At 46.3% G+C, this 140,987-nt stretch overlaps 6 protein-coding genes across 6 annotated transcripts; 4 read left to right on the top strand and 2 right to left on the bottom strand.

Moving 5' to 3' along the window:
- Positions 1 to 35,770: 35,770 nt before the first annotated feature.
- FBXO2 (F-box protein 2) lies at positions 35,771 to 43,295 on the bottom strand. The gene is given in 8 exon segments (XM_070956300.1): positions 35,771 to 36,093; positions 36,314 to 36,449; positions 37,628 to 37,723; positions 37,993 to 38,119; positions 38,392 to 38,641; positions 42,934 to 42,945; positions 42,947 to 43,210; positions 43,212 to 43,295. Coding segments are annotated over 8 exon segments (1,104 nt in total). The 3' UTR covers positions 35,771 to 35,958.
- A 776-nt stretch (positions 43,296 to 44,071) lies between these two features.
- On the top strand, positions 44,072 to 53,878 carry LOC139325986 (F-box only protein 6-like). Its single transcript, XM_070956060.1, has 6 exons — positions 44,072 to 44,168; positions 45,407 to 45,665; positions 46,040 to 46,166; positions 48,896 to 48,991; positions 51,127 to 51,262; positions 53,099 to 53,878. The coding sequence occupies exons 2-6, from the start codon at positions 45,407 to 45,409 to the stop codon at positions 53,243 to 53,245; spliced, it is 765 nt and encodes a 254-aa protein (XP_070812161.1). The 5' UTR covers positions 44,072 to 44,168; the 3' UTR covers positions 53,246 to 53,878.
- A 69-nt stretch (positions 53,879 to 53,947) lies between these two features.
- On the bottom strand, positions 53,948 to 64,858 carry MAD2L2 (mitotic arrest deficient 2 like 2). Its single transcript, XM_070956061.1, has 9 exons — positions 64,835 to 64,858; positions 64,554 to 64,607; positions 62,324 to 62,442; positions 61,313 to 61,384; positions 59,269 to 59,369; positions 57,825 to 57,919; positions 56,945 to 57,018; positions 55,333 to 55,425; positions 53,948 to 54,384 (listed from the first exon to the last, which is right to left on the bottom strand). Exons 2-9 carry the CDS (start codon positions 64,591 to 64,593, stop codon positions 54,343 to 54,345), a joined length of 636 nt encoding a protein of 211 aa, XP_070812162.1. The 5' UTR covers positions 64,594 to 64,607; positions 64,835 to 64,858; the 3' UTR covers positions 53,948 to 54,342.
- Positions 64,859 to 81,828: 16,970 nt separating this feature from the next.
- Positions 81,829 to 85,657, top strand: DRAXIN (dorsal inhibitory axon guidance protein). The gene is made up of 5 exons (XM_070956165.1): positions 81,829 to 82,259; positions 83,104 to 83,400; positions 84,134 to 84,211; positions 84,360 to 84,449; positions 85,116 to 85,657. Exons 1-5 carry the CDS (start codon positions 81,830 to 81,832, stop codon positions 85,226 to 85,228), a joined length of 1,008 nt encoding a protein of 335 aa, XP_070812266.1. The 5' UTR covers position 81,829; the 3' UTR covers positions 85,229 to 85,657.
- A 3,562-nt stretch (positions 85,658 to 89,219) lies between these two features.
- AGTRAP (angiotensin II receptor associated protein) lies at positions 89,220 to 120,811 on the top strand. Its single transcript, XM_070956082.1, has 5 exons — positions 89,220 to 89,287; positions 110,843 to 110,877; positions 112,483 to 112,594; positions 116,157 to 116,352; positions 120,065 to 120,811. Exons 1-5 carry the CDS (start codon positions 89,261 to 89,263, stop codon positions 120,175 to 120,177), a joined length of 483 nt encoding a protein of 160 aa, XP_070812183.1. The 5' UTR covers positions 89,220 to 89,260; the 3' UTR covers positions 120,178 to 120,811.
- A 5,907-nt stretch (positions 120,812 to 126,718) lies between these two features.
- LOC139326164 (uncharacterized) lies at positions 126,719 to 138,776 on the top strand. Its single transcript, XM_070956299.1, has 9 exons — positions 126,719 to 126,800; positions 128,730 to 130,224; positions 132,591 to 132,772; positions 132,896 to 133,034; positions 133,127 to 133,292; positions 133,498 to 133,670; positions 135,078 to 135,213; positions 135,770 to 135,903; positions 138,507 to 138,776. The coding sequence occupies exons 1-9, from the start codon at positions 126,719 to 126,721 to the stop codon at positions 138,706 to 138,708; spliced, it is 2,709 nt and encodes a 902-aa protein (XP_070812400.1). The 3' UTR covers positions 138,709 to 138,776.
- The last annotated feature ends 2,211 nt before the right edge of the window (positions 138,777 to 140,987 follow it).

Here is a 140,987-nt window from a genome sequence, read left to right as displayed (position 1 = left end):
AAATTGGGGTGAGGGAGAAGAGAGAACCCCAAGAATGTGGACATCAGCTCCTCTCCATAGTTTCCCAGGCAATAACCAGGGTCCCCATGCAGCCAGGCTGGGCTGCCCCAGTTGAGCTGCCCTGGAAACAGGCAGGAGGTCCTGAGTCCAGACTGGGATGGAAGCCCCGAAGTTGCCTTTGACCTGGGAGCCTCTGGATGGAGCTTGGCGCTGGGTCCTCTGGAAATTGGCCGCCCTTCGGGTCTCTCAGTTGTCGTCCTTAAGCAGATCCTGGCAGTTTAGGGGAGATTAGGGGTTATCTTGCTTGAGATGGATGCTTTTTAGGCTGTGCCTTGAATTAATAATAAAACTTAAAATCTCTTTTTTCACTGGGGAGAGAGTAGAGTAGAGTAGAATAGAATAGAATAGAATAGAATAGAATAGAATAGAATAGAATAGAATAGAATAGAATAGAATAGAATAGAATAGAATAGAATAGCTGTGCCTAAGTCCAGACCCTCCCCCATTTCCCCCTTTGCCTTTGTGGAGAGCGGCTGGGCTAAGTCCTAGGGACTCCAGAACCTTGCCTCCCTCCCCCCCTCCCCCGCCATATCTCGGGGTGGGGTTTATTGGGAAGTTGCAGGTGGGGGGAGGGGTGATTGAGACAACTCAGCCCTTTTTCACTCCCACAACTGTAGGCAGCAACATCTGGAGAAGGAGGGGCTTCCTCTGTCTTGGGAGAGGATAGAAAAGATGGCAGGTGCTCAGATTCGGGGGGGGGCATGAAATCCTCCTTTTGTTTGAGTTCAGGTGGACCCAGATCCTCCCCGTCAGACCTTCCGGCTCTGGAGATCTGCAGAGGCCCCTCCACCCTCCCTTCCTCGGTCAAACCTCTCAGCCTGGCCGTCCCGCTGGATCCCTTCCTCTTCAACTGCCGCAGGGACGATGTGGCCGAGGATGATTGACAGCTGCTGGGTATTTTGGGCTGGGTGGGCTTTGCTCTGCTGTGTAAGAGCTGTGGAATAAGAGAAGGTCGCAAGATGCTCCAGGCACTTTGTGGCAGCTGATCAGGGAGGAAAAGTCCAGGGACTGAGAAGACGGGAGGGAGGGGGGGAAGGTGGGGGGGGAGGACATGGGAGGGGGGGAATCAACAAATGCCTGGAATGGAAGCCCAGACAGCCGCAGGGGGTCCCTTCTGAAGAGGGCGGCCTTCCCATTGCTTTGATCTGGGGAGTTTTGAGCAGGTCAGGCTGATTCTCCTTCGGTTGTTTGCACTTAGAAAATCATCCAAAGTCAAGGAAAGGTTTCTTTCCCTTCCTCCCCCCTCCTCTTTCTATCCCCCTTTTTCTTCCCCTCCCCCTCCCCTCCCCCTCCTCTTTCCTCCCCCTTTTTCTTTCCCTCCCCCTCCCCCTCCTCTTTCTATCCTTTTTCTTTCCCTCCCACTCCCCTCCCCCTCCTCTTTCAATCCCTTTTTCTTCCTCTTCCCCTCCCCTCCCCCTCCTCTTTCTATCCCCCTTTTTCTTCCTCTTCCCCTCCCCTCCCCCTCCTCTTTCAATCCCCCTTTTTCTTCCTCTTCCCCTCCCCTCCCCCTCCTCTTTCTATCCCCCTTTTTCTTCCCCTCCCCCTCCCCTCCTCTTTCAATCCCCCTTTTTCTTCCTCTTCCCCTCCCCTCCCACTTTCTATCCCCCTTTTTCTTCCCCTCCCCCTCCCCTCCTCTTTCCTCCCCCTTTTTCTTCCCCTCCCCCTCCCCTCCCCCTCCTCTTTCTATCCCCCTTTTTCTTCCCCTCCCCCTCCTCTTTCTATCCCCCTTTTTCTTCCCCTCCCCCTCCTCTTTCTATCCCCCTTTTTCTTCCCCTCCCCTCCTCTTTTGATCCCTCTGCAGCCTTGCAGCGTCTGTGGGGAGACGGAGAGAAGCTTCCCCCCTGCAGTGGGTTCAGAGCCCCAGAGGCCGTCCGCCTGCCCTCCCCCCCGGCTTCTCCCGCTCCCAGATCTGGGGGCCACGCTATCTCCCCCCCCCCCGGGTCCTCTAGCCGCTCTCCTCGGAGGGGCCGCCGCAGCCTCTGGAGCCGGAGCCCCGACGTGGCCCGGGAGGGAAGAAGCACCGGGAGCCCCGCCAGCCATCCCCGTAGCCCGGTTGGGAAGAAGCCGCTCCAGGCGTTCGCTCGTCCGCTGCTCTCCGACTGGCTCCCTGACGAGGCTCCCGGCCAGCCCCGAAGAGGCTCCTGTGGGGACGAGGCGGCGGAGGGGAGGGGAGGGGAGGGGGTGGCCCTGCCCGACCTGGGCGCGAGGGAGCGGGACAGGACGCTTGAGTGACAGCTGTCTGTTCTGCTGAGGGGGGAGGGGAGAAGGGAGGCGCAGGGGCAGGAGGAGCCTTTGGTGCTGGGGGGGGAGAGAAGGGGGGCCAGGAGTGTCCGGGGAGGGTGCAGAGAACCAAAGCCAGCTGAGGGACTTTTCTCCCCTCACTAAAGTTTTCAAACCAGCTTTAAAATAAAAGCCAAATGGGCGCCTTTGAGACAATCACTGGGAGATTGTGAGTTCTAGTTCTGCTTTAGGCAGGAAAGCCAGCTGGATGAGTTTGAGCCAAAGTCTAGGAGGCTCTGAGTTCTAATCTTCCCATAGGCATGAAATCTTCCTGAGTGACGTTGGGTCAATCCCCAGGAGACACTCGAGTTCCAGTCCCGCCTTAGTGCTTTTTGATTGCGGGTGTGAAACTTGGAAATATTTTCTCAGATTAATGTGGGAGACCAGAATTGGGGATTCCTAGAGTGTGAGATGGCCGAGTGTCCAATATTGTGTGGTTTGATGGTGGAAATTGTGGGAAAAGACCAGTTCCATGTTGGGGAAAGCCATAAGTCTCTCTGCCTTCTGCTTGTGGGAGAACCAGAGGGATCTGTGTGGTCACTGTGAGTCTTAGACTGATCTTGGTCTGAGCCATCAGAGCTTTTCTAATCGCCTTAAAATGGAATTTGCAAATAATTCACAATTAGGAGCCATTCTGAAAGCTAAACATTGATTCCCAATTGAAGAGCAATCTGTGTGGTTGGAGAGCAGAACAGCTTCCATGGGTGCCTCTCCCTAGAAACCAGGAAGTCCCCCCCCTCTATTCACCCCCTTCTCGGACCTGGATGAATATTATGCAGCATTGAAGGTTTGTGACCTGGTCAGTGATGCGGCTGCCTTTAGACAGGATCCCCTCAACCTCCTCCTGGGCAGAGTCTCCAGGTCCCCTTTCTCTGGGCATCTTCTCCAGCCCTTCACAGACAAGACAAGCTTGGAAAAGGAGCAGAGAAATTGCTTTAGGTAGAAATTGTAGAGTGGAAAATTAAAGGACCTGAAATCTACTATTTTAATTCTGCGGTTGATGAAAGAAAAAAAAAATACAGTGGCAATTTCTTAATATACTTTAATATTTATTTATTATTTTGGTGTGAAGCACATACAAAAAAAACCCAAACAAAACAACCCCAAACTGAAATCCCAGAAGCTCTTCTGCTGAACACTTTCTGCAAAGGAGGTTTTTATGAGGAAATCAAGAAAGAATTATATAAGGGAGATGAAGATTTGCCTCCCCAGCTGAGAGCCAGTCAAACATGGCATTTCACATCATTCCGGCATTTTCACGGAGAGGATCAGGCAACCAGGCTGGTTCCCACAGCTTCCTCCTGACCTCTTTTCTTCCTCACTCTCTCTCACACACACTTTTAGCTGTAGGAAGAAGTGCCCGAATTATTTTTTATAAGGTGTCACATTCAATAGTTGTTGCTGAACAGAAAATTTCTCTGAATGACTCTTACAGAGTTCTCTTTATTGAGCTGAAAGGGAAGAGAGCTAGAAGAATTCCAGTCATTCAAGAATTTCCCATTTTGAAACATATAGATATGATTTTCTTTGACTCCTGCATACTATCTAAATGGAAAGAATATCTCCTTTCAAATAAAAGAACCATTAACAATTCTTCCAATATCACAATGGTGTTATATCTCATGTTTTTACATTTGTTCTGGCTGTGAGCTGCTCCTTTGTGTTGAGGTCTGGCCTCAGAAGGATAATGTAGCACTTGGGGATGAAGATGCAGCCCAGCAGACCAGCACTGGAGGCCAGGATAGAGAAGACCTGCACAGCCACCATGTATTTCCCTTTGGTGCTCAGGTAGGTGGGCACAAAAGTCACCCAGACACTGCAGAAGACCAGCATGCTGAAGGTGATCAGCTTGGCTTCGTTGAAGGCCCCAGGCAGGTTCCTGGCCAGGAAAGCCACCGTGAAGCAGATGGCAGCCAGGAAGCCCATGTAGCTGAGGGTGACGTAGAACATGACAACGGCCCCTTCGTTGCATTGCAGGATGATCTCTCCAGGCTGGGAGTGGAGGTCAGAGTCAGGGAAGGGGGGAGAAACTCCCAGCCAGATGGAGCAGATGATAATTTGGACAGAAGAAGAAGAAAGGATGATGGAGTTGGCCAAGCTCTTCCCCAACCATCTCTTCACTCGGTTTCCTGGTTTTGTGGCCAGGAAAGCCAGCACCACCGTGATGGTTTTGGCCAAGAGAGAAGAAACGGCAACTGAGAAGATGATGCTGAAGACTGTTTGTCGGAGAAGGCAGGTGGCTTTCCTTGGTTGACCAATGAAGAGAGAAGGAGACAAGAAGCAAAGCAGGAGGGAGACCAGGAGGATGTAGGAGAGGTCCCGGTTGTTGGCTTTGACAAGGGGAGTTTCTCGGTATTTCATGAAGATGATTAAAACAAGGTCTGTGATTAAGAACAAGAATAGGGCAAAAGAGACCAGGATGATACCCAGATGTTCCTCATAAGACAGGAAGGTGATGACTTTGGGGATACATTGGACTCTGTCCACATTTGGATATTTATCATCTGGACACTTGGTGCATTTTTCTGTATCTGAGAAAGCCAAAAATAAATATTTCTTTAATATACTGGGTTTTTTACATGTCAAGAAATATCTTTTTTGGATGACAGCTGTTACCATGGGCATTTTCCAAGACATATTTCTTAGCTATTTCATTAAAAAGAGCATAAGAAGGATATGTTTTTAAAAATGTAGCTAGGTATATGAAGGTGAGGGAAGACAATTTCCTGTGTGATGCGTAGAATCTTCATAAGAACCTACATTATTAGAGGTTAATAATGAATCATATAATCGTGCTAGGCAAACATACTGAGTCCTGCCACATGGCAGTTAATATCCTGGACTTGGAGGATACCTACAGTATCGTGTAACATCTGGAAGCAACCTGGAATTAAGGAGAAACTTCCTATCAGTGAGAGCAATTAGCCAGTGGAACAGCTGGCCTCCAGAAGTTGTGGGTGCTTCAACATTGGAGGTTTTTAAGAAGAGACTGGACAGTCATTTGTCTGAAATGGTATAGGGTCTCCTGCTTGAATAGGGGGCTGGACTAGAAGACCTCCAAAGTTCCTTCTACTCTATTCTGATTGATTGATTGATTGATCTACATGACTGACAGACTATTTGTGTAATGAGTTCCCCCCATAACGATCCACAGCACCAGATTATGGACCAGTGACACCTTCTCAGTGATCCCCAAGGGGAGGATCCAATATACAGTGGAATGCACGGTCTTTCAGAAGGTGGACAGAAAACAATTGATCAAGTTTCAAAGAACTAAGATCAGGGGTGAAATCTGGAGAACCAGTAGCGGAAGTTTTGAGTAGTTCAAAGGACCGGCAAATACCACCTTTGGCTAGTCCCAGAGTGGGTTGGGAATGGAGATTTTGCAATATCCTTCCCCTGCCACACCCACCAAGCCACGCTCACAGAACCGGTAGGGAAAAATTTTGCATTTCACCCCTCACTCAGATGTTCCTAGAAAGGTGAGGCAAGGTGAACTTAGCAGCAATATCCAAACTAAAAAGCAGAAGAGATATTTCCTCCGCTGTTAATAAAGCTTGCCCAGTCTGCCACCTCCTCCTCCCATCTTTTTCCCAGCCCCTCCTTCCAAGTCTTTTTGATTTACTTCCTTTGAGATAAGAAATTATCCAAGTTCAAAATAAAAAACCATGTGAGCTTCAATCTGTCTTTTAACTTGCACTTTTATGAAAATGTTCTGGATGGATCCAGTTCCACAAAGCCTCCCATTTTCCTCAGTGTGACCCACCTTCCTGAGTGGAGAAGGTCCCCTCCGGACAAGGAATGCAGTCGTAGCAGCAAACTGGCTCTCCTTCTCGAGCCCTCTTGACAAATCCAGGATGACAACTTTCCACACATTTGGACTGAGGCAGAGACTGAGCAGAAAAACAAGGAATGCCAGAGAAAAGAGATTAGGACTCTCCGTCCATGGAAAATGGAGGGAGAAATGGATGGAGACAAGTAGCCTCTGGTCTTCACTGAGGTGAATATGAAATCTCTGACTACTTCTAAAGAGATGCAGGAGGTATAATAACTGAGAGATTCTTCATTTAGTTCCTCCCTTTTGGTTTCGGAATTTAGCATTACAATAAAGAACTTTTCTATTTAATACAGTCTAGAGAGATGGAATTGATTTTTTTAAAGTATGATGATATATTCATATTAAAACTGAGAACAAAGTTTACAGTAAAAATTTTAGGAAGCTTTTATTCCATTAGATTTTTTAATGTAGAGTAAAACTGTGATGAAGAAAGAAACCTCTGACCAGTAAGATCTTAAAAGGTTTCCATAAAACGTGGCAAAGCCACTCCACTTAGGTCCCGTCTCTTGAAGAGCTTCCATGAGATGACACCACCTGGCATGGGAGGCCAACCACCCTGGAGACTCCAGGCTTTGCCCACTGGAAATGGCTTTGCCCCAATGGTGAAATGTAAAATTCTGTGGGCGTGGCTTGGTAGGCGTGGCTTGCTGGGGTCCTGTGACTGGGTGGGCTTGGCCAACTTCTTTTTTTTACTTTTTTAAAGCATTTTTTTTCCTACCGGTTCGGGCGAATAGGTAGTAAAAAAATGCTATAAATTTTTTTAAAAAAGGTTCCAATGATCACAGCTGTGCTGCGCGATTGTTGGAACCTTTTTTACCTTTTAAAAGTATTTTTACTACCAGTTTGCCCGAACTGATAGTTTTTATTACTACCAGTTTGCCTAAACCAGAGTGAGGTAGTACCATTTCACCCCTGCTTTGCCCACTTGAAATGGGACCTCAGGCTTTGGAAAACAGAGAAAAGACACCAAAATTTCTCCCACCTTATTGAGCAACTTTAGCCGTGAAAGAACACTTTCTCTGATAATAAATCTCTGTTTTAGAGTATACGCCAGAGTCTCTCTCCTGGCATCCTCCTTGGGGAGAACCAAGAAGCCCAGAATGCCCAGATCTGCCGTCATCTCTCCATTTTGGTCCAAGTACAGTTTAATGCTGGAAATATTCCAAAATTCGTTCTTCTCCAGAAAGAGATGAAACTAGAATGGGAACATCCAGGAATTTGAAAAACAGAACTTTTTTCTTATGCCACATTGAATCTTTCTTCTACAATTGTCTCATCTCCAAATATGGGTAAATAGGATACAAATACGGCCATTATCTTCATAAGTGAATGAGAAACTTTGAGAAAAATTTGTCCATCATATACTGACAAAGCATAGAGAAAATATCATTGACACAATTGATCAATTATAGGGAACATTCTAGAGCAGATGACAAATAAAATGAACAGAGGGGGAAAAAGATGATTCATAAACTCTTTGAAAACAAGAGGTTGATTCCCAGAAAGCATGGGTTGATCAAGAAGAAAGTTGTCAGGCTAATCTTCTCCCTGGTCATCCTGATGGAAAACACCTCCAGATGGAGAGTTGCTGGCTCTGGAGAATTTGATCGCTGAAGAGGGAGCCGGGTTTAGAGAGGGGAGAGGCACTACCGATCAGTGCTTAGTTCTTCATCAACTGATGGAAAAATACGTATCAAATAGACCTGCATCATTCTACGCCTCCTTTATAGATCTCAAGGCAGCCTTTGATACGGTTCCCAGGACTAAGCTATGGGAGAAGCTGGAAGCTGCCTCAATTGACCACAGGCTTCTTCATCTATTACCTGCCCTACATACTAAAACATCCCTCAAGGTGAGGTGTGATATGCAGGGGTCCCTCTCGAAGTCAGTTAAAACTCAAAAGGGGGTTAAACGGAGGCATTTTGGCCCCCCTGCTTTTCAACCTTTACATAACTGGCATGGTAAAATGGCTAAACAAACCAAATCACCCCCCCCAAAAAAATAGGTGACCGAAGCATCGCCCCCCCTGCTCTATGCAGATGCCCCTGTGATCCTCTCCAGGACACCAGAAGGCCTTAAAAGAGCCTTGCGAGCCCTTCTCCAGCACTGCAATTACAATCAACTGGGCATCAATGATGAGAAAACAAAGGTCAAAAAGGTCAAAACTTGATTCATGGTATCTAAATGGCCACAAAATAGAGCAGGGAAGCCCCTTCAAATCCCTGGGGGTGGCCATTTAGGCCAAGGGTTCAAGAAACATGCAGCTGCCCTGGGCCAAAGATCAGCCAGCACCATTCTTCATTATTTCCGCACAAAGGGAGGCTACTATGTCCCTGCTGCTATTCAGCTTTTTGTGCCCAAGTCGCTAGCACAGCTCCTTTATGGGACGTTGCTCGGACCGTCAGCTTCATGTTTTACATCATTAGAAGTAGTTCAGTCCAAATTCACCAGATCAATTCTCCAGATGCCACGTTGTCTCTCAAATGCACTTCTGCGCCTGGAGACAGGATTGACAGAAGCCGAAGGAAGAATCCGTGTAGCTGTTGTGGCCCACCAGTGGCCAGTGGAGCTGGCAGCAGATTCGGACAGTGAGGAGGTTGGGGGGGACATGGGCCAGTCCTGGAGTCTGGGGGAGGCTCTGATGAGGGCTCTGTGGTAGTGCGCACACATTTGCAAACCGGTAGGGAAGGTAAGTGAATTTCACCCCTGGATTCTCCCCTCTTCTCTGATCCTTCCCTAAGCAGCCTCTCTTCTCCTAATCCCAAAAGTCACTCTCACACATCATTCCACTTCTTAAATAGATTATGGGGATATCACTGGATTTCAGTAACAGACTCAGAAACAATTGTGTGATGTGATTAGAAAACTGAGGGACGGATGGTATGATAATTAAGTGGATAAAAACTGTCTTCAAAGTGATACTCAAATATTTTTTAATCTTTTTAAATTTTTCCTACGACACCTGAAGGTTATGTTTGTTTACTTGATTGATTAGTCCATGGGCCAAATCAAAGTGCAGAATTCAAACACAAATTATTACTAAAATCCAATAAAAACAATTTAAAATGAGATTGGAATAGAATACAATAATATATGGATAAATAAAATATGATAAAATTATATTTCAATATCACCCCTTCAGTCTACCCCAATCAGTCCCACAAATGCCGATCTCAACCGAGCCATTTTGCTCAAGTACTGAGCTGTATTAAATGTTGTTTTCAAATTCTGGCTGCAGATAAGGTGAGTCGTTTTGATATGGGATTCCCAATGGGTCCTTCGTTTGGTATATGGACCAAGGTACCTGCCTCTCACCCTCTTATACAGGCAGCAATCAAATAGGATGTGAGCCAGGTCTTCTGCCTCTGCCACTCTGCAAATGCAGAGACCTCCATTATAAGGTCTAGAGTGGAATCTCCCATATCTGACCATTGTGTCCAGCTGTTTGAATCTTGCTCACGTAACTCTCTCCCTAAGATGTTTTGGCAGTTGTAAATAGTTGTCTAGTTGAAAAGTAGGTTTGTATTTGCTCAGCCATTTCAACTTACCCACCTTACTAAGAATAGCCATGTCATTTTGCGCTTCTATATCCTTAATTCTTTGGGAAGCTGTTTTTTTTTAAAATTGTTCTCCTGTTACGCAAGAGACAGGAAGGTCCAGCTTCCAAAATTAATCAGTTTAGTGATCCAACAGGTTTGTGATTGTGAGTTTATCTGCTCTAGTAAGCATAACTTGGGGAGTCTATCAGTCTCCATTTCATTGACTTTGTGCCAGTGGTTAAATGCTTTGATCTTGGATAGTGGATGAATTGTATACATTCCCAATTCAGCTCTAACTGCTGCAGCAGATGTCCTTAGATCTACACCCACAATACAGCTCAGGTGCTGGAACTGTGTTTGTTCTAGTACTGTGGTTGAGTAGAAATCCCAAACTTCTGCTCCATACAAGAGCATAGGCGTAACCTTTATATACTTCAATTAATGGGCCAGGGATTGAAGGTTAGAGATAACTTTTTGCTATTGGACATCAATTATTCTATGTTATCATTAATACAGTCAAGTTGATAAATCCCCTTCACGCAAGATTTGATCTAAGATGTAGATCCTAGAGTAAGCTAATTTGATGTGATTTAATTTAAAGAATATAAAGTTTTTCTACTTAAAAACCTTATTTGAAACTTCATTTTAAAAGTTTGATAAAATAACAATGGTTTTAAATCAACTTAAAGACGATAATCAGAAGCAAGCAACAATTGTTGAATCTGATGGATTGGATGGATGGACTGGAACTGAATTTGCTGCTGGCATCCCTGAAGGAGGAGGCTGGTTTGAAGGAAGGCTGCTTGGAGATGGCTGGAGAGGCCATGGACCCTGAAGACTCAAAGTGGACAGAACGGATGACTGAAGAAATGGATTCTTTCAAGAAGATTGAGGGAGATTGAGGGAATGGACTTGTCATATTTAACTGGAAAACAAATCTTAAGAGTCATTGTGTTTCAATTTACAGGAGGTCCTGTGACTTTGGGGAATGGAAAGCAGTTGCTGGGAAAGATCCTAATTAAAGTTTTAAGGAAATGAATTATTATTAAGAATCAAACAAAGATATTGAATCATGAACAGATTCAGGATGGATCAGAGATAATGATTGTGGTGGTCTGTGGTAGATAAGAAGCCCCTGCAAATTGTCTGAGAGTTAAATAGAATAGCAGATAACAGAGAGTTTTGAAGTTTTGACATTTATTTATTTATTTATTTTTGGATTACCTGTTAACAACATTTTTTATATATAGCAGACAGATGACAAGTCAAGTAGTTGCAGATATATCGGTAGAAGTTTATAATTGTGGGCCTATTTTGCAAGGGAGAGAAATGTACATCTGTCAGTATTCAACTGGTGAACAATATATGCGTATGTGGTTTTATCTGTTTTTAATGCACAATTTTTTTAAAAAATGTTTCATCTAATTTTGTTTTGTCTTTCTAATAGTTTTATTTTTTGAAGTTTGTAGTTTACCTTTTTGAATAAAATAAAATTTAATGAGAGGATTATCAAGTTTCCAAAAACAATATTTATGATTAGGACACAGAGAAGGGTGCAATATGTAAAAAGCAGTAAAAAATATCTGATTTTTAGCTACTAGGACTTGACTAACTAAATAGAGTCTCATATAAGAACATGAATGATGGACTGGAAGAAAGATGAGGGATACCAAACTTGATATTTATGTTTGTGGAAATGATCTCAAAATCGTAATTAACTGGGAACAGAATCTGAGTCAGCAAGGAGATGTTCATGGAAAGAAGGCAAATGCAGCCATAAGAATCTCAGGAAGTGAATGTTTTGGTTTGGGGAGACCCCAACTCAAGGACCAGGTCCCCTTGCAGGCACCAAGCTTGGAGGAAAATTTGCACAAAATCTACGTGAACTTCAGGGAAGGAGAAATAAGCCAAGGAAGAGATCAAAGAAGCTGCTTTTAGCCTTGAGGAAAGAGAACAAGGAGAAGAGCTGAAGATCAGGAGGAGTCTGGGAGCCCCTTTTCCAACTGACACAATCTCTCGGTTGGAGAAGGGAGGATGCAGCCCTCTTCCAATCACTGACACACATTACACACGAGTGTAAGATCTGCTCACTATTATTCCAGAGTGTCAGTCATGCAAATATGCATTCAGTTACAAGAGAGATTTTAGCTGAAGGAGAGAAAAAAATATGATAAAAGTTTGAGCTGTTTTAGAGCTGAGCCAGTGAAGCAGAGAAGTTCAGTCTTCTCTTCATGGATTGTCTGAATGCAAAGACGGAGCAGCCATCAGTCAGAGAAGCTTTGACTGGGATTCCTGCAGAGAGGAGGGGTTGGGCTAGATGGTCTCAGGGTCTCCTCCAAATTGATAAAGGTTGTCATGCCACAACATGTATCTATTGTGCTGTTGTTGGTCTAGCACCACTTAGTGGCCGGGGGCAGATAAGCCTCACTGTATGGTCTGAAGCCAGACTCCCTTTTCTCTCAGCCTTTGGAGGAGACGGAAGCAGCCGGTTTGACCGAGACACATGGTCATCCGGAGGCCTCTGTCCCTCACACGGAGCATTGCCTGAGAGGCTCCAGCTGCTTCTTTGTTGGCTGTTAGTTAATGCTGCCCATCTCCTATTTATCTTTGATTCTCACTCTTTGCATCTCCTCAGTTTCTCCGTGCCCTTTTCTCCCAGTGAAACACCCAGATCCACCCCAGGCTCCCTTTCACTGGAGGAGAAGAGGGGGGTTTAGCTGCCTGTTGAGCTGCACACAGACCCACCTGCAGTGGGGACGGAACAAAGGGGAAATTCCACCATGCTCATCACAAACCCACAAATTCAGAAATTCACTTAAAAGAGAATACAGCATTTTCAAATGAGCAGAGTTTAATATTAAAATGCTATGGTATCTACTCTTTGGAACCATTATTCCCTGAGTAATTGAATTGGACAGATCTGTTGAGGTGGTTCCCCTCCTTCTCCTCTGGATTCCTCCTCCAAAGGATCAAAGATTAATGGATCCATATAGGGATCCCATACCTGCCACGGTTGCAGCCTTGGAAACCCCAAACTCTTCTCTCCCTCCTTCCTTCCCCATCTCGATCTGGAGGAATAAGCGACATTCAAGGCCTGGGCCAGAGTCTTCATGATACTGTAAAAGTAATAGTGATTTGGGATCAGGATCCTGTTCTCTTTCTCCTGGGTCTCCAGTGGGGCTTTCTGGGTGCATCTTCTGCGGCCTTTGACAGAAAAGACGTTCTTTGAAAGAGAACAGCGGAAATAAAAATCTTGAAACTTTTCTTCCACAAAGAAATAGGGTTCAAAGGCAGAATCAATTGGCCTTTCTTTTCCAAGATAAGTAAAGTTCCAAATACTATGGATGTATTTGAGAAGTCTGCGTTTGTTCATTGGATACCCTGCAAAATTTGTGAGGATCCAGACTTTCCCTTCAATGGGTCCTGGCAGACGCATAAATGTTAAATGGAAAGGAAGAATTCTCTCCCAAATGAAATCATTTTCCATGAAGTGAACAAAGACGTTGACTTGTCTCCACTTAGAGAGGGAATCCCTGAGGGATGCTCTTGTGTATCCAGTTGTTGAGAACAGTTGTGATATAACCACACAAATTCCACTCCTGACAAGCATAGGAGTAAAAATCCTCATGAAATTCTCTCCATTTTCTGTGTCTGAAGCAAAGAGGCCAATGAAGGTCCATCTGAAATGGAGGAGCAGACAGACAATTGCTGGGTACTGGAATCCTTCTTTGGGATTCATCCGGTAAAAAAAGGGGAAATGGCTTTTGTCACTCAGAGCCTCTGAATCAGTTTTAAGACTGATCTGAAAAAGCAATGAAGAAAGCTGTGTTACATTTGGGATCAGATCAAGTCCAAAATATTAGATTTTAATAAATCCAATCTGAATGTGTTAGAATAGTTTGTTAATCAGACATTGTTTAAAATATTAAAGACAGAATATTAGCAAGATTGTATAATAAAAGTAGAAAATAATAAGCAAATTAAAAAACAATAAAAATGTAAATCATATTACTGTATCCTACTCCTACAATTTATCACAATTAGATTAATGTATGCAAATGCCAACTGGAGTATTCTATTCCAATAAAGGGCCTATTATAAGTTTCGAGGATTGCTGCATCTTTTTTTGCTTCTATATCCCAGATTCTTTCTGGAGGAAATTTTTTAACTTCTTTCTCCAGTTATACAAGAAACAGGCAGACCTCAAAGCCTAATAAGATTTGTCAGTTGCATAATCCAAGTTTGGTCTTTCATTGAAGTTTTGTCTGTTCCAACAGCCACAATTTTCAGAGTCTGTCAGTTTCCATAGATTAAATTTTATGCCAATGCCCATATTTTCTGATTTTAGACAAAGCAGAAATTGTGTAAATTCCCAAATCAGCTCTGAGGGCAGCAGCTGGAGTCCTTTTACCCACCCCAAGATCCTCCTCAGAGGCTGAGATTGGGTTGGTTCTGCTGGTGGTTTCTCTCTGGAGCCCCAAACATCAGATGGATGTAAGAACATGGGGGAAAACTGGGCCTCAGATACTTTAATAATTGGGGCTGAGGAAGCTAGAGAGCTATGAGGTTTTCATTTAAGCACCACTTTCACTCCTGCCCTTTCTCTAACTGAGCTCCTTGGATGATGAGGGAGCCAAGATTCAGGCTCAGAGAAAACAACCCCAGGTAAGGAAAGGTGTTACTTGCTCTAATGGCTGACCATCTATGGCTATGATGCCATTTCACAAAGACCATAACTTTTGAACTTGCTTTATAAATTATCAGATAATTATTAAGACAAAACAATCCAAGTCTATACAATCCAATGTGTAAGTATGATAATATCACATTATCTGTGTAAATCAGTGTATTCCAATAGGAATTTAGCAGGCTAAACATGTGTACCTATAACAGAATTTATAACAAAATAAAAGGGTTAGAAGGGACCTTGGAGGTCTTCTAGTCCAACCCCCTGTTCAAACAGTAAACCAGGCATAATAGCAGTAACTGTGAGAGGGATCCTGGAGTCTTAGTGGACAACCAGTTAAATATGAGCCAGCAGCAAAAAAAAGCCAATGTAATCCTAAATTGCAGTAACGGATACAATCAAAATCAAGAGAGGTACTAATACCACCCTATAAAGTCCTAGTAAGACCACACCTAGAATCCTGCATCCAGTTTTGGTCACCACACTATAAAAAAGATGTTGAGACTCTAGAAAAAGTGCAGAGAAGAGCAACCAAGAGGATTAGGGGACTGGAGGCTAAAACATACAATGAATGTTTGCAGGAACCTCATCTGTAAGCGGACATTTGGTTTTTCTAGCCTAAATATAAAACCTTACTTTTTTCTACATTAAATTTCATTTTGTTAGATAGGCCCAGGGTTCAAGTCTACCTAGATCCATCTGGATCTTCAGCCGATCTACTGGGGTGTTGGCTATTCCTGCCGCTTTAGTGTTGTCTTCAAATTTAATGATTTCCCCATTTCTCCCATCATCCAAATCAGTCATGAAGATGTTGAAGAGAACTGGGCCTAAAATGGAACCTTGGGGTCCCCCACTGCTTGTTTCCCTCCATGCAGACGTAGTTCCATTGAGGACCACAGGCTGACTCCATCTGGGGGTGATGCTGTCTCTCCCACATATTTTTAGCTTACCAAGAAATAGGTTGTGGTTTACTTTGTCAAAGCCTTTCTGAAATCCAAGTACTGTATACTACATGCACAGCATTTCATTGGTCCACTAATTTAGTCATTTTTGTGAAAGAATGAAATAACGTTTATTTATGATCTGTTTTTTGACCCTGCATTAGTCCTAGTAAGTCATTCATATCTCAACTGAATAACAAGGGTTCAAATATGCATCTTTCCCTTCTCCCTTGGTAAGCATAGATCCTTCTTCTCATGGCTCCATTGAGCCCAAACCTCCCTCTCAAAAAAGGGGCCAACAGTCTGAGCTCCATTTTGAGGGCCATCCATTTTTTCCATCATATTTCTCTGTTTATTGAGTCAAATGCTGCACTAACATCTAGAAAGCAGCAAATCTTGTTTTACCTCACTGATATAGATTAGATATTTCAGGACAAATTTGTTGCCAATATTAGATTATTAACTTGTGCATTATTCCTTATAAAATCTAATAAATAAATAAATAAACAAACAAACAAACAAACTTTATTGTCATTGTATGTGTATACACAGTATACACATACAACGAAATTTACTTGACACCCAAAGACCAGGTCCCACACATAACAATCCCCAAACACACTCCCACCCACCCCAATTCCCCACCCCTAAAACCACCCAAACATCCACACAACAGACCAAGTAATACTGTCCAACAGCCCACTGATGGTGGTCCTTTAGTTCATTGTTGAGTGCAATTATAGCTCTGGGATAAAAACTATTCAGAAAACGTGTGGTCCAAGTTTTAATTGTTCTGTATCTTCTGCCAGAAGGCAACAGTGCAAAAAGATTGTAAGCAGGATGGGAAGAGTCTCTGAGAATGTTATGCAACTTCCTCAAACAGTGAGATTCGAAGATGTTGTCCAGGGCTGGTAGCTGGAGTTCGATAATATTCTGGGCAGTTTTAATGACTCTCTGTAGAGCTTTTTTGTCTGTTACAGAGCTGCTCCCATACCATGCAAGAATGCCATATGTCAGGACACTCTCAATGGTGCTGCAATAGTAGGACGGAAGTAGATGCTGAGATAGATTTATCTTCCTGAGCATTCTCAGGAAGTACAGCCTCTTCTTCACAAGCATGTTAGCAGTCCATGAGAGGTTCTCCGAGATATAAGTTCCCAGAAATTTAAAACTACCCACCCTCTCCACCTCCTCACCATTTATGTACAATGGTAGATGTACATCTCTCTTCCTCCTGAAGTCAATTATGAGTTCTTTAGTTTTTGTGGTGTTAAGTGTGAGGTTATTTTCATTACACCACAATGTCAGCCCTTGTACTTCCTTCCTGTAAGCAGACTCATTGTTCTTATTAATGAGCCCCACCACTGTTGTGTCATCCGCAAATTTAATAATTGTGTTGGTGTTATACAGTGGGGTGCAGTCATGTGTCTACAAGGAATAAAGGAAAGGGCTTAGCACACAATCCTGGGGGGCTCCTGTGCTTAGTATCAGAGTAGAGGAATGGTGAGATCCCATCCTTACTGACTCTGGCCTACCTGTCAGAAAATCCCTTATCCACAAACAAATCCTCTGATTTAAACCCAAATTGGACATTTTAAAAAACAACCTGTTGGGTTATTTAGCTTTTAACTCTACCTAAAACCTTCTGGTTCTTCTGCAAGGAATACATTTTTCTCAAGTTTAACTAAGAGGATCATGGCATAAATTTTATCCACAATATCTTCTAGTCTACTTGGCCGATAATTGCTAATTTTTATTCCACATTTTAGATGGATAAAATGCTACTATTGCCAACTTCAATCCGACTGGATAGGGCAGGCATTATTTATCTGTGAAAATGAAGATGCCAATAGAGGCCCCAACAACCAGGGATATTTTTGATCAGATAAATAGTTGGTAGAATGTCTTCTCCAGGGAATATTTTGCTTGTATTCCAGGCAATGTTTTGCTCGTATTTTATGATTAATCTCAACATAATGGGTTAAAATATTAACATTTTTGCTAATATGGAGAAAAGCAGCTCTTGGATTCCATGGAGAAGACATGATTGCATCTATTGCTCACCCACCACCACCCACCCCTCACTTTACCAGAAGGAGAAAAACACACACAAACCTGTGGGACTTTGTAGGTGTCTGCTAATGTTGACATCTGGATGGAGATGTCCCTGTCAGCTCCATCAAGAAGAGCCAGAAGGTTCTCCTTCCTTCCACAGCTGTAGTTGGGGACATTGGCTTCTCCAGTGGAGAGCATGTCCAGCAAGGAATCTGAAGTGCGGAAAGTGCTCACATAGTTGTTATGGATGTTGAAGCCCAGTGTGAGGTTGTGCAGGAGCTGGGAGTTCTTGTTGACCATTTGAGTGGCGAAAATGAATAGTAAGCAATTAGAAAAATCATAAGAAGTCCTATTGAAAAAAAAGTCATTATAATCATCAGCCACAACAATTTGTTATATATAATATATATAATCCTCCAGAAGCCTACTGAGCCTTAAACCATCATTGATCCAAAAGCAAAGATCAATTACACAAATATGGAAATGGGCTGAGGTACGGCAACTACAACTGATTCCACCACTACTTTAAATAAAATTCATTATCCAAGTAATAAATTAAGGATTGAACAGAGAGAGGAAAATAATCTGCAGCCCTTTCAGCTTTTTTTCAGACCCCTTTTTGAGTCTCCTTCACAAAATCAGACAAAAGAGAGAAGCCATGGAAATCAAAATCATTCAGGAAATTGGACATATCCCTCAATATACATAGGAAGAAATGAAAAAAAAAATAAAAAAGAGAAAGAGAGTGTTAGAATGGAGGGACTGGAATTCCATTACTCTGAATGACTTACGAATCATGGAAAACAAACTGAAGAGAAGGAGCCACGTTGAAAACCAACTTTATATGCAATTGTTTCATTCCACTGGTGACTATACTGATTAAATGGTCTCCTGGTCTGTAGTAGCTCCATGGTTTCCCATCCTGGTTCTCTGAACTCAGTGGGCATTTCATTCTCAGCTTCCCAGAGACTGGATGGGACAAAAGTAGCATCAGAGGCAGAAACAGGAGGTCCATCATTCATGGGATGAATCAATGAATCCCTTTCCTGTTTCTAAAGAAGAATTAGGAGAATTCAAAGGACTCTCGCAAGGTGGAATATGCAGATGCTTTCCTCATTGAAACACAGAGAAATGCTCAGCTTCATCTGGAAAGGAGGGAGATGTACATTCAAGAGCACAGACTCTGCCTGTCCCAAACCTCCATATTTCTCTGCCCAAAGTGTCCCCTGGAGGATTCGGCCAAAGAGCAGAGCTGAAACTTTTATCATAATTCTCCCTCTCAGGAGGGATCCCTGGATAATTCAAGTAGTTCTTGGACTTGGAGATTGTCGGGAATTTCTCTGGAGGGAAATGAAAGGGAAATAATCTCCATGTGATTCATAATAACAGGGGCAGAGATGGAATTAAATCGGTCATCTAGAATTGAGAGCTTTGGGATCTACAGCCTTGAAATTGGCCCCAGAGGGAATTCACGGCACCTGTGGCTGAAAATAAAAAGAAATGTGACATTTGTTGGCATAGCAATTAGAGAGAAAACCTCGGGGGATAGTTAATGCCTGAGCACGTCACGGATCTCAAATGGCTGCTTGTTGAGTTGGAGCCAAACTTTACTTTACTTTGAAAGCTGATGCTCAATGACAAAAGGGCTGATGCAATAGTGTGCCCTGACTCCAAGAACTAAATGAAAAAATAGTGAAAAACTAATCAGAACTTTGCATAGTTGGAAAAAAAAACCACATGCACAGACAAACAGAGAGAGGGAGAAGTGAGAGAAAACCAAGTGAAAAGAGATGGAGAAATAAAAGGAGAAACTCAACCCTGGAAGGGAGGGAGGGAGGGATATGGAAAGCAGTTATGCAAAATCCCCTTCAAACTTCCATTCTCTGAGACCAGGGAATGAGGAAGCCCATATCCCATGTTCCCCTGCCTCCCTTTCCCATGCCCAGGCCAGGCAAGGGGGCTCTTGCAGAGATGCCAGACAGGACTCTGCCCAGCTGAGTGGGGAGCCCCTCTTGGGAGGAGGAAGCTGGGGAGCCTCGTGTTGGGGAAGGAAAGCAGAGCAAAATCTCCCTCCAGGTTCCATCTTCTGAGTCCTGGAAACGGGGGAGACCATATCCCATGTTCCACTGCCACTTCTTTCCATATATGAGGCACTAGGGGGAAAGCAAAGCCCAGACCCATAGAAAAGGCCCAGGATGGCCAGGAAGGAGGAGGGGATCTGGGGCAGCTCCCCACTCTCCACCCACCATTCCTGGTGTTGGAAGGGAAAATCCATCTGGTTCAGTTCCAATCCGGAGAAAGACGCTGGAAATAAAATGGAGGCTCCTTGGGAAGAAGGTCCATTGACTGATGAAGCAGAACCACCAGGGCTCTGGACCAGCTGGACAACTAGCTGGATGAATGCCAGGATTTTGTGCAGGTCCTGAAATGCTGCTGGGGGGGGGGGGAGGGGTTGTGCAATGCCTGAAATGCCCTTAGGAAATTGTGCCATGTAGTGAACTCTGTGTCTTCTGCTAAATGGTGGTGGGTGAATTCTAAAGACCGAGTCTGCTTTCTGTTTTTAAAAGCCTCTTTCTCCAATTCTCCTTTGGTGAAATATAATATTCTGCCTTTTTCATATTTCCCAAAATATTTCATTCTTCTAGGAGTGGGGTGGGGCTTCCCACACTGGGAAGAAACGAACCTGGTTTATGGGTCCCAGGGTTGAATGTTGGGGGGACGCAGCCCCCGGGGTTTCCCCAGCCTCCCTTGGGCTCCGTGTCTTTCCAGGAGAGGCTCCTGTGGGGGAGAAGCCATGCAGGGCTGGGTCTTCCAAGGGGGATCTGGGATTGTCCGGAAGAGAGAGAGAGAAAAAAAAATGTGTCTGGCTTATTGAGCAACGTGTGAGTTAGCCAATTCTTGGTGCAGGGCTTTAACTCCTTATAGAAGGGAGAAATGTAGAGCTGCATTTTTCAAACTTGGAATTTTAAGATGAATGGACTTTTAATTCCCAGAATTTTCTGGCCAGCATGATGAAGTCCCTGCATTGTTGGGTGGGGGATTCTGGGGGTTGAAGTCCATTCATCTTAAAGTTTGAAAAACACGGATACAGGCCAAGAACTCTCCACATGTTGCCTCCATTTTGGAAAACAACAAGGACGCCTGAAGAGACCACCAGTGATTGCATAATGCAGAAACTGTGATTTGGTATGGCCGTCAGAAGTGCCACAATTAATTGGACTGACTTATAACCCCAAGACCCTGATCCTGGTTTGGAAGCCATCCTGGTTGGTTCTAAGAACTCTCTAAGCCAACATTGAGCAAAGGACTTGGAAAAAGCCTCGTGAAAGCAGCAGCCTCCATTCTTCCTCCCAACGCCTGGCAGGAGACAGAGAGAGAGAGAGAAGGGAACCCAGGGAGGGTCACAGCCACATTCTCCCTTCTTCAGTTTGATGGGATATCACTCCCAGCCTTTCTGCTCTGGGGAGCAGCCCCAGTATCCTGAGCCATGGCCTTACTGGGAATACTGGAAACCAGCATCCAAAGCCATCTCTGGGGCTCCAAGTGGGAGGAGGGGAATCAAAGTGACTGGTGGATCCTCTGGAGACCCATGGAGAGATCTCTGGAAGTCTCCATCAAGCTTTGTCCAGACATTGTGGGGAATCCCTGACTTCCATCCATCCATCCATCCATCCATCCATCCATCCATCCATCCATCCACAAAGCCTGGTTTCCATCCCTCTCCCACCATCCCGGCTCTTTTCCCTGGAGGCCAAACTCTGATACAGTTCTCCCGTCCCTCCAGCTCCCCTTCGCTCAGCCATGGTTCCCTCCAAGCCCTGCAGGTGATGCCCAGAGCCCCGGATCCAGAAGCGGATCCTGTGGGAAGCCCTCCGTCCCGCGTGCAAAGGCCCATCATCCCCTGCCTGATCCGAGGGGGGTCCAGGGAGGCCACAGGAGGCCCTTAGTCCAGGTGGAGGGGAGAGGAGGGCTGTGGGGGCCACAAGAGCCCTCAAAGGGCCCAAAGGCAGGAACCGGACGGGGGCTCAGCCTCATCCACACAGGGAGGGAGGGAGGGAGGGAGGGAGGGAGGGAGGGGAAGGTTCCCCCCCACCAGAACGAGGGAAACGGAGGGAGCCTATTTCGGAATCTCAGTCCCTGATTTCAGGGCCTCCATGGCCAACCCAGGACGAGGCCCCTAGTCCTCTGCTCTGCAGGCCTCATCCACACCCACCCACTCACACAGGCCTCCCTCAAAGGGCCCACAGGCAGCTCGGAGGCCCCGGAGGGAAACCTCCAGGAGGGCGGAGAGACTCCTGCTTGGGCTGGGGTCCGGCTGGATGACCTCTGGGGGCCCCTCCGGCCCTGGGATCCTCTGGGGCTCCCCAACATTGAGGAGCTTCTGGGCAACTTCTTCCAGTTACTGAAAGAGGGCTACAGGAAGCAGGATGGGATTTACGACCACAACTGAGCTCAGCATTTCTGTTGCTAAGCAAGACGGCCGTTAAGTAAGTTTTGCCCTATTTTATGAGCTTTCTTGCCTTTTCTTGTGAAGTGAATCATCGCAGTTGTTAAGTCAGCAACATGGTTGTTAAGTGAATCTGGCTTCCCTGTTGATTTTGCTTGTCAGAAGTCGCAAAAGGAGATCAGGCGACCTTAAAACGCTGCAACCATCATAAGTGGATGCCAAGAATTCAGATGTTGATCACCTGGAGACTCTGGGGATGCTGCCATGATCCTGCGAAAAACTATCATGTCACTTTTTTCAGTGCCGTTGTAACTTTGAAATGGTCACTAAATGAACCTTTCTTCATAATCAACCTGATGTTTTCCAGCCGTTTATGAATAATTTCATTGCATACATGATGTACAATGACAATAAAGGCTATACATAATAATCTCTTTTTTTCCTATGATTCAATTTATTGATCATCTGCTCTAGAATGTCCCCTGTAACTTACCAATTGCATCAATTATATTTTGTTAATATCTCTATCTCTATCTCTATCTCTATCTCTATCTCTATCTATATATCTATATATCTATATATCTATATATCTATATCTATATATCTATATCTATATCTATATCTATCCATCCATCCATCCATCCATCCATCCATCCATCCATCCATCCATCCATCTATCTATCTATCTATCTATCTATCTATCTATCTATCTATCTATATCTGCCAATATATGATTGAATTCTGCTGAACCTTTGTTTTTTATTTATGAAGATAGCAGTAACACCTATTTTTTTAAATACGCATATTTTGATGTGAGACAACTGTAGAAGAAAGATTTGAATGTGTAAAGGCTGAATAGGATTTAAAAAAAAAAAGTTTCAAATTTTAAAATTCCTGGATGTTCCCCTTCTAGCTCCATCCTTTCCTGCAGAAGAACCAGTTTTGTAATATTTCTAAAAGGAAACAGTACTTGGATCGAAATGGAGATGTAGCAGCAGATCTGGGAATCACGAGCTATTTGATTCTCCCCAATAAAGATCCCATCCAACAGCCAATGGGGGCTTGGAAAAGACAGAGACTTACTGTTATGTAAATAGGTTTGTTTGGCGGGAAGTTCGAATTAACTGACCCTCAGCTGATTGGCTGACCACTACGGCTGTAAGGTATATAAAGGGAGCTGGCTCCCAGGGTTAGTTGCTGGAGTCTCACTATACAATAAAGAGCTGTTGTCACTAACTACTCTGGCTTGCTGCGTCCTCATTCACCCAACTTAACATTGGCGACGAAGGTGGGATTTTGAGGCCAGAAGCAGAGGAGAGCTGAAGCCACACTCGAGAAAAAGAGCTGAAGCCACGTTCAGAGAGGGGACCGGAGACCGCAACCAAATCCAGCCAGGTGAGCGAGCGGAGCACAGGAAAATCCCAAAACTATGTCTGCCTACACCCCGCCAGCGCCTTTCGACCCCAAGGAAGAGAAGTGGGGATCCTACATGTCTCGGTTCGAGTGCTTCATGGTGGCAAACGACATGCAAGGGCTACCAGACGTTCGGAAGAAAGCCCTGTTCCTGAGTCACTGCGGGCCAAGGGTCTTCAACACAGCCGAAGCATTGTCGGAGCCGAATTCGGTCCACAACATTTCCTGGTCGACGCTACAGACCCTGCTAAAAGACCACTATGCACCAACGCCATTGAAGTATGTCCAGCGCTACGATTTCTGGCAACGGCTCCAGCAGGAGGGCAAATCGATCAGCGAATACGTCACTGCCCTGCGTAAGGCCGCAACCCAGTGTGAGTACCGAGACCTAGATGAGATGCTCCTAGAGCAACTAATTTGCGGAGTGAGAGATAGCCGGCTCCAGAGAAGACTGCTCGCGAGATCAAACCTGACCCTACACATCGCCCTGGACGAGGCCAGAGCGCAAGAATCATCAGTAAAGGCTGCAGAGAAACTAAAGAGCTCCCACCTAACCAGAACAACGCAGAAGACGGCACCAGTGCACCGAGAGGCCGTAAGCACCGCGAGCGAGGGGGAGTCTGAAGAAGAGGTCTACCGCACCGAGCAGTCCCGCACAGCCCGGAGGGAGCCCAGAGACGGATGCGCCAGCTGCGGAGGGTCCCACTCATGACAAAACTGTAAGTTCAGGGATGCCGTTTGCCGTTCCTGTGAGAAGAGGGGCCACATCGCTCGGGTCTGCAGATCCAAAACACACCAGAGCTACAAACCACGTGGCCAAACCTTCCAATCCGAGCCAGCGCCACACCGAAGGCCCAACAAAGATGGCGGAAACCGGAAGGGCGCGAAATTTGAAGATGCTGGGGCCTACACCATACGCATCGCACAGACCTGCACCTCGCCCGGAGAAAAGACCTACACCACGGTCGAGATCGAGGGACGGGAGTGCCAGATGGAGATCGACACGGGATCGCCGATATCCATCATGTCTTGGGAGAACCTGAAGAAAGTCATCCCCAGCGTACACAAGTGACAGCTCCAGCCACAGCAACGCAGACTGAAGGACTACCAAGGGAACTGCATACCCATCAAAGGAAGAGGCGAGTTCCAAGTACAGTACGGGGAGTTTACCGAGAAACTGCCCCTCACCATCGTCAGCGACAACCTCCCAAGCCTCCTGGGCATGGACTGGTTTAGAGCCCTAGGCATGGGATTCACCGGAGTGAGGAACGTTCGAAGCACCCTGAAAGAGGACCTGATGCAAGAGTTCCAGGACGTGTTCAACGAAAGGCTGGGCAAGTATGTGGGGACCCCGATTTCGTTTAATCTCAACCCCAATATTGCACCCATCCGTTTAAAGCCCAGGCGGGTACCGTTCGCCCTGAAGCCCAAAATTGACATTGAACTGGACAAATTAATCAAACAAGGGGTGCTCGTTCCAGTCGACTACGCCAAATGGGAGACCCCAATTGTGACACCGGTAAAGCTGGACGGATCAGTGCGCATATGCGCTGATTATAATTGCACAATTAATAAGGCCCTGCAGCAGAGCGCCTATCCAGTGCCCATCATTCACCATTTGTTGCATTCCCTGGGCCCCGGCAAGATCTTCGCAAAACTCGATCTTGCGCAGGCATACCAGCAACTGCCGGTAGATGGCGCTACCGCAGAGGCACAGACTATCGTAACCCACAGAGGGGCCTTCAAGTGCACCCGCTTGCAATTCAGAGTAAGCATAGCCCCCGGACTTTTCCAAAGTACCATGGAGTGGCTACTACAGGGAATCCCCGGGGTGGTGCCCTATTTTGATGACGTGCTCATTACCGCCGACAATGAGCAGCAGCTAAGAGAAAGGCTGAGGGAGGTCCTAAGGAAATTCAGGGACGCAGGACTCAGAGTAAAATGAAACAAATGCATGATCGCAGTCCCCTCAGTCGAATTCCTAGGATACGGGGTAGATGGCACCGGCATACACCCCACAGAGAGCAAGATCAGGGCAATCAAAGAAGCACCCACCCCCCAAAGACAAGGCAGAATTACAGGCCTTCCTGGGACTATTAAACTTTTACGCCATTTTCCTTAAAGACAAGGCAACAGTGGCAGAACCCCTACATAGACTGTTGACCAAGAAAGCCATGTGGAAATGGGGGAAGGCTGAAGACAGGGCATTCGCCGGCATCAAAAAACTGTTATCAGCTGAAAGCTTCCTAATACAGTACAACGCAACGCTTCCCCTTGTTCTAGCATGTGACGCGTCCCCGTTCGGGGTGGGAGCCGTCCTGAGCCATAGACTCCCGAATGGCCTAGAAGCACCCATCGCATACTACTCCCGAACTCTATCAAGCGCCGAGCGAAATTATAGCCAGCTCGACAAGGAGGCCCTTGCCGCCATTTCGGGAGTAAAGAAATTCCACGAGTACTTGTTCGGGAGGGACTTTGAACTAATCACCGACCATCGACCACTCCTGGGTCTCCTTGTGGGAGATCGACCAACACCGGCAGCACTATCGCCCAGGATGACACGCTGGGCCATCTTCCTCGCAGCATACTCCTATCGCCTGGTACATCGACCAGGGGTGGACATAGGCAACGCGGACACACTCAGCCGATGCCCACTACCCGACAGCCTAGAAGACCCCACACCCGGCATTCCCATCTTGCTGATAGATGTTTTGGACTCTGGGCCCATAACATCAGCCGAGGTTGCGAGAGCCTCAACCAAAGACCACGTGATCCGGACAGTTGCAAGTTGGGTCATGATGGGGTGGCCGGAAAAGATTGGGAGCGGGGAATTTAAACCGTTCGTGGGAAAACGGGACGAATTGACAATGCAAGGGGGTTGTTTGCTATGGGGCGATCGGGTTGTTATTCCTTTGCGTTTACGGGAAAAAGTCTTAATATTGTTGCATGAGGGGCACCCTGGGATTGTAAGAATGAAGGGGCTAGCCAGGAGCTACGTCTGGTGGCCCAGCATGGACACAGACATTACCAAGTGGGTGGGGAGATGCCAACCCTGCCAAGAGTCCAGATCAGATCCGCCAACGGCACCCGTGAGGGAGTGGGACAGACCCCAGGGACCCTGGTCCAGGATACACATTGATTTTGCAGGCCCATTTCACGGACAGACCTTCATGGTCGTTGTAGATGCATTCTCCAAATGGTTGGAGATCAAGCTAATGAAGGCCACTACCACCGACGCAACCATCAGGGAGCTAAGACAGTTATTCGCCACCCATGGGTTACCGGACATCCTAGTGTCAGATAACGGGCCACAATTCACCGCGACACAATTCGACGGTTACTTAGTGGGACTAGGGGTCAGACATGTACTTTCGGCCCCGTTTCATCCGGCTAGTAACGGACAGGCTGAGAGATTTGTAAGGTCAGCAAAGGAGGCCCTTTCATGTTTAAGCCCCGGAGACTGGCAGGAAAGGATAGACAAGTTTCTAATAGCTCAGCACTCCACACCCTGTACAGCCACAGGCCGAAGTCCGGCAGAACTATTAATGGGGCGGAAACTCCGAGGAATACTAGATAGGCTCAACCCCAATTACTCCCCAGAGGTTTTTAAGGGGGGGGGAGAGGAAGCTTAGAGAGTTCACCATAGGAACACCAGTACACGCTAGAAACTATGGACAGGGCCCACTCTGGGAGGCCGGGACAATCACAGAAATCACCGGGCCCAAATCATACAGGGTAGACATGGGGGACGGGAGAGTTTGGCGCAGACACATTGACCAACTGAGAAAACGAGTAACCGCAGACACCGATGACAAATTAGACGACCCCATCTCTGACCACGACTACCAACCAGAAACACAAACTACAAGCCTGAGTAGAGCGGAGGACTTAGCTGAGGAATCTGGTATCCAGCGCCGCCCCATCGAGGTAGTCCAAACTGCCGGAGAAGTCGCCGCCCACAAGGAAGTCCCGGAGGCCTCATTGGCGGAGCAGGGAGAAACAGAAAGTCCCTCCGACCTGCTCGATGCCGCCCCTCCGACTGAACTGCGCAGGTCAACTAGGACTCGCACACGCCCTAGTCACCTGAGAGACTTTGTATATAAATAACACCCCAAGTGACTTCTGGAAGGGGAGGAGTGTTATGAAAATAGGTTTGTTTGGCGGGAAGTTTGAATTAACTGACCCTCAGCTGATTGGCTGACCACTACGGCTGTAAGGTATATAAAGGGAGCTGGCTCCCTGGGTTAGTTGCTGGAGTCTCACTATACAATAAAGAGCTGTTGTCACTAACTACTCTGGCTTGCTGCGTCCTCATTCACCCAACTTAACACTTACTATCCTCCAAAGAGCTCTTTCACGGCTAAAGTTGCTCAACAAGGTGGGATAATTTTTTCTTTTCTCTCTTAACTGGGAGACTGTTTTGAACTAGTGTCAAAGGAGAGCAGCTTTAGGAGGCTTTATATAGTCCAGAAGAAACCTTTCCAGGACCTACAGGTCAAAAGTTTCCTTCTTAATCACATTTTACTCTACTTAAATAAATCTAATAAAATAACAAATTAATAAATCTTTGACATTGAATTTATTCAAAGATTTAATATGAATAGATCATCATAACCATGGATAGATGAAGTGGAGGAACGCATTTTAATACAGTCATGAGGAGAAACCGATTGTTTGTTAAAAGGTAAAGGTTCCCCTCACACGTATGTGCTCGTCATTCCCAACGTCTTCGCAGTCATGTGGAGCCGGCATGAATCAACACCAAAGGCACACGGAACTCTGTTACCTTCTCACCAAAGGTGGTCCCAATTTTTCTATTTGCATTTTTATGTGCTTTCGAACTGCTAGGTTGGCAGATAATTTGTTACTTAATGCTAAAAGTTTTTCTCAATTCCATCCCTCCAGACTTTATTAAGTAGATCTAGATTTTAGATTTTATTGTATTTCTCTACCGCCCTTCTCCCGAAGGACTCAGGGTGGTATACAGCCATATTAAAACAAGACCAAAAAATTAAAAAAACATTAAAATAATTTAGAACAATTGGCCGATTATTAAAACCCCTGGCTAAAACCCCTTTAAAACCAATTAAAATCCATTTAAAATTAATTTATTCGGACAGGCCAGCTTGATGGAACAATAGAGTCTTCAGAGCCCGACAGAAGGTGCGGAGGTCGGGGATCCTTTTTATATCCGGGGGCAGCTCATTCCATAGGGCAGGAACCTCCACAGAGAAGGCTCTCACCCTGGGGGTCGCCAGCCGACATTGTTTGGCTGACAGCACCCTGAGGAGGCCCTCTCTGTGAGAGCGTATCAGTCAGTGGGAGGCAATCGGTGGCAGGAGGCAGTCCTGCAAGTATCCAGGTCCTAAGCCATGGAGCGCTTTGAAGATGGTGACTAGCACCTTGAAACGCACCCGGAAGAGCACTGGGTGCCAGTGCAGCTCGCGCAAGAGAGGTGTTATACAGGAACGACAAGTCGCTCCCATGACTATTCGCACGGCTGCATTCTGGACCAGTTGGAGCCTCCGGGTGCTCCTCAAGGGGAGCCTCATGTAGAGAGCATTGCAGTAGTCCAGACAGGAAGTGACAAGGGCGTGAGTGACCGTGCGTAAGGTGTCCCGATCCAGAAAGGGAAATCAGGCGAACCTGATAAAAAGCCCCCCTGGCCACGGCCGTCATATGATCGTCTAAAGACAGCCGCGTATCCAGGAGGACGCCCAAGTTGCGAGCTCTCTCTGAGGGGGGCAAGATTTCATCCCCAATAGCCAGCGATGGTATCAGCTGGCTATGTCGGGGCGCCGGAAACCACAGCCACTCGGTCTTGGAGGGGTTAAGTTTGAGCCTGTTCCTCCCCATCCAGATCCGCATGGCCTCCAGGCAACGGGACATCACGTCAAGGGCATCATTGAGGCGGTCCGGGGTAGAGATGTACAACTGTGTGTCATCGGCATACAGTTGACACCTCACCCCAAAACCACAGATGATCTCACCCAGCGGCTTCACATAAATGTTGAACAGGAGGGGCGAGAGGACTGACCCTTGCGGCACCCCACAGGTAAGGTGCCTCGAGGTCGACCTCTGTCCCCCCGTCAACACAGACTGCGTACTGTCAGAGAGAAAGGAGGAGAACCACCGCATCACAGTGCCTCCCACTCCCAGTCCCCCCAACCGATGCAGCATGATACCATGATCGATGGTATCAAAAGCCGCTGAGAGGTCGAGGAGGACCAGGACAGAGGAGCAACCTGTCCCGAGCCCTCCAGAGATCATCAACCAATGCGATCAATGCTATTTCCATGCTGTATCCCGACTGGCATGGATCCAGATAGACAGCTTCATCCAGGTATTGAGGGAGATGTCACGCCACCACACTCTCAACAACCTTCGCCGCAAAGCGAAGGTTGGAGACCGGACGGTAATTAGCTAATACAGCCGGGTCCAGGGACAGCTTCTTGAGGAGGGGCCTCACCACCGCCTCTTTCAAGGCGGCCGGGAAGACACCCTCACTCAAAGAAGCATTAATAATGCCCTGGAACCAGCCTCGTGTAACCTCCCGGAAGGCCAGCACCAACCAGGAGGGACACGGGTCCAATAAACATGTGGTAGCGTTTAGTCTCCCCAAAATCCTGTCCACGTCCTCGGGAGTCACAGGGTCAAACTCCTCCCAGATCACACTCTCAAGATCTGCCCCTATCATCCCATCTGAGGCTACCCAATCGGAGTCCAGGCTGTCCGGAATCTTAGAGATTTTATCATGCAGATATTGCACAAAGTCCTCAGCTCCACCCTGCAGGGATCATCCCACACTCCCACCTGCAGTAGAGAGCGGGTCACCCTAAACAGGGTGGCTGGACGGTTCTCTGCAGATGCAAGAAGAGCGGAAAAATAATTGGATTTCGCCACTCTTATCGCCACTAGGTAGGTCTTGATATAAGACCTCACCAGTGTCCGGTCAGATTCGGTGCATAGAAAAATCCTTTATTGCAATGTTAAATGCCAGAAGCAAAAGGGAGGAACTAAGGGAAGAATCTGCCAGGGTCACATCTCCTACACCTGTTTGGAAGGAGTCAGAGATTTCATATTTACCTCAGTGAAGTATAGAGGCTACTTGGCCAATGTCCATTTCTGCCTCCATTTTCCATGGACGGAGAGTCCTAACACCTTTTCTTTGTCATTCCTTTTCTTCTGGTCAGTCCCTGCCTCAGTCCAAATGTGTGGAAAGTTGTCATCCTGGATTTGTCAAGAGGGCTCGAGAAGGAGAGCCAGTTTGCTGCTACGACTGCCTTCCTTATCCGGAGGGGACCTTCTCCACTCAGGAAGGTGGGTGACACCGGAGGAAAGGAAGGCCTGGTGGAAACGGATTTATCCAGAGCATTTTGATGAAAGTGCAAATTAAAACATGCCTTGAAGCTCAACTCTTTTTTGTGTTTATTCAAAATGCACTAGAAATCCTCCGATTTCATATTCCTTAGCTATAAAGGTATTAGAAAACTATATTATTCTTTTTTTTCCTGTGGAATGGTTAAGCAACACATCTTGGAAAATGTTCCTGGAATCAGGCTTTCTCCAAAAAAGGTGTTTCTTGAAATGTAAAAAACCAGAATATTAAATTGCTTTTTTGTGTTCTCAGATACCAAAAAATGCACCAAGTGTCCAGATGATAAATATCCAAATGTGGACAGAGTCCAATGTATCCCAAAAAATATAACCTACCTGTCTTATGAAGAATATCTGGGCATCATCCTGGTCTCTTTTGCCCTTCTCTTCTTCCTAAACACAGGCCTTGTTTTAATCATCTTCATTAAATACAGAGAAACTCCCCTTGTCAAAGCCAACAACCGGGACCTCTCCTACATCCTCCTGGTCTCCCTCCTGCTTTGCTTCTTGTCTCCTTCTCTCTTCATTGGTCAACCAAGGAAAGCCACCTGCCTTCTCCGACAAATGGTTTTCAGCATCATCTTCTCAGTTGCCGTTTCTTCTCTCTTGGCCAAAACCATCATGGTGGTGCTGGCCTTCCTGGCCACAAAACCAGGAAAGCGAGTGAAGAGATGGTTGGGGAAGAGCTTGGCCAACTCCATCATCCTTTCTTGTTCTGCTGTCCAAATTATCATCTGCTCCATCTGGCTGGGAGTTTCTCCTCCCTTCCCTGACTCTGACCTCCACTCCCAGCCTGGAGAGATCACCCTGCAATGCAAGGAAGGGGCCGTTTATTCGCCAGATATATTCTCATTGTTCCCTGAGAGAGAAATATCTGCCTCTACCTAGGATCAAACTCGCAGCCGGATTGTGAGGCGAGAGCGCCACCTCTAGGCCACCGCACCCCTTTGAAAAGTCTATGGGAAATTGCATAGCGATAATAGTCTGCCCTCTCGTGGCCATTTTGAATATGGCAGGTGGAGGCCACTGACCGCAAAAGTTTAAGATAAATAAAAGTAATGGGGGTACAGAAGGGGGAAATTGGACATGGAGTTGGGCTCTGAATAGGCTTGCCAGGTGTCCACTATTTGAGCGGTCAGTCCGCTTTTTTCACATTATGTTCACTATTTTTTTCATAAAATAGTGGACATTTTTTTTATTCAAAAGCTTTATGATGAAATGGTACGTAATCTAAAGCTGTACAGTCTAAGAGAATAAGGACAGGAGAATCACGTTTTGTCTTTTTTTTCATAAGTTAGAATGAGACAAAGATCGAATATCCATTGAACTCGATTCTCCGAAAAAATTAATGATGAGATTAAAATAAAAACGTATTATAAAATTAGGTACAGTTCACATTTTTAAAATGTATTGTAGCTTGTGTTGACTGACCTAAAATGGCGTCGAGTGATGAGAGTGACAGCGGCGAGATTTCGAATTCTTTAAAACGAAAGAGAGGAGTGTGCAAATACACCCAAGACAGCAAAGTAAAATGTAATTTAATATTTTACATATTATTATAATATATTTGATGTTTTGAATTTTAAGTAAAGTTTTGAAGTGATTTATTGTAATACGTGTTAAAATGTTTGTAAGAAAAGATATAATTTAATTGTAATTTTTTTTTTTTACTACTTAACACACACACACACACACCCGCTTGTCCGTTATTTTTGGGAAGCAGACCTGGCAACCCTAGCTCTGAACCCCCTGTCTCATTAGAGGCAAAATGGGGTGCAACAGCCCATCAGTGTAAATGAAAATCTTTGCTTTAAAAGCCTTATGGGAAATTGCATCGCAAATAGCGATGCCACCTCATGGCCATTTTGAATAATGCAGGCGGTGTAAAGAAATCGCTAGATATAAGAAAAATAACCGTATGTATACCATTGCTAATTATGAGAAATGTTGCATGATATTCTTTCCAGATCATCCATCAAGCCAGGGGTGGGTTCTAAATTATTTTACTACCGGTTCTGTGGGCGTGGCTTATTTTGTGGGTGTGGCTTGGAGGTCATGTGACTAGGTGGGCGTGGCTAGCTGGTCAGAGTCATTTCTGGAAGGTCCTCGCACTTACGACCCGACTCATTTGTTTGCTTTTAACACTGATCAGCTGTAGGGCGGCCCTTTGAAGCCCCGCGGCAAGAGTTTAAACAGTTTTTTTCCCTCTAGTCATCAGCTGGGACTCAGGAGGCAGCAATAGATCGGGGGTGGGACCACATAAAAGGTAAGAATAACGTGGGTGGGGGGAGGGCGGGGGGGAGAACCGGTTCGGTGACATCATATTGTCACCGCTACCGGCTCGGCCGAACCGGACCAAACCAGGAGGAACCCACCACTGCATCAAGCCCTTCTAAAACTAAGAGATTTAGGTTCGATATAAACCTAAGAGGTAATCCAGGAGAGAAGCCACCTGGAATTAAGGAGAAACTTCCTAACAGCGAGGACAATTAACCAGTGGAACAGCTTGCCACCAGAAGTTGTGGGTGCTCCATCACTGGAGGATTTTAAGAAGAGACTGGACAGCCACCTGTCTGATAGGGTCACTCGCTCGAGCAAGGGGTTGGACTAGAAGATCTCCAAGGTCCCTTCCAGCTTGAGAGAATCAGTCCGGCCTTTGACACCCATCAGGCGGGCTCAAAACGAGAAGCTGTGTTGGTTTTGCTCTCTGCCTTGCTTTTGTGGCCAGGTGGAGCCTTCCGTGCCAGTAATCAAACTTCCAGCTCTTTTATTGGGAAGAGAAACTCCCAGCATCTGCCAGGATCTTTGGCACGGAGCGATGGGAAAGACAACAGGTCTACATTTATAGATGGCCCTCAATGATGACACACACCCTGTGTTTTATAGATGGCACTTAGATCCTAAAAAACTATCATGTATGTCTCCTAATGTGCAAGCTAAATGTTGGAGATGTGATTGTGATGATGCAACTTATTATCACATATGGTGGACTTGTAAAAAAATCAAAGCATTCTGGATAAAGATTTGGTGGGTGATGCAGAACATTTTGAAAAAAAGATTGAAATTTACTCCGCAATTGTTCCTACTGGGCACAACTACAGACTGTACAGCTGTAGAGACTAAACTGATCCTGAATTTAATAACAGCAGCAAGATTGTTGATAGCACAACACTGGAAGAAGGACTTTTTGCCTACTATTGATGCTTGGATACTGAAAGTAACTAATTTAGCTGAAATGGCTAAAATTTCAGCATACTTGAAGGATCATACACAAGAAAGATATATATTGGATTGGAGAAGATGGATTGATTATATTCAAAATAAGTATCAGACTAAAAAATATCAAATAGCTTATGAATGAATCTTTAACGGTATAAGCATTATATGAGTGATTTTAGAAGTATTATATCCTAGAAGCATGATTTTATTTATGGGGGAGTTAAGAATTTTTTTTAAGAGGGGATGTTAGTTTAATGGATAGTTAAGCAATTTAGTTTATTGTTAAAGTTAACTGAAATACCTTGTGTTCTGCTCCGGGAAGCCGGGGAGGGGGAGGGGGGGTTGGGTGGGTGGGTTGTGGGAAAATTGTGTTTTTTCTTGATTAAAACTTTTTCAATAAAAAAAAAATGATGACACCCCTCCCCCCAAATTTCTGTCTCTAAGCGAGACAGTTGGTGACTTTTGTCCCGTTTTACAACCTTTTTTGCCACCGTTGTTAAGTGAACCGCTGCAGTTGGTAAGTGAGTAACCCAGTTGTTAAGTGAATCTGGCTTTCCCCATCGCCTTGGCTTGTCAGAAGGTCACCACGGGGATTGCGTGAGCATCATAACTACACATTTTTATTTTTATTTTTATTTGATTTATATGCCGCCCTTCTCCGGAGACTCAGGGCGGCTTACAGTGCGTTAAGCAATAGCCTTCATCCTTTTGTATATTTTATACAAAGTCAGCTTATTGCCCCCATAAACCGGGTCCTCATTTTACCTACCTTAGAAAGGATGGAAGGCTGAGTCGACCTTGAGCCTGGTGAGATTCGAACTTACTAATTGCAGACAGCTGGAGTTAAATTACAATGCATTAGTCTGCTGAGCTATCCAGGCTCATTGGTTGCTAAGCATCAAAATTTCATTGATGTAACCATGGGGATAATGCAAAGTATGGAAAAACGGCAATATATCACTGTTTTCAGTGCCTTTGTAACTTCAAACAGTCGCTAAATGGATTGTTGTAAGTTGAGAACTACCTGTGTTACCTAATTTAACCATTGGGGAGATCTCTTTCTCTTTCTCTTTCTCTTCTCTTCTCTCCTTTCTCTCCCCCACTCTCTCTTTCCCTCTATTCTGCTCTTTCCTCTCTCTCTTCTCTTTCTCTCTCTTCTTTCTCTTGTTTTCCTCCTTTCTCTCCCCTCTCTCTCTCCTCCTTTCCTCTTCTCTTCTTTCTCTTCTCTCTTCTCCTCTCCTCTCTTCTTTCTCTCCACCTTTCTTTCCCTCTCTTCTTCTTTCCTTTCTCTCTTCTTCTCCTTTCTCTCTTTTCTCTCCCCCCTCCTTCTTCTCCTTTCCTTTCCTCTCTTCTTTCTTTCTCTCTCTTCTCCTTCTCTTTTCTTTTCTTTCCTCTTCTCTTCTTTCATTTCTCTCTTCTCCTCTCCTCTCTTCTTTCTCTCCACCTTTCTTTCCCTCTCTTCTTTCCTCTTCTTTCTCTTCTTCTCCTCTTTTCTCTCCCCCCTCCTTCTCTTCTCCTTTCCTTTCCGCTCTTCTCTTCTTTCTATCTCTTCTTTCTCTCCTCCCTCTCCTTCTCTTTCTCTCTCCTCTCTCTCCCCCACTCCCTCTCTTTCCCCTCCAACTTTTGAGAGTTGTTTCTCTTGTTCGCAACCACAGCTGTAACTTTTTTATTTTTTTTTGGAAACTGAATTTATTTGCGCATTTGCCCAATGGATATGGAGGGACTCTCGGTTAAATCATGGCCAAGCAGGGCTGTCTTAATGCATGGGCCTGGTGGGCCCTTGCCCGTGGGCCCCACGAGCACAGGGGCCCCATACCAACATCGATTTTGTTGGAAGTGCCAATAAAATAAATATATGTTTAACTTTATCGACTATTTAAATTTTTATTCCTGTGAGTAGTTGTTGTTAAGGGCTCCGAGTACACCGCTTTGCCCGGTGGGGGGAGGCATAATGCTGTTAAGAAGGGCCCTCCTTTGCTGGCTAAATGAATGGAACTTTTTTTTTTGCTTTTAATGTGATATTTGCCAGTTCCCAGGCATCGTTTCGTAGCGAAGGTTTCCTGCAGAGGGGCCAGCCTGCTCCGACGTGCAAATGCAGAGAGTTAAGGTTCCACCGTCACCGTGCTCGATGTCACCCGGGCACCGTACCAGCCCTTCCAGAACACCGTATCCTGACCGCCGTGTTCGAAACGGACAAAGCGCACGCCGGGACCGTAATCGGCAAAGGTGTGAGTGATCTTAAGCCAGGTAGGGAAAAAAAAAAACAACAACACTCGGATGGAAGAGCAGAGAATTCAACTCATCGCTCCCTGGCCCAGGAAATAGGGTGGGGGGGGGCGAAACAGGGTCCCAACCCGGTTTAGGAACAGGAGCCGGAAAGCAAAGGCCTGCCCAACCCTTCTCTCTTCCTCCTTTACTTCTTGGGGTGGTGGGGGGAGTTTTCTCCTGGGTACAAACCTCAGCCCACTCGCCCTCATTGTCCTGGGGCACTGCGATGGTTTCGCTCTCGAATTCGGCCACCGTGTCTTCGTTAGCGGACAGCAGCTTCACCTTCAGGTGGTAGAGGCAGCCGGCGTCACAGCGAGCGGCATACCTGGTGGGATAGGATAGGATAGGATAGGATAGGATAGGATAGGATAGGATAGGATAGGATTGTAATGGAACGGAAAGGAACGGAATGGAATGGAACGGAACGGAACGGAAAATATGGAATAGAATAGAATAGAATAGAATAGAATAGAATAGAATAGAATAGAATAGAATAGAATAGAATAGAATAGAATAGAAAATACGGAATGGAATGAAATGGAATGGAACGGAAAGGAACGGAATGGAACGGAACAGAAAATACGGAATAGAATAGAATAGAATAGAATAGAATAGAATAGAATAGAATAGAATAGAATAGAATAGAATAGAATAGAATAGAATAGAATAGAAAATAAGGAATGGAATGGAATGGAATGGAATGGAATGGAATAGAATAGAATAGAATAGAATAGAATAGAATAGAATAGAATAGAATAGAATAGAAAATACGGAATGGAATGAAATGGAATGGAACGGAAAGGAACGGAATGGAACGGAACAGAAAATACGGAATAGAATAGAATAGAATAGAATAGAATAGAATAGAATAGAATAGAATAGAATAGAATAGAATAGAATAGAATAGAATAGAACAGAAAATACGGAATGGAATGGAATGGAATGGAATGGAATGGAATGGAATGGAATGGAATAGAATAGAATAGAATAGAATAGAATAGAATAGAATAGAATAGAATAGAATAGAATAGAATAGAATAGAATAGAATAGAATAGAATTCTTTATTGGCCAAGTGTGATTGGACACACAAGGAATTTGTCTTTGATGTATATGCTCTCAGTGTACATTAAAAAAAAGACACATTCGTCAAGAATCATAAGGTACAACACTTAATGATAGTCATAGGGTAGAAATAAGCAATCAGGAAACAACCAATATCAATATAAATCGTAAAGATACCAGCAATAAGGTTACAGTCATACAGTCATAAGTGGGAGGAGATGGGTGATGGGAACGATGAGAAGATTAATAGTAGTGCAGACTTAGTGAATAGTTTGACAGTGTTGAGGGAATTATTTGTTTAGCAGAGTAATGGAGTTTGGGAAAAATCTGTCCTGGTGTCTGGTCGTTTTGAGGGTAGGAGTTGAGGAAGAGGAATTGGGAGGCAAGGGGTGACCCCAGGGAAGAACGGGAGGGGGGCTTGGGGACCCCTGGCCACTCACCAGTCCTTCACTACGATTTTGGGCTGGGTGGTGTCCATCAGCTCCTCCCAGTAGCCTTCAGCTTGCAGGTCAATTATTTGGGATTTGCTGCACCAGCTTAGGAACAAAAGAGTCGTGGTGAAAAAGGATCAAAGCTGCTGCTTCCAGGCCTGGCATCCTTTCTTTTTCTTTCTTTCTTTCTTTTCTTTTTTTTTTTTTTGACCATAAGGACTAGAAACTTGATTTTTTTTTAAAAAAAAAAAAAAGGAAAGCAGACTGCTTTGAGTTCCCCTTGGGTTTCCTGAGCTCTTGGGACATTGCAGCATGTACTCGTACCCCACCCGGCCCCCTCCAGAGCTGCCCAGAAGCCTGAGAAATGGACTTACTCAAAGGAGGAGACGAAATAGGTGTGGACTTCCTCCTTGGGGAAATCTTTTCCGAAATCGCCCGGCAGCTCTTCCACTTTCCAGCCGTCGCCCCCGTTTTGCACATCCTCCCAATGCTGGAGATCCTCTAAGACCGAGCAGGAAAGCCTCAAAAGATGCTCACTCTGCTCCCAATTCTCCCCTCTCCCCCAACAGAATGGGAGAACGAATTATCCTGCTTGGAGGGAAAGGACCTTCCTAATGCCCTTTGAAGGTCTCCCCTCTGTGGCCCAGAGACACCCCCCCCCCGAGAGCCTGGCTCAGGAAAAAGGGGCCAAACGGGAGGGGGCTGCCCAGATCTGGGCCAGGGGCTACTCTCCCCACCCTCACCCCGCTCTCAAGGCTGGGGTACCTGTTTACCTTCTCCGTTTGGGTTCTTGACCAAATTCCGCTTCTTCTTATGGAGAAAATAGAGGGTTTGCCAGCTCTCTGCGCCTTCCTCGTCTGCGTCCTTGCCCGCGAAGCCCTCCTCCTGGCATTTCAGCAGCCAGAGGGCCCCTCCGTCCACCAGCGCCTTCCACTGGGAGCAAACCAGGCGGCACACCAGCACCAAGTCGAGGGCGGGCAGGCCGGCCAGGATCCGCACCAGGAGGGGCTCCGGAAGGGCGTCCTTGAAGGGGGGGGGTAGCAAAGAGAGAGACAGAGTTGGCCTGCATCTCGGTGGCAGGCCAAGGGACTTTGGTTCCTCAGTTTGGCTAATATATATAGATATAGATATAGATATAGATATAGATATAGATATAGATATAGATATAGATATAGATATAGATATAGATATATGGGTCTTTGGTTATTCGGGTTTTCTCCCGCGTAAAATTGGAGGTTTCTTGGCAACGTTTCGACGAAGTCTCATTCATCATCTTCAGGCTGGTGTTCTCGGCTTCGTGCTTCTAGGAGCAATGTTGCACCAGCCTGAAGATGATGAATGAGACTTCGTCGAAACGTTGCCAAGAAACCTCCAATTTTACGCGGGAGAAAACCCGAATAACCAAAGACCTACATACAAACACCCGCGAAAACCACAGAAAAGAATATATATATATATATATATATATATATATATATATATATATATATATATATATATATAAAAACAAACCTACAAACAAACAAACAGTACATTTTTTCAATGGTTTTAGGAATAACGTTATGGTTGGGGGTCACCACAACCTGAGGAACTGTATTAAAGGGTCGCAGCATTAGGAAGGTTGAGACCCACTGCTCTATACTGTTTTGACAAGAGTCAAAATTTATACAGCTTGTAACCTAAATATTTCCCAAATATAATTTATATATTTTAATTTCTGCCATAAGGTTCTTTTTTTTCCCTATTTTTTTATTATTCATCTCTACTTAATATTTAATATCTAATCAACATTTATTTATTTATTTATTTATTTATTATTGAATTTCTATACCGCCCTTCTCCCTGAGGACTCAGAGCGGTGTACATCCAGAATTAAAAAACATGCAGTACAAATATTAAAAAACAATTAAAAGATATATAAATTTGGCCATCCGCCCTGACCTCCAATCTTAACCTTATTTCCTTTCTTTGTCTTATTTCTCCATTTATCCCATATATTTCTCAAAATCGCCACATTTCATAAATGATCATCCATTTATTTTCTCTTATTTTCTTATTTCTATTGAAACCCTTTAATTTAAACTTAGTCATTTCCATCTTTAGTTTCTTTTTTTCTTTTTCTTTTTTTTATTATTAGTTTGATATTTCACATTTGTCTCTTAATGGCCATTGTTTTCCAAGGTGGACCAATTCATCATTTCTTATTTCCTATTAATCATTTTACCATTTTAACAAAAACAATGTATTTCTTCAGCTTTATTTTTCACACGACCTTTTTCAATTACAGACATTGTAATTGAACATTGTATCTCAATCTCTTAATCATCTTTTTCTAAATTTCTATTAATATCTTATTCAATTAATGGCTAAATTGAGATTGGCACTAAGGGGTCATTTCAGATCCTGCTGAGTTGGTTCCTTCCGTTGCCCCTCGGAAAGCAATCAAAGGAAGGCAGAATCAAATTTAGGAAGCTCACACTGCCCAAGGAGCTGCTGATCCAGTTCTACAGAGGAACAATGGAGTCTGTCATCTGCACCTCCATAACTGTCTGGTTTGGCTCTGCAACCCAACAAGACAGACAGAGACTTCGGAGGATCATTAGAACTGCAGAAAAAACAACGGCTACCAACCTGCCTTCCATGGAGGACCTGTCTACTGCAGGAGTCAAAAAGAGGGCTAGGAAAATATCTACAGACCCCTCGCATCCTGGACATAAACTGTTTCAACTCCTACCCTCAAAATGACGCTATAGAGCACTGCACACCAGAACAACTAGACACAAGGACAGTTTTTTCCCGAACGCCATCACTCTGCTCAACAAATAATTCCCTCAACACTGTCAAACTATTTACTAAGTCTGCACTACTATTAATCTTCTCTTACTTACTAGTATCTATCTCTTCCCACTTATGGCTATATCCATGTTGCTTTTATCTTTCAATTTATATTGTTTTTATTTGTTTTTTTAGTACGATTTGATGGTTTATTAGTAACCTTGACTATCGCTAAGTGTTGTACCTTTTTATTCTTGATGAATGCATTTTATTCTCCTTATGTACACGGAGAGCTTATGCACCTAAAACAGATTCCTTGTGTGTCCAATCACACTTGGCCAATAAAGAATTCTATTCTATTCTATTCTATTCTATTCTATTCTATACTATACTATACTATACTATACTATACTATACTATACTATACTATACTATACTATACTATTCTAATTATTCTATTCTACTCTAATTATTCTATTCTATTCTATTCTAATTATTCTATTCTACTCTATTCTATTCTAATTATTCTAGTCTATTCTAATTATTCTAGTCTAGTCTAGTCTAATTATTCTATTCTATTCTAATTATTCTATTCTAGTCTAATTATTCTATTCTATTCTAATTATTCTATTCTATTTTATTCTATTCTAATTATTCTATTCTATTCTAGTCTAATTATTCTATTCTATTCTAATTATTCTATTCCAGTCTAATTATTCTATTCTATTCTAGTCTAATTATTCTAGTCTAGTCTAATTATTCTAGTCTATTCTAGTCTATTCTAATTATCTATTCTAATCTAATCTAATTAGTCTATTCTATTCTATTCTATTCTATTCTATTCTATTCTATTCTATTCTTCGGAGGAAGCTTTCCGGGCCGATCTAAAAGTTGCTGACCGGGCGATTTCTTTGGGAGATGGAGTGAGGGTTGCCAAGGGGATCATGAGTCAGTCTTTCTTGCTGGATCCTCCTCTCCAAATCTGCAGCAGGGTCTCCATCGCTTTCCCCCTCTGGATCCCCTCTTCCTTTGCTCCTGAGCCTGGAAAAAAAAAAACCCTTCCCAATCCCCTCAATTCCTGTCCTTTGGGGGATGCGGGGTGTCTGTCTTTCTCTCTCTCTCACACACACACACACACACCAAGCAAGAAAGAGCAAGAAGTTGTGTTGTCTCTTTTTTTAGCCATTTTTTGGGGCGTCCCTTGCCAGCACTCACCCTTCTTCTCCAATCTCCAAGCCCTGCCGATGAGACCTGCAGCTGTGCAAAGCTTGCACCGTTAGGGGGGGGACAAAGGCTGAATCTGGGAGAATTAAGGTCTTGTAGAGTTTTTGGGGGGCTCCAAAGAGGGGGAGATCCCAGGCATTTACCATTGGGGAGAGGGGGGGGACAAAGGTTGAATCTGGGAGAATTAAGGACTTCTAGAGTTTTGGGGGGGCTCCAAAGAAGGGGAGATCCCAGGCACTTACCATGGGGAGAGGGGGGGACAAGGACTGAATCAGGGAGAATGAAGGTCTTGTAGAGTTTTTGAGGGGCTCCAAAGAGGGGGAGATCCCAGGCACTTACCATGGGGAGAGGGGGGAACAAGGGCTGAATCTGGGAGAATTAAGAACTTGTAGAGTTTTTGGGGGGCTCCAAAGAGGGGGAGATCCCAGGCACTTACCATTGGGGAGAGGGGGAACAAGGGCTGAATCTGGGAAAATTAAGATCTTCTAGAGTTTTGGGGGGGCTCCAAAGAGGGGGAGATCCCAGGCATTTACCATTGGGGAGAGGGGGGGGACAAGGGCTGAATCTGGGAAAATTAAGATCTTCTAGAGTTTTTGGGGGGCTCCAAAGAGGGGGAGATCCCAGGCACTTACCATGGGGAGAGGGGGGGACAAGGACTGAATCAGGGAGAATTAAGATCTTCTAGAGTTTTGGGGGGGGCTCCAAAGAGGGGGAGATCCCAGGCACTTACCATGGGGAGAGGGGGGAACAAGGGCTGAATCTGGGAGAATTAAGATCTTGTAGAGTTTTGGGGGGGTTCCAAAGAAGGGGAGATCCCAGGCATTTACCATTGGGGAGAGGGGGGGGACAAGGGCTGAATCTGGGAAAATTAAGATCTTCTAGAGTTTTGGGGGGGCTCCAAAGAGGGGGAGATCCCAGGCACTTACCATGGGGAGAGGGGGGAACAAGGGCTGAATCTGGGAGAATTAAGATCTTCTAGAGTTTTTGGGGGGTTCCAAAGAGGGGGAGATCCCAGGCACTTACCATGGGGAGAGGGGGGAACAAGGGCTGAATCTGGGAGAATTAAGAACTTGTAGAGTTTTTGGGGGGCTCCAAAGAGGGGGAGATCCCAGGCACTTACCATTGGGGAGAGGGGGAACAAGGGCTGAATCTGGGAAAATTAAGGTCTTGTAGAGTTTTTTGGGGGCTCCAAAGACGGGGTGATCCCAGGCATTTACCATTGGGGAGAGGGGGGGGACAAGGGCTGAATCTGGGAGAATTATGGTCTTCTAGAGTTTTTGGGGGGCTCTAAAGAGGGGGAGATCCCAGGCACTTACCATTGGGGAGGAATGGGGGGGTCCTGCGAGCGATGCCAGGAGCTGCAAATGGGCAGGCGGGCGAGGGTAGCGAGTGAGACAGCAACCTGCCAGCTGGGCTGGGACTCCGCCTCCCCTCCCGGGCTGGGCTGGGCTGGCTGGGCTGCTTGTCGCAGGCAAGTAACTTCCACGGGATGCCGGCCAGGACAGGGATGGGAGGGGTCATTGCACCCCACCCCACCCCAAATCTGTGCCAGTGCAACCCCAATGGCGGGAGGGGAGGGGGCTGACTTGGCAGGAGGGAAGGGGGGAGGGTACAGAGGGGTTCCCCCACCCTCCCCACTCTTCCTTGGGGAGGGGGGTCTGAGTTGGAAAGACCCCATCCCTTGGCATTAGGAACATTTCCCAGATAAATCACAGACAGTCCTGGGATCTCCTCGTGGCGTCCCGTCCCATCCCATCCACGCCTTTCTAACCAAGGTCAAGCCTCTGTCAGCTTTCCAGAGCAACCAAGGCGAGTAGGAGCCGATCAGGACTCTGATGGGAGCCTCCCCCCCTCCCCAAATCGAGGCCAGGCAAAGGAAGGGGCGCTTTGCACACGCTCAGAGGCGCTCTTTCAGCGGCGTTGTGGATGGAGCCGGACGGATTCCCGGGTATCCCGCGGCTCTTCTTGGGGTCTGAAAAACAGAAGGGCAGAGGAGACCCCTCCCAAGGACAGGACGGGTCGGGGCGGGGAAAGGGAATCCCGCTCATTTGCATGCGATGACGCAATTCCCCCAGGCCACGCCCTCTCCTGCCGGCCACTTTTCGGGGGTTCCGAAAGGGCGGAGAGAAAGCGATGCGAGGGAAACCTGCGCGGAGGGAACTCGGAAGTCTGGGAAAGAAAAGCGCGCTCCTCTTCCCTTTTAGTAGCTCTGCGAAGATTCCCGGCTACGTTTCGGTTTCGCTTTCGGCTGGGCGCGGCGCGGTGCGGCGCGGCGCATGCGCGACGCATCTGCTGCGCTTCTGGTAAGTGTGCCGGCCGGCTGGCTGGCTGGCTGGCGGGGGGGGCGAGGGGGGGGCGGGCGAGGGAGGGGGAGGTGTGGTCCGGGGCTGCAGGGGGCGGGGGGGGGTCCACGGAAGCCCTCTGCGCATGCTCCACTGCTCCGGGTTTCCCAGATGTCGCTGCCTGGAGCTGGAGGCTCCGCCGAAGGACTGCTGGAGCCCCCTGCGGGGCTGCCCCTCCCCTCCCGCCTCTCCCTTAATCGTCGGCTCAGGTAGACTACCCCTGGCCGGGGAGGTTCTACTTCTGCAAACGTCAAAGCAGCTCTAAGAGGACTCTCTCTCTCTCTCTTACCTCTCTCCCCTCTGTTTCCTCTCTCCACCACCACTCTCTCTTTCTTTCTTTCTTTCTTTCTTTCTTTCTTTCTTTCTTTCTTTCTTTCTTTCTCCTTCTTCATTTTCCTCTCTCTCCCCTCTCCCTCTCTTTCTTTCTTTTTTCGTCCTTCCTTTCTTTTCCTTCTCTCCCTTCTTCCCTCTGTTTCTCTCCACCCCCTCTCTCTCTTTCTTCTTTCTTTCTTTCTTTCTTTCTTTCTTTCTCTCTCTCTCTCTCTCTCTCTTTCTTTCTCCTTCTTCCTTTTCCTCTCTCTCCCCTCCCCCTCTTTCTTTCTTTTTTCATCCTTCCTTTCTTTTCCCTCTCTCCCTTCCTCTCTCTCTCTCTGTCTCCTATCTTCCCTCTGTTTCTCTCCACCCCCTCTCTCTCTTTCTTCTTTCTTTCTTTCTTTCTCCTGTCTCCCCTCTGTTTCCTTTCTCTCCACCCCCTCTCTCCCTTTCTTTTTTCTCTTTTTCTCTTTTTCTTTTTCTTTTTCTCCTCTCTCCCATTTCCTCTCTCTCTTTCTTTCTTTCTTTCTCTCTCTCTTTCTCCTTCTTCCGTTTCCTCTCTCCCCTCCCCCTCTGTTTCTTTCTTTTTTCGTCCTTCCTTTCTTTTCCCTCTCTCCCTTCCTCTCTCTCTCTCTCTCTCTCCTATCTTCCCTCTGTTTCTCTCCACCCCCTCTCTCTCTTTCTTCTTTCTTTCTTTCTTTCTCCTGTCTCCCCTCTGTTTCCTTTCTCTCCACCCCCTCTCTCCCTTTCTTTTTTCTCTTTTTCTCTTTTTCTTTCTTTCTTTCTTTTTCTCCTCGCTCCCATTTCCTCTCTCTCTCTTTCTCCTGTCTCCCCTGTTTCCTCTCCCCTCCCCCTCTTTCTTTCTTTCATTCTTTCATTTTTGTTCTTTCTCTTTCTCCTCTCTCTCTCTTTCTCCTCTCCCATTTCCTGTCTCTCTCTCCTCTCTCTCCTCTGTCTTTCTTTATTTCTCTCTCCCTCCCTCCCCTCTCTCTCTCTTTCTCCTCTCTCCCCCTCTCTTTCTCTCTCTCTCTCCTTTCTCTCTGTCCTCTCTTTCTTTCTTTCTCCTCTCTCTCCTCTCCTTTCTTTCTTTTTTTTTCACTCTTCTCTCCTTTTTTCTCTTTTTTTCTCTTCACAGATGGCGAGCATGGAGACCCTCCCTGAGGACGCCCTGATTGCGGTGCTGGTGCTAGTGCCCGCCAGGGACCTTGTGCTTCGCTGCCGGCTGGTCTGCTCCCTCTGGCGCGGGCTGGTAGACTTGCCTTCGCTTTGGAAGCTCAAGTGCCAGCGTGAGGGCTACCGGCCAGAGCCGCTGGACAGTCCCATTCCGGACTGGCGGGATTTCTATTTCCTCTGCAGCCTGAAGAGGAACCTGATCAAAAACCCCTGTGCTGAAGGTGGGGGAGGGGTCAAGGGGGCTGGGCTATTTTGGGAGGGTCCGGTTTTGAACCATTCGAAGGTTGTTTCCCCTGCAGCTCACCTGACCAGCTCTGGTCTGATCCTAGATTAAAGCGAATCAAGGCCAGGATGGAAGACCACCAGGAGATCCAAACAAAGTTGCCAACATGGCTAAGCAAATTAAAAAAAAAAAATCCTGAAATAACCCAATGCAACCAATTCCATAATTCTGCTTCCCGAAAAAAAAAATAGCCTATTTTAGGGCATACCTTCCTGGTGGTCTCTTCCCCTTACCTTGGAAATATTTCCAAAGTGCCGAAAATCCAACCTACAGTGCCGTCCGCTTCTTTGTGTCTTCTCTCTCCCGCCGCAGAAGGCTTTGACGCCTGGGAGAAAGAATCCGACGAAGGCAACGGCTGGAAAATTGAGCAGCTTCCAGGAGATCACGGGAGAAATTTCCTTCTTCCGCACATTCAGAAATACTTCGTGACGTCCTACGAGTGAGTAGCGTGATGGCCTGGGATTCCCTGGGCTTTGACCAGCAGAGGGGATTCCTTGCGGGGTTCCTAACACGCGGATTGACCGTTGTTAAACGGGCTCCATCGATGGTGGGAATTTCCAACTGAGTTTTTCCCAGCTTGGAAACTTCAAATCCCCCAGTATCTAAAGTTTTTTTTTATTATTTTTTATTATTTTATTTTAGACATTGAAGCATTTGTCTGACAGGGAGCCATTGGGAGGGACCTTTCTTCCCCCTACTCCCATGCCCATCATCCCTGCCCTCTCCACCCTCCCATGCGCTCCTCTTTCTCGCCCTTTCTAAGATCCTGGCACTTTGCTCCAAATCCACCAGGGGGCGCCTTCTGCCAAGAGAAGGGAACATCAGGCACTTCCCCATTATCACTTGCTCTCCTTAATGGCCCCGGCATTCCAGAGTTATGCTGGAACATAAACACACAGACACACACACACACACACACACACACACACACACACACAAAACAAAGGATGTTAGGGGTGTCTCACCCCCACAGTATTGGGAGCCATTGGGAGGGGCCTTTCTTTCCTCTACTCCCCTACTCCCATGCTCATCATCCATGCCCTCTCCCTTCCCCCTCCCATGCACTCCTCTTTCCGGTCCTGTCTACGATCCTGGCACTTTGTCCCAAATCCATCAAGCGTTTCACCATTGGTCCACTGGAGGGCGAACGTCATGACTAGCTTTCCAGAGGAAGCTGTGAAGGAACTGACATCTCAAACAATTGCCACTCTAGGACGCTGCTCTCTCTCCCCTCAACAGTCCAGGCATTCCACAGTTACACACACACACACACACACACACACACACACCAGGGGTGTCTTACCCCCACAGTATTTGTTTCCAGAGAGTAAGTCATCTGTGTACGAAGTTTGGTTGAAATTTCTTGAGCCATTCCAGAGTTATCCTGGAACAAATATACATACATACATCCTTTTATATAGATATATTAAAAGGATGTATGTATGTATATTTGTTCCAGGATAACTCTGGAACGGCTCAAGCAATTTCAACCAAACTTCAACTAAACTAAATAAATATATATAACATAAAATATGTTATATATATATACACATATATATAACATATTTTATATTATATTTATTTATTTATTTATTATTTTATTTATTTATTTTATTTTTATTTTATTTATTTTTTTATTATTTATTGGCTGCCCATCTTACCACAGGGAGACTCTAGGCGGTTTACGCCATTAACAAAACAAAACCATGTAAAAATACTACAGGTAGTCCTCGGTTTACAACATTTTGTTTACTGACCATTTGAAATTGCAACGACATTGAAAAACATGACTGATGACTGCTTTTCAATCTTACGACAGCTGCAGCGTCCCCAGGGTCACGTGATCAAAGGTCAGATGCTTAGCAACTGACTCATATTTATGACGGCCGCAGCGTCCCGGGGCCACGCGATCCCCTTTTGCGACCTTCTGACAAGCAAAGTCCATGGGGAAAGCCGGATTCACTTAACAACCGTGTGACTAACTTAACAACTGCAGGGATTCGCTTAACGATTGTGGCAAGGAAGGTCGTCAAATGGGGCAAAACGCACTTAACAGCTGTCTCACTTAGCAACAAAGATGTTGGGCTCAATTGCGGTCATCCGTCGAGGACTGCCTGTACAAAAATACCAGTAGTTCTCGACTTAGGACAATTGAGCCCAGAATTTATGTTGCTGAGATAGTTGTAAAGCGAGTTTTGTCCTGTTTTACGACTTGCCGTATTTGTTAAGTGAATCACTGCAGCTGTTAAATTAGTAACACAGTTGTTAAGTGAATCCAGTTTCCCCGTTGGCTTTGCTGGTCAGGTCGCAAAAGGGGATCCCGGGACACTGCAAACCGTCATAAATACGAACCAGTTGCTCAGCATCTGAATGTAAATCACCTGGCTGTCGTAAGTGTGAAAAATGGTTGTAAATCACTTCTTCAGTGTTGTTGTAACTCCAAACGGTCACTAAACGAATTGAGGACTACCTGAATTTAATCACAGGTTGTAACTTTGGATCCTGCCTCTTTTATTTAAAATCTACCTCTCTCTCTTTTTCTACCTCGTTTGTTGCAGGTTGCACTTTTCCCATTCATTATAAAATGGTTAGAAGTCTCTTTTTTCAGTGTTGTAGCTTCGAACAGTTGCTAACTGAGCTGTCGTAAGTCGAGGACTACCTGTATAAAAATAGAAATAAAATAGCTAAAAGATGAGGGAGGGAGTAGGAGGGGGGAGGGGGGTCTGTTATTAATCAATTGCCCCCTTTCAGCCGTCGCTGTTCAAAAAAGTGCAGATTTTCCCAGGAAGGGACTTACGAGTAATATCCCTCCCCTACCCAAAATTACTTGAGAAGCCATTTAACAACGATTCGTGGTTTGCGCTCCGCATGGAGGCTTGTAACAAAGAGTGGCGCGGTGGCCTAAAGGGGGAGCTCTCGCCTGTATCGCCAGTCAGGAGGCTGTGAGTTCGATCCTAGGTAGATCCGAGAGATATTTCTCTCTCTCGGCACGTTGAGAATATATCTGCTGAACAAAACTCCTCATTGGGGACAGGAAGGGCATCCGGCCAGTAAAACACTCAGTTCCATTCAGATGGCCAGACTCTACCCGGCAAGGGATTAAGGGGTGGTTAAAAGAGGATGAGGATGGAGGCTTGTAACAATCGGTGGCTTTCCCTTCCTTGCCAGCTCATGCATGAAGAGGCAGCTGATCACCTTACGGGATCACGGCTACGGGGACCGGTTGATGGACGAAGCCCGGCCTGATATCGTGGTGAGCGACTGGTGAGTGACAGGGAGGAGAGGCGGACGGGTGGACGGATGGACGCGGGAGGCACAAGCGCTGAGGCGGTGTTCGACAGCGCCAAACAAACGACTCCGTCAAAGCAGGAGGCGCAATACAGGTAGTTCTCGCCTTACGACCACGATGGAGCCCAAAATTTCCGTTGTTAAGCGAGACACTTGCTAAGTGAGTTTTGCCCCATTTTACGACCTTTCCTGCTACCGTCATTAAGTGAATCACTGCAGTTAGTAACCCGAATCTGGCTTCCCTGTGGACTTGGCTTGTCAGAAGGTCGTAAAAGGGATCACATGACCCCCCCCAGGACTCTGTGACCGTCATAAGTATGAGGCTCTTGCCAAGCATCCGGATTTTGATCATGTGACCGCAGGGATGGTCGTAAGTGTGAAAAACGGTCGTGAGTTGCTTTTCTCAGTGCCGTGGTCACTTTGAACGGTCACTAAATGAATAATGGTTGTAACTCAAGGACTACCTGTATCATGCCACTCTTGTTCTCCTTGTTTTCACACAGAAAGACTATATATGTAAGTTCTCGACTTACAACCATTCATTTAGTGACCATTCAATGTTACCACGGCACTGAAAAAAGCGACTTATGATCGTTTTTCACACTTACGACCGTCCCAGCAGTCCCGTGATCAAAATTCAAACACCGGGGAACTGGCTCATATTTACGACGGTTGCATTGCCCCGGAGTCACGCAATCTGCTTTTGCGACCTTCTGAAAAGCAAAAGTCCATGGGGAAAGTTGGATTCACTTAACAACCGTGTGACTGACTTAACAACTGCCGGGATTTGCTTAACGACTGTGGCAAGGAAAGGCGTAAAGTGGGGCCAAAACGCACTTACAAGCTGTCTTACTTAGCAACAGAAAATGTTGGGCTCGATTGTGGTCGTAAGTTAAGGACAAAAATACCAGTAGTTCTCAATTTACGACTTAGGACAATTGAGCCCAGAATTTAGGTTGCTAAGTGAGACAGCTGCTAAGGGAGTTTTGTCCTGTTTTACGACTTTCCTTGCCACATTTGTTAAGGGAATCCCTGCAGCTGTTAAATTAGTAACATGGTTGTTAAGCGAATCCGGGGTGAAGCGATCCCCTTTTTGCGACCTTCCGAGAAGCAAAGTCAACGGATTCACTTAACAACGGTGTGATTAACTTAACAATGGTGGCCAGAGGGGTCATCAAAGGGGGCCAAACCCCCATATTTATTTATCGATAAAATTTACTGGCCGCCCATCTTATCGTAGGATAACTCTGGGAATCTTACAGTTACATCTAAGCCAGGGGTGAAATCTAAAATTTGTTACTACTGGTTCTGTGGGCGTGACTTGGTAAGGGGGGGTGGGGTTAATGTGATGGTGGGCGTGGCCAACTTTTTTTTTTTTTTACTTTTTACTTTTAAAAGCATTTTTTCTACAACCTCAAGCGGTTGCAGAAAAAAAAATGCTTTTAAAAGCCTCTGACGATCAGGCAACTCGGCTGGGATCGTCAGAGGCTTTTAAAGGCATTTTTTTTTCCCTACAATCTCTTCGGCCGAAGAGGTTGTAGAAAAAATGTTTTTAAAAGTAAAAAAAAAACAGCCTCTGATGATTGCGCGGCTCAGCTGGGAATTGGGGTTGGGGAGCGCAGGGATTTTTACTCCCGGTTCTCCGAACCACCCGCCACCATCGCTCCCAGATTGGGCAATCCAGTCCGAACCGGGAGCATTTCACCCCTGATCTAAGCTAAAATATAAAATGTTAAAATCAAACCTTAAAATTAAAGGCACATGGGAAGGGCGGAGGGGACAGAGGCGGGGATCTGTTATTAATCAACTTCATTGCGCTGACCCCCCCTCTCGGCCAACTGGCCGAGCCACGTCTTGAGACCCTTATGAAAGGATAGGGTGGGGGGGGCAACCTCATATTAGAGTGGGGGGGCAAGGTGTTCCAGAAGGCAGAGAAGGCCTTCCTCCTGGATCCTGCCGGGCAGAATAATCCAGCTGAAAAAATTGTCTCGCTTTGCGATGGGAACTTTGGACTCGGTCACGGTCGCAAGTCGGGGACCCCCTGCGTTTTTATCGACCTCTTTTTTTAAAGAGCTGATGTTCTCTCCTTCGACCCCCTCCTCCCCCCCCAGGTACGCCGCGCGTTTTGACTGCGGCTGCAAGTACCAGCTCTGCGTGAGACTCCTGTCCAAAGACTACATCGTTCTCCAGGAGTTTCAGCCCGAACCGGTTGTGATCGAACAGTGGAGCGATGCAGAATGGCGTGAGGTAGAGGAGTGGGTCGGATCGCGGCCCGGTTCTGCCCCCCCCCCCCCCACAGCTCTGGGTTGACATGAGGGGTGCCTGATGGTCTCTGAGCTTGGCGGTTTTCTGTCAGACGTTTCGGGACCCAATTAGGTGACGTCATCGGTGCTAGAAGGGAGCGGGGTTTGCAGAGAGGAGGAGATTGTGGGTGGAGGAGGGAGATGAGGAAAAGGACTATGGCAGTGATGACTAACCTTTTTGCCGTTGTGTGCCAAAAGCAGGGGGAGAGCGGAGGCGGGGGTCACATGTGCGCGCGTGCCCACACCTATAATTCAATGTGCCCCACACCCCGTGCATGCGCATTTAATTCCCCCCTCACTCCCCCCACTTTTGGCACGTGATGGCATAATGGGCCTGGTAGGCCCGTTTTTCACCCTCCCCAGGCTCCAGAAGCTTTCTTGGAGCCTGGGGAGGGCAAAAACAGCCTTCCCCATCCGGAGGGCCTCTGGAGGCCGGAAACGGCCCATTTCCCAACTTCCGGGGAGGCTCAGAAGGCCCAAAAATCAGCTGGCCAGTGCACGCATGCATACTAGAGCTGAGTTAGGGCAAAGGTCGCATCCCCACAAATATGGCTCCGTGTGCCACCTGTGGCACGCATGCCATAGGTTCGCCATCATGGGACTTCGGTTTCCTTGGTGCTCTCTGAGTTTGGTGGTTTTCTGGCAGACGTTTCGTGAACCAACTAGGCGACAGCATCAGTGTTAGAAGGAGTGGCATTTGTGGAGAGGAAGAGAACTGTGGGATCCTTGGTGCTCTCTGAGCTTGGTTGTTTTCCTACAGGTGTTTCATGACCCAACTAGGCAACATCATCAGTGCTAGGAGGAACGTTTGCTCTCTGTGTATTATCCCTTCTAGCTCTGATGCCGTTACCTAGTTGGGTCGTGAAACGTCTCCGAGAAAACAACCAAGCTCAAGGGAGCACCCAGGACCCCACAATTTTAATTTTAATTATTTTATTTTATTTTATTTTATTTTATTTTATTTTTTTATTTTTATTTTTTTATTATTTTATTTTATTATATTTTATTTTATTTTATTATTGTATTGTATTGTATTTATTATTTTATTTTATTTTATTATTATTTTATTTTATTTTATTATTTTATTATTTTATTTTATTATTTTATTTTTATTTTTTTTATTTTTTTTATTATTTTATTTTATTATTTATTTTGTTTTATTTTTTTATTTTATTTTATTATTTTATTATTTTATTTTATTATTTTATTTTATTTTTTTCTTTGTTTGTTTGTTTGTTCGATTTATATGCCGCCCTTCTCCGGAGACTCAGGGGGACTTACAATGCGTTAAGCAATAGCCTTCATACTTTTGTATATACCTGCTTAGTAGGACTTTCGGCCCCCCCTAAGCGGTGTTCTTTTTTATACAAAGTCAGCTTATTGCCCCCACAATCCGGGTCCTCATTTTACCTACCTCGGAAGGATGGAAGGCTGAGTCAACCTTGAGCCTGGTGAGATTCGAACTCGCAGTAATTGCGGGCAGCTGGCAGCTAAATACTACTTTAACAGCACTTAGTCCACTGCGCCACCAAGGCTCTTTATCGCTAAACTTACACGCTGGCCATGTCACAAGCCAAAATACTGATCTTACTTCGGAAGTATAATAAATGTCCCGCTGAGGAAGACGCTGTGTGTAATGCGCTCAACACCGTAGCGTTTTTAGAACCCGCCGGATTTGGAGCTGCCGGGTTTTTTAAATCCTCTCTGTAATTCTAGAATCGGATCTGGTGACGGACAAAAACACCGATTTTAACCTGCCCCTCACTTTTTTTCTCCTCAGGTGTTGCACACGTTTCACAACTACCCCGCCGGTGTCCGCCACGTCTTATTTAGCCACGGAGGCCAAGATACGCAATACTGGGAAGGCTGGTATGGTGTCCGAGTGACGAACAGCAGCCTCACCCTGGGCCCCCAAGTGGCAGATTGACGGAGAAGGGCTGCTTCGGTTTGGATAGGACTACAACTCCCATTGTGCCCAGTAAGTGGCTCTGGGGAAGGTCAGTCTAACCCAGAGGTTTGCAACCTTAAACAATCCAAAGAGCCATTTGGACCCGTTTCCCAAAGAAAAGAAAACACCGGGAGCCACAAAAACCCTTCCCGTGCCTGACTATTCCTTGAGCAGCCACAAAACTAGCATGTGTAGTCGAATTAAACGTTCTGTTTTCCTCTGAAACTTTTCTTTTCTTGGATTTAATCCATGGTTGGCCTAACCGGGAATCGAAAAGCTCAATAAATCGCATGCAGGCGGGTGTCGCACATTGGCGGTTGTGACGCATATTTTGAGTGATAGGGAGCTGCAGCAGAGAGGTGAAAGAGCCACATGCGGCTCCAGAGCCACAGGTTACTGACTCCTGGTGTAACCCTTGAACTTACGACGTGGCAGGGAAGTCACCCCAAAGTGCCCTATGCATCCACCTGGCTACTTCTCTTTCGCTGAGAAAAATAAATCTCTAGATATTTATGGATTAACAGATATTTCTCCTTTGCTTCTTCCGCAACTTTGCGACGTCTGGAAAAGTTGTATAATCGTGGCATTTCATAAAAACCGATTTAAATCAAATCTGTGTCGCTCTAAATCCCTCTTCTGGGTTTAGCAGTGGGGCCGAAGTTGATGTGGTGCTCAGAGAGGCAACATTTACAAGTTTATTTACAGTGAATTAGTCATCATATTGTTCGACATTAGCACCTTGGACACACAGCGATAGACATTGACTTAAAACAAGACAGACGAGTGTTTTCACAGCAAACAAAACATTAGCACTTTCGAGGCACAGTTCCGCAATGCCCCGTCCTCCCTCAGGTCTAGCAACTTGAAAAGTACCCGGCTCTCTGAGTCGGCTGAAGAAAGTGAGAATCACCTGGGATTTAAGAGCACTTTTAAAAACACAATCACCCAGTAGCCAGGAAGGAACTCGGACACACATGTCAACCGTTCGAGCACTGATGTGGTCGCTGGAGACAGGGTGCAGCTTGGTCATGTGTCGCCTGGGATGCAGCTTCCAAAATGGTTGGGAAGGGCCAGGTTCAAGTACCTTTCTGCGTTCGCTCCTCGACGTACAGCTGCATCTGAAAGGACAGAGTTCAAACCGGAAATCTTGCATTTATCAGGCGCTCAATTCGGGGGGGGGGCTTGGCAGAGAGGCAGGATTTGGGGCGCCGAGGACAGATTTGAGATGCTCCTCCTCGGCAGCCCTGTAAAACACCCCAAGCGCTAAGGGGGATAGAGCAGGGGTGAAATTTGTTACTACCGGTTCCTTGGGCGTGGCTTGGTGGGGGGGGGGTTAATGTGATGGTGGGCATGGCCAACTTTTTTTTTTTTTTTACTTTTAAAAGCATTTTTTCTACAACCTCTTCAGCCAAAGAGGCTGCAGAAAAAAATGCTTTTAGAAACCTCTGACGATCCCAGCTGAGCCGCGTGATCATCAGAGGCTTTTTTTTTTACTTTTGAAAGCATTTTTTCGGCCGAAGAGGTTGTAGAAAAAATACTTTTAAAAGTTAAAAAAAAAACAGCCTCTGATGATTGTGCGGCTCAGCTGGGCATGGGGGGGGCCCACAGGGATTTTTGCTACCGGTTCTTCGAACCACCCGCCGCCATCGCTACCAGATCGGGCGATCCGGTCCGAACCGGGAGCATTTCACCCCTGGGATAGAGGAGGGGCAGTCAGTGCAAAAAGGAGCTGCCACTTTCTGGTCTTAGGGGTTCTTCAAACTTTCAAACAGCAACAGAACGGACGGCCCGTAACTTCCAAGATGGGCAAAATATAAATTAAATAAATAAAGGCTGTAAAATCCAAGCACCCTCTAGTGGTTAAAGGAAGAACTGCAGGCCCATAGGTCAGGACTTTCCCCCCCCGCCCCGCCCCCCCAGGATTAGGATCACATGGCCTCAGAGACCCAATCAGGAGCCCCTTTGGGGTATAAAAGAAGGAAATTCCAACAGATTTTTCTTGGTTGGATCCAATCGTCAGCTTGTCCTCGTCCAAGATGGCTGAGCGCAGTAAGTGGATCTCTCACCTTTAAGAGGTCCGAGGTCATGGTCTTCAGGGGGATCAGCCGTGGGTCGTGCATGTGGACGTCCTGCTCGTCGGCCAGAATCCAGGGGAAGTCCTACAGGATGGGAAACATAAGAGCGTCTTCATACAAACTATTGCCCATGTGCCCATAATGTTGTGGCCTGTCAACCATCGGCCCCTCCAGCAGCCGAATCAGAGGAAGAGGAGGAGTTGTGGGAGTCAGGATCACCATCAAGGCAACCTGAGAGCTCCGAGGGAGAAGAGGGAATGGAGTTGTCAGAGAGAAAGAGGCCGAGGCAGAGCCTGGGCCGTCCGTCAGCCCTCAGATGGAGAATCAACAGCTTCTAGGTCTGGAGGTAGCTGATGAGGAGGAGGAGGTACAGCTGGGTCCAGTGCCTGAAGCATGGATGCACAGAAGGCAGAGGAGAGGAGAGGAGAGCAGTGAAAATCTACGGGCCGGTCCTTGGGACGAAAGAGCCACCACTGCTAGCGAAGCCCCACCCTAGCTCGGAGATGAATAGATGTGGCAGACAACTATTCATCTCCCTGCTGGACAGACTTGTTAGCCTGCAGTGAGAGAGAAACTTTTTGCCGGGGCTGCCGGCGCTCCTAATAATCTTTTGAGTTAACTTCAGAGGGTTTGTCGTATTTGGGGAACTGGGTCAGAAGACATCATTTGAATTTGGAGTTGTTGGCATGCACAGGTCTAGCGCCCCCTGCTGGCAGATCTGACTAAAATCCATAGGACTTGCCGCTCAGCTGCAGTTGGAGACCTATAGTAACCCCTGAGTAAGCAGAGCCAGCCTTAGAAAAAGCCATCGTTGGAAGAAAAATCCAGGTCTAGTTCCAAGCCGGGCATAAAATGGAGGATGATTGGAAAGAAAGATTTTGTTTATTGATGAGTGGAACCAACACAAACACAGCGTGAGGTTCTGGGGCAGCACACACAAAGTCGGTTCAAACCTTAGTTTAGTTTACTAAATAAACCAGTCTTTTACAACAACCGCTGTTAATTAATTGCATTACCAGCCACCAAGATTTCAAAGAATAATAACTGAAAGCTTACTATGGTTGGCAGAATGCCCAGAAGCAATTTACAGGAAGCTGATAAGATAAGCAAGACAAGACACCAAGGTATGTGAACTAAGTTGTTCCCTGCAATTGGCCACTCCCTTAGCCTATTTAAGGAGGAATGTCAACAGAAGCAATTTGCAGGGAACATACCTTGGTGTCTTGTCTTGCTTATCAGCTTCCTGCAAATTGCTTCAGTCGGCGTTCCTCCTTAAATAGGCTAAGGGAGTGGCCAATTAGCTCCAAGCCTTACTCTCGAGGAGACCTCCTCCTGAGGAGCCACTCCTGCCTTTTGGCAGCTCTGCGCGCCCGTGCATCGAGAAGAGGCTCCTCTTCGTCCTCTTCACTTATGGGAGCTTCTGGAGGTTCTGAAGGCCCTGGCTGAATCCCCGCCTCTGGTACCACATCTTCTCCAGCCTCCTCATTGTCCGACTCGAGTGCCAGCTGCACAGGCTGCTGGCACAGCACCACACCAGCCTCCTCGCTGTCTGAATCGGCTACTAGCTGCACAGGCCGCGTACGGGCCACAATAGATTCCTTACCTTGATCACTTGAATTTTCTCCATGTTGCGCGTGGCAGCTTCACGGGTGTGCACCAGGATGGTGAAAGTACAGCCTGCAACAAAACGAGGTGGAGAAAGAGAGAGATACAGTTTTAAATAAAAGAAGCCCGATCCAGAGTTACAACCTGTGCTTAAATACAATAGTCCTCAACTTACAACAATTCCTTCAGCGACTGTTCAAAAGTGGCAACGGCACTGAAACATGTGACTTACGACCGGTTTTCAAAGTGACGACCTTTGATGACCCCATGGGTCATGTGATCAGAATTCAGAGGTTTGGCAACTGACTCGTGTTTATGACGGTTGTCGTGTTCCGGGGTCATGTGATCAACTTTTGCGACCTGACAAAATCAAGGGGGAAGCCCGATTCACCGAACAACCGGGTGACTCACTTATCAATGGTGGTGACTCACTTAACAACGGTGGCATGAAAGGTCGTAAAATGGGGCAAAACTCACTTAACGAATGTTTCACTTAACAACTGAAATTTGGGGCTCAATTCTGGTCGTAAGTTGAGGGACTACCTGTATATTTTGGTCCCTGCAAAGTGGAGAGGTGCATAGAGAGAATTCCTGCACTATTTTACCGCTGTGGTTATAAATTTTAAATTTAATTTAAATTTCATAAATAAATAAATATTCTTTAAAAAATACTGTTTTTCCATTTGCCCCAGAATTGCTAGAAGAAGAAAAAAAAATCATCGGGAAGGCTACTGTTTGAAACAAACTGAAGTCCCTCATTCAGGATTGGGTGTTTTCTTCAGCTGATGGTGAAGCTAAACTGAAGTCAAAATATCAGCCTGAAACTCACACGCCCCACTGCCTGCCGGCTAGATTACCGGCTCTGCTGATTGTCCTACCTGGAGGGTTGTTGTCCAGCACAGCGTCACAGACGCTGATTTTCAGAATAAAAGCCCGCAGAAGCTGCTCCACATGGGTGAGGAGAGAATCGGAGCTGAAGAAGAAAAAAGTAGTTGCGCAAGGGCTAAATTGATTAATGGCATATAAAGGCAGAGATCTCTGTAATGGTAATTTAATACTCTGGCGATGTCAGCAGATGGCTGACGAAAGCTTAGTAAAATAAAATTTTAATTCTTTTAAAATTTGTAAATCTTAAATTCCGGAGTTCGCAGTATGTCTGCTTCTTTTTTTACTAATATACCTGGAACTCGTATTTTTAGAATAGTTTGTAATATATGTATGTATGTATGTATGTATGTATGTATGTATGTGTATGTATATGTATAATATATATAATATTATATTAATATTTATTATGTTTACTTTATAAATATACTGTAAATATGGCTATAAATTCAGTGTGAGGTATATATATTCAGTGAGATATATATACAGTAGATATATAATATATAAATTCAGTGTGAGGTATATATATTCAGTGAGATATATGTACAGTAGATATATAATATATAATCTCACACTGAATTTATAGCCATATTTATATTTATAAAATAAACATAATAAATAATAATATAATGTATTAATATAATTAATATAATTACAGTATATTAGTAATATTAATATAAAATAAAATGTATTAATATAAAATAAAATAATACTATATATATATATATATAATATAAACATACGTTATATTTATTTATTGCCATATATATATATATATACAGAGTCATCAGTGGTCTGTAAGGATTTGCTTCCAAGGTTTAAGACCAGGCCCCAAATTGACTTTGAAAATCCACTTGAGATGCTGGTTTACTGCCTTCCTAAGGGCTAGACCTAACTTGGGTTAAATATTGTTTTATAATTATATTCTCCCCTTTTATTATGCTCCATATTTCTAAGTTTTAATACTACTAATAGTAATAACCGGGGGCCATGGAGTGATTAAATTCAATGTTTCTCAACCTTGAAGATATGTGGACTTCAACTCCCAGAATTCCCTAGCCAGCTGAGGAATTCTGGGAGTTGAAGTCCATACATCTTCAAGCTGCCAAATTGAGAAAGTCTGAGCTAGATCGATGCAGAATCAGCCTGGTCAATTGGATCCCAAAACAGCCCCTAATCTGTATCTTAAGGGGATGTTTTTTTTTTCCATGCGTTTAATTCATTTTATTTGCAAATCAATGCTTTTATTTTGTTCTTAAATGTTCAGCAGTTTTGAAGATTTGCTCTCCTTGCGTTCTGCAGAATAAAGAGATGGCAGCTGAATTTTTGCAAAGGAAAATCTGATGGATTAATCAAGCTCTCCTGCCTTCCAGAATTTGGTGGGTGTGACAAGGCCCAGCAGCCCAGCATTTGGGGTTTAGAAACGAGGACCCTCACCTGATGGCCAGCAGTGGTGGCTGCATGATCTCAAAGACGAATCTTTCTACCGAATGGTGCTCCTTATCAAGGATGACGACGACGACTTTTTCCACATCGTTCTGAAAAAGGTTGCAAAAACAAGCAGGATAATAGAAATGCAGTATTATCTCTCTGAACTCTGTGAATTCCAGAAATCTGCACACAGGTAGGCCATATTGAGCTGGTTCCCTTGCTTTGAGTTTTCACGCAAGTAGGTTGGCTATGAAATACTGGGAAATGGGTACATCAAAAAAAAAAAAAAATCAGAAGCAGTAGAACGCAGCTTCCGAGATCTGCAAGTGGGCATCGCACACCGTCCAGAGTCTGCCATAGGAGGACAAATTGTTCATTGTAAAGATTGCTTGGAGGTGGGAGATGCTTCTAATGTAATTGTCAGCATTCTGATGCTGCCATAAAAAGACAAGGCTTGACTTTTCACCTACTTATTTTCTCTGTAGATAATATCCCCTAGGAGATGGGATGGGAGGGGGGAACATTCCTGTGGGGGTGAGATCAGAAGCTGGGGAGACTGACTTGGAAGATGGCCAATGAGAAGATGAGAATTGGGGAACGGAAAGGGAAGGGTTTGGGGGTCAGAGGGTTAGTATCGGCTACGATGAGTCGGGGCCAGTTCTGTTGTACTCAATAAATGGAATATTTCAGCAAAGATTAATTGTTTGGGAGTGCAATTTATTTGAGATGACATCGAAACCTGACAGTAATCTACCAGATCCCTTGTGACTATGTGGGATGGGGAGGAAGCTAACCACCAGATTGCAAGAACACAAGCGAGCGGTCAAATGAAGAGACTCAAACTCATTGGTAAGCCTCACGCTGCAATAAACAAAGGACGTACATTCAATTTCGCAGCTACTAAGATTGTCGGACGAGCAGGCCCAAAAACAGCCAGGGAAGCGATTGAAGCCCTTCTGTCAGTCAATGGGAGTGCTGATTTACCACCAGCTTAGGCGGTGACGGCTGGGCAGCATAAGGAAACAACAACCCACAACTTTATAGCCAGCCAATCAGCACCCTAATCAACATCTAGAAAGCCATACACAACAGGCACCACATACCATATTATTCAGACTATAAGACGGAACTAAATTTAGAAGAGGAAAACAACAAAAAATGATTTTTGGCCTCCGGGTGCCCCATTTTCAGCCCTTTGGGCCATTTTTCGGCCCTTTTCCAACCTTTTTCTGGCCCATTTTCGAGGGTTTTTTCAGCCCATTTTTTAGGCTTCTTCAGCTTTTTTCCAGCCTTTTTTCGGCCCATTTTCAAGGCTTTTTTTTTTTTTTTTTTTGCCTGTTTTCATGACTTTTTTCGGCCCATTTTCAAGGCTTTTTTCAGCCCGTTTTTGAAGCTTTTTCGGCTCATTTTTGAGGCTTTTTTCGGCCTGTTTCAAAGGCTTTTTTTGGCCCATTTTGGGGGCTTTTTTCAGCCCATTTTTGAGGCTTTTTCGACCCATTTTTGAGGCTTTTTTCAGCCCATTTCAAAGGCTTTTTTTGGCCCATTTTGGGGGCTTTTTTCAGCCCGTTTTTGAGGCTTTTTCAGCCCATTTTTGAGGCTTTTTTCGGCCGATTTTCAAGGCTTTTTTCAGCCCGGTTTTTCCAAAATAAATGGGCCGAAAAAAACCAAAAAAAGCCTCAAAAACAGGTTGAAAAAAAGCTCCAAAAATGGGCTGAAGAAAGGCCTGAAAAAGGCCCGAAAACGGGGCATGCGGAGGCAAAAAAACCCACCAGCGGATGGGCGGGGCTTTGGCAATATTCAGACTATAAGACACACAGACATTTTGGGAGACACCCCCTTTTGGGAGACAAAAAAGTTGCATCTTATAGTCCGAAAAATATGGTAAATACCACACACAGAACAGCCCAAAGGGCACAGAGAAGTTCCCCGAGGATGGGCTCCTGCACAAGTCCGAAAGCTCAGAAGACTAAACCTCTGGTTCCAGATTGGATTCTGCACCAGGAAATCGTTCTGCCGTTCCTTAATGCAGCCCTAAAGTTTTAAGACTCACCTTTTCTAGCAGAGGTTTGATGCAGTGGAGGGTATCCTGAATATATTGATTGAGTTCGGGGTGGCAGGACATCTGTGGACACAAAACATTTGGTTCAGGTGTCGATAGAAGTCTGTCTGAGTTAACATTCTGTGTTTCTCTCTTTAAAACAATTCTGGTTTTAGTTAATAGGGGGAATGCTCGCTCCGTAATTTATCTTGATTTCAGCCCAAGCAGACACTTGAAAGTTCTTTAACAGGTTCACTGGAAAGCTAAGCTATGAATTTTCATTTTGGGATCAATTATTTTCCACTTCTACTAAACCGCAATTCTAAATAGTAACACACTCAATTTGTTGCACATTTCAACACTCAACAGTGAGATTTAATCCAACATAAAAGTCTCTGCTAAGTTTGGGGAAAATATATATATATATATATTGGGCCTTTAACTGCACTCTATGGTTTTTATTTTCCACTTCCTTTTTCAATATTTTTCTTTTAGATATGCATGATGAGGCTACGTAATTTCGGGTTTTTTAAAGTTTTTACTGTCTTTTTTTAATATGTACTGTACTCTATTTTCACATAATATGAGCCATTTATTTTATCCCAACCTTTGATTCCTATTTAAGAAGGTATATTTGGGGGTTTTTTTGTTGTTAAATAAGATCCTGGACCGATCTTTTAATGAATGGACTGAACTGCAATGAATGGATTGAATTTAACTGATTGAAACTGCAAACATTAACGAAAGATAATTGCAATTTCTCTGAAAGTTTTTAAAAGTTGATTAGCCATGCTCAAGTGGAAAATTTTTAAAGAGGCTTATAAGTTAGCAAATAAATGTGGTGTGGAAAGGAGAACTGGACGGTTTAACCACCTCGAATAAACTTTTAAATTTGCAAATATTCTACGTTTTGCATACAAGAGCAGTTTAAATAACAATTTTCTGAAGACGGGCCTGTTCCACTTTTGACCGGTTTTCAGAAAATTGTTATATATATCCAATATGTGCTTGTGTGACTCTTACCTGAACAGGCACATTATATTTTTTCCTCTTCTGAAAAATCCCAGTGGGGTAAACCTCTCGAACGTAAAGGATAAGGTGAATGGCTACTTCTAAAAATTCAGAGAGGACATCAGCGACCACTAGGGGAAAAAAAGGAGAAAAGAATGAAAATTAAAAAGAAGGAGGGTTGTGATTTTTTTTTTAAAAAAAAAGGGGGCAGTAGGAAAAGTCAACTTAAACTGTATTTAAAATTGATATCTGAGCTGCTTTATTATTTATTATAATTATTTATTAAAGAATTATATTTAAATTATAATGGCTCCCCCGCTTTATGCAGGAAAGACCCTCCCAAGAGGCTCAATATATTATAAGCAGAAATCATTGATTCGTTTGGAAGATTAAGCCATTGAATAAATAAGCAGGCGGGCTTTTTAACTGTATTAAAACATTACAACATCCCAGCAATAAAAACAGCTGGCCACGAGAAGAGGGGTGGGACTTCAACTCCCAGAATTCCCTGTGGCCAACTGTAACAAATCTGATTAAAAAATATTTTATTTGTATTAAAATGTATGACATGCAGAATGTGGTGATTGACATAAAAATAACATAATTGAAATACTGAATAACTAAATAATGGAGGATTATAAACTGAACAAGCAAATAATGGAAGATTTTCATTTAACATAAATGTTTGTATTATTATTATTATTAGAATTATAAAGCTTGCTAAACATAATCAATATGATTCATAATATTCTATTTGTATTAAAAAGGTATGACACTTAGAATAGGGTGATTAGCATAAAAACGACACCTTGAAATATTGAATAACTCAATAATGAAAGATTATGATTTAATAAAACGTACGTATATTGTTACTAGTGGCCAGCTGTAACAAACCTGATTAAAAATATTTTATTTATATTAAAATGTATGACATGCAGAATATGGTGATTGACATAAAAATAACATAATTGAAATACTGAATAACTAAATAATGGAGGATTATAAACTGAACAAGCAAATAATGGAAGATTTTCATTTAACATAAATGTTTGTATTATTATTATTATTATTATTATTATTATTATTATTATTATTATTATTATTTATTGGTTAATCTTTAGTGAGATTCACAGCCTTTGAGGGCGGTTAATAGCTCAGCAGCTGGAGTCCTAACCAAGGACCTAGGAACCGTTAAGGCATCGTCGGAGGATGTAAGCTGTTCCGAGTAAGGTGGTTTTTTGTAGAGTCAAAATGTTCAAGTCCGGCAAATTTAGAATTTCTAAATAGCGGGGTAGCCCTTTGGGTATTGCTCCAAGGGCTCCAATTACAATCGGGACAACACACGATTTCTTTTTCCACAGTCGCTCAACTTCAATTTGCAAGTCCCGGTACTTTGTGATTTTTTTCTTGCTGCTTATCTTCAATCCGTGCATCACCAGGTATTGCAATGTCAATGAACCATACTTTTTTCTTTTCAACTATTGTTATGTCAGGTGTGTTGTGGAGGGGTTCAAGTTTTATAAAATGTGATTTTGATATGGATTATATTTTGTGGAATATTTTGTGGGATGGGAGGGCTAGGGGGGGTTAGGGAGGGGGGAGTTAGGGGGGGTTAGGGAGGGTTAGGGGGGGTAATTGGGGAGAAAATGTATTTGTAAAACTTTTTCAATAAAAAAAATAGTTGGGAAAAAAAATATTATTATTATTATTATTATTATTATTATTATTATTATTATTATTATTAGAATTAGAATTAGAATTAGAATTAGAATTAGAATTAGAATTATAAAGATGGCTAAACATAATCAATACGATTCATTGTATTAAAAAGGTATGACCCTTAGAATAGGGCGACTGGCATAAAAACGACACCTCGAAATATTGAATATCTCAATAACGAAAGATTATAACTTAATAAAACGTACGTATCTTATTACTAGAATTATATAGGCTTGTCAAGTGAAACCAATACGATTATTTTATTTTTATTTTTTAATTAGATTTATATGCCGCCCTTCTCCGGAGACTCAGGGCGGCTCACAATGCGTTAAGCGATGCGTTAAGCAATATTAAAATATTATTTTATTTGTGTCAAAATGTATCACACTCAGGTGCCCCACTGTTCAAATGTATGGGTACAGTTGTAAAATATATAAAATAAATAAGCTTGAGAAAGCTGGACTTTGCAATGCAACCCGGATCCCAGCCTTAGTAAGAAAACCCGAAGATCTCCTGGTGGTACCTTGTCCAAAGTTGAGGTCCTGGCGCGTTAGCGTGGTCATCTTTCCCGGAGGGGCTTTTTGCCAAGAAAAACACAAAGCAACCTCAGTATAATAAGGAAAAAGAGAGGTGGGGGGGGGGGTTAAACCGCTGGATTCCTCCTCCCCCCCCGCCCCCCCCCCCGGGCCAGCTGTGCAGCGGCTGCCCTTCCCCAACCGGGCGCCCATCGCTGCACCCCGCGGCTGCTTGGGAGCCACTAGCCGGGCTGGCGGGGCTCCTGGGGGAAACCGGCTTGGCGCTTACCTTCCCGGCGGAGGCTGCTCGGGGCTGATGGCGGCGGAAGGCGGAGCGGCTGTTGGACGCGCCCTGCCCGGCTCTCCCTCGCCCGCCCGCCCGCGGTCTTAGCGCCCGAGCTTTTCTTTCTTTCTTTCTTTCTTTCTTTCTTTCTTTCTTTCTTTCTTTCTTTCTTTCTTTTTCTTTCTTTCTTTCTTTCTTTCCTTTCTCTTTCTTTCTTTCTTTCCTTTCTCTTTCTCCTTCTTTCTTTCTTTCTTTTTCTTTCTTTCTTTCTTTCCTTTCTTTCTCTTTCTTTCTTTCTTTCCTTTCTCTTTCTCCTTCTTTCTTTCTTTCTTTCTTTTTCTTTCTTTCTTTCTTTCTTTCTTTCCTTTCTCTTTCTTTCTTTCTTTCCTTTCTCTTTCTCCTTCTTTCTTTCTTTCTTTCTTTTTCTTTCTTTCTTTCTTTCCTTTCTTTCTCTTTCTCCTTCTTTCTTTTTCTTTCTTCCTCATTCATTCATTTTCCTTCGTCCCACCCTTTTCTCTTTCCTCCTCTTTATCTTCCTTTCCTTTCCTTCCTTCCTTCCTCCCTCATTCATTCATTCATTTTTCTTCCTCCCCTCTTTTCTCCTTCCTTCCCTTTCTCCTCTTCCTTCCTCCCTCCCTCCCTCCCTTCCTCATTCATTTATTCATTCGTTTTCCTCCCTCCCTCCCTCCCTTTCTCCTCTTCCTCCCTCCCTCATTCATTCTCCTTCCCTCCTCCCTCCCTCCCTTTTCTCCTTCCTTCCCTTTCTCCTCTTCCTTCCTCCTTCCCTCCCTTCCTCCTTCATTCATTTTCCTTCCTTCCCTCCCACCTTCCTCCTTCCCTCCCTCCCTTCCTCCATCATTCATTTATTCATTCATTTTCCTCCCTCCCACCCTCCCTTTTCTCCTTCCTTTCCTTTCTCTTCCTTCCTTCCTTCTCTCCTTCCTTCCTTCCTTCCTTTCTTCCTCCCTTTTCTCCTTCCTTCCCTTTCTCCCTTTCCTTCCTTCCTTCTTTTTTACTTTTTTTCTTTCTTTCCCTGGGCTGGGGCTGATGGGCTCTGGAATGCAAGCAACGGGGATCGGGGGGGGGGGGGCTTGGGGTCGCAGGAGTTGGAAGAGGAGAGGAGCCACCCAGCTGCAGGAGCTGCGCCCACGCTCCTTCTTCCCTTGCGAGCTTTTTACTCCCGAGTAAGCAGGAAAGGGGGGGTCTGACCCCACGCCCCTTTTGTGTGGGGAGCGATCTCAAAGCGGGGGGGGAGCTAAAACACAGTACCACCAGCCCACCACCCACCCACCCACCCCACGCGGACCACAGATGGACTCCCAGTTGCAAATGGCTAAGCTGGAGCTTCAGCTAGACAGGTGAGGTTCTCCTCCTTCATATGGGGTGGGGGGGAGGAGGCTTTTCCCCTGCTTGGCATCCCCCCCCCTCCCTCGAGGCTCTTCCGACCAGCCGGTTTCCCCCCACCTCCTCTTGTTAAGCATCCTTTCTTACTTTGGGGAGTTTCCCACAATGCACCTGGGAAGGGGATGGAGGCTGGAGGCTGGGGAGAGAAAGAGGGGCTGTGAGGTAGGCAGAAACGAAGTGAGGTGGGGGTGAGATTGTGCCTGGCAGGCGGTTAAATGAGCCTTGATAGTACGGTGGTCTAAGCACCCTGTTATTAACACAGCTGCCTGCAATTACTGCTGGTTCGAATCTCTCCAAGGCTCAAGGTTGACTCAGCCTTCCATCCTTTCTAAGGTAGGTGAAATGAGGACCCAGTTTGTGGGGGCAATAAACTGACTTTGTATAAATATACAAAAGGATGAAGGCTATTGCTTAACGCACTGTAAGCCGCCCTGAGTCTCCGGAGAAGGGCGGCATATAAATCAAATTAAAAAAAAAAAAATCCCCCCCCCCAATCCTCCTATCCCCTCGGACGGGGGGGGGGGAAATATAGATCCACTCCTCCTCATCTGGCATTTCCCCATGGTGCCCTTTTCTTCTCTGGGGCTGCGATGATCCACTGGCTGCATCCCAGCTCTTTGTTCTCTTTGTTGAGCTGGGTCCCGATTTGGGGAGGGGGGGAAGAGAGAGAGAGAGAGAAAGAGAGAGAGAGAGCCCCTCCCCTCTTTGCAATGCCCACCAGCGATCCCTTCTTATTCCTCCTCCCACTAAAAATTAATAAATAAAGGCAGCCAAAACACACGCCCTCTTCACACCCTCCACTTCTCTTCCTCCAGACCCCCCTCCCTCCCTCCCAGGAGGCAAGGGAGGACCCCAGGCCCAGCTTCCCCCCCCCCCACTCCAACCCTCTGCTTTGCCGCTAGCTGGACCAGTCTGTCAAAGAAGGCAGAATCAGCCAGCTGATAAGTCCCTCTCTATCGCTCTGAGTGGGTGAGTAGCTTTGGGCAGTGATGGGGGGGTCATGAGGGGGGGAAGTGGGGGGCAGAGGACAGGCAGGGGGTGCCCTCTGCACCCTTCCAACCTGCCTCCAATCCCAGATTTTAGATTTTTTTAAAAAACCCAGAAAATTAAAAATTTTCCACCTCCTCCAGACCTACGAAGTCTGCGTTCGGCTGAAGAAATTAAAAAGCAAGATCTATCTATATTTTCCAGAAGTGGTGGGGAGTGGAGACGGGGTGGGAAACTCCTCGAATCTTCTGCGTTTTTTTTTTCGGGTGTGTGTATTTTATTAACTCTAAAAACTCTTTTGTTTCATCAAGCTGGGCTGGCGTAAACACCCCCCCAAATCCCCCACCCTTGGATATTTTAAATTGTAATGTGGATTGTTTTAAATTTTGGGCCAAATTTATATAATTCTTTTCATAATTTCAAATTTTGTATTGGAAAGTTTTTTTTTTTTATTCTTGGCTGTGCACCGCCCTGAGTCCAGTAAGAGAAGGGCGGTATACAAATTTAAATGAATTTAAATGATTGGCCCCAGTTTGTGGGGGGCAATAAGCTGACTTTGTATAAAATATACAAAAGTATGAAGGCTATTGCTTAACGCATTGTAAGCCGCCCTGAGTCTCCGGAGAAAGGCGGCATATAAATCAAATTAAAAATAAATAAATAAATAAATAAATAAATAAATAAATAAACAAACAAACAAACAAACAAACAAACAAACTGCATTTTCAAAATTATTTCTTTCCCTGCCCTCCTCCTGGGAACCTCCTTGGCAAAGGTGAGCTGGGATAGGAACAAGCTGTGGATATAATTTCAGGATTTTGTTGGGCCTGTGCAGTTAGAGACGGACATTAAAAACTTCATTTGCAATCGTTGCATTCGATGTGTGTATTTGATTGGCATGGAACTGGTTTTAGTGGCCAGTCCCTCCTGGTCGCCTTTTTAAAAAAAACTGTGCTGTAGTTATAACAAAGGGACTAAAATGCTGAATCCTTTGGCTGGTGGTGGTGGTGGGTGTGTGGGGGATTTAAGCCCATTAATCAATAAATCCCTAAATAATGACGGGGATAACATTATAATTTATACACTCTAGCATTTATCTTCTCCCTGCAGAATGCAAACAAAAGCACCCATTTCCCCCCCCCCCTTTCCTTTTGCCTCCAAGGGATACACTCAGAAAAAAAATATTTTTTTAAAATGCATTTATATATTTTTTAAAAAATGTCCCAAATGAAGGGTGAGTTGCGGTTTGAAATTGCAGATAAAATTTACGTTGTCCACTAGCGATAATTCTGGCAGTTTCTTTATCTCCCCACTCTCCCTTTTTTGTGTGTGTGTGTGTTGTAGTTAAATACCTCTTTAGAGGGTTTTATCTTTTCTTCGGACAAATTTGCACAAGCCAGCTCTTTCACCGTCCCCACAAACACACCCCACTGAGCAGAGTCGATTGCCAATTTTATCCCCCTCCTGTTGTGATCAAGACTGACTGGCATTCAGAAAAGAGGGCTGCTTGGGATCTTTATTTTTTTACAAACATAAAGAATTTGTCCTTGGTTCAAAACTTCAAATGACAATTTGAAGTCCACCTTCTCTAGTCCACCTCTCTCTGTGCCAAAAAAAAAAGTTAGAATAACAAGGGTTTTTAACTCCAAATGTGGGTTAAATTTGCCAAGCGGGAATATCTCTGTTTGCTTCGAGCTTCGCGAGACATGTCAATGCTTGGTTTGGCATGTCATTAATCCAATCGAAAGTATGAAGGCTATTGCTTAATGTATTGTAAGCCGCCCTGAGTCTCCGGAGAAGGGCGGCATATAAACCGAACCAATCAATCAATCAATCAATCAATCAATCTTTTACATTTTTTACTTTTACTTTTATTTGATTTATATACCGCCCTACTCCCGAAGGACTCAGGGCGGTGAACAGCCAACAATAAAATACATACATACAAAATTTAAAAAGCAGAGATAAAATCAAATTAAATAGTTTGGCCCAGACAAATTTAAAACCCAATCAATTTAAAACAAATTTAAACTTTGAATATTAAAAATACTAAAAAATATTAAAAATATTAAAAATATTTAAAAAGAGGGAGAAAGAGAAATCAATCAATCAATCAATCAATCAAGATTTTATTTTCCTGCCAGCCTTTCATTCCCAGACTCTACATTTTCTAATTCTGATTTTATCTGGGTTTGTTTACCCCGAGTTTGTGGACTTGCTTAAGAAAATAAAACTAGCCTGACTAGGTGGCTCAGTGGCTAAGACACTGAGCTTGTTGATCAGAAAGGTTAGCAGTTCGGCAGTTTGAATCCCTAGTATAGATCTCCTGCATGAGCTGGGGGTTGAGCTAGATGTCCTCTAAGGTCCCTTCCGACTCTGTTACTGCTAAACTGCATCTTGCAGCTTCAGTTAACTGGAAGGTGTAGTTTGTAAGCGTTGGGTACATTTTTAAAAATCCGCTTGGTTATTTGGTGGTTATTATTGTGATTTGTCTTAAGTAAACCACCCAATAGTCACTCGTGTTTTCCAACCTTGGCCACTTTTAAGAGGTGTGGACTTCAATTCCCAGAATTCCCCAGTCAGCCTGTTCTGTCCCCAACCCCACGCACACATACCAATAGACATTCAGGAGTTAAAGTCCAAACCAGCCGGCAAAATCCTTTTCCTTATGATAACGGAACTTGGCAACAACCTAGTGGCTGCCTGCCAAGAGTTTATTATTTACAAAGAGGAGAGATAACTTCTCCCCACTTCTGATACATCAAAGGAAAGCAGCTCAATAATTACGGAATTAATCAAGTCCAGAGATACTCCAGCAAAGTCTTAAAGCAAAAGTCCGGCAATGCAGAATGGCGTGGAAGCTTTCAGCTTTGTTCGTCACAAGGTTTGACTGGCCACCACGCTCCCTTTTATATCCTGTGGGGTGTGGTCCAGTGACTCAGCCTAATCTCGGGCACGCCTTTTCTTCTGTTGCGCGCGCTTATCTCTGCGACGCTGGCGTGGGTCCAGCCAAGACTCACTACTCTCATCACTGTCCATCTGTGGCTGCGTGGACGTGCTTGGCCCTGGCCCTATCTCTTGTCCTTCGGCGGACACCGAAGGCATTGCCAGAGAGGAGGGTCCTGGAGAGGGAGGCCTTGCCAACTCCTCTCCTTCACTCTCGGAGTTCTCTCCTGCCGATGACACAGGCTCCGGTAACGGAGCTACAACACAGCCATGTTGGCTGGGGAATTCTGGGAGTTGAAATCCACACCTCTTAACAATGGCCGAGATTGGGGGAAAAAAAACTTAATTTAAGGGCTGATGACTTTCTGAAACTTTGTGACTCTTTCACCTCTGACAGAATTTCAATGCCATTTTTGCAATTCTCACTGGCAATTGCTTCATGGATGGGGTGTTTTCCCCAGCCGCCTTCGGGTTACTGCCTAGTTATTTAAAATATTTAAAACTGAAATCAAATGCTTTTTGGAAAATATGCCCCAGTGATGTTCAGAAAGGAGGTTATTTTCTTGTTTTTTTTCCCAGATGTGTTTTATTTGGCTGATTTCAGGAAGCTAAGTGGGGGTCAGGCCTAGTTTTGGTATGGATGGGCGCAGTGGTGAAATTCAAATTTTTTTACCACTGTTTCTGTGGGAGTGGCTTGTGGGTGTGGTGTGGCTTGGTGGGCGTGGCCTGGTGGGTGTGACAGGGGAAGGATACTGCAAAATCCCCATTCCCTCTCCGCTCCTGGGGGAAGAATATTGCAAAATCCCCATTCCCAGCCCACTCTGAGACCAGCCAGAGGTGGTATTTGCCGGTTCTCCAAACTACTCAAAATTTCCGCTACCGGTTCTCCAGAACCTGTTAGAACCTGCTGGATTTCACCCCTGGATGGGGCATCATCAAAGGGAAGGGAAGGAAGGAAGATTTGAGGACTCTCAAAGCTAATTCCGGATGAGATTTGAGTTCTGTAACACAAAAAAATCTCCACAGAGGATCCTACTGAGTTAACCGAAGAAGACATTGAAGAATATTTAGAATTACAGGTAGTCCTCGGGTTACGACCACCATTGAGCCCAAAAATGTATGTCGCTAAGCGAAACATTTCTTTAAGGGAGTTTGTCCCAGTGTACGACTTTTCTTGCCACCGTTGTTAAGTGAACCCTTGCATTTGTTAAATTAGTAACATGGTTGTTAAGTGAATCTGGATTCCTCGTTGATTTTGCTGGTCAGGAAGGTCGCAAAAGGGAATCACGGGGCAACTCCCCCCCCCCCCCGGGAAACATGAACGGTCATAAATACGAAGCAGTTGCCAAGTGTCTGAATTTTGATCACGGGACCACGGGGATGCTGCAACGGTTGTAAGTGTGAAAAACAGTCATAAGTCTTGTTGTAACTTCAAACGGTCACTAAATGAACTGTTGTAAGTCGAGGACTACCTCAGGGATGGGTTCTACTTACCTTTACTACCAGTTCGCAACGGGGGCCGCCCGTGCTTCTGCGTATGTGCGGAAGCTTCCTGATGACGTCAGGGTCGGTGGGCGGAGCCTCCCGCCGGTTTTACTACCGGTTCTTACAAACTGGTCCAAACTGGGAGGGCAACCAGGGGTGAAATGCTCCCAGTTTGGACCGGATCGCCTGATCCAGTAGCGATGGCGGCGGGTGGTCCGGGGAACCGGTAGCAAAAATCCCTCCCCACCCCCATGCCCAGCTGAGCCGCGCAATCATCAGAGGCTTTTTATTTTATTTTTAAAATCATTTTTTCTACAACCTCTTCGGCCGAAAAATGCTTTTAAAAGTAAAAACAAAGCCTCTGCTGATCAGGCAAGTCAGATGGGATCCTCAGAGGCTTAAAAGAAAAAAGAAAAGCCTCTGCCGATCAGGCAAGTCAGCTGGGATCATCAGAGGCTTTTAAAAAAAAGAAAAGCCTCTGCCGATCAGGCAAGTCAGTTGGGATCGTCAGAGGCTTTTAAAAAAAAGAAAAGCCTCTGCCGATCAGGCAAGTCAGCTGGGATCGTCAGAGGCTTACAAAAAAAGAAAAAAAAGCCTCTGCCGATCAGGCAAGTCAACTGGGATCGTCAGAGGCTTTAAAAAAAAGAAAGAAGCGCCTCTGCTGATCAGGCAAGTCAGCTGGGATCGTCAGAGGCTTAAAAAAAGAAAAGAAAAGCCTCTGCCGATCAGGCAAGTCAGCTGGGATCGTCAGATGCTTTTAAAAACATTTTTTTTTACAACCTCTTCGAAGAGGTTGTAGAAAAAATGGTTTTAAAAGTAAAAAAAAAAAAAGTTGGCCATGCCCACTCAGTCCTATTACCCCCCCCCACACCAAGCCACGGCCACAGAACCGGTAGTAACAAATTTTACATTTCACCACTGGGGGTAAACCATCACTGGACTGACTACCTGTATGGTTTAACGCACAAGAGCAAAGTTATTTGCGTTTACAATGTCACTGCGTTCTTTTATTTACCAGCTGAGCTCTCATTTCTGTACTATCAGACTTTCCGTAGCTTGCCAAGAATTGTTATCAATAAGCAAAACTGCGCATGTCCACCCCACATTCCTTCACACTTTTTCCTTTGTTCTCTTGCCAGGAAGTCCGGCTGCTGAGAAGCAGCTGGCACGAACTTTATTTCAAAATGTAACTTATTAGATCAGTTAGGTGTTTTATTTTCTTTATAACAAATAAATGAGTTTTCTTAGAAAATATCTTTGGGTTTTGTTTTCTTAAAGTATACTCGCAAGGAAAGGTCTCGATCCACCCCTCGTAATCAGGTGCGATTATCCCAAAAGCAGAATGGGATTAATCAACGCCCTGACATACAAAATAAGACCAGCTGCAATATAGGTAATCCCCTACTTACAGACGTTCGTTTAGTGATCTTCGAAGTTACGACAGCATTGGAAAAAAAAGAGATCTAGGGCCGTTTTTTTACCGTTGTCGCAGCCTCCCCGTAGTCACGTGATCGAAATCCGACTGGTTGGCAACTGACTCATATTTATGATGGGGAAGGAAGGAAGGAAGGAAGGAAGGAAGGAAGGAAGGAAGGAAGGAAGGAAGGAATAGCACTTAGACTTATATACCGCTTCACAGCCCTCTCTGAGCAGTTTACAGAGTCAGCCTCTTGTCCCCAGAACAATCTGGGTCCTCATTTTACCCACCTCGGAAGGACGGAAGGCTGAGTCAACCTTGAGTCGGTCAGGATCGAACTCCTGGCTGTGGGCAGAGTTAGCCTGCAATACCACATTCTAACCACTGGGAGGGAGAGAGGGAGGGAGGGAGGAAGGAAGGAAGGAAGGAAGGAATGAATAGCACTTAGACTTATATACCGCTTCACAGCCCTCTCTGAGCAGTTTACAGAGTCAGCCTCTTGTCCCCAGAACAATCTGGGTCCTCATTTTACCCACCTCGGAAGGACGGAAGGCTGAGTCAACCTTGAGCCAGTCAGGATTGAACTCCTGGTTATGGGCAGAGTTAGCCTGCAATACCACATTCTAACCACTGGGAGGGAGGGAGGGAGGAAAGAAGGAAGGAAGGAAGGAAGGAATAGCACTTATATGCCGCTTCCCAGAAGCACCAAAGAAGGCAGGACAAGAAACAATGGATGGAAACTGATCAAAGAGAGAAACAACCTGGAATTAAGCAGAAACTTCCTAAAAGTGAGGACAATTAACCAGTGGAACAGCTTGCCACCAGAAGTCATGGGACGCTCCATCACTGGGAGGGTGGGGGGTATTTAAGAAGAGACCGGACAGCTTCCTGTCTGAAATGGGATAGTGTTTCCTGTTTAAGCAGGGGGTTGGACTAGAAGACCTCCAAAGGTCCCTTCCACCTCTATTCTGATTAACAACTGTCTTGTTTAACAGTGGATATTTTGGCTTCCCTTGTAAGCCGTACGTTGAGGTCTATCTGTATACAAGCCTTGAAACTGTAGAAGACTGAAATACTTCATGGGTGCAAGGTGAGGAGGGGGCTGCTTAGAGCTGAAGCAATCTAAAATTTGTTACTACTGGTTCTGTGGGCGTGGCTTGGGGGGTAATGTGACTGGGTGGGCGTGGCCAACTTTTTTTTTTTAAAAAAAAAAACTTTTAAAACCATTTTTTCTACAACCTCTTCGGCCAAAAAATGCTTTTTAAAAGTAAAAAAAAAAAAAAAAGCCTCTGGTGATCATGCGGCTCAGCTGGGATCGTCAAAGGCTTTTAAAAGAAAAAAAACCCTTTTTTTCTTTTAAAAGCCTCTGACGATCCCAGCTGAGTTGCCTGATCAGCAGAGGCTTTTTTTTCTTTTAAAAGCCTTTGACGATCCCAGCTGAGCCGCACGATCACCAGAGGCTTTTTTTTTTTTTTTTTTTACTTTTAAAAAGCATTTTTTGGCCGAAGAGGTTGTAGAAAAATTGCTTTTAAAAGTAAAAAAAAAAAAAAAATGCCTCTGATGATTTTTTTTTTTTAATTTGATTTATATGCCGCCCTTCTCCGGAGACTCAGGGCGGCTTACAAGGCGTTAAGCAATAGCCTTCATCCTTTTGTATATTTATACAAAGTCAGCTTATTGCCCCCACAAACTGGGTCCTCAATTTACCTACCTTAGAAAGGATGGAAGGCTGAGTCAACCTTGAGCCTGGCGAGATTCGAACCTGCAGTAATTGCAGGCAGCTGGTCTTAATAACAGGGTGCTTTGGACCACTGTACTACCAAGGCTCATGTGCAGCTCAGCTGGGCATGGGGGGAGGGTGGGCAGGGATTTTTGCTACCAGTTCTCCGAACCACCCGCCTCCATCGCTACCGGATCGGGCGATCCGGTCCGAACCGGGAGCATTTCAACCCTGAGTTGAATACAGGGGGCATGGGGAGAGGGAATTGCTGAAATGGATTAAAAAAGAACCAAATTTCAAATAGCCCCAGACGGATTCGCACTGCAGCTTCTGAATTTGAGGCGGTTGCAGGGGGCGGGAGGACGGGATGGGGGTGTGTGATTTTCCTAAAATCAAAGCAGGGGTCGGCTTGGAAAACAAAAGAGACTGAAAGATGGTGGGGGAAAAAAAAAAACTCTTTATAAACCCGATTCAACACCCTGGAAATAATCAAGAGTAATTGCAAGAGTAAGGGGGTGCCAAATGCATCTTTGGTGGGGGGGTGTGGGGGATGCTGCGGGCATGAGGGGGGGGAGACTTTGGGAAGAAGGAAATAGGGCTGTCGTTTTACACAAGCGCTTGTGGCTGTGGTCCAAACGGCCTCCGCCACTGGAATTTCGGGGACAGCAGATGGAGGCTGGCTCAGCGGGGCAGGAAAAACTCAATTTTGCCAACAATGGGGGTTTCCCCCTTTTCCCCCCCTCCTCCCCGTCGTTCATTGCATGGTAGCTGGCGTGCCCAGCTTGGTTTCGCATGGACTCGAAGGCCATCCTGACCCCTTGCCAAGTCCCACCGATGTGCTCCTTTTTGGAACATCTAGCTTGGAAACCCAACACAATAATGGCTTGTCCCCGGAGCTGCCAATTGTGGGTTTTGTTATTATCCTCTCAGCATCCTTTTTCCCGCAAAGTCGTCGTCCAGATAGGGAGTATCAAGAGGGTGGGGTGGGTGGGTGTCACAATGTGAATGCCGCACCTGTTTTGTGGCTTGGCAAAGAGACCGGTTTGCTTCGACGCGATGTCCTGGTGGGGGTGGGGGGGGTGGAATTCAAAAGGACGCTGGACTTGTGAATGTGCGAAAGCTTCCCTCAGAGGACGAACGCTTTTGGCATTGTGCGCATTGTATTGTTTGCTGTTTCGGAAACAAAACAACGTTGTGTTTCCTCAAGGTTTGGAAAAGCGTTGTTTTTCCCATCTGGTCTACCGGGTTTGCAGCTCGTTGGGAATTTCAGGCGGTCACATTTAGAAGTGATATTCAGCCGGTTCGAACAAAACAACGTTGTGTTTCCTCAAGGTTTGGAAAAGCGTTGTTTTTCCCATCTGGTCTACCGGGTTTGCAGCTCGTTGGGAATTTCAGGCGGTCACATTTAGAAGTGATATTCAGCCGGTTCGAACAAAACAACGTTGTGTTTCCTCAAGGTTTGGAAAAGCGTAGTTTTTCCCATCTGGTCTACCAGGTTTGCAGCTCGTTGGGAATTTCAGGCGGTCACATTCAGAAGTGGTATTCAGCCGGTTCGAACAAAACAATGTCGTGTTTCCTCAAGGTTTGGAAAAGCGTAATTTTTCCCATCTGGTCTACCGGGTTTTCAGCTCGTTGGGAATTTCAGGCAGTCACATTCAGAAGTGGTATTCAGCCGGTTCGAACAAAACAACGTTGTGTTTCCTCAAGGTTTGGAAAAGCGTTGTTTTTCCCATCTGGTCTACCGGGTTTTCAGCTCGTTGGGAATTTCAGGCAGTCACATTCAGAAGTGGTATTCAGCCGGTTCGAACAAAACAACGTCGTGTTTCCTCAAGGTTTGGAAAAGCGTTGTTTTTCCCATCTGGTCTACCGGGTTTGCAGCTCGTTGGGAATTTCAGGCGGTCACATTCAGAAGTGGTATTCAGCCGGTTCGAACAAAACAACATTGTGTTTCCTCAAGGTTTGGAAAACCGTTGTTTTTCCCATCTGGTCTACCAGGTTTTCAGCTCGTTGTGAATTTCAGGAAGTCACATTCAGAAGTGGTATTCAGCCGGTTCGTACTGGTTCGGGCGAATTAGTAGTGGTGACTGCGGGTCGGCCAACCCTGGCATAATGCCGTCCTATTTAGCCATGTTTTTGAGGCTGGGTGCATGCGCGGAAGGCGCATGTGCAAGCACATAACATGCATGGAAGTCATGCATGTGCGTGAAGCGAACACGCACACGCATGGTGTGAACCGGTGGTAAACATTTCTGAAACCCACTGCTGGTCGCATTGACATTTTTCCAACCTGCTTCTGCGGATTTTTTCACTAATTTTTTGGCCTTAGAGAGCGAACAGCCTTGAAGGAGCTGGTTTGTTTTTAGCTTTGGCCCTCAAAATGCTTCAAGGAAGACCAGGAAGTCCTCAACGTATGACCACGACTGAGTCCAAAGTTTCTGTTGCTAAGCGAAACGTTGATTCAGTGAGTTTTGCCACATTTTACAACTTTCCTTGCCACCGTTGTTAAGTGAATCTGGCTCCCCCATTGACTTCGCTCGTCAGAAGGTCGGCAAAGGGGATTGCGTGACTTGCCAGGGATGCTATGACCGTCATAAATATGAACCGCTTGACAAGAGTCCAGATTCTGATCACGTGGCCATAGAGATTTCTAGCAGAATTTATTTCCGAGAAGGCCGCAAAATGTTTCCAGGCAACACTTTGAGTGAGTCGGCGCTTTCCCCTCCATTTCTAAATGGGTCACGTCTTCCCTTTCCAAACAATAGACCCTCCCCAACCGTCATAAGTACATGCCAGTTGCCAAGCATCTGGATTTTGATCATATGACTATGGGACTGCTGCAATTATTTGGGAGTTATTGTGATTTGTTTTAATTAAACCACACAATCTTCACTCATGTCAGTGTTTCTCAACCTTGGCAACTTGAAGAGGTGTGGACTTCAACTCCCAGAATTCCCCATGACCGGCTGGGGAATTCTGGGAGTTGAAGTCCGCACCTCTTCAAGTTGCCAAAGTTAATAAACACTGGTTTAAGGCAGCGGTGAAATTCAAAATTTTTCCCTACCGGTTCTGTGGGCGTGGCAGGGGAAGGATACTGCAAAATCCCCATTCCCTCCTCACTCCTGGGGGAAGGATATTGCAAAATCCCCATTCCCTCCTCACTCCTGGGGGAAGGATACTGCAAAATCCCCATTCCCTCCCCACTCCAGGGGAAGGATACTGCAAAATACCCATTCCCTCCTCATTCCTGGGGGAAGGATACTGCAAAATACCCATTCCGTCCCCACTCCAGGGGAAGGATACTGCAAAATACCCATTCCCTCCTCACTCCTGGGGGAAGGATACTGCAAAATCCCCATTCCCTCCCCACTCCTGGGGAAAGGATACTGCAAAATCCCCATTCCCACCCCACTCTGGGGCCAGCCAGAGGTGGTTTTTGCCGGTTCACCGAACTACTCAAAATTTCCGCTACCGGTTCTCCAGAACCTGTCAGAACCTGCTGGATTTCACCCCTGGTTTAAGGCAGTGGTGAAATCTAAATTTCTTTCCTGTGGGTGTGGCTTGGTGGGGGAGGGTCATGTGACTGGGTGGGCATGGCTATGTAACCATGTGACTGGGGGATCAAAAGACAGAAACTCACTAAGAATGTCCTGCCGGGGTAGGGTTGGACTAGATGACCTCAAGCTCCCTTCCAGCCCTGGATTATCTTCTGAAGCTGCTGGGTCTAGTGCCAGGTTTGTAGTCCTTCCTTCCTCTCCTTTTTCCTTCCTTCCTTCCTTCCTTCCTTCCTTCCTTCCTTCCTTCCTTCCTTTCCTCCCTCCCTTCTTTCTTTCTTTCTCTCTCTCTCTTTCTTTCAAAAACGCACAGCCCCATCCCCTGTTTTTTGCCAAACTGCCCCCTCCCCAAGTTTTTGATCTAGTTGGGAGCAAAAACGCCACCCCACCCCTATTAAAAAAAGGTTCCGATGATCATGCGCCACAGCTGTGATCATCAGAGCCTTTTTTTTTTTTTACATTTTAGAAGCATTTTTTTACCACCAGCTCGGGTGACTAGGTAGTAAAAAAATGCTTTAAAAAAGAAAAAAAAAAGACTCAGATAATTGCACAGCCCAGCTGTGATCGTTGGAGCCTTTTTTTAAAAAAAACTTTTTTAAAGCCTTTTTTAACTACCTATTCACCTAAGCTGGTAGTAAAAAAAATGCCTAAAAAGTAAAAAAAAAAAAAAAGTTCCGATGATCAGCTGAGCGATGACGAAACTTTTTTTTTTTACTTTTTAAAGCATTTTTAACTACCAGTTTTGGAATGTGCAGAGGGGTGAAATTCAGCAGGTTCCGACCAGTTCTGGAAAACTGGTAGCGGAAATTTTGAGTAGTACAGAGAACCGGCATATACCACCTCTGGCTGGCCCTAGAGTAGGGTGGGAATGAGGATTTTGCAATACCCTTCCCCTGCCACGCCCACCAAACCACGCCGACAGAACCGGTAGGGAAAAATTTTGGATTTCACCACTGCTACAAAACAATAGGGCGGGTGGGCGGAGCCTCATGCCAGGATCACTACCGGTTCTCCAAACCACCTGCCAGGATTGCTACCGGATCGGGCGACCTGGTCCAAACCAGGTGCATTTCACCCCTGGTTTAAGGGCTGATGACTTTTGGAAACTTGGCTGTTCTTAACCTCCGACAGAAGTGTGAAAAACATTCCCGAGTCACTTTTTTCAGTGACATCGTAACTGCGAACGGTCGCCCGAGGGACGGATGTAAATTGAGGCCTAGTGTTGTGGCCCGTCAGCGGCCTGTGCAGATTGTAGCTGATTCTGACAGTGAGGAGGCTGGTGTGGTGCTGCACCAGCAGCCTGTGCAGCTGGCACTCGAGTCAGACAATGAGGAGGCTGGAGAAGATGTGGTGCCAGAGGCGGGGATTCAGCCAGGGCCTTCAGAACCTCTAGAAGCTCCTTTAAATGAAGAGGACGAAGAAGAGGAGCCTCTTCTCGATGCACGGGCACACAGAGCTGTTAAAAGGCAGGAGTGGCTCCTCAGGAGGAGGTCTCGAGAGTAAGGCTTGGGGCTAATTGGCCTTTAGCCTATTTAAGGAGGAACGCCGACTTTAGCAATTTGCAGGGAACAACTTTAGTTCACTCTCCTTCGCGTCTGGATTCTCTGCAAATTGCTTCTGGGCTTTCTGTCAACCTTAGTAAGATTGTGATTCCTTTATCTTTGGTTTCTTGTAGGCTGTTAAGAAAGTTTATTAACAGCCTTTGTTTTGAAAAAGACTGAGTTATTTTAATAAATTAAGTTTTGTACAAACTTTGTGTGTGCTGAGTTCTTTGGGGTCCGTAGCTGGGGCAGAACACCTACCTGCAGCCGTATAACCATGACAAGCTAAAATGGGAAGATTTTTGCCATGTGCGAAAGGGAAGGAACGGGTTCCTCGGGAAATCGTGATTATTTTTCTTTATAGTGAAGGAGGAACACGGAATTTAGGCATTTCTTCGTGCCCAAATTTGAGGTGGCCGAAACCACACTGCATTTGCCTTAAGCAGCAAAATGTCGGGGGTGGGATATCGCCCGAAAGTGGGGGGGGGGGCAGATTTTGTAATTCTGCCAGGCTGGCAAGCATGCCAACTGCTCTGGTTCTTGCACGTCTCCTCCTGAAGTTTCACGTCGAAGACAGAGCAGCTGGGAAGTGGAAGCGGAGCAAAAATACCGGCTCGTCTTGCATGCTCCCCCCCCCCCATTTTGAGCAACAGCTGGTGCATGGCGATGTGTCACTTGGTCCTCTGGGGCTCAGGAGGGGGGGTTGTTTCTCCAAGGGGGACGCCGCACTTGATTAATGACCCTATTTGCATCGGGCTGGCTTCCCAAGGGGCTGGCTAGCGCACATGTTCGGATTCAAACCTGGGTCTACATGAGGAGGGGGTGTGCTGCCTCCCTCAATGCTGGGGGAGGGGGGGAGGATGAAACCCCAAAATGGGAGGTCTATTGTTTGGAAAGGGAAGACGGGACCCATCTGGAAACAGAGGGGAAGACGCCGACTATAGATAGATAGACAGACAGACAGACAGACAGACAGACAGACAGACCGAGAAGAGAGAGATGATAGATAGATAGATAGATAGATAGATAGATAGATAGATAGACAGACCGAGAAGAGAGAGATGATAGATAGATAGATAGATAGATAGATAGATAGATAGATAGATAGACCGAGAAGAGAGAGAGAGGATAGATAGAAGACAGATAAGATAGATAGATTAAAGAGAGAGAGAGACAGACCAACCGACTGAGAAGAGAGAGAGATGATAGATAGAAGACAGATAAGATATATATATATATATATATATATATATAGAGAGAGAGAGAGAGAGAGAGAGAGAGAGACAGAGAGAGAGAGAGAGAGAGAGAGGTAGACAGACAGACAGACAGACAGACAGACAGACAGACAGACCGAGAAGAGAGAGAGATGATAGATAGAAGACTGATTAGATAGATATAGATAGATGGATGGATGAATGGATGGATGGATGGGATGGATAGATAGATAGACAGACAGACTGACTGAGAAGAGAGAGATGATAGATAGATAGATAGATAGATAGATAGATAGATAGATAGATAGATAGATAGATAGATAGGATAGATTTTTCTAATATCGCCCCTAATAAAAACAGTTCAGGTTTGAAATCTACATATTTTCCTATTATCTTTTCTATCCATCTGTGTATTTTTGCCTGAATTTTTTTTTTTTTTTTTGCTTTAACACAAGTCCACCACATAGGATAAAATGTGCCCATTTTTTGATTACATCTCCAACATTTGCTGGACATATGTTTCAACGTTTTAGCTAACCTAGCAGGGGGTAAGTGCCATCTATAAAACATTTTGTATTAAAAAAAAAAAACGCCTAATTTTCCATCGGCGCCTCTCTAGGAAGGATGCTTTCTGATCCTGGAGGTCTCACCTCTAGGTGTGAGATGGTCAGTTACGTACATTTGTTGAGTAAATAAATAAATTTCTTATTTTTTTCTATTTCCAGGGAAGGGAAACATGGCTCGTCCTTCCCTCTGGCTCTTCTCCATACTGCTCATTTCTCTGATGGCCACCGGTGGTCTCAGCTCGGGGCCACGGATAGCCGCCAACGTCCCTGAAAACGACAACAGTTTCCCAAACCGGGATTCCTGGATGCGAGTCGTCCCGTACCAACACAGGCAAGGGCTGGATAACCAGCAAACAGACCATGATGAGATGCCGCCCAGGTCTGCAGGCTCCAGAGAAGCCGGTGGTCCCAGCTTGGAGGGTGCAGAATCGAGGGGGCTGGATCGGCCGGCCAACCTCCGGCAGAAAGGCGCTTTTGTGGGGTTTGCTTTCCCGTACCCCGAGCAGGAGAATCACAACAACCCGGCGCCCGAGAGGGCGAAGAAGCACGGCCAGGCGCATCGGCGCCATACGCGAAGGAAGAGGCTGAAACAGCACCGAGGTAGGGGGAGCAGAGCAGAGTGAGGGGTCCCAATCCCTCACAAGGGAAGGGGAGGAAATGAAGGAAGTGGCGAGTTTAGTAGTCATTTGTCTAGCCGGCATCTCTGTAGGGCACGGGTGGGCAACAATGGCCCCTTTAGGACCGATGGGACTTCAACTCCCAGAATTCCTGAGGTAAAAGAGCCACGGTTGCCCTGCGGTACGGTGTTGAGTGAAGAGTAGGTATAAGTGGTGGGATTCAGCCGGTTCGGGCCGGTTCAGGCTGGTTCAGGCGTAGCGGTTGTTAAATTGCTGGCTGGCCCCTCCCCTCCCCACCCCTTCCAGGAGTCCCCACGTGCCCCATTTTGGCTCCCAGGTAAGTGCAGGGAGGCCTACTAGGCCCAAAACGGGGTGTTTTTGCTCCCGGGGGGGTGCAGGAGGCAGAGTGCTGCCTGTCACACACCCCGGGGCACGCCCACCATGGCCACGCCCACCCAGCCGGTCATTAGGGCAGAGAACCGGTTGTTAAATTACTTGAATCCCACCACTGGGTATAGATGAACTCCGATGTCCCTTCCCCAGGCTTTTAAAATGGCTGTCTGCTGTACGACGACGGCTGACATGAGTCCTCCACTGAGAGAGAGAGAGAGAGAGAGAACCTCCAGTGTAAGGAGCAGTCTACCTGCCCAGGCGAACTGGACCCCTGAAGCAAAGGCGCTTTGGTTAGCGGAAGTTCAAAGTCCTTCCTGGGTCTAATTGCCAGCTGATCCTTGTAGGGCTTTGCAAAGCCTCCACAGACAGGAGCACTCTCTCTGAAGGGCAGAAGCTTGGTGAGATTCTCCTGCTCTGGTTCTTGCCTCTTTCAGGGAAAGGCTCCAAGCTGAGACCACGGGCCTTGGTGAAGAAGCCGGATAGTCTTGGGGAACATTTTCAGCCCTTCCAAGGGGAAGGGGCTGCGGCTGGTTCGGCCCCCACCTCTCTCCCCAGCCCCGTGCCCCAGACGTTGATGGAGGATCCCCTTCTTGTCCGGGCCATCTCCTCCCAGCCCCAACTCCGTGAGTGGCAAGAAGGCGACGTTATGCCCACTCTGGACATGGCCCTCTTTGACTGGACGGACTACGAAGACCTGCAGCTGGACATGTGGACTTCTGACCGGAAAAAAGGTAAACACCTGGCTGGGTTGGGGAAATCCACAGAAAAGAGACGGCCGACGGGCCTAAGGATTTGACAGAGCTGTTGTGATCCAGGCCCAAGTAGTTAGTATTAAATGCAAACAGTTCGAAAACAAACAGACTTTACTAGAACAGCTGAGAATGAACTCATTCTCAGCGTAGTCCAAACTAAATTAAAGCAAATTCTTCAAAACACCATTCCTCAGTTTATCACCGACCTTGGGATAATTAGGCAAACTGCCAAAGGCTTTTCTTGGCAAAAGTTCAGAAGCAGAAGATGCCGACAAGAAATAAATACAGTGAAACAAGAAGCAAATTCTCTCAACGTTGTTTTCCGGCAAAGAGGCCAAGAGCCATTGCTGGTTTTTTAAGCCTTATGGGAGGGGCTAATCATCTCTTGGCCTTACTCCCAAGTCGTCCTCTCTGCTTTATCTGCTCCTGCCTTCTGGCAGCTCTTCTCATACATGCACTAGGAACAGGCTCCTCCTGTTCCTCTGCCTCTCTGCTGTCAGCCTCTGGAGGCTCTGAAGTCCGCACAACACTCCCCGATGGCCCTGGCCCCATCTTTGCCTCCGATGCAGAGCCCTCATCTGGGCCTTCCACAGCCTCTGCTGCCAGCTCCGCAGGCTGCTGGCGGACCACAACAGGAGCCTCCATGGTTAGGAAGCGTCTACCCCTTTTTTTGACCCGTTTTCCCTTTCCTTTCTCTCGGTTGCCCTGCCAGGGCGGACTCACAAAAGCGGCAACGAGACCACGTCGGCCGAAGGGGAGCCCTGCGATCATCACTTGGACTGCCTGTCAGGTGGGTGCCGCTGCATTTCATGAGGACTAGCCTCGCCAGAAAGGAGACAGACAAGGGCTCGGTCTATGAGAGGGCAGGATTTCCCCGCGGGGCTGATTCGATGCCGCTTTGGGTTGTGCGTTAAAACCTGTCGTTTGTCCCAACACAGGTAGCTGCTGTGATTTGCGCGAACACCTCTGCAAGCTGCACAACCGTGGGCTTAACAACAAATGTTACGACGACTGTATGTGCACCGAAGGTACCTGGAGAAGTTTCTCGGAAAGGGGTGGGTGGGTGGTCCGTCTCTCGGGGGGAGGGGGTGTTCAAAGAACCGGGGATTGTGACATTGTCCTCCTCGTTTGAAGACCTTTTGTTCTGACCCAGCTCCCCAAACACGACTAACCCCCTGACGTGAACACAAAAGATTCCCTTAATTAGGAGTGCCGGCAAACCCGGCAAAAAGTTTCTCTCTTACCACAGGCTAACAATTCCGTCTGGCAGGGAGATGAATAGTTGTCTGCCATACCTCTTCATTTCCGCCCCCTGCCTTTTATCCCCAGAGATAGGGTGGGGCTTCGTTAGCAGCGATGGCTCTTCCGTCCCGAGGACTGGCCCATTGATTTCCACTGCTCTCCTCTCCTCTGCCTTCTGTGCATCCGTGCATCAGGCACTGAACCCAGCTGTTCCTCCTCTTCCTCATCAGCCGCCTCCAGACCTGGGGGCTGTTGACTCTCCACCTGAGGACTGATGGACGGCCCAGGCTCCGCCTCCGTCTCTAGCGCTCCATTCCCTCTTCTCCCTTGGAACTCCCAGGTCGCCTTGATGCTGACCCCGACTCCCCCCCTCCCCCTCCTCCTCCACTGATTCGGCTGCAACACATTTTCCCCTTAAACTTTACTCAGTGTTTTTTCTCCTCCCACGCTAGGTCTCCGTTGTTACGCCAAATTCCACCGGAACCGCAGAGTCGTCCGACGAAGAGGTCGCTGCGTGGAGCCAGATTCTGCGGATACCGATCAAGGGTCTTTCCTTAATATCTAGAGACAGAGAGAGAGACTAATGGGAAGGGGCTCCAAAGTGGGCCCGGTTAATTTATAACTTTGGGTGTGGACTGGCCTCAAAGGCACAACTGGAATCCAAGGAGGGGAACAAAAACAAACACTTTCTGAAATAAATTCTTCCCGGATTTATTGGAGGTTGACTGCTGTATCTCTTTGCGAGTCAGCGTGCCGGCAGTTATCTCCTTCCCTGCCCTGGAGAGACCGAAGCGGAGAAGGGAGAGCCGAGCGTGGCAGGATTTGCAAAAAGGAAAAAAAAAAGAAAAAAAAGATTGGGGTTCAGCCAGTGTCTCATCCAGACGTGCAACAGGCCCCCTCTCCCTGCCAAGTATTCCTTGAGAAAATATGAAAAGCTGTAAAACTGAATTGCTACGAAAGGCTAGTGGAAACGAAAGGAAGGTGTGCACCTCTTGAAAAAAATCACCAAGCGCTGACTTTATTTTTTTTTTTTTAATTTGATTTATATGTCGCCCTTCTCCGGAGACTCAGGGCGGTTAAGCAATAGCCTTCATACTTTTGTATATTTATACAAAGTCAGCTTATTGCCCCCACAAACTGGGTCCTCAATTTACCTACCTTAGAAAGGATGGAAGGCTGAGTCAACCTTGAGCCTGGTGAGATTCGAACTTACAGTAATTTCAGACAGCTGGTGTTAAATTACAATGCATTAGTCTGCTGAGCCACCAGGCCCGTTTGCTGTAGTGTTTTAGCTGCGTTAAAAAACCCAACACCACCAGGTCTAGAAACTTGACTCGCAGCACACGAGTGAAAGGAAACCCCTCCCACCCTTTATTTTGGGGGTGGTGGGGGTGGGATGCCCTCTTGCTGCAGATTTCATTTTTTTGCACCCCCTTCCTTTGGAAAACTCCTGCCTGAGACTAACCCTTGTGTCCGGCTTTGCGTGTTTCGGTTACAAATTAAATAGTTTTCGCCTCTCGAAACATCGCCTCTGGGTCTCCTTTCCTCGATGCACTTCCATACGCCTGCTGGGTGGGTTGAAAACATTATCTTGGGGGCAGTGGTGAAATGTAAACTTTGTTACTACTGGTTCTGTGGGCGTGGCTTGGGGGAGGGTGTAATATGACTGAGTGGGCGTGGCCAACTTTTTTTTTTTTTTTTACTTTTAAAACCATTTTTTTCTACAACCTCTTCGGCTGAAGAGGTTGTTAAAAAAATGCTTTTAAAGCCTCTGACGATTCCAGCTGACTTGCCTGATCGGCAGAGGTTTTTTTTTCCTTTTAAAAACATTTTTTCTATAACCTCTTTGGCCAAAGAGGTTGTAGAAAAAATGCTTTTAAAAACCTCTGACGATCCCAGCTGAGCCACTCGATCATCAGAGGCTTTTTTTTTTTACTTTTAAAAGCATTTTTTCATCCGAAGAGGTTGTAGAAAAAATGCTTTTAAAAACCTCTGACGATCCCAGCTGAGCCGCTCGATCATCAGAGGCTTTTTTTTTTTTACTTTTAAAAGCATTTTTTCATCCGAAGAGGTTGTAGAAAAAATGCTTTTAAAAACCTCTGACGATCCCAGCTGAGCCGCTCGATCATCAGAGGCTTTTTTTTTTTTACTTTTAAAAGCATTTTTTCATCCGAAGAGGTTGTAGAAAAAATGCTTTTAAAAACCTCTGACGATCCCAGCTGAGCCACTCGATCATCAGAGGCTTTTTTTTTTTACTTTTAAAAGCATTTTTTCGGCCAAAGAGGTTGTAGAAAAAAATGCTTTTAAAAGCCTTTGACGATCCCAGCTGAGCCGCTCGATCATCAGAGGCTTTTTTTTTTTTACTTTTAAAAGCATTTTTTCATCCGAAGAGGTTGTAGAAAAAATGCTTTTAAAAACCTCTGACGATCCCAGCTGAGCCGCTCGATCATCAGAGGCTTTTTTTTTTTTACTTTTAAAAGCATTTTTTCATCCGAAGAGGTTGTAGAAAAAATGCTTTTAAAAACCTCTGACGATCCCAGCTGAGCCGCTCGATCATCAGAGGCTTTTTTTTTTTTACTTTTAAAAGCATTTTTTCCGCCAAAGAGCTTGTAGAAAAAATGCTTTTAAAAATAAAAAAAAAAGCCTCTGATGATTGCGCGGCTCAGCTGGGCAATGGCAGGGGGGCAGGGATTTCTCCGAACCACCTGCCTCCATCGCTACCGGATCGGGCAATCCGGTTTGAACCGGGAGCATTTCACCCCTACTTGGGGTGGGTGGGATTGTCAAACACAGAGACAGATGATTTATCACCCTTGCAGATTCCTCCAAGGGAGACGGACGTTGTGGGTGAATCTGTGTATAAATACAGACTTGCATAAATAAAAAGAAAATATTCTGTAAATAATCTTCAGCACCACAATTAGGACTTGGTATAACACAATTTCCTCCTTCCACCTCTCCTCCCAATATAGTCCTCAATTTACCACCATTCATTTAGTGGCTGTTTGATGTTGCAACGGCACCGAAAAAGGTGACTTTGACTTATGACCGTTTTTCACACTGACGACCGTCGTAGCATCCCCGTGGCCACGTGGTCACATTTCAGACACTTGCTGCTGGCATGTACTTATGACGGTTGTGGTATGTCGGGGGTCACGGGATCCCTTTTTTGCAACCTAGAAGTCAGCGGGGGAAGCCCGATTCAATTAACAACCGTGTGACTGCTTGAAGAACCCCTGCGATTCACTTAACAACTGCAGCCAAAAAAAAAAAAAAGGTCGGAAAATGCGGCAAACCTCATTGACTGGCTATCTCTCTTAGCGACATATACATTGGGCTCAATTGTAGGTTGCAATTCAAGGAGTACCCATGTACCATTTAGTAAAAAGGATAGTAAAAATGATTAGGAACGGTTGCCACAGGGAATGGGCCATGGTTATGTTGCAATGTTATTTATCTGATTGTTACTATACACAACACAATACAATACGGACACAATAGCTGATTCCCAGGGAGGGAGGGAGGAAGGGAGGGAGGCAGAGAGGGGGAGGGAATGAGTGAGTTTGAGAGAGAGGGAGGCAGGGAGAGAGGGAGGGAGACGGAGGGAGGAGAGGGGCAGTGAGTGAGAGAGGGAGACAGAGAGGTAGAGGGAGTGAGAAGAGAGAGGGATGCAGAGAGGGAGAGGGGGAGGGAGGGGGAGACAGAGAGATGGAGGGAGACAAAGGGAGAGAAGGGAGGGAGGGAGGCAGGGAGAGAGGGAGGGAGAGAGGGAGGGGGAGAGGGGCAGTGAGTGAGAGAGGGAGACAGAGAGGTAGAGGGAGTGAAAGAGGGATGGAGTGAGAAGAGAGAGGGATGCAGAGAGAGGGAGAGGGGGAGGGAGGGGGAGACAGAGAGAGGGGTGAGGCAGTGAGAGAGGGAGGGAGTCAGAGAGGGAGGGGAGACAGGGAAAAAGGGAGGGAGACAGGGAAAGAGGGAGGAAGAGGGGGGAGGGAGGGAGGCAGTGAGAGGGAGGGGGAGACAGGGAGGGAGACAGGAGGAAGGGAGAGAGGAGGGAGGGTGAAAGGGGGGAGACAGGTAGAGGGAGGGTGAAAGGGGGGAGACAGGTAGAGGGAGGGAGAAGGGGAGGGAGGGAGAGAGAGGGATGCAGAGAGAGGGAGAGATGGGAAGGGAGGCAGTGAGAGGGAGGGAGACAGAGAGGGGGAGGGAGAGGGGGGAGTGAGTGAGTGAGAGGGAGGGAGGGAGGGGGGAGAGGGGGAAGACAGAGAGGTAGAGAGAGTGAGAGAGGGAGGGGAGACGGAAAGAGGGAGGAAGAGAGGGGAGTGAGTGAGAGGGAGGGAGAGGGAGGGAGGGAGACAGGAGAGAGGGGGAGGGAGAGAGAGAGAGAGAGCGCCCTCTGCACAAGCTCAGAGGCTCCCCGCTTCGGCAACGCGTCGCTCCGGAGCGGCTCCGCTTTGGCTGGCAGGCGGGCCGGACTTTGGGGCTGCCCCTTCCCGGAGGAGGAGGAAGAGGAGGGAGGGAGGGAGGCAAGCCGGGGCGGGGCGGCCGGGGAAAGAAGAAGGGGAAGGCGGCGGAGGCGGTAGCTGCAGGCTCCGTCGGTATGGAGATCCCCGCCGTTAACCTGAAGGTAAGTCGCGACTGCCTGACACCGCCTGGCCAGGGCAACTGAATGCAACAAGAGGTGGAAGAGGGGCCCTTGTGAGGTCTTCTAGTCCAACCCAGAAGACCCTGCAGCGTATCAGGTGCGGAGGGAGCGCGAAGCCCCTTCCCACCCCCCACCCCCTTTAAAACCTGGGGAGGGGAGCTGAGCTTGGGGAGGGGGCCGCGGGGGTCGGAGGAACGACCCCCCCACCCTCCATCCACCCCCTCTACTTCCCCCCCCCCGGTCCCCAGAGCCTTGGCTGGGCGTTGCAAAATGTGGGGAGGGGCGCAGGGCGAGCGGGTTGGCCAAATCAGCCAAGGGGTGGGGAGGGGGAGGGAAGAGGCGAGGAGAGCCAAGAAAGAGGAACCCACACAAACACACACACACACACACACAGAGAGGCGTGCAAAAGGGGTGTGTGACTACAAAGTCCAGAAGGCAAAGGTGCAAGAAAGAGCTGGGCCCGGTTGAGGGGTTCAGGTAGCTGGGTGGGAGGCTTGTGGGTCCATCCACCGGACACCCCTGCAAGGTGGGCCCTCTGCCTCCCTCCTGAACTGTGGGGGGAAGAAGGGAAGGAGTCTTGTGGTGGGAGGCTTGTGGCCCGTCCACCAGACACCCCTGCAAGGTGGGCCCTCTGCCTCCCTCCTGAACTGTGGGGGGAAGAAGGGAAGGAGTCTTGTGGTGGGAGGCTTGTGGGTCCATCCACCTAACACCCCTGCAAGGTGGGCCCTCTGCCTCCCTCCTGAACTGTGGGGGGAAGAAGAGAAGGAGTCTTGTGGTGGGAGTCTTGTGGGTCCATCCACCGGACACCCCTGCAAGGTGGGCCCTCTGCCTCCCTCCTGAACTGTGGGGGGAAGAAGGGAAGGAGTCTTGTGGTGGGAGTCTTGTGGGTCCATCCACCAGACACCCCTGCAAGGTGGGCCCTCTGCCTCCCTCCTGAACTGTGGGGGGAAGAAGGGAAGGAGTCTTGTGGTGGGAGGCTTGTGGCCCGTCTACCTGACACCCCTGCAAGGTGGGCCCTCTGCCTTCCTCCTGAACTGTGGGGGGAAGAAGGGAAGGAGTCTTGTGGTGGGAGGCTTGTGGGTCCATCCACCTAACACCCCTGCAAGGTGGGCCCTCTGCCTCCCTCCTGAACTGTGGGGGGAAGAAGAGAAGGAGTCTTGTGGTGGGAGTCTTGTGGGTCCATCCACCGGACACCCCTGCAAGGTGGGCCCTCTGCCTCCCTCCTGAACTGTGGGGGGAAGAAGGGAAGGAGTCTTGTGGTGGGAGGCTTGTGGCCCGTCTACCTGACACCCCTGCAAGGTGGGCCCTCTGCCTCCCTCCTGAACTGTGGGGGGAAGAAGGGAAGGAGTCTTGTGGTGGGAGGCTTGTGGGTCCATCCACCAGACACCCCTGCAAGGTGGGCCCTCTGCCTCCCTCCTGAACTGTGGGGGGAAGAAGGGAAGGAGTCTTGTGGTGGGAGGCTTGTGGCCCGTCTACCTGACACCCCTGCAAGGTGGGCCCTCTGCCTCCCTCCTGAACTGTGGGGGGAAGAAGGGAAGGAGTCTTGTGGTGGGAGGCTTGTGGGTCCATCCACCTAACACCCCTGCAAGGTGGGCCCTCTGCCTCCCTCCTGAACTGTGGGGGGAAGAAGAGAAGGAGTCTTGTGGTGGGAGTCTTGTGGGTCCATCCACCGGACACCCCTGCAAGGTGGGCCCTCTGCCTCCCTCCTGAACTGTGGGGGGAAGAAGGGAAGGAGTCTTGTGGTGGGAGGCTTGTGGCTCCATCCACCGGACACCCCTGCAAGGTGGGCCCTCTGCCTCCCTCCTGAGCTGTGGGGAAGAAGGGAAGGAGTCTTGTGGTGGGAGGCTTGTGGCTCCATCCACCGGACACCCCTGCAAGGTGGGCCCTCTGCCTCCCTCCTGAACTGTGGGGGGAAGAAGGGAAGGAGTCTTGTGGTGGGAGGCTTGTGGCTCCATCCACCGGACACCCCTGCAAGGTGGGCCCTCTGCCTCCCTCCTGAGCTGTGGGGAAGAAGGGAAGGAGTCTTGTGGTGGGAGGCTTGTGGCTCCATCCACCGGACACCCCTGCAAGGTGGGCCCTCTGCCTCCCTCCTGAACTGTGGGGGGAAGAAGGGAAGGAGTCTTGTGGTGGGAGGCTTGTGGCCCGTCCACCAGACACCCCTGCAAGGTGGGCCCTCTGCCTCCCTCCTGAACTGTGGGGGGAAGAAGGGAAGGAGTCTTGTGGTGGGAGGCTTGTGGCCCGTCTACCTGACACCCCTGCAAGGTGGGCCCTCTGCCTCCCTCCTGAACTGTGGGGGGAAGAAGGGAAGGAGTCTTGTGGTGGGAGGCTTGTGGGTCCATCCACCTAACACCCCTGCAAGGTGGGCCCTCTGCCTCCCTCCTGAACTGTGGGGGGAAGAAGAGAAGGAGTCTTGTGGTGGGAGTCTTGTGGGTCCATCCACCGGACACCCCTGCAAGGTGGGCCCTCTGCCTCCCTCCTGAGCTGTGCGGGAAGAAGGGAAAGGAGTCTTGTGAATGACTGCATGGACACGCATGGGTGGCCTCCAAGCCCTAATTTTCCTGGCACGTGCTCCGCAGCAGACCCACAACTGCAGGAAGCGAGTGTGCGATAAGAGGGGTGAGGGAGGAGGGGAAACTGAGTGAGGAACTCCTCTGTGTGTTTTTGTGTGTGTGTGTGTGTGTGTGTGAAGGCGACCTAGGCTCAAAATTGGACTTCAGATCTCTCTTGGCCCATCTCCAAGGCACGGGGTCTTTCTGGTGTAACACAGGTGTGTCAAGGTTAGTCCACCCAGTGAGAAAGGGGCACATACTACCTTGCATCGCTTTCCAGGGATGGTTTGGCGCTCAATTGTAGCCGCAAAACAAACTTTTGCGGCAGTGCGGAAATCTAACATTTGTTACTACTGGTTCTGTGGGCATGGCTTGGTGGGGGGGGGTAAATGTGACTGGGTGGGCATGGCCAATTTTTATTTTTTTACTTTTATATTTAAAACTATTTTTAAAAACCATTTTTTGAAAAAAAAAATGCTTTCAAAGGCTCTGACAATCCCAGCTGAGTTGCCTGATCGTCAGAGGCTTTTTTTTTTCTTTTAAATGCCTCTGACGATCAGGCAACTCAGCTGCGATCGTCAGAAGCTTTTAAAAGGAAAAAAAGCCTCTGACGATCAGGCAACTCAGCTGCGATCGTCAGAAGCTTTTAAAAGAAAAAAAAGCCTCTGCCGATCAGGCAACTCAGCTTGTATTGTCAGAAGCTTTTAAAAGAAAAAAAAAGCCTCTGATGATCAGACAACTCAGCTTGGATCGTCAGAGGCTTTTAAAAGAAAAAAAAAGCCTCTGACAATCAGACAACTCAGCTTGAATCGTCAGAGGCTTTTAAAAGAAAAAAAAAGCCTCTGACAATCAGGCAACTCAGCTTGAATCGTCAAAGGCTTTTAAAAGAAAAAAAGCCTCTGACGATCAGGCAACTCAGCTTGGATCTTTGACGATCCCAGCTGAGCCGCGCGATCCTCAGAGGCTTTTTTTAAAAAAAGCATTTTTTCGGCCGAAGAGGTTGTAGAAAAAATGCTTTTAAAAGTAAAAAAAAAAAAGGCCTCTGATGATTGTGCGGCTCACCTGGACATGGGGGAGGAGGGCAGGGATTTTTGCTACCGGTTCTCCGAACCACCCGCCGATATCGCTACCGGATCGGGCGATCCGGTCCGAACCAGGAGCATTTCAGGCCTGTTTCGCAGGCTCCGAACTGTGGTTATAATTAAACATGGTTTCTTGCACTTGGCAGCTTCGAGAGGAGGTGCGGACTTCGACTCCCAGAATTCTCCAGAGCTGGGGAATTCTGGGAGTTGGAAATCCGCGCCTCTTCAAAGCTGTCAAGCTTGAGAAACGGGGACTTAAAAATCTTCTCTCCCTGTTTTTGGGGGAGGTCACACAATTTCTTCCCACGGAGCCACAGGACTTTCCGTCCTGTGGATAGAAAGTCAACGCTGCAAGGCAGGATCGCACTCCGGGTTCTTGATGGGTTAATTTTTTAAATGCTGCGAAAGTGTAACCTTGCGGATAGGACAATCTGATCCCAGTGTTGTGTTGCCGTTACACTGTATTTCCGAAATCACAAAAACCTTGGGAAAAATCGGTTTGTGCGCCTATGAATAAAATGGGCCTTTGTTGGAGAGAAATTACATTTTCTTTTTTTTTTCCCCCTGGTGTAGTCCTGGCATTGAGGCACAGACTGGGCTTAACAGACTAACAATGATTAACTTTATAATATATGGGGAGTGGGAGGAAGATTGATTTGATGCCTTAATTCTCTGCTTGGCCTGGCTATTAATTAACACTTCTGCAAACGAATCGGCAGACATTTTTTTTTGGATTAAAAAAAGAAATACTTTCAAAACTTTTTATTATTATTATTATTTTTATAACACAATATAACAATACAAGACATACAACATTTATAAACACACTCTCGTTACAGCTATTGCAGTGATCTTTGTTATTCACAATTTCCCCTTTTTTCTATTATTATTATTATTATTATTATTATTATTATTATTATTATTATTATTCCGATTTACTACTTGTCCCTGACATTTTAATTACTATATATACAATATATTTCTCTCATTCATATCCATCTCCTATTTTTTATACTTTAACACAGGGTGGATTTGATTTAAATCGAGTTGGTTTAAATCACAATTTAAATCATGATTTAAATCACTAGTAAAAAGGCTTGATTTAAATCAACTGGATTTAAATCATAATTTTTAAAGAGCAACTGGCATCTCTGCTACTCCTTTGACCCACTGTTGACTCACCGATAGTCCCAGTGTTGCAGAATATACAGCCTCCTGCTACATAACTAAGCTCCATTTCATGCTGAATAAACTAAATTATTTATGTATCTTAAATAGAAAATTATTTTACGATAGATTTTTACCCCAAAAGTTTTTTATTAAAATAAATTCGATAAAAATCAAAAAAAAAAAAAAATCCGAAGACTTCCGGTTTGCGAGCCTCGGCGACGGCGGTGTTTCTTTAAAGACCGCCAGCCCCGCCGCCTGTAGAGCCGCCCCGCGATCGAGGAGCGGCTCGAAAACTCCAAAATCTTGAAGATTGAAGGAGAAGAGATAGCAGGGTACAGGTTGAGCCCCTGTAACCCCCCAGGGAACTGTTTCTGGGGAGGAAACAGGCGTGGCTCCCTTCCAACCTGCTGAAACTCCGGGCGGCGTGGGACGTTTCTGCTAATTAGCAGAACAAGCCGGCAGCAGCAAACTCTTAAAGCGAAAGGAACTAATTTTAACAAACAACGGAAATATCAACTTGAATCCAGAAACTTGAAAACTGCAAGTATCAGTGCTTTGTTGACTTTCTAATTTAAAAGAGAAAGTGAGTGAGTGAAAGTGATTTGAAAAAAAATGGCGCCCAGCATTTGAGTTAACGAGCTAATGAAAGTGGATTTGTGAAGCCTTCCTGCTTTGTTACAAAGTTATAAAGCTGCTACAAAGTTGCTCTATCTAAAGAAAAAATTTCTTTTTCTAAAATTTGACTTTGTTTTACTTCAGCTTCACTTGATTAAATCTGGGGGACTTTTTTAGAAGCTTTTGTGGAAGAGGGAAAGGAAAAAGAACTTCCCTCTTTAGAAAAATTAGCTTACGTGGCACAATGGCTTCAAAGAAGCAGGAAGGGAAGGCATCAGGGGGGGGATCCCCCACACATAAACATCAAACGCAACTTCCCCCTGCTCAACAGTTACAAACTCAGAAAAAAGAAATTGATGTGGGAGATTTAAAAGACTTTATTTCTAAAACTTTGGATGAAAAATTTCAAGAATCTCAACAGGAAATAGATCATAAACTTCAAAAATCACATGAGGAATTTCTGCAGGAAATTAATGAAGTTAAAGATATGGTGAAGCAGAATCAAAATATGGTGACCAAAAAAATATCAGAAGTGGCGTCTGGCCTGGCAAATTTTATTGGGAAAGTTGATTTTAAAGTTGAAGAACTCAAATTAGAAGTTAATGTTAGGATGAAAGATAATGACTATAAAATTGAAGAAGCTGATAATAAAATGCAGAGAATTGAAGATGAGATTGTCATGATACAATTCCGGGCGATGGAATTTGCCATACGGCTTCGGGGAATTCGAGAGGAGGAGAGACAGGACTTGAGACAAGTTTGCTCTGAAGCCTTGGCTAAGATCTTACAAGTTAACCCTGATCTGGTATTTCACAAAATAGATAAAATTTACAGAGTGAACTCTTGGGTGGCCAGACAAAGACAACTGCCTAGAGATGTGGTCATATATTTTACTGAGAGAGAAATTAGAAATGAAATCCTCCAAAAATCTTTTCACACCTCTGTACAAGTGGGGGGCTCACGACTTGTAATTTTTAAAGAATTACCTCCTAAAATGCTGAAAGCTAGAAAAGAATTTGGTTTTCTTGTTAAGGAATTGAAAGACTTACAGATACCCTTCCGGTGGGACGCGCCAGCTGGGATAATTTTTAGATATAAGGGAGAAGGATATCGATTGAATATTGTGGAGAAGGCACAACATTTTTATAGTACTATTCTTAAGGAAAGAACACCATCTCCACGTACATCTACAGTTTTGGAGATTAAGGAGAGTGAAGAGAGGCAATTGGAAGAACAGCCTAAGCAGGAATTAGAAAATGTGCAAGGTGCAGAAGGAGGTTTTCTGAGTGAGCCCTTGCTGGATTCTTCTCCAATTTTGGATTTGATTCAGTTGACTGAAGTTAAAGATCAACGTATAACTAGAGCTCAATCCAAATTACTTAAACAAAAGCAACAACAACAACAGGAAAGACAAGACAAGAAGGCAGCAAAGAGTACCCCACAAGAGAGTGGAGCTATGGGAGGAGCAAGATCGAAGCTCTTGGATGAACTTCAAATATTTTGCTCTGCGCTCCAGAAACAGGCCGATGACCCTTAAGTGTTTATCTTGGAATGTTAATGGGTTGAATTCAGCACAGAAAAGGAAGAAACTATTTACATATTTGAAACAATTTAATAATGATATAATATGTTTACAAGAAACGCATATTACAACTCAAGATCAGAAATATCTGATAAATTCAAAATTAGGAGTACATTATATATCTTCAACTTCGCAGAAAAAGAATGGTGTGGTTATTTATGTAAATAAAAAATTAACAGCAAAAGTTATAGAAGTAGATCAAGATGGTAGGTTTGTAGCAATTGAATTGCTTACAGCAAATGGTCAAATTCTTTTGATTGGAATTTATGCTCCCAACCAACAACAGGATTGTTTTTACAAGATGTTACATACTAAAATAGTGCAATGGGACTATAGATCTATTTTATTTATGGGAGATTGGAATGGAGTAATTGATTCTAAATTAGACAAAAAGAGCTTGGCAAAGTCTAGAATTAGACTACCGCAGACTTTTTTTGATTTGAAAGAAGATATGGAACTAAAAGATGTTTGGAGAATACATAATCCAAATGAATTGGATTACACTTTCTTTTCCGATAGACATAGATCCTTTTCTAGGATTGATTTTATCCTGTTGTCAAATGATCTACTTATTAAGACCAAAAGAACAAAGATTTTTCCAAGAACTTTGACTGACCATAGCCCTGTATGGATAGAAATTGAGATGGATAAGGTTGAGAGACGTTCTTGGAGATTAAATGAGAATTTGTTTAGATATGAAAAAAATACAATAGAACTTAAAAAGCATTTGAAAGAATTTTTTGAGATAAATTTGAATAAAGGTACCCCAATTGAAATTGTTTGGGACGCTAGTAAAGCTTATATGAGAGGGGTACTTATCTACATGAATTCTAAACATAGGCTGTTCCGACAAAAGAAAAGATCTGAGTTGGAAATGGAAATAAAGAATAAGGAACAATTACTTATTAAAAACCCAACAGATGAAAGAATACGAAGTGCTATAAAACTTTTGAAAGACCAATTTCAAATGCTTATGGCGGAACAAGTTGCAACAAGTTTACAATACGCGAAGCATAATACATTTTGCAATGCCAATAAACCGGGCAGATGGTTGGCTTACACACTGAGGAAAAAACAAAGTATACGGACTATTGATAGTATTAACATTGGAGGGAAAGAAATTTTTCAACAAAAATTAATTAAAGAAGCTTTTGTGGATTATTATACTAAATTATATGCCAAAGAAGAGGTGCAGAATGGACTTATAGAAAAATATTTAAAGGATAAGAGAGTTACAAAAATTACTGATCAACAAAAGGAAAGAATGAATTATCCTATAACAGAGGAGGAGATAATAGCAGCAATTAAGCAGCTAAAAACAGCCAAAGCTCCTGGCACGGATGGTTTGACTGCAGTGTATTACAAAACTTTACAAGCTGAAATGGTGGAACAACTTAGAGACTTATTTTGCAATATTCAACAAGGGGGTAAAATACCCCCATCTTGGACAACTGCTTATATATCTCTGATACCAAAGGAACAAGTTGGTCCTAAAAAACCAGAGAACTACAGACCAATATCTCTTTTGAACACAGACTATAAAATTTATGCGAAGGTATTAGCCAACAGGTTGATGCCAGTAATCCAAAAAGTAATTCATGAGGATCAAGCGGGATTTATTGAGGGCAGATATATGAAGGATAATGTAAGGCAAGTAATAGACTTATTGGAATATCTTGATAAGAATAAACAGATTTCTGCAGTGCTGGTTTTTTTGGATGCGGAGAAAGCCTTTGATAGAGTGGATTGGAACTTTCTACTAAAGACTTTAAAAAAGATGGGCTTTGGGGACCAATTTATACAGTCGATCTCAGCAATTTATCAAGAGCAAAAAGCACAGATTATTATTAATGGAAGTTTGACGACAGAGTTTAAAATTGAAAAAGGAACAAGACAGGGATGTCCGTTGTCCCCACTTTTATTTATATTAACATTGGAAGTCTTGCTAAATACAATACGGGACTCAAAAATTTTGAAAGGTATAGTGATAAGGCAAGAGGATTATAGAATAAAGGCATTTGCAGATGATCTGGTTGTTACCCTATCACAACCAATGGAATCAATAATCCTGATGAACGACATTATACAAGACTATGGTAGAGTTTCAGGTTTTAAACTGAACTCAAAAAAGACTAAAATGATAGTTAAGAATATGACACAAGATCGTAAACACGAGCTTGAAAGGAGGGCAGGTTTTGAAATTGTACCTAAGGTAAAATATCTTGGAATTCAGGTTGCAGAATCAAATATGAAATTGTTTCAAAATAATTATGAGGTGTTGTGGCGAGAGGTTCAGAAAGACATGGAGACTTGGAAAAAGCTGCAACTGTCTTTACTTGGAAGAATAGCAGCAGTTAAGATGAATATTTTGCCAAGATTTCTGTTTTTGTTCCAAATGATTCTGGTGCTTAAAAGTGACAAACAACTGAAAGTCTGGCAGTCTGGTGTGAATAAGTTTGTCTGGAACGAGAAAAAGCCGAGAGTGAAATTGAAAATTATGCAAGATGTTCCAGAAAGAGGAGGCCTTAAACTCCCAAACCTACAGTTATATTATGATGCAGCAGCTTTAACTTTAACAAGTGACTGGTTTGGAAATAAAAAGGCTGGAATATTGAATGCAGAAAGTTTTGATCTTGAATTTGGATGGCATGCTTACTTATTCTATGAAAATAAAGTGGATAAAGTATTTAAAAGTCATATACTTAGAGACTCCTTGATGAAAGTTTGGAAGAAGCACCGACTCAAATGGGATTATAAAATACCGTTATGGCTGGATCTTGGTCATACCTTGTGGAATACAAATATAATGTCACTCGGGGGGTTTTTATATAAAGAGGTTCTTTTTACAGATGCGGGCAGATGGCAGCTGAAGACATTGCAGACACTGTTGGACGAAGGGATTAATTTAACCTGGTTACAATATAATCAATTACAAATGAGATGGAAAGAGGACCAAAAAACTGGTATTATGTTGCATGAGGAAGAATTGGTTAGACATATAAGAGAGAAAGGTCCAATGCATATTAAAAGGCTTTATAATGTTTTGTTAGAAAGAGATTCAGAAACGGAATTAGTTAAAGATTGTATGATTAAGTGGGCACAGAATTTTGAAGAACCAGTGATGCTGGAAACTTGGGAAAAAATTTGGGTTCAGAATGTTAAATTTACACAGTCGCAAAACCTGAGAGAAAATTTTTATAAAATGTTTTATAGATGGCATTTAGATCCTAAAAAGTTGTCATGTATGTACCCTAATGTTCAGCCAAAATGTTGGAGATGCGAATGTTTGGATGCTACGTATTATCATGTATGGTGGACCTGTAGGAAAGTTAAGGCTTTTTGGATAAAAATTTGGTGGGTTATGCAGAATGTTTTGAAGAAAAAAATTCAATTTTCTCCACAATTGTTTTTATTGGGTATAGTTAAGGGTTTTACACGGGGTGAAATAAAACTAATATTGTATATGATAACAGCAGCAAGATTGTTGATAGGTAAATACTGGAAGAATGAAGCTTTGCCTACTATCGAGGAATGGACTTTGAAGATGGCCAGTTTTGCAGAGATGGCGAAGATTTCAGCGTATTTAAAAGATTGTTCACAAGAGACTTATGAATGGGAATGGAAAAGGTGGATAGAATATGTTCAGAACAAATACCAAACTAGAAAGTATCAAATAGCTTTTATTTGAAAATAATGTATTAGAAATATTTTAACGTAAAGAGACAAAGAGGAAAAATTATATAGGGGGAGGGATGGGTTCAGGTTTATTTATTAGTGTTATTAGTTATGAGTATGTAATAGGGAAGTCTGGGGGGGAGGGTTAGGGAGGGTTAGGGAGGATGGGAAGTTTGGGGAGGGTGGTGGGGGGGTGAAAAAAGGGGTGAAAATGTAATTGTAAAACTTTTGCAATAAAAAAAAAAAAAAATCAAAAAAATCCGATTTAAATTTAAAAAATCCGATTTTTTTGATTATTTTAAAAAAATCATTGATTTTTATCCACCCTGCTTTAACATATCCTTTATCTCTTTTTTAACATTTCTATCTTCCCCCCCCCCTAATTTTCTTCTTCATTTTTCCTTTCCTCCAACCACTTATACCACTTGTGCCAAGTCCTATAGTATTCTGTATCCTCTTTTTCTTTAAGTTCTTTTTTCAGTTTGTCCATCTTGGCACATTCCAAGATTTTTTTTTTATTAACTCGTCTTCAGATGGTACATTTTCTTTCTTCCAATTCTGGCCATAGACTATACGAGCGGCAGTTAAAATATGTAATATTAAATATTTTACTTCCTTCGTCAATTTTTTCTGTGAATATCCCTAGTAGGAACAGATCAGGTTTTCCATTTATCAGTTGTTGTGTTATTTTCTCTAGCCGCTTTTTGATTTTGGCCCAAAAAAATTTTTGCCGCTGGACACGTCCACCAGAGGTGATAATATGTTCCGTAAAGTTGTTTCAAAACTTTAGTTGGGTTTTGGGGTTTGTAGATGATTTAGTATCAACAAAAGTGCGTATAGTCAAGGCTACGGTTTTCCCAGTTGCAATGGATGGCTGTGAAAGTTGGACCTCAAGGAAGGCTGAGGGCCAAAGAATGGAGGCCTTTGAACTCTGGTGCTGGAGAAGACTCCTGCGAGTCCCTTGGACTGCAAGGCCATCCAACCGGTCAGTCCTAGAGGAGATCAACCCTGACTGCTCTTTAGAAGGCCAGATCCTGAAGAGGAAATTCAAATATGTTGGCCACCTAATGAGAATGAGAAGGAAGGACTCGCTGGAGAAGAGCCTAATGCTGGGAACGATGGCGGGCAAAAGAAGAAGGGGACGGCAGAGAACGAGGTGGCTGGATGGAGTCACCGAAGCAGTCGGCGTGAGCTTCAATGGACTCCAGAGGATGGTAGAGGACAGGAAGGCCTGGAGGAACGTTGTCCATGGAGCCGCGATGGATCAGACATGACTTCGCAACTAACAACAACAAGATAATTTAGAGAAGACCCTACGGCTGGTAAACATTGGGGCGTTTGGCTCCCGAACCCAACCAGTTTGGAGATAAAAAGTCAATTAATAGAGCCAAAGGTGTTTTTCCAAAAGGCAAACTGGACTTTCTTACGGGTTGTTTTTTTTTTCTTCTTCTTCTTTGAAAATGTTTTGCTTCTCATCCAAGGAGCTTCCTCAGTTCCGACGGAACGGAACGTCCATCGGACCCGAAAGGAAGCTTCTCGGGTGCGAAGCGAAACGTCTTTCAAAAACATCTTTTTTTGGGGGGGGGGGGAAAGCACCTTTTGGGACCAGCGTGACCCGGATAGGCCGAGAACCTCCACAGACGCTAATAGAGCCTCCTTGTCCGGAGGCAGTCTACCTTGAAACCGTTGGAAGGCTTATTGTGCAAGGAGTTTTTGTTTTCGGCTCGGTTGGCTTCGTCGCGACTGTAACCAGAAACTGGCCTTGAAGAAATTGTTAAGTCAGCAGCCCGTCTGTGCATCCGGCAAAATTTCACAATTGTCCAAAACGACAGAGAAAAGCCGTGGAGTTCCCTCACCCAAGCCGGGGCCGTTTCTTCCCGGTGTGTGGAAATAGGCCCTTGAGTCATTCGTTTTCAGGCAGGTGGTTCAGATGACGCCGGAAAGGAAGAGAAACGCCAAACAGGCGGTGGGGAAAACAAACAAACAAACCCCAAACACAGAATTGCCGGATTCTTTTTGCCTGTCTTGGACTCATCGGTTCTCCGAGCGCGAGAGCGACGATTCTCTGAGCGTTGCCCCAATTTCCTTCCCTTCCTCATTCTAGGCGTGTTTTCTTTTTTTGTGTTTATGTGGTGCTCTTGCTTCCTGGTTTAAATTTTGTTTGCGCACGATGAAGCCCGGATAAAAGCAATGATGATTTGGAAAAGCTGCTCTTTAGGATTGGGATAAGCGTCTTGGCACTTCTCTGAAGATTTGCTTTGAAGGCCTTCCTTCCGTCCGTCCGTCCGTCCGTCCATCCTTCCTTTTTCTTTCTTTCCTTCCTCCCTCTCCTTCCTCCCTCTTCTTCCTTCCATTCATCCTATCTCTTCCTTCCTTCCTTCTGCCTTCCTTCCTTTCTTTCTTTCAGTCATCTATCCGTCATTCCCTTCCCCCTTCCCCCCTCCCTCCTTCCTATCTTCCGTCTTTCCTTTTTCTTTATTTCCTTCCTCTCTCTCCTTCCTCTCTCTTCTTCCTTCCATTCATCCTCTCTTCCTTCCTTCTTCCTTCCTTCCTTCCAGCCATCTATCCATCATATCCCTTCCCCCCTCCCTCCTTCCTTCCGTCTTTCCTTTTTCTTTCCTTCCTCTCTCTCCTTCCTCCCTCTTCTTCCTTCCATTCATCCTCTCTTCCTTCCTTCTTCCTTCCTTCCTTCCAGCCATCTATCCATCATATTCCTTCCCCCCTCCCTCCCTCCATCCTTCCATCCTTTTTCTTTCTTTCCTTCCTCCCTCTTCTTCCTTCCATCCATCTATCCTATCTCTTCCTTCTTTCCAGTCATCCATCCATTATATCCCTTCCTTCCTTCCTACACTGAAGATGGCATTCAATTTTGTTGTATGAAGTGCAATGACAATAAAGTACTCCTTCCTTCCTCCCTCCCTCCCTCCCTCCCTCCCTCAAAACAAACCTGGATTACTTGCAGCATAAATATAAAACCAGTATACTATCAAAAACAGAGGCTACACCCATGATGGCGAACCTATGGCACCCGTGTCGGAAGTTGCATGCAGAGCCATCTCCCTGGGCACACAAGCCGTCGACTGTTTGCTCTTTCGGGTTCCAGTGTGCCAGCCAGCTGGTCTTCACACACGTGGGAGCTCCGGAAACTGGAAGAGCAGCCACCCGGTGCACATGCGCGCGCCGGGCGACTGGTCTCCTGGTTTCCGGCACGCATGCACGCACGAAGACCAGCTGACCAGCGCATACGCACTCCCGTTTCGGTACTTGGTGCCGAAAAGGTTTGCCAACACTACGCTACGCTATAGCAGTAATGTTCTGCCCCAGCTACGGACCCCAAAGAATACAGCACATACAAAGTCCGTACAAAACTTAAATTTACTAAAATAACTCAGTCTTTTCCAAAACAAAGGCTGTTAATAAACTTTCTTAACAGCCTACAAGAAACCAAAGATAAAGTAATCACAATCTTACCATGGTTGGCAGAAAGCCCAGAAGCAATTTGCAGAGAATCCAGACACGAAGGAGAGTGAACTAAAGTTATTCCCTACAAATTGCTTCAGTCGGCATTCCTCCTTAAATAGGCTAAGGGAGTGGCCAATTAGCCCCAAGCCTTACTCTCGAGGAGACCTCCTCCTGAGGAGCCACTCCTGCCTTTTGGCAGCTCTGTGCGCCCGTGCATCGAGAAGAAGCTCCTCCTCTTCTTCCTCTTCACCCATGGAAGCGTCTGGAGGTTCTGAAGGCCCTGGCTGAATCCCCACCTCTGGCACCACATCTTCTCCAGCCTCCTCATTGTCTGACTTGAGTGCCAGCTGCACAGGTTGCTGGCGCAACACCACACCAGCCTCCTCGCTGTCAGAATCAGCTACAATCCGCACAGGCCACTGACGGGCCACAACAAGTAAACAGGATTGTGACTCTAGTGAACAACACACACAGAGAGGAGAAACGTATACAAACACAACCAGCAACCCGCCGTTGGCCCGCTGGGAGCCACTCCCATCATCAGAAGATCCTCATTCGAGAGGGCAGGTGCCAGAACAGAGAAGACGCATGTTCATGCCAGTTGCCACTTGCACTGCTGCAGTCTGGACCCGTTGAAGCCGTCCGATGGTCTTCAAGGGCAGCCCCAGGTGGAATGTGTTGCAGTAATCAAGTCACGAGGCGATTAAGACGCGAGTGACACGTCTGGATCTAGGAAAAGGAGACAATTGGCACCAGGGGTGGGTTCTACTTACCTTTACTACCAGTTCGCAACGGGAACGCGCGGGTGCGTTCATTTCGCTCACGCGCTTCTGCGCATGCAGAATTGACATCATCAGTTATGACGTCCGGGGCGGGTGGGCGGAGCCTCCCGCCACTTTTACTACTGGTTGTAAAGAACCGGACAGGACTGGGAGCAACCCAGGGGTGAAATGTAAAATTTGTTACTACCGGTTCTGTGGGCGTGGCTTGGTGAGGGGGGTGTAATGTGACTGGGTGGGCGTGGCCAACTTTTTTTTTTTTAACTTTTCAAAGCATTTTTTCTAATGCTTTGAAAAGCCTCTGCCGATCAGGCAACTCAGCTGGGATCGTCAGAGAGGCTTTTTAAAAAATGCCTCTGATGATCAGGCAACTCAGCTGGGATCGTCAGAGACTTTTCAAAGCATTTTTCTTATCACCTCTTCGGCCAAGAGGTTGCAGAAAAAAATGCTTTGAAAAGCCTCTGACGACGCCAGCTGAGCCATGCGATCATCAGAGGCTTTTTTTTTTTACTTTTAAAAGCATTTTTTCGTCAGAAGAGGTTATAGAAAAAATGCTTTTAAAAGTTAAAAAAAAAGCCTCTGATGATCGTGCAGCTGAGCTGGCATCATCAGAGGCTTTTCAAAACATTTTTTTCTGCACGGCATGGGCATGGTGGCGGGGGGGGGGGGCCAGGGATTTTTGCTACCGGTTCTCCGAACCACCCGCCGCCATCGCTACCGGATCGGGCGATCCGGTCCGAACCGGGAGCATTTCTCCCCTGGAGCAACCCACCACTGATTGGCACATGGGATGGCAAACGGACACTATTTGGGTAAGCCGCCCGTGTGCGCGTTGGGCCGCCATATACACGTGTGCAATAAATAATAAATAAAATCCAGAACTGCAGAGCCTCCAGGGTGTGGGAGAGGCGTGGAAAACATCCCGTAAAAATGATACTAAGCGATTTGGAACGCTTGCAAAGCGATCTTGATGTTTGTAAAAGCTGCCATCTCCGTTTTTTTTGTTTGTTTTTTTAATGTTGTGGTTTTTATGGGAAAAACGCAATTAAGGATGATGAAACATTTATTTTCCTCAGCCCTCCCGCTCCTATTTTAATTTTGGAAGCCGCGAGGGGGCAATTAAATTTGTCAGCTTTGGACTGTGCGTGCACCAAGGCTTTTCATTTTAATCACGCTGCCCCTCGAAACACCCGGGGTAGATTTTAATTAGCTGAGCTTCTTTTTTATGGGTGTAACTTCTGTGAGAGCACTCTAAAAAAAAAAGCGCTTTTCCCCCCCCCGAAAATACAATATATTCTATATGTATTGGGAATATTACATGCAACAACGAAAAGAGAGAGGAAAATGGAGTGAAGGGAGTAGGAGAGGAGGGGAGAAAGAGGAAGGGTAGAGAGGGGAAAGGAGAGAGGGGAGGGGAAGAGTAGAAAGGGAAGGAGATAGAAGCAGAGAAGAAGAGAGAGGGAAAATAGAGGGGACAGGAGAAGGAGAGAGAGAAGGAGACAGGAGATGAGGGGAGGAGAGAAGAGAGGGAGGAGAAAGAAGAGGAAAGGAGGGATTGTTGTAAAAATGGGTAAAATATGGTGTACAGGAGAAAAGAAAACGGAGGGACAATTTTGTTTTTTTTTTTTTCTTGAGGTTTATACTATTGAAACTATAACGGAAGATAATACGGATGCTAAAGCACATCGGTTTAGATGTTACTGCATGCTAGTTCATATTGATATGAAAATTAAAATTTTGTGTAAAAGGGAGGAGTAAATAATATGAAATAAGGAAAATGGAATGTAATAATTAGGAATATGTAGATAGGAATATGCGCCATTCACACAATGATATGTATAAATTTTTTAAAAAATAATAACTTGATTTAAAAAAATAAAAAAAAATAAAAAAAGCTTTGCTGGCTCATATAATCAGATTTTTTTTCTCCTCAGAGAGGAAATAAATGATAAATACATCACACTACATTTCTCTCCTGTTTAAATTAGGACTTTTGAATGAGAATTAACAGCAGGTCGTTGGCTCGGAAGCATGCTAATTTATCCTGCGGTGAGCCTCTGAGGTTGTGCAGAGGGCGCTCTATCTCTCTCTCTCCCCTCTCTCTCTCTCCCTCTCTCCCTCTCTCTCCCTCCTTCTCTCACTCACCCCCTCTCCCTTTCCCTCCCTCTCTCTCTCACTACCCCTCCCTCCCTCCCTCTCTCATTCCCTCCAACTGTCTCCCTCTCCCTCCCTCCCTCTCTCATCCCCTCTCCCTTTCCCTCCTTCTCCCTCTCTCAATAAACCTCCCCCTCTCCCTCCCTCTTCCTCCCTCCCTCTCTTTCTCCGTTCCTTTCTCTCTCCCTCCCTCTCATTCCCTCCAACTCTCTCCCCCTCCCTCCCTCTCTCATCCCCTCTCCCTTTCCCTCCTTCTCCCTCTCTCAATACCCCTCCCCCTCTCCCTCCCTCTTCCTCCCTCCCTCTCTTTCTCCGTTCCTTTCTCTCTCCCTCCCTCTCATTCCCTCCAACTCTCTCCCCCTCCCTCCCTCTCATCCCCTCTCCCTTTCCCTCCTCCCTCTCTCAATACCCCTCCCCCTCTCCCTCCCTCTTCCTCCCTCCCTCTCTTTCTCCCTTCCTTTCTCTCTCCCTCCCTCTCATTCCCTCCCACTCTCCCTCTTTCTCCCTCCCTCTCACTCACCCCCTCTCCCTCCCTCTCCCTCTTTACCTCCCTCTCCCTTTCTCTCTCCCTCCCTCCCTCATTCCCTCCACCTCTTTCCCTCCCTCTCCCTCTTTCCCTCCCTCTCCCTCTCTCACTACCCCTCCCTCTGTCTGTCTCCCTCTCCCTCCCTCCCTCTTTCCCTCCCTCTCCCTCTCCCACTCTCACTACCCCTCCCTCTGTCTCCCTCTGTCTCCCTCTCTCTCTGTCTCTCTCCCTCCCTCCCTCCCTCCCTCCCTTCCTTCCATGGAATCAGCCATTGTCACATAGTAAGATTCAAATAAACATTTCTATCTTCGGAGCCGACATTTTAGCTGCAACTAAAAAAAGCTGATGAAATTCCTTCAGAAACCAATTTAGGAACATTGATCTCCAGGCTACAAATCAGGATTTTAAGGTAGTTTAGAAGTAAAAGGAAGGCTGGCTCAAAAGTGTTTTTTAAGAACGCAAGAACTTCGCTGGGTCAGGGGGAAAAAAATTAACCATCTATTAGCAAATCCCAGCATTTTGGGTGAGCAATTGAAGAAGAGAAAGTGAAAGGTGTTTCAATATAGATTTGACTGCAGGAAGGAAGAAATTGGGGGGGGGGGATTTTGGCATAAAAAGAGAGACTTCTGGTTTTTAAGGGCCTGGTGGAATTTTAGGAAGTAAGCATGTTTTTTAAAAAAAAATGGATTCACTTCTGCAGATATTATTATTTACAGAAGATGCGGCTCTGTTTAGGATTTATCTCTCTCTAGCTTTCACGTTTTCCAGATGTGCTCATCTACAGCTGTCCAACTGGTTTATTATTCCTGAATCTTAAGGCACAATGTTGATTTATTGGGCTTTTTTCGGTAGCTTTTTGTGATTCTGGAAATACAAACCAGTGTGATTTGGGCTCTAGGCTTAGATGAAACTGTGCTCTGGATCTGGAATTGTTTTTTTTAAAAATTCTCCTGGTTTAATGTTCCTGCCCAGATGTTTTCATCTTTGCTGGATTTGCAATCTCACGGCATGCATGACTAATTGTGTTACATTTTGTGTGTGTTTTTTTTTTTAAAAAACTGCCTCAGAGCCAGCCGTGGAGAACATGTGACATGTGAAAAATTTATTTTTTTAAAAAAAAATGAATAATATTGGCATTGTTGCTTGCTTGCTCATGTGGGATTAAAGAGACAAACTTCCTGCTTTTTGGTTTTCCAGGAATTCCTCACCACCATAACCGAAATCAGTGGTGAAATCCAATTTTTTTTTACTACCCGGGTCGGTGGGCGTGGCTTGGTGGGGCTTGGTGGGCGTGGTAGGGGAAGGATACTGCAAAATCCCCATTCCCTTCCCACTTCCGGGGGAAGAATACTGCAAAATCTCCATTCCCATCCCACTCTGGGGCCAGCCAGAGGTGGTATTTGCCAGTTCTCCGAACTACTCAAAATTTCCGCTACCGGTTCTCTGAACTGCTCAAAATTTCTTCTACTGGTTCTCTGAACTGCTCAAAATTTCCACTACCAGTTCTCTGAACTACTCAAAATTTCCACTACCGGTTCTCTGAACTGCTCAAAATTTCCGCTACCGGTTCTCCGAACTGCTCAAAAATTCCGCTACCAGTTCTCCAAACTGCTCAAAATTTCTGCTACCGGTTCTCTGAACTGCTCAAAATTTCCGCTACCGATGCTCCGAACTGCTCAAAATTTCTGCTACTGGTTCTCTGAACTGCTCAAAATTTCCGCTGCCGGTTCTCCGAACTGCTCAAAGTTTCCGCTACCGGTTCTCCAGAACCTGTCAGAACCTACTGGATTTCACCCCTGACCAAAATAGTTCATTGAGCTCAGTCAATTCAATTTATTACCATCATAGAACAAATAAAAAGCACTCAATAAATATCCAATGAAACATTCTAGAATAAAATTGGAATTGATCATTCAGCTCATTAGGCTTGAGGTCAATTTTATACACGGCATAAAACAAATTAGGGTTTGTAAGTTTTTTTCCACGTAAAATAAATGTGTGAAATAGTTAGGGCACATTTTTTTTGTTGCTGAGTTTGGAGGAAACTGCTAGGAATGTCGCAGGAATGAATATCTCAGAATAACGCAAATTTGTCATACTGGTATGAAAGCTTCATTCAAGTGTGTATGTGTGTGTGCGTAAGTGAGTGTGTGTTTTTGCACAAACCCTTTCATCAACCTGATGCCCCACCGGATTAACTCAGATCCAAAACTGTTGGTTTGGGCTTTTAAAGAAGCCTTGGTGGTACAGCGGACTAAAGTGCTGTTAAGTAGCACTTAGCTGCCAGCTGCCTGCAATTACTGCGAGTTCGAATCTCACCAGGCTCAAGGTTGACTCAGCCTTCCATCCTTCCGAGGTAGGTAAAATGAGGACCCGGATTGTGGGGGCAATAAACTGACTTTGTATAAAAAAGAACACCGCTTGGGGGGGCCGAAAGCCCTACTAAGCAGGTATGTACAAAAGTATGAAGGCTATTGCTTAACACATTGTAAGCCGCCCTGAGTCTCCGGAGAAGGGCGGCATATAAATTGAACCAATAAATAAAGCTGGTTATTAAGACCAGCTGCCTGCAATTACTGCAGGGTTCGAATCTCGCCAAGGTTCAAGGTTGACTCAGCCTTCCATCCTTTCTAAGGTAGGTAAATTGAGGACCCAGTTGTGGGGGCAATAAGCTGACTTTGTATAAATATACAAAAGGATGAAGGCTATTGCTGAGCACATTGTAAGCCGCCCTGAGTCTTCGGAGAAGGGCGGAATATAAATCAAATTAAAAATAATAATAATAATAATAATAATAATAATAATAATAATAATAATAATAATAATAATAATAAAGGTCTGCAACCTTAAACACTTAAAGAGTGGTTTGGAGCCGTTTCCCACAGAAAAAAAAAACACCGGGAGCCACAAAACCTGGGTGGGTGTGGCCAACTCGATGTCACTCACTTCCACCAGTCACATGACCCTCTAGCCACGCCTACCCAGCCGGTCATTAGGGCAGAGAACCAGTTGTTAAAAAACACTGGGAACCACAAAATCCTTTTGACGTCTCCCTCTCTCTCTCTCCCGCCCCATTCTCTCCCTCTCTCCCCATCTCTCTCTCTGTATCTCTCTATGTCTCTCCCTCTCTCTGTATCTCACTGTCTCTATCCCGGCCACTTCTCCATCACCCGCCATCGCCCTTACCTTCTCAGGCCAGGCAAGGAGTGACTGGGAGGGTGAGGGGCGGGGCCAGCCAGTGGTGGGTTCACCCGACAGGGAGCCACAGCAGAGGGCCCAAAGAGCCTCATGCGGCTCCGGAGCCGCAGGTTGCTGACACCTGTTCTATGTCTATGGAGATTCTCCGTCATCCAGGTCATGATTGTCCCAAAGATGCTTTTTCAAGAGACAAATGGACTTTCTGGTTTTTCCTTTGAAGGCGTTTCGCTTCTCAAACCAAGAAGCTTCATCAGTTCTGACTGGAGGATGGTGGGGAAGGGAAGGATTTATACTCCTTGCAGACAGCTGGTCATTTGTATCCTTTTAGAGAGTCGTTGAGGCCACTTGGAGGTTTATCTGTGACTTCAGGGTCACCTGAGTGGTGCTAATAAGTGTGGAGACTTCTTGGAACTGTTGAAAGGACTTGTGTTGTAGACTGGAGATAGGTGACCCTGAGGACAAACCTCCAAGTGTCCTCAAGGGCTCTCTAAAAGGATGCAAATGACCAGCGGTCTGCAAGGAGTATCAATCCTTCCCTTCCCCACCATCCAGCCAGAGCCGAAGAAGCTTCTTGGAGGAGAAGCGAAACGTCTTCAAAAGGAAAAACAAGAAAAGTCCAGTTGCCGCTTGGAAAAAAAAGCACCTTCGGGCTCCCAACGAATACCCTCGAAACAAAGAAAAGTCGGTTAAAATGGATATTTTTTTAAAAAGTGTTTTGAGCCAATTGTTTCTGTTTTGCTTTTAGGCGATCGTCCTGGTTCACTGGCTGCTGACCTTATGGTGAGTGGACACAGTTGCGCGCGGGAATTTGTGGAAAAGATTGTGGAGAATTCTGCAACGGGTACCTTGGCCACGGCACAGGGATCCCTTCCATAATGTTGCATGTTAAACTACCGTGTTTCCCCAAAAACAAGACATCTCCTGACAGCTTTTTCCTTGTCTTGCCTTTCAAGATCACCTCCCTGCATGTTTTGGAAGGCTTGTTAATAGTCTGATCTCATGGGCCAACAGAGCAGAAAACATCTAAGGATGGCTTTATAAAGCCTTAGTTAAGGCCACATCTGGAATACCGCATCCAGTTGTGGTCACCACCTTACAAATAAGATGTTGAGACTTTGGAAAAGGTGCAGAGAAGAGCAACTAAGATAATCAAAGGCAGTGGTGGGATTCAGCCAGTTCGCACCTATTCGGGAGAACCGGTTGTTAACTTTCTAAGTAGTTCGGAGAACCGGTTCTTGGAAGAAATCTTATTTTTTCCCACTTTACAGGGCTAATCCTGTAAGGAAGGCAGGAAGGAAACATTCTGGTGGTGTTTCTAGCCTAATCTTTATTGCCTTGCTTATAGAAACTGCCTCTCTGGTTAACCCTTATTACATTGTAACAGTAAGGTGAAGCGCCCATCGACGTGAGTGACATTGAGTTGGCCACACCCACAGGGTCACATGACCACCAAGCCACACCTACCAGCTGGTCATTAAGGTAGAGAACCGGTTGTTAAATTATTTGAATCCCACCACTGATCAAAGGCCTGGAGACTAAAACATATGAAGAACGGTTGCAGGAGTTGGGTCTGGCTAGTCTAGAGAAAAGAAGGATTAGGGGTAACATGACAGCGGTATTCCAGTATTTGGGGGGCTGCGACAAAGAGGAGGGGGGCCAATTTATTCTCCAAGGCACCAGAAGGCAGGACAAGAAGCAACGGATGGAAACTAAGCAAGGAGAGAAGCAACCTGGAATTAAGGAGAAGCTTCCTAACAGTGAGGAGAATTAACCGGTGGAACAGCTGGCCACCAGAAGTTGTAGGAGGTTTTTAAGAAGACTCACTAAACAGTAATTTGTCTCAAATTTTATAGGGTCTCCTATTCCAACTCTATTCTGATTATTACCACTTTTAAGTTACATGATTACAGGTAGTCTTTGACTTACGACCACAAGTGAGCCCAACATTTCTGTCGCTATGCGAGACATTTGTTAAATGAATTTTGCTGCCCCATTTTACAACCTTTCTTTCCACCGTTGTTAAGTGAATCTGGCTTCCCCATTGACTTCGCTTGTCAGGTCGCAAACGTTGATCCCACACATACCCATATTTACGCGATCGTCATAAATTTGAGTCAGTTGTCAGTTGTGATCACGCGATCACGGGGGATGCCACAACGGTGTTGGGTGTGAAAAGCAGTCCTAAGTCGGTGCTGTGGTAACTTCCAACGGTCACTAAATGAGCTATTGTAAGTCAAGAACGACCTATATTGCATTTATTATTTGGATTTATATCCTGCCCAGGCCAGTGTTTATAGTGCGGCTCCTACTTTTCCTCACAACAACCCTGTGAGGTAGGTTGGGCATGGCAGAGGGCATGGACCGAACCGTCTTCTCTTTTTCCAGGGGCTGCATGGAGCCCTGGTTACCAGACACATACAGCTGGAGCAACTTCACCGTCCTGGCCCTGGGCGTCTGGGCCATCGCGCAGCGAGACTCGGTGGATGCCATCTTCATGGTTGGTGAATTTTTGTCGGGGTTTTGATTCAGTAGCCAACCGGAAGAAAGGTTAACATGAACGGGGAGACTTGCGGAAGTTGGGGTTAGGCATATAAAGGGGTTAGTCCCACTATATAAGGCCTTGGTAAGACCACACCTGTTGTGGCCCTCCAGCGGCCAGCGGATCTGGCAGCAGATTCGGACAGTGAGGAGGTTGGGGAGGAACGTGGGCCAGTCCTGGAGTCTGGGGGAGGCTCTGATGAGGGCTCTGCATAGGAGGCAGAGAGGGGGCCAGGGCCGTCTAACAGTTATCAGCTGCCTTTGGAGTCAGACATCAGTGAGGCAGTGGAACAGCTGGAGCCTGTTCCCAGTGTGCGCATGCGCAGAGTTGCCAGATGAAGGGAACAGCTAAAGAAGAAGGGGCGACTCAGGAGTAAAGCCACAGGTGGACGATGAAGGGCCCCTCCCAGAGGGAATAAAAGAGGAGCAAAAGGGGAGGGGGAAGCCTACGTCAGAATAACACCTGGAATACTACTTCCAGGTTTGGTCACCACGATATTAAAAAAGGGGCTGAGACTCTACGACAGAGGTGTCAATCTCAAGGCCTGCGGACCAGGTGTGGCCCACGGGGTGTTTAGATCTGGCCCGCAGGGCCACTGCCCTGGAAACAGCAAAGGACCGGCCCGTGGTGCCTCTGCCAGTGAAAACGGAGCTCGGGAGGGCAGCCTTACCGGGCTCCGTTTTTGGCTGCAACGGCCTCCTGCAGCCCTCTGCCAGCAAAAATGACTCCCCGCACTCTCAGAGCTCCGTTTTCGGTGACAGAGGGCTAGCAAAACAGAACTCAGAACCCCAACCAAACAAAAGGAGAAATGTTTCTCCTTTTTTGCATTTGAGCATCCAAGAAAGGGGCAGGAAAGGAGAAAGGGAAAGAGGATAGACAAAGAAGGGAAGATGGGGGGAGAGAGAGAGCTAGGCAGAAAAAAGAAGGAAAGTGGGGAAGGAAGAAGAAAGGAGAAGGAAGAAGGAAGGAAAAAGAAGAAAAGTAAGGGAGGGAGGGAGGATATAATGAGAGGGAAGGTTCGGGAGAACCTCTAGCTAAGATTCTGTGCAGTTCGGAGAGCCCCCAAATCCCACTCCTGGCTGGCCCCGCCTGCCCCGCCCCTCCCAGGAGTCCCCACGCGGCCCGTTTGGATGCAGGTAAGTGCAGGGCACGTGGGGAGGCTTGGGGAGGGTGAAAAACAGGACTACTGGAAGTTCGGAAAGGGTGGAAACGAGCCTGTTTCCGGCATCCAGAGGGCCTCGGGAGCCTGGGGAGTCCATTTGTGCCCTCCTGGAGGCTTGAGGAAAGCTTCCGCAGCCTGGGGAGGACAAAAATGCCCCCCCCCCCGCCGTGGTGCAGATGGCTGACTAGGCCACGCCCACCCAGAACCTGGGTAGGGAACCCCTTGCTAAAATTTTTGAAGCCCACCGCTGGGTCTGAGGGAAGTCCTGCCTTAGCACTTGGCCACCACAGGTGCCCCGGACACAAGTGACGTTGAGCTGGCCACGCCCACCCTGGCCATGCCCCCCCCAGCCCCTCCCCCCCGAAGTCAAAAACAACCCTGATGGTGGCCCTCAATGAAATCGAGTTTGACACCCCTGCTCTAGGAAGAGTGCAAAGAAGAGCAACAAAGAGGATTAGGGGACTGGAGGCTAAAACATACCAATTGTAGGAATTGGGTTTGTCTAGTCCAGGGTTCAGCAACCTGCGGCTCCGGAGTCGCATGCGGCTCTTTGGGCCCTCTGCTGCGGCTCCCTGTCAGGTGATCCCACCACTGGCTGGCCCCACCCCTCGCCCTCCCCTCCCAGTCATTCCTCACCTGGCCTGAGAAGGTAAGGGCGACGGCGGGGGATAGAAAAGCGGCTAGGGCAGAGACAGAGAGATACAGACAGAGTGGGAGAGAGAGAGAGAGACGGAGAGAGGGGGTAGAAGGGGAGGGAGGAGAGATGTCCAAAGAATTTTGTGGTTCCCGGTGTTTTTTAACAACCGGTTCTCTGCCCTAATGACCGGCTGGGTAGGCGTGGCTAGGTGGGGTGTCATGTGACTGGTGGAAGTGAGTGACATCGAGTTGGCCACGCCCACCCAGGTTTTGTGGCTCCCGGTGTTTTTTTTTCTGTGGGAAACGGGTCCAAATGGCTCTTTGAGTATTTAAGGTTGCAGACCCCTGGTATAGTCCAGTGAAGAGAAGGACCAGGGGAGACAAGATAGCAGTCTTCCAATATTTGAGGGGCTCCCCCCCTCAAAAGAAGAGGGGGGGCAACCTATTCTCCAAAGCGCCCAGAAGGCAGGACAAGAAGCAATGGGTGGAAGCTTCTAAAGGAGAAATTTTCCTGGCCATGAGAATAATTAACCCTAATCCTAACCACTTGCCTCTAGAAGTTGTGAATGGAAGTTTTTAAAGAAGAGATTAGACAACCCTTGGGATCGAAATGGGATAGGGCCATGACGGCAAACCTATGGCACGCGTGCCTGAAGTGGCACGCAGAGCCATGCTTCCTGGCACACGCGGCATCGTGCATTCCTCTTCTGGGTTTCTGGCACACGTTCGTGCAATCAGCTTGCCTTTTTGCATGCGGCAGTGGCATAGAAGACCTGGTCTTCCGTTTTCCTGTGTGAGCGTGCGTGCCGGCCAGCTGATCATCGCCTGTGCGTGCGCTCGAGAAACCCGGAAGAGTAGCTGGCTGAAACCGGAAGTTCAGTAGCTGAAACCGGAAGTTCATTTTCGGGCACGCACATCAGTGGTCGGTTTCAAAAATTTTCGCTACTGGTATGGTGGGCATGGCTAGGTGGGGAAGGCATGTGACTGAGTGGGCGTGGCCGACTTGATGTCACTCACACCCTCTCAGTCACATGACACCCCCCACCTAGCCACGCCCACAGAAAAAGGTAGGAAAATTTTTGGAATTTCCACCCCGCCCTCCCTTCGCCAGTCACTCCCGTTTCCCTTCCTTTAGCACCCCTGGCCTTAGCCCCGCTTCCTCCCACACCACCGCCTCTTTGTTTGGGCTGCTTACCTTCCGTGGCGGCTGGTCCAGAGTCTGGAAGGCAAGCTGACTGGAGTTTTCAGTGACCCCCGAGAAATACTGGAGGTCGCGGAAAAAGCTGCTGCCGTCGCCCTCATGTTCTTCTTGCAAGGCAATGGGATGTGCGTGCGTGAAGAACATGGCGACAAACATGGCGGGCAGGGTGAGCGAGCGGCAACCAGGGGAACTGTTCAGGGGCGTGGCCAGCCGCCCATCGCTACCGGTTCGGCAACCTTGGCCAAATTTCTGCCAACGGTTCGCGCGAACCGGTGCAAACCGGCTGAATACCATCTCTGGCACGCATGCACCCTGGGCAGCTCTTCTTCTGGGTTGCGGCCCAGATGTGTGCACGCACGCTTCCTTTTCGGCACTCGGTGCCAAAAAGGTTCACCATCACTGGGATAGGGTCCCCTGCCTGAGCAGGGAGTTGGACTAGAAGACCTCCAAGGTCCCTTCCAACTCTTGTGATTCTGTTCTATTCTGTTGGCGATGCTCTTCGGGTGTGTTTCCTTCTCTAGTTCCTGACCGGCTTGCTGTTGACCATCCTGACCGACATTGTCCACTTCAGCCTCTACTACCAGTTCGTGAAGCTGACCGATACCATGCGCTTCTGCACCGGCATGGCCATTTTTAGCCTCCTCCTCAAGCCTTTGTCCTGTTTCTTCGCCTACCAGATGTACCGAGAACGGGGTGGAGAGTACGCCCTGAACCTAGGTAAGCTGGGGAAAGTCTCGCATCACCAAATCCCGGTCCTCGGCCCGGTCCGGTCTCCGTCAGGAGTGGAGTTTTCATCCCACTTGTTTCTATTTTCCTGCGCAAACTGGGAAATGATCGGTTTCCGTCGTGTGCGCCAAGCCCGTTCTGGGGAGGGGGTGTCTTTTATTTGGTTTCTCTTCCGTTGCAGAGCCGGAGAGCCCACCGGACCGCTGGTTGATCCGGGATAGTAATGTTTCCAACACTTTGCCCCTCCTGCATGGCTTCTGAAGTCAACTTTTCTCTTTAATTTATTGGTTGTTTCCCTTGGATGGTGGCTTGTTGCTTGCGAAGGGCCTCCTCCTCCTCCTCCATTGTTTCCTTTCCTTCTTCTTCTCCTCCTTTATTTCCTTCTCCACTTCTCTTTCATCTTCTCTTTCTCCTTCAGTTTTCCTTCTCCTCCATCTTTTCTTCCTCCTTCATCTTTTCTCCCCATCTTCTTCTCCTCCTTGATCTCCATCTCCTTCTCTTTCTCCATCTTCTCCACCTTCTCTTTCTCCTTCATTTTTCTTCCCCATCTTCTCCTCCTTGTTTTCCTTCTCCATCTCCTTCATCTTCTCCTCCATCTTTTCTTCCTCCTCCATCTTTTCTTTCATCTTGCCTTTCTCCTTCGTCTTTTCCTTCATCTCCTCCTCCATCTCCTTTTCCTCATCCATGCTCTCCTCCACCTTCTCTTTCTCCTTCACCTTTTCTTCCCAATGTATCCTTTTCTTTCCTTCATCTTCTCCTCTACCTTCTCCTTCAACTAGTTCTCCATCTTCTCCTCCACCTTCCCTTTCTCCTTCATCTTCTCCTCCATCTTGTCCTTCTCCCTCTTTTCTTTCATCTTCTCCATCTTCTCCTCCTCCTCCATCTTCTCTTTTCCTCATTCATGTTCTCCTCCATCTTCTCCACTTTCTCTTTCTCCTTCATCTTTTCTCCCCATCTTCTCCTTCTCTTTCTCCTTCATCTCCTTCTCCATCTTCTCCTCCACCTTCCTTTTCTCCTTCATCTTCTCCTCCATCTTGTCTTTCTCCCTTTTCTTTCATCTTCTCCATCTTCTCTTCCTCCTCCATCTTCTCCTCCATCTCCTCTTCCTCACCCATGTTCTCCTTCATGTTCTCCACCATCTTCTCTTCCTCATTCATGTTCTCCTCCATCTTCTCCACCTTCTCTTTCTCCTTCATCTTTTCTCCCCATCTTCTCCTTCTGTTTCTCCTCCATCTTCTCCTCCATCTTCTCTCCCTGCTGTTAGAAACGCCGTAAGTGGAGGCCCAAAGCCCTCTGAACCTCAAGAGTGTCTTCGTGGATGCAGAAGTTTAATCCTCTTCCAAGACGCTAGCTTTTTTCTTCTTCTCTGCTACAAGGGAGCACAACTGGATCTTTATTTAGATACCCATCCCGTAACACGGAGGCTGCAAATGTATAATATTAAAGCAAGATTTTGCAAAGATGTGTGATCAGCTGATTCCAGATCCAAGCATTTACTGTTTCTACACGGGGGAAACCTTGATTTTGCTCAAACGTGAGGAGTTACTAATTGAGGAACAATGATGCAAATTGTCTGTGTGCTCTTTTGCACTGTCTCTCAGAAGACACGAAGACCTGGGCAGGATCAGGCCTCCCTTCCCAACCTCACGCATTATTTCCAGATCCTTAGAAAAATTGTAAACCGGAAGTAGGTCCAGAAACACACTTTCCCTTGCCTCTTTGGTCCATCTAAGCATCAAATTGAACTAAAGATGACCTGGTGGCAATGGGAATGGACTCCAAGTCCCATCATTCTCCACCCCCTTGCCAACAACTGCTGGGCTTTAAGAATCCCATAATATTCAGATGTCTCCCTGTTCAGGCAAGGAGCTGCTTCCGGTTATATTTTTCCTCAGATTCTCCCAAATGGGACCGCTTTATACGGGATAAGAGCTCTGGAGTTTGAAACCAAATTCAGCCTCGGTTTGTGTGTTATTTATTTATTTATTTATTTATTTATTTATTTATTTATTTATTTATTTATTTATTTTATTCTATCTATCTATCTATCTATCTATCTATCTATCTATCTATCTATCTATCTATCTATCTATTGGTTCGATTTATATGCCGCCCTTCTCCGGAGACTCAGGGCGGCTTACAATGCGTTAAGCAATAGCCTTCATACTTTTGTATATACCTGCTTAGTAGGGCTTTCAGCCCCCCTAAGCGGTGTTCTTTTTTTATACAAAGTCAGCTTATTGCCCCCCACAATCCGGGTCCTCATTTTACCTACCTCGGAAGGATGGAAGGCTGAGTCAACCCTGAGCCTGGCGAGATTTGAACTCGCAGTAATTGCAGGCAGCTGGCAGCTAAGTGCTACTTAACAGCACTTTAGTCCGCTGCTCCACCAAGGCTCACGAGTGTCCCAAAGACACAGGGAAATAAGCTTCCTTAAGGTAGACTGCCTCCTGCTTAGGAGGTTTTATTTGCCGCACATCTTTTTGGCTTGGCTGCTGTTGCAATTTACTCCCATGTTTCCAGACTACGTTGAGTCAATTTGATGGTGCAACGGGCTGTAGCTACGAGGCCCTGTTTCCAAATGGGGTTTGGGACGTGCCTTTGAACCGAAGTCAACCCACCCAACGCCATTTGGAGTTGCAAGAACTGTGGGGTACCTAAACAGAGACGGCCAACCAAATACACCTAGCTAAGTTGTTATAGGTCCATGATAGCAAACCTATGGCACGCGTGCCGGAAGTGGCACGCAGAGCCATCTCTCCGGGCATGCGAGCCTTCAGCTGCTGCTCTTCCGGGAGCACCGGAAACCGGAAAAGCAGCAGCCCGGTATGCATGCGCGCGCTGGGAAAATGATCTTCCGGTTTCTGGCGTGCACCAGCTGGTCACACACACATGCGTGCCACAAATCGGAAGACCAAGTAGCCGGTGTGCATGGATGAACTGGAAACCGGAAGAATGTCTTGCCGGTGCGCAGATGCGCACCGGACAACTGCTCTTCCGGTTTTCCGGCACATGCGCGCGCGTGCCAGGGGTGAAATGTAAAATTTGTTACTACCGGTTCTGTGGGCGTGGCTTGGTGGTGGTGGGGTAATGTGACTGGGTGGGCGTGGCTAACTTTTTTTTTTAACTTTTCAAAGCATTTTTTCTAATGCTTTGAAAAGCCTCTGCCGATCAGGCAACTCAGCTGGGATCGTCAGAGACTTTTCAAAGCATTTTTTTTTACCAACCAAGAGGTTGCAGAAAATTTTTTTTTGAAAAGCCTCTGACAATCCCAGCTGAGCCGCGCGATCATCAGAGGCTTTTTTTTTTTTTTTTTACTTTTAAAAGCATTTTTTCGTTGGAAGAAGTTGTAGAAAAAATGCTTTTAAAAGTAAAAAAAAAAAAAAGCCTCTGATGATTGTGCGGCTCAGCTGGGCATGGAGGGGGTGGGCAGGGATTTTTGCTACCGGTTCTACGAACCACCCACCGCCATCGCTACCGGATCAGGCGATCCGGTCCAAACCGGGAGCATTTCACCCCTGGCGCGCGCGCTCCCATTTCAGCACTCGGTGCCAAAAAGCTTCGCCAACACTGGCATAGGTGATGCTGCCAGACACCGATCTGGCCATAAAGCCTCTTCTCCATTTAGTGACGCTGGACTGGGAAGAACTGTGAGGGAAGCGAGGCCTGTCCATTAAAACCTGTTTCCATCTCATCTTTGCAGGTGTCTTCGGCGTCAGCCAGGATACCAGCGCTTACCAGTCTATTGATACGCCAGACCCCCCGCGCCCATACCCCAACGTGGCGAGCAAGGGAGCGCCTCCACCTTCTTACTGACGGGCTTTGGGGGACCCTGAAGAAGCTGGTCACGTCTTCTTTGGAAAGGAAACTGGCCTGTTTTCTCCTGGTCTGCCGTTCTCCGAATGGAGGAGACGCTGGAGAGAAAGTTTTTTTTCCCTGGCCAAAAATTCAGGCAAGGCTCTGTCCGGCTCCGCCTTCCAACCATGAGGAGAATCTTTAAAATGTGAATAGTCGCCATTTTGTTTCATCTCTTGCCTGGGTTGCCGAGTTTCTAAATCAGTGCAAAGGAATCTTGAATGGAGGTGATATTCCACGCTGGCGTTCTTCGCATGGACTTGACAGACCGCCCCCCCCCCCAAAAAAATGTGCGTTTCATCAGGCAAAAAGCACGTGTTTCCGTGGTGTCGTACAGCGTGGCTTGTGGCATCGGTGGCCAACCTGGCCTGGCTGATGTTTCCAGAAGATGGCGGTTGGAGGAGCGGCTGAAAGTCGTAGAGAGAGGCGGTGAACGTTATCGCAAACGTCGCCTCAAATGGCAATTTCTTTTATTCCCATCGATTGCTTTTAAGAGTACCTTCTTCATTTTCTTTTCTCTGGGATTTGATTTTCAGGGAGAATTAAACAAGCTTTTTCTTTTCTTTTTTTTTTAATAAAATGTTTCTCAATCCGTTTTCAAAAAGTCTCCGTGGCTCCGTTTTGTCAGGGTTGAGTTTGCAAAATTTCCCATGGTCCTCCTCACGAAGAAGCCGTTTGGGAGAGAAAAATAAAAAGGAAAAAAAATGCAGTATTGGGGATGGGGGGGGTCTCTTGTACTCCAACTTCCATCTGCCACTGTCAGTAAGACCTGGAACTGCATCAACTAAGAAAAAAAGAGTGAATTTGAAAGATGCCCTTCAGTCCTGTTTTTTCCCCAGAAGATTTATTTACTGTTTAAAACCCTTTTAAAAAAGGGTTTTAAAAAATCAATTTTCTTTTGATTGCCAACTTGGTTTGTTTCTGGAATCACAATTCAACTTAGTAAGGGACCTTGGAGGTCATTTAGTCTGACCTGTACTAGGGATTCGAACTGCCGACTTTTCTGATTGACAAGCTCCGTGTCTTAGCCCCTGAGCCATCTGGAGGAGGAGGCTTGGATTACAGCTTCCAACATTCCCAGCGAGGGTGGGAATGATGGGAGTTGTAGCTGAACACCCCATCTCTACATGGGGCTCCCCTTGAGCACCCGGAGGCTCCAACTGGCGCAGAGTGCGGCCGCGCGGGTGGTTATGGGAGCAACATGGCGCTCCCGTGTGACACCTCTCCTGCGCGAGCTGCACTGGCTCCCGGTGGTCTTCCGGGTGCGCTTCAAGGTTCTGGCTACCACCTTTAGAGCGCTCCATGGCTTAGGACCTGGTTATTTACGGGACCGCCTACTACCACAAGCAGCCTCCCACCGGCTGGTACGCTCTCATAGAGAGGGGCTCCTCCGGGTGTCGTCAGCCAAGCAGTGTCGACTGGGGGCCCCCAGGGGGAGGGCCTTCTCTGTGGGGGCACCCACTATCTGGAACGAGCTCCCCCCAGAGATACGGAGGATGCCGGATCTACACACTTTCCGCCGTGCTCTTAAGATTCTTCTATTCCAGCAAGCCGGCCTGGCCTAATTTTCTCCCCCATTTTAAAATTCTTTTACATCGAAATTTTAATTTGTTTTAAATTATTGGGATTTTTTAATTGTCTCGGGCTAAATTATTTAATCTGGTTTTAATTATATCTTTTAACTTTTGTATTTATGTATTTTATTTTGTGCCTGTTCATCGCCCTGAGTCCTTCGGGAGTAGGGCGGTATATAAATCTAAGAAAAGAAAAGAAAAGAAAAGAAAGAAAAGGGGAAAATTAATTTACGGGATACGGATTCCTCGTTGCCGCAAATTATCACACACCGTGGAACCAAAAGGAGCGTGGACAAAGGATACAGAGTGAAATCCAAAGGCAGCTGGGTTTGAAGAAATGTCATTTTTTTTTTTAAAAAAAAAAAGATGTTTTGCTAAAGTTAAAAAAAAATAAAAGCAGTAAATTGCCCCTTTAGGGAAAATGCAAGCGTTAAAACTTGGACTGTGTCATTTTGGCCTTGTAGTTTTTCTTCTTCTGCTTTGGAGATTTTTTACAAGTCTTGTTTCTTTTTTCTTTTTTGCTTTCCGTACTGGCAAATTTAGAGCGATTATTATGTCAATTGGAAGACTGGTGTTCAAAACAAACCAGGTTTGTTGTAAAACCTAGGCTGTTTTTTCTTTCCCTCCCACTTGATGATTCTCTGATGGAGCTGAATGGGAGCTGTCCTCCTGAAGTCCTTGAGTTGTGAGAAAAACTCTTTTTTTGTTTCTTTTGTTTTTTTTTTATTTGATTTAATTTAATTTGATTTATATTCCACCCTTCTCCAGAGACAATGCGTTAAGCAATAGCCTTCATTCTTTTGTATATTTTTACAAAGTCAGCGTATTGCCCCCAAAAAATGGATCCTCAATTTTGTGCTCAAGGAGGTTAATCCATATTTGTTTTTGGAAACGGGAAGTGTGTAGTTCAATTTTGGGTAGTTGGGGACCCTAACCGATCCCCCCAAAGTATTTTTTTTAAAAATAGTGAAGGATGGACGAGGAGGCGCGAACGCCGTTTCTGAATGCCGGTGAGGTACAGCTACTTACAAGAGTTAATTTAGTGACCATCCAAAGCAACGACGGCGCTGGGAAGAGTGACGTACGACCATTTTTCACACTTATGACCACTGCGGCGCCCCCACGGTCATGTGATCAAAATTCAGCCGCTTGGCAAATGACTCATATTTATGACCGTGGCAGTGTCCCGGGGATCCCCTTTTGCAAGGTATGGTTAAAGCAGTGGTGAAATCCAATTTTTTTTTGCTACCGGTTCTGTGGGCGGGGCGGGGCTTGGTGGGCGTGGCAGGGGAAGGATACTGCAAAATCTCCGTTCCCACCCGACTCCAGGGGAAGGATACTGCAAAATCTCCATTCCCTCCCCACTCCAGGGGAAGGATACTGCAAAGTCTCCGTTCCCTTCCCAGTCCAGGGGAAGGATATTGCAAAATCCCCATTTCCTCCCTTATCAGCTGGGACTCGGGAGGCAGAGAATAGATGGGGGCGGGGCCAGTCAGAATTTTTACTCCCTCTCTCACTGCCTCCCTCTCTCAAACTCACTCACTGCCTACCCCCTCTCCCTCCCCCTCCCTCCCTCCCTTCTCTCTCTGTCTCCCTCCCTCTCAGTCTCCCTCTCCCTCCCTCTCATTGCCTCCCTCTCAAACTCACTCACTGCCTACCCCCCTCTCCCTCCCCCTCCCTCCCTCCCTTCTCTCTCTGTCTCCCTCCCTCTCAGTCTCCCTCTCCCTCCCTCTCATTGCCTCCCTCTCAAACTCACTCACTGCCTACCCCCCTCTCCCTCCCCCTCCCTCCCTCCCTTCTCTCTCTGTCTCCCTCCCTCTCAGTCTCCCTCTCCCTCCCTCTCATTGCCTCCCTCTCTCAAACTCACTCACTGCCTACCCCCCTCTCCCTCCCTCCCCCCTCCCTCCCTCCCTTCTCTCTCTGTCTCCCTCCCTCTCAGTCTCCCTCTCCCTCCCTCTCATTGCCTCCCTCTCTCAAACTCACTGCCTACCCCCTCTCCCTCCCTCCTCTCTCCCTGTATCCCTCCCTCTCACTGCCTCCCTCTCTCTCAAACTCACTGCCTAACCCCCTCTCCCTACCCCCTCCCTTCTCTTTCTCCCCCTCTCTGACTCCCTCCCTCTCTCACTGCCTGCCCCCTCTCTCCCTTTTCCCCCTCCCTCCCTCTCCCTCCCCATCTCTGCCTCCGTCCCTCCCTCCCTCCCTGGGAATCAGCTATTGTGTCAGTATTGTATTGTGTTGTGTATAGTAACAATCAGATAAATAACATTGCAACATAACCATGGCCCATTCATTGTAGCAACCCTTCCTAATCATTTTTACTATCCTTTTTACTAAATGGTACAGGGGTACTCCTCGAATTTGCAAAGTTGCCGGTTTTCTGAACTACTCAAAATTTCTGCAACCGGTTCGCCAGAACCAGCTGAAACCCATCTCTGGATTAAAGGCATTGTTGGACTAGTCTTCCCTTCCCTTGGGCTATACCAGGGATCTCAAGCTCAAAAGACCCGCGGGGTGCTTAAATGCGGCCCATGGGGCCAGCCTGGAAATAGCGAAGGACTGGCTCGCGGTGCCTTTGGAAGCCAAAATGGGGCACAGGGTGGGTCTCGTGTACTCCCCTGCCCCGTTTTGGCTGGCAGGGGGCTGCAGGAGGCTGTCCAGGCCACAAATGGGGTGCAAGGGGGCTCCCAAATAAAAGGGGAAGGGACTGGAACACAACCTGGGGAATTTACTTTTCAAGTTTTGAAAAGTTTGAAAACTTTGCAAGTTTTGAAAAGTTTGAAAACTTTGCAAGTTTTCATTTCCTAGTTTCCAGATTTTTTTTTTTTGACCCCGTGGGGAATGAAGCCTTCCTTCACACCTGCTTTCCATCCCGGATCATCTTCCTCCTCGCGAAATGCTCGCAATCGAGGGCTAAAACTCGCTTGGGCATCCTCGGCCGTCGCGGCCTCCCTGCCGGCCCCCTTCCCGAGGCTGCCGGCGCCCGCGGCCGTGCGAAACCCCCTTATAGCCCCCCCTCCCGCTGCATTTCCGTCCGTTTAAAAGCCGGCGGGGGGGGGAGGGGGAGGGGGAGACGCTTCAACGGAAAAGGGAGGGGGGGCGTTTTCATTCTTTCCCTCCCCTCCCCTGCCCCCCCCCGCCTCGCTTTTCCGACAGGTAACAGCAGATCTGCTTCGCTAAGTGAGACAGCCGCGCAGGTGAGTGAGCTGCTCCCACACCTTTGCAAACTTTCTTAAAAGTTGTTCCGTCAAAGGGGGGGAGGGTGTTTGCATCTACAGCTCTGCCCCTCCCCAAATAAATCTTTAGATATATACAGAGAGAGAGAGAGAGGGATGGATGAGAGAGAGAGAGAGAGAGAGAGAGAGAGAGATGAGATGGATGGATGGATAGATAGATAGATGATAGATAGAAAGATAGATAGATAGATAGATAGATAGATAGATAGATAGATAGATAGATAGATAGATGATAGATAGATAGATGATAGATAGATAGATAGATAGATAGGATAGACAGATATAGATAGATAGATAGATAGATGATAGATAGATAATATAGATAGATAGATAGATAGATAGATAGATAGATAGATATGATAGATGATAGATAGATAGATAAATAATAATAATAGATAAGAGAGATAGATAGATGATAAGATGATAGATGTGAGAGAGATGGATGGATGGATGGATGATAGATATAGGTAGATATAGATTAGATAGATAGAGATAGAGAGAGAGATAGAGATAGATAGATAGATAGATAGATAGATAGATAGATAGATAGATAGATAGATAGATAGATAGATGTAGGTAGGTAGGTAGGTAGGTAGGTAGATAGATAGAGATAGATGATAGGTAGGTAGGTAGGTAGGTAGGTAGGTAGGTAGATAGATAGATAGATAGATAGATAGATAGATAGATAGAGATGGATGGATGGATGGATGGATGGATGGATGGATGGATAGATAGATAGATATTGATAGATGATATATATAGAGAAAGGGGGGATATATATATATAAACTTTTGGAAACTGCTCTTTTAATTTTTGCAAAATAATCCAAAAGTCCACTGAAAGCCAGCTTTTTTGGCCGGTGGGGAGGGACGGGGACCCCTTATATGAATAAATTAAAAGGAAAAAAAGTGTTTCTTTTTTTTTTTTAGTCTTTCAGTTGTTGACTTAAAAGGCTTAGAAATGTTAGTTTGCAAAACCAGGCCGGTTTCCAAAGGAAAAACAAAAGTTTTGATTGTTCTCCCTTTTGGATTGGGTGGGGGGTGGGGTGGGGGTTTGTGTCAGGGTCACCAGATAGAATCCCGAATATTTTGCAAATATTTCTTGATAGCTGACCTTCCGTGTACAGTAGTATAAATTGTTCTTTAAAAAAAAAGTAAGAACAATAAATTCTTTAAAAGAAAAACCCAAGGGAGGGGGTGGATAGTGCCTTTAAAAATGGTCCGATTATCCCTCTCCAGCATGACTAGTGGCAAGGGATTATGGGTGCTGTAGTCTGTGATATCTAGAGGGCAGTGAATTTAAAGAGGATAGCGTAATGGAGAGGGAGCTGTTGCCAATTTTGGATTTATATATGAAGAAATCATACTGTACGTGTCCTCTGAGCTTGGTGGTGTTTTCTTACCGACGTTTCATTTACCTGCCTAGTTCACAGCTAGGAAGAAATCACACAATGCATGCACCCAAGTTTCTAGTCCTCATTGCTTTGCAAGAACGAACTTGGAATGTTCCTGTAATGCGGTTTGCTTCCCTGGTTGTCCCCCATTTGTACAGAGGGAAGGACGGCCCCATTCGCTATAGCTCGAGCCCCCCACCCCACCCCGCTTCCTGGCCTCCCACCACCCCAAAGCCGCATCGCAGCCCAACAATCCTGCGAGGTTGGCCTGCCTGCGATTCGGACAACGCTTCTGCCCAGACATGGAATCGCCCCAAAGGATCCAGACGGCTGCCAGGAAAGAAAATATACCCCCGGCTTTAAATTGCTGTGGGGCCCCAAAAGGTAAGCTCTGGAGAATTGGGGGGTGGGAGTGGAATTTGGGAATATAATTTATATGCGGCCTTCAAAGGCTTTTGAATATCTTGTTCAGCCTGCCCTTGGAATCCGCGTTCTTTTTCCGCTGAGACGCAATCTATCGGGGTTTGAGATAGACTGCCCCTGGACATGGAGGCTCCGTCAGAAATGCGGTGCCGGGAATAAACGCGGTGCCTAACTTGGGTCCTTGGGGAAGGACTCGAGAGGTGGCTAAAAATGCCAAATCCTTGCCTCAAAACGGTTTGTTACGGCGCTGTGATACAGGTGTTCCTCGACTTACGGTCTTACACATTTAGTGACCGTTCGAAGTTACCACAGCACGGAAAAAAAGGGACGGAGGACTGTTCGTCACACTTAACGACCGTCGCAGCATCCCCAAGGTCATGTGATCAAAATTCGAGACGCTTGGCAACTGACTCATATTTTATGACGGTCGCAGCGTCCCGGGGTTACGCGATTCCCTTTTGCGACCTTCTGAAGAGCAAAGTCCCTGATTCACTTAACAACTGTGGCGAGGAAGGTCGTAAAATGAGGCAAAACCCGCTTAACAGCCGTTTCCCTGAGCAATGGAAATTTTGGCCTCCCTTGTGGTTGTAAGTCGAGGGCTATCAGTAGACTTGACTGTTGAGGGGGTCACGTCCTATTTAGAGGTGGTATTCAGCCGGTTCAGAACGGTTCTGGTGAACTGGTAGCGGACATTTTGAGTAGTTCGGAGAATCGGCAAATATCACCTCTGACTGGCTATGCCCCCACCCGCCCCTCCCCTTCCCAGTTTTGGCTCCCAGATAAGTGCAGGGAGGCCTAGGCTGGGGCACCCAATCGATCTATTCACTGCCTCCCAGCTGATCGGCGAGGTCAGTCTATTGCTGCCTCCCAGCTGATCGGCCTGTTCTTCTTTTGTTGTCCTGCACAGGAGAACAGAGCTGGAAAGCAGGTTAGTGGGGTGTGGAGGGAATGGGTATTTTGCAGTATCCTTCCCCTCGAGTGGGGTGGGAATGGGGATTTTGCAGTATACCCCTCCCCCAGGAGTGGGGAGGGAATGGGGATTTGCAGTATCCTTCCCCTGGAGTGGAGAGGGAATGGAGATTTTGTAGTATCCTTCCCCAGGAGGGGTGGGAATGGAGATTTTTGCAGCATCCTTCCCTTGGAGTGGAGAGGGAATGGAGATTTTGCAATATCCTTCCCCTGGAGTGGAGAGGGAATGGAAATTTTGCAATATCCTTCCCCTGGAGTGAAGAGGGAATGGAGATTTTGCAGTATCCTTCCCCTGGAGTGGGGAAGGAATGGAGATTTTGCAGTATCCTTCCCCTGAAGTGGGGAGGGAATGGGGATTTTGCAGTATCCTTCCCCTCGAGTGGGGTGGGAATGGGGATTTTGCAGTATACCCCTCCCCCAGGAGTGGGGAGGGAATGGGGATTTTGCAGTATCCTTCCCCTGGAGTGGAGAGGGAATGGAGATTTTGCAGTATCCTTCCCCTGGATTGGAGAGGGGATGGGGATTTTGCTGTACCCTCCCCCCAGGAGTGGGGAGGGAATGGGGATTTTGCAGTATCCTTCCCCTGGAGTGGGGAGGGAATGAGGATTTTGCAGTATCCTTCCCCTGGAGTAAGGTGGGAATGGGTATTTTGCAGTATCCTCCCCCCTGGAGTAGGGTGGGAATGGGAATTTTGCAGTATCCTCCCCCCTGGAATTGTGAGGGAATGGGGATTTTGCAGTATCCTTCCCCTGCCATGCCCACCAAGCCACACCACGCCCACCAAGCCATGCCGACAGAACCTGTAGTAAAAAAAAAATTGAACCCCACCACTGCTCCTATTCAGAGAGTCTTAACTCTTGGGGGAAGAAGAGGATGGGGTCCTTCTCCTCGACTGAACACTTCGGCTTTTCACCTCTCCAGAGCAAAGGAAGATCCAGAAGAACATCAACATTCACCTACTACTGTCCTCAGGGAGCCATCTTGGAGAGCTCTGGACCCAGACGAGTTCCAGCATCCATGGCTCAAATCATCTGGGAGAAAACAGCGAAAGAGATTTACGGGTCCCATCGGGAAGGAGACAGACCAGCGGCCTGTTCCAGACCAATCTCTTTTGCCCTCCCGGGGGTCTCGCCAAAGCCTCCTTGGTCCAGCAGCAAACCAACCTGGAGAAGAGAAGAAGATGGGAAGGTGGGACGTTAAAAAGGACCCCTCGGAGGGGCTTCCCAGAGAGGCCCCACGACATTCCCAGGAATTCATCCGGAATGAAAAATAGAGAACAATATTTGCTGAAAGGACCACGGGAGCTCTTCACTGGGTCAAGAAGAAGCTATGAAGACCTCAAGGCCAAGAGAAAATCGTCCTCGCCCAGCCAGTTCTCGTTGGATCCACCTCTTCATTCACTTCGGATGATCTTCAGTGGCATCAGTGACTCCTCACCTCCAGGACCGGCCCTTACTTTGGACAGTCTGGTTGATGGTCATTCTTCTCCTGAGGGATCTCGGACTTTCATAAGGTCTTCTCAAAGCTCTGCCGATCGGTGCTGGTCCCTCCATGGGCTTAAGAAGAAAAGGTCTTCCTTCTCTTGTGAATCCTGGTCACCTTCTTGGGTTCCTCAACCAGCACGCGAACCACAGAGCTCAACCTTGGCTGTGCGAAAGGCCCAGTCTTCGGTGGAAGGAAACTCCTCTGGGCAACTGAGAAGTAAATGGCCAACCATGCTTAGTTCCACCTTGTTGACCTGTCGGGAAGACAACTCCAGTTGTCTGAGGAGCAGTTCAGGAACGCCACCGACTACAAACAAAATGGATGAGTTGCGGGACCAGGGCTACCTGAGGACACTTGGCCCAGAAGAACGTCCTTCTGGAACTTTCTGTGACTCAGAGTTGTATCTCAAGAACCTTCCGCCGGATGTCTTTTCCCTCAGGAGTTTGGAGAGATCCTTCAAGACGTTGTGTGCAGAGTCTTCTCCAAGGAGAGGGTTGTCCATGGATGACACCCACGAAGAGGAGCCACCAACTCTTGATCCTTCTGGAGTCCCGGAGGTCCCGTTAGGTCACGCCTTTGAGAAGAACATTGGGGATTTTGCCACCCGTGAAGTTGGAGATAAGCATGGAGAAGCCGGTGGAGACCCCACCATCACCTCCTCTGTTGATGAGGCCAGTTTGTTGATAGCCCTTCAGAAGGTCCCTCTCTTTGAGGAAACCATCTGGAAGGGTCCCAGAAAAGGATCCCGGCCCATCAACACAACTGTCTGGCCACGACACCTTCAGAAAGATGGGGGTCCACTCCAAGGATATTTTGTCCCACTGGAAGTTAAGAAATTGGGCGATGTTTTCAAAAGATGGCGTTCCCACTGGGAGAAAAGGCAGCAGATTCGTCTGCTGGTGTTTCGAATCCAGACCAGGCTGATCGGGCGGTGAGTAGCTGTCCTCACAATACAAGGTAGTCCAGTGGTGAAATGTAAAATTTGTTACTACCGGTTCTGTAGGCGTGGCTTGGGGGGGTAATATGACTAAGTGGCCGGGGCCAATTTTTTTTTTTTAACTTTTAAAACCATTTTTTCTACAACCTCTTCGGTTGTAAAAAAAAAAATGCTTTTAAAGCCTCTGATGATCCCAGCTGACTTGCCTGATCGGTAGAGGCTTTTTTTTTAAAGCCTCTGACGATCCCAGCTGACTTGCCTGATTGTCAGAGGCTTTCTTTTTTTAAAAAAAAAAACCCTCTGACGATCCCAGCTGACTTGCCTGATCGGCAGAGGCTTTTTTTCCTTTTAAAAACATTTTTTTCTATAACCTCTTCGGCCGAAGAGGTTGTAGAAAAAATGCTTTTAAAAGCCTCTGATGATCCCAGCTGAGCCGCGTGATCATCAGAGGCTTTTTCTGTTACTTTTAAAAGCATTTTTTCAGCCAAAGAGGTTGTAGAAAAAATGCTTTTAAAAGTAAAAAAAAAAAAGCCTCTGGTGATCACGCGGCTCAGCTGGGCATGGGGGGGGGGCAGGAATGTTTGCTACCGGTTCCCCAAACTACCCGCTGCCATCGCTACCAGATCGGGCAATCCGGTCCGAACGGGGAGCATTTCACCCCTGAGGTAGTCCCTGACTTACAACAGTTCCTTGACCAACCGTTTGAAATCACAACAGGATTGAAAAAAAGTGACTTACGGCCGTGTTTCACACGTATGACCACTGCAGCGTCCCCATTTGGTCATGTGATCAAAATTTGGCCGCTTGGCAGCTGACTCGTATTTACGAGGGTTGCGGTGTCCCGGGGGTCACGTGATCCCCTTTTGCGACCTTCTATAAAAGTAAAGTCAATGGGGAAGAGGGATTCACTTAACAACCGTGGGACTAATCTGACAGCTGAAGTGATTCACGTAAAACAACTGTGGCAAGAGAGAGATCGTAAAATGGAGCAAAATGCTCTTAACCAATGTCTCACTTAGCAACAGAAATGTTGGGCTCAGTTGTGGTCATTAAGTCGAGGACTACCTGTATTTTGATGGTGTTTCTCCTCTTTTACTAAACCTGGTTATTATCAGTTCTCGCGTTCTCATTTCTGCTGCTGATCATTTTAACCATGGTTTGTTGGCCTGAGCTAATATTACATGGATATTGTAGGTTAAGCCTAACAAACTAGGATGGCTTAAACAGGGCAGAGAACCTGGCGAGGTGTGAACGGTGCCCAAAGTCCTGTAATTTTAACTGTTGCTATATTTATAGTTGGTTTTATATTTCTGTTTTTATTGCATTGTAAGCCACTTAAGAGTCGCTCTGGATAGTGGGATACAAATTTAATAAGTAAAAAACGAATAAGAATTGGCGGTTTGCTAAAACCGAGGCTTAATATGAGATGCTATCTGGACATTCCTTCCTTTCCCCCGCCTTCCCCGGATGAAGACCCTTCCCCCCAAAAAGAAACCCTGATTGATGGATTGGTCCTTTCTTGCTTACTTTTTGATTCTTGGATAGAAACTAATCAAGGAGAGAAGCAACCTGGAATTAAGAAGAAACTTTCTAACAGGGAGCACAATTAACCGGTGGAACAGCTTGCCACTGGAACTTGTGGATGCTCCAACAGCGGAGGTTTGAAAGAAGAGATTGGACAGTCACTTGTCTGAAATGGAATAGGACAGTGATGGCTAACCTTTTTGCCGTCACTTGCCAAAAGCGGGAGGAGCACGGGGGGGGGTCGCGTGCACCTGTGCCCACCCCCATAATTCAATGCGCCCCGCCCCCTGCGCATGCGTATGTCACCCTGCTTTTGGCACGTGATGACATGGTAGGCCCGTTTTTCGCCTTCCTCAGGCTCCAGAGGCGTTCTTGGAACCTGGGGAGGGCAAAAACAGCCTCCCTCCATCCCGGAGGCCCTCCGGAGGCCGGAAATGGCCCATTTCCCGACTTCTGGTGGGACCGGAAGGCCCATTTTTTGCTCTCCCCAGGCTCCAGAGGCTTTCTAGGAGCCTGGGGAGAGCCAAAATGGCCTTCCCCACCTCCCCGGAGGCCCTCCGGAGGCTGGAAACAGCCCGTTTCCCGACTTCTAGTAGGCCCGAAAAGCCTGAAAATTAGCTGACTGGCGCGCTCATGAGCACTGGAGCTGAGCTAGGGCAACACTCGCATGCCCACAGATATGGCTCTGCGTGCCACCTGTGGCACGCATGCCATAGGTTCACCATCACGGGTATAGGGTCTCCTGCTGGAGCAGGGGGCTGGACTAGAAGACCTCCAAGGTCCCTTCCGGCTCTGTTCTGACTGATCGCTCTTTCTGCCGTGCTCGGTCTTTCAAGGTGCTTCAAAGCCTGGCAGAGTTTGGCCCAACGGAAACGGCACGGCCAGGTGGCCGTGGAGCACCTGTGGGCCCAATCCTTGAGGGCCTCTTTCCAGCAGTGGTGCCTAATGGTGGAAGCCAGGAGAAACGCCAAGATGGCGGTGATTGAGCTGCTGGGGACCAAGCGGCCGAGCTCCTGCGGTACGTAAAATAATGAGAGTGGTGATCGCAGCTTGGTGATCCTTTTGGGGGACCCTTTGCCCTTTTCTTGGGGTGACCCACGGACGAAGCACCTCCGAAGCTCTTTGTCTCCAAATGCTCCAGGGCCCCGGAGGGACCCCGACAGAAGACCGTGGCCCCCAAAGTACGTAGAAAATACTTTGGATTCTCTTTTCCACCTGAGGACGTTGCAGGAAGCGTTTCTGACTTGGGAGGCAAGATGCCGGGAAGCGCAGCGGGCTGGGTAAGTGGCTGGTTTCCAGCAACGGACGCTCTTCTCTAAAAGCCAGGTTACTAGTCCTCATGGATGCTTGCCGTGTCTTTTTGTTCCCGCAGGGCTTTTCGTCGTGGTTTGACCCTGCGGCAGCTGCGGGAGGCTCTTGGGCGATGGCGCCAGAGGACCCGCGGTCTCAATCTTCTCGGGCTCACTGAGGGCTCTCTCCTTGCGTCGGCAGATTTGCAAGAATCTTCCTCCTCTTCTGCCTTGCCTACCGCCAGTCAGGTTTGTGTTGTGCGTTGCGTCCTTGGCAAATTGCAGCGTCCCCTCCGGTCTACAGACCGAGCCACACTGGCTCCTAACCATCTACCCACAGGCCTAAATTTTGCAAATGAAAGAAGAACATTATTTTTCAAGTGGACGCACAATTTTGATTAGTTTTGTAAGGTCGGCCAGGATTAACTGTGTGTTCTTTCTTTGCTGGGGGCAGGCAGTCCAACCGGTAGAGCCCAGCCTCATCGGCCTGACTTCCTTGGGGACTGTTGAAGAACCCAGCGGCCTTCCTGCTCCCACCTCTCATTGTCCGAACTGCAGTTATGACTGTGAAAATCCTACCCATGTCGCTAAGCGGGCCTCTCCTCTTCGGCTTAATTGGCAGGCAGCGTAAGTCCTCGTGTTTTGGGACTCTGGAGTTTCCCATCATGAAAGGTTCAGCAGAAATTAGTTTTCCCTAACCTGTATTCCTCGACTTAGGACCACAATTGAGCCCAAAACTTCCGTTGCTAAGGGAGACCGTTGTTAAGTGAGTTTTGCTCCATTCTTGCCACAGCTGGTAAGTAAAGTTAACGGAATCACTGTTGTTAAGTGAGGAATCTGGTTGTTAAGCGAATCTGGCTTCCCCATTGACTTTGCCTGTCAGAATGTCGCAAAAGGGAATTAAATGACCCCCCCAGGGAAACTGCTTCCGTCATAAAATACGAACCAGTTGCCAAGCATCCAAATTTCGATCAGGTGCTGCAATGGTTGTTAAGTGTGAAAAACGACCATAAATCCCTTTTTTTCAGTGCTGTGGTAACTCCAAACGGTCATTAAACGAATGGTTGTAAGGTCGAGGACTATCCGTACGGGAAATTTGGGTGAAACGTCCTTAAAAAAGAGGGACCCTGACTGCTTGGGGGAGCCCAAAGATTCTCCAAAGAAAATTGGAGAAAATCCATTAATTTTGAGCGTCCATGTTGGGTCATGAGAGCTCAAAACTTTTCCTCACTTTTATAATATACTGTATCTTTCCATCTTGATCTATTCATTGACTTATTAATTTCTTTTCTTTCTCTTCTTTCATTTTATATGCTAACCATCGTCTAATCTCTCCCTCTGCCTTCTTGCCCGATTGACAAAACCAAACTTTCTTATTCTCTGTGTATTTAAACCCTGGCGCAAGGAGTTATGGCCCACCTTGTGTTCTGCCCCAAAGAACGCAGCACACACAAAGTCTGTACAAAACTTAAATTTACTAAAATAACTCAGTCTTTTTCCAAAACAAAGGCTAAACTTTCTTAACAGCCTACAAGAAACCAAAGATAAAGTAATCACAATCTTACTATGGTTGGCAAAAAGCCCAGAAGCAATTTGCAGAGAATCCAGACGCGAAGGAGAGTGAACTAAAGTTGTTCCCTGCAAATTGCTTCAGTCGGCGTTCCTCCTTAAATAGGCTAAGGGAGTGGCCAATTAGCCCCAAGCCTTACCCTTGAGGAGACCTCCTGAGGAGCCACTCCTGCCTTTTGGCAGCTCTGCGTGCCCATGCATCGAGAAGAGGCTCCTCCTCTTTGTCCTCTTCACCCATGGAAGCTTCTGGAGGTTCTGAAGGCCCTGGCTGAATCCCCGCCTCTGGCACCCACATCTTCTCCAGCCTCCTCATTGTCTGACTCGAGTGCCAGCTGCACAGGCTGCTGGCGCAGCACCACACCAGCCTCCTCGCTGTCAGAATCGGCTACGATCTGCACAGGCTGCTGACGGGCCACACCTTGTGTGGCTAACTCCTCTGCCCTTTGACCCCTTCATGCCTTCCAGGAGCAAATATGGACAGCTGTGGAAACGCATCATCCAGCTGCATCGCTTCCAGGGCGTGCGGGAGGCGCGTCAGCTGGCAAAGGCCTGGCTTCTTTGGAGAGACGCCTGCAGGACCGAGCTGGTGGTACAAACCCTGGTGAGTAACTTGCACACCTCCTGCGGCCGCGTCTTCTGTGCCTGCCTGCGGGAATCTGGCTTTAAAAAGTGCCGTTAAGTTTCCAGTCCATAGTAAGCAATGGGGAAGGGACACGCCTCATCGGCAGCACGATGGGAAGAATGGTTAAGGTTTCGGTTTATTTTATTATCAAATTTGCAGATGATACTAAACTGGCAGGAATAGCTGACACCCTAGAACAGTGGTGGCTAACCTTTTTGCCGTCGTGTGCCAAAAGCGGGGGGAACCTGGGGGGATCATGCATGTGCACGCCCACACCCATAATTCAATGTGCCATACCCCCCCCACGCATGCACGCGCAACCCCCACTTTTGGCACACGATGGCACAGTGGGCCTGGTAGGCCCGTTTTCCACCCTCCCCAGGCTCCTGAGCTTGCCGATCAGAAAGGTCGATGGTTTGGCGGTTCGAATCCCTAGTATAGGTCTCCTGTGTGCGCAAGGGGGTTGGACTAGATGACCTCCAAGGTCCCTTCCAACACTGTTAACTCTTTATCGGTGTCATGCCTCTTCCTGCAGAGATGGCGGAGAGGGGCTCGGTGGAGCTGGAAGATATGGAGACGGCGCTGGTTGCAACTCCAAGTGGCCCAGCGTTTCCACAAAGCCGAAGAGGAACAGTTGCTCAAAACAGTAAGAAGGATGCATTTTAAGGGGTGAGGAGTTAAATAGCACCCACTTCCCCATATCCTGGCCCTTCCCTTTCTTCTGTGGTTGGGTTGGGTCTCTGCTACCCTGGCACACCTGGGCATGGCTAGTCTAGTGAAGAGAAGGACCAGGGGAGACAGGATAGCAGTCTTCCAATATTTGAGGAGCTGCCACAGAGAGGAGGGGGTCAAGCTGTTTTCCAAGGCATCCGAAGGCCAGACAAGGAATAATGGATGGAAACTGAACAAAGAGGATGTCAGCGTTGCAACGCTGGCATAGAGAGAGAGCAGAGGACAGCGAAAGATAAACTCTGAAACTTTTGCCTGCAAAATCCCTTTGAAGCTTGGTTGTCGTGGAGATCAGGGGAGGGGGGCACATTCCTGAGAAATGACGGGGAAAAGAAGTCTGAAGAATAACTTGGAAGACAGCCAATGAGAAGCAGAGACTTGGGTGTCGGAAAGGGAGGGATTGGGAGGCAAAAGGTCAGTCTTGTCCGCACGGAGTCATGAACCGGTGGCTGAGTTCAATTAAAGAAAGATTTCCTTAAAGATTGGCAGTTTGGAGATTCATTTAATTTTGAGACAGTACCGAAATAAGGAGGAATTTTCTGACTATGAGAGCAATCAACCGATGGAACAGAAGTTGCCTTCGGAAGTTGTGGGAGCTTCATCCCTGGAGGCTTTCAAGAAGAGACTGGACTGCCATCGGTCAGAAATGGTGTAGGCCGTGATGGTGAACCTATGGCACGCGTGCCCAAAGTGGCACATGGAGCCATGTCACCTGGCACACATGGCGTCACCCGTTCCTCTTCCAGGTTTCTGGCACGCATGTGCACACAACCATCAGCTGGCCTTTGTGCGTGCGGCAGTGCTGGAAACCGGAAGAACTGGTCTTCCATTTTTCCGTCGTGAGCATGCGTGCCGGCCAGCTGATCGGCGCATGCTCATGCACGGCAGTAACCGGAAAACCTGCTTGCCAGTGCGCATGTGCGCCGCAAACTGGAAGTACCATATCCGGCGCGCGCATGCCCTCTGGGCAGCTCCACTTTCTGGTCGCAGCCCTGAAGAGTGCACGCTAAGTGCTCCCTTTTTGGCACTTGTTGCCCCACGTGCCGTGCCAAACAGGTTCGCCATCACTGGTTCTGGGTTGCATCAACAGAGGGATAGAATCAAGATCACGTGAAGTGTTAAGACCACTTTTTAAGGCCTTGGTAAGGCCACACTTGGAATACGGCATCCAGTTTTGGTCGTCACGATGTGAAAAGGATGTGGAGACTCTAGAAAGAGTGCAGAGAAGAGCAAGAAAGATGATTAGGGGACTGGAGGCTAAAACATATGAAGAACGGTTGCAGGAACCAGGTATGTCCAGTTTAATGAAAAGAAGGACTAGGGGTGACATGATAGCAGTCTTCCAATATCTCAGGGGCTTCCACAAAGAAGAGGGAGTCAAGCTATTCTCCAAAGCACCTGAGGGCAGGACAAGAAGCAACGGGTGGAAACTAATCAAGGAGAGAAGCAACCTAGAACTAAGGAGAAATTTCCTGACAGTGAGGACAATTAACCAGTGGAACAACTTGCCTCCAGAAGTTGTGAATGCTCCAACAGTGGAAGATTTTAAGAAGATGTTGGATAACCATTTGTCTGAAGTGGTGCAGGGTTTCCTGCCTGGGCAGAGGGTTGGACTAGAAGACCTCCAGAGTCCTTTCCAGCTCTGTTATTCTATTCTATTCTATTCTATTCTATTCTATTCTATTCTATTCTATTCTATTCTATTCTATTCTATTCTATTCTATTCTAATTCTATTCTATTCTATTCTATTCTATTCTATTCTATTCTATTCCATTCCATTCCATTCCATTCCATTCCATTCCTTTCCTTTCCATTCCATATTTTCTATTCTATTCTATTCTATTCTATTCCATTCCTTTCCATTCCATATTTTCTATTCTATTCTATCCTATTCCATTCCATTCCTTTCCATTCCATATTTTCTATTCTATTCTATTCTATTCTATTCTATTCTATTCTATTCTATTTCATTCCGTATTTTCTATTCTATTCTATTCTATTCTATGCTATTCTATTCTATTCCTTTCTATTCCATATTTTCTATTCTATTCTATTCCATTCCTTTTCATTCCATTCCATATTTTCTATTCTATTCCATTCCATTCCATTCCTTTCCATTCCATATTTTCTATTCTATTCTATTCTATCGTATTCCATTCCATTCCTTTCTATTCCATTTCATATTTTCTATTCTATTCTATTCTATTCTATTCTATTCTATCCTATTCCATTCCATTCCTTTCTATTCTATTCTATTCTATTCTATTCTATTCTATCCTATCCTATCCTATTCCTTTCCATTCCGTATTTTCTATTCTATTCTATTCTATTCTATTCTATTCTATTCTATTCTATTCTATTCTATTCTATTCTATTCTATTCTATTCCTTTCCATTCCGTATTTTCTATTCTATTCTATTCTATTCTATTCTATTCTATTCTAGGGTCTCCTGCTTGGGCGCGGGCGGGAGGTTGGACTAGATGACCTCCAAGGTCCTTTCCCACTCTGTTAATCTGAATCTGAATCTGAATCTCTTTGCAGGCTTTTGGAAAGTGGCGCCGGCTGGCGGCCGTCTCTCGTGTCCAGAACAGATAAAACATCCGGCTTGGGTTGGCTCCCTTTGGTAAACAGCTGCAGGAGGGGCAGGTGGCGCGAGGGACAAGCAGCCTCTCAGAAAACATGGACTTTGCAATGGAAAACTTATGTCTACACATTTTGGACCGGTGTGTGTTTGTGTGTGTGAGACGGAGGGAAAAAATTGAGCCATGCCGAGGATTAACCAATCTTGTTTATTTTGAGATAATCATTAAAAAATCCAAGCGCAGTGGATGGTATCTTCGTTGCTGCATCGCGATGTGGGGGGGGTCCCTATTTGTCAAGGCCCCTCTGAAATTTAGAAAAATCCCTTTGCCTGGGGCAGACTCCCCCCCTCCTCCCGCAGAGGATAAGTTGGGTTGTGTTTTGCAACGGAGCAGGAAGTCTTCTCCTCCTCGCTCCCCCCACTGAGTTTCCCTTACAGATTAATCCTCGACTTACGACAGTCCATTTACAGGTTGATATATTCACTTACTTTCCCTACCAGTTCGCAAATGTCCACGCATGCGTCCGGCCGCAAAAACAGGCCTAAATAGGATGGCGTAGAGCCGGGATGGGAGGGCGGAGCCACCTGCGATTTCTGTTACCGGTTCTGGCGAACCGGTCTGAACCGGCTGAATACAACCTCTGTCCATTTGGTGACTGTTCAAAGTTACAATGCTGCTGAAAAAAAGGGACATAGGTCCGTTTTTCACACTTACGACCGTTGCAGCGTCCCCAGGGATACGTGATCAAAATTTGGACGCTTGGTAGCTGACTCGTACTTATGACAGTCGCAGTGTTCCCGGGGTCCTGTGATCCCCTTTTGTGACCTCCTGACAAGCAAAGTCAGCGAGGAAGCCAGATTCACTTAACAACCGCGTTACCGACTTAACAGCTGCAGTGATTCACTTAACAACTGAGGAAAGAATAGTCATAAAATGGGGGGAAATTCACTTAACAAATGTTTTGCCTCACAACAGAAATTTTGGGCACCATTGTGCCCAGAAGTCGAGGACTAGATGTATTGGCTCATTACGCAGCGAGAAATAAATCTGTTGGGATTAATCATTTTTCTCTCTCACACACACAGCCACACAACACACCCCTCACAAGGGACTTTGTTCATCTCGGATTAAGCTCCCATCAGCTATTTCCTTCTGGTCCTTTTGGGGACAGGCAGACGGACAGGCAGGGACTGTCTTCTCTTCATTTGGCCTGAATGGAGGTGACGGTTTTATTTTCTTTTGTTCTGCCCCAGCTACGGACCCCAAAGAACGCCGCACACACAAAGTCTGTACAAACCTTAGTTTACTAAAATAAAATCAGGGTTTTTTTTTTTTCCAAACAAAGGCTGTTAATTACTTTTTTAACAGCCTGCAAGAATCCAAAGAATAAATAATCTTAACCTTACTATGGTTGGTAGAAAGCCCAGAAGCAATTTGCAGAGAATCCAGACGCGAAGGAGAGTGAACTAAAGTTGTTCCCTGCAAATTGCTTCAGTCGGCGTTCCTCCTTAAATAGGCTAAGAGAGTGGCCAATTAGCCCCAAGCCTTACTCTCAAGGAGACCTCCTCCTGAGAAGCCACTCCTGCCTTTTGGCCGCTCTGCGCACTCGTGCATCGAGAAGAGGCTCCTCCTCTTTGTCCTCTTCACTTATGGGAGCTTCTGAAGGCCCTGGCTGAATCCCCGCCTCTGGCATCACATCTTCTCCAGCCTCCTCATTGTCTAACTCGAGTGCCAGCTGCCCAGGCTGCTGGCACAGCACACCAGCCTCCTCGCTGTCAGAATCAGCCACCAGCTGCACAGGCCACGTACGGGCCAAAACACTTCTTCCTCCTATTTTTCTTATAACAACCCCCCTGTGAGGTGGGTTGGGCAGAGAGAGAGAGGCTGGGCCAAAGCCACCCAGCCGGCTTTCAAGTCTTAAGGTGGGACTAGAACTCCCAGTCTCCTGGTGATTGGCCCAGTCACCTTTCAAGTATAAGGCGGGACTAGAACTCCCAGTCTCCTGGTGATTGACTCAAAGTCACCCAGCCATTCAAGTCTTAAGGCGGGACTAGAACTCACTGTCTCCTGGTGATTGGCCCAAAGTCACCCACTTTTCATTCTTAAAGTGGGACTAGAACTCCCAGTCTCCTGGTGATTGGCCCAGTCAGCTTTCAAGTGTAAGGCGGGACTAGAACTCCCAGTCTCCTGGTGATTGGCTTAAAGTCACCCAGTTTTCATTCTTAAAGTGGGACTAGAACTCCCAGTCTCCTGGTGATTGGCCCAGTCAGCTTTCAAGTATAAGGCGGGACTAGAACTCCCAGTCTCCTGGTGATTGGCTCAAAGTCACCCAGTTTTCATTCTTAAAGTGGGACTAGAATTCCCAGTCTCCTGGTGATTGACTCAAAGTCACCCAGCCATTCAAGTCTTAAGGCGGGACTAGAACTCCCAGTCTTCTGGT

Source organism: Pituophis catenifer, unplaced genomic scaffold (genome assembly GCF_029215685.1).
Source record: "Pituophis catenifer annectens isolate HBS135680 unplaced genomic scaffold, rPitCat1.0.hap2 SCAF_18, whole genome shotgun sequence".
In the NCBI taxonomy this organism is placed as follows: Eukaryota; Metazoa; Chordata; class Lepidosauria; order Squamata; family Colubridae; genus Pituophis; species Pituophis catenifer.
The sequence above is the reverse complement of the archived record's forward strand: the minus strand, read 5'-3'. Positions and strand labels throughout refer to the sequence as shown.

Excerpts from the sequence above, each read along its gene's own strand:
- LOC139325986 (XM_070956060.1), top strand. The coding sequence starts at position 45,407 with ATGGCGAGCATGGAGACCCTCCCTGAGGACGCCCTGATTGCGGTGCTG. Across the intron at positions 46,167-48,895 it reads TACTTCGTGACGTCCTACGA|CTCATGCATGAAGAGGCAGC; the intron begins GTGAGTAGCGTG and ends CTTCCTTGCCAG. Across the intron at positions 51,263-53,098 it reads GCGATGCAGAATGGCGTGAG|GTGTTGCACACGTTTCACAA; the intron begins GTAGAGGAGTGG and ends TTTTCTCCTCAG.
- MAD2L2 (XM_070956061.1), bottom strand. The coding sequence starts at position 64,593 with ATGACCACGCTAACGCGCCAGGACCTCAACTTTGGACAAG. Across the intron at positions 57,920-59,268 it reads CCACCACTGCTGGCCATCAG|CTCCGATTCTCTCCTCACCC; the intron begins GTGAGGGTCCTC and ends TTTCTTCTTCAG. Across the intron at positions 54,385-55,332 it reads TGACCTCGGACCTCTTAAAG|ATGCAGCTGTACGTCGAGGA; the intron begins GTGAGAGATCCA and ends CTGTCCTTTCAG.
- DRAXIN (XM_070956165.1), top strand. The coding sequence starts at position 81,830 with ATGGCTCGTCCTTCCCTCTGGCTCTTCTCCATACTGCTCATTTCTCTG. Across the intron at positions 82,260-83,103 it reads GAGGCTGAAACAGCACCGAG|GGAAAGGCTCCAAGCTGAGA; the intron begins GTAGGGGGAGCA and ends TGCCTCTTTCAG. Across the intron at positions 84,450-85,115 it reads CGACTGTATGTGCACCGAAG|GTCTCCGTTGTTACGCCAAA; the intron begins GTACCTGGAGAA and ends CTCCCACGCTAG.
- AGTRAP (XM_070956082.1), top strand. The coding sequence starts at position 89,261 with ATGGAGATCCCCGCCGTTAACCTGAAG. Across the intron at positions 89,288-110,842 it reads TCCCCGCCGTTAACCTGAAG|GCGATCGTCCTGGTTCACTG; the intron begins GTAAGTCGCGAC and ends TTTTGCTTTTAG. Across the intron at positions 112,595-116,156 it reads CGGTGGATGCCATCTTCATG|TTCCTGACCGGCTTGCTGTT; the intron begins GTTGGTGAATTT and ends TTCCTTCTCTAG.
- LOC139326164 (XM_070956299.1), top strand. The coding sequence starts at position 126,719 with ATGGAATCGCCCCAAAGGATCCAGACGGCTGCCAGGAAAGAAAATATA. Across the intron at positions 126,801-128,729 it reads TTGCTGTGGGGCCCCAAAAG|AGCAAAGGAAGATCCAGAAG; the intron begins GTAAGCTCTGGA and ends TCACCTCTCCAG. Across the intron at positions 135,904-138,506 it reads AGAAGGATGCATTTTAAGGG|GCTTTTGGAAAGTGGCGCCG; the intron begins GTGAGGAGTTAA and ends ATCTCTTTGCAG.